General features: G+C 41.4%; 12 protein-coding genes, 4 long non-coding RNA genes and 2 pseudogenes across 20 annotated transcripts; 6 read left to right on the top strand and 12 right to left on the bottom strand.

Moving 5' to 3' along the window:
• Positions 1-864, top strand: part of LOC107278039 (amino acid transporter AVT1I-like) — a 2,872-nt pseudogene extending 2,008 nt beyond the window's left edge.
• A 763-nt stretch (positions 865-1,627) lies between these two features.
• LOC107281802 (uncharacterized) lies at positions 1,628-2,331 on the top strand. Its single transcript, XR_001547819.3, has 3 exons — positions 1,628-1,764; positions 2,014-2,043; positions 2,270-2,331. It is a non-coding gene; the product is annotated as an uncharacterized lncRNA (long non-coding RNA).
• A 4,768-nt stretch (positions 2,332-7,099) lies between these two features.
• Positions 7,100-9,828, bottom strand: LOC107277587 (amino acid transporter AVT1I-like; annotated as a pseudogene).
• Positions 9,829-14,158: 4,330 nt separating this feature from the next.
• Positions 14,159-17,064, top strand: LOC136354921 (uncharacterized). Its single transcript, XR_010738791.1, has 3 exons — positions 14,159-14,907; positions 15,396-15,476; positions 16,816-17,064. It is a non-coding gene; the product is annotated as an uncharacterized lncRNA (long non-coding RNA).
• Positions 17,065-18,191: 1,127 nt separating this feature from the next.
• On the bottom strand, positions 18,192-20,245 carry LOC107275800 (amino acid transporter AVT1I). The gene is made up of 2 exons (XM_026023360.1): positions 19,982-20,245; positions 18,192-18,530 (listed from the first exon to the last, which is right to left on the bottom strand). The coding sequence occupies exons 1-2, from the start codon at positions 20,243-20,245 to the stop codon at positions 18,192-18,194; spliced, it is 603 nt and encodes a 200-aa protein (XP_025879145.1).
• Positions 20,246-23,407: 3,162 nt separating this feature from the next.
• Positions 23,408-31,107, bottom strand: LOC4327657 (uncharacterized). 2 transcript variants are annotated; one of them, XM_015765522.3, is made up of 19 exons: positions 30,803-31,107; positions 29,839-29,942; positions 29,140-29,226; positions 28,982-29,057; positions 28,802-28,876; positions 28,577-28,630; positions 28,208-28,267; positions 28,018-28,134; positions 27,727-27,821; positions 27,256-27,458; positions 26,995-27,092; positions 26,050-26,153; positions 25,804-25,969; positions 25,610-25,732; positions 25,424-25,506; positions 25,185-25,326; positions 24,906-24,935; positions 24,612-24,682; positions 23,408-24,530 (listed from the first exon to the last, which is right to left on the bottom strand). In XM_015765522.3, exons 1-19 carry the CDS (start codon positions 30,839-30,841, stop codon positions 23,936-23,938), a joined length of 2,322 nt encoding a protein of 773 aa, XP_015621008.1. In that variant the 5' UTR covers positions 30,842-31,107; the 3' UTR covers positions 23,408-23,935. The 2 variants fall into 2 exon arrangements, with proteins under 2 accessions (XP_015621008.1, XP_015621009.1); XM_015765523.3 differs by having other exon boundaries at positions 23,408-24,527; positions 30,803-31,106.
• A 2,479-nt stretch (positions 31,108-33,586) lies between these two features.
• On the bottom strand, positions 33,587-38,308 carry LOC4327656 (protein ALTERED PHOSPHATE STARVATION RESPONSE 1). Of its 2 annotated transcripts, none has more exons than XM_015763821.2 (6): positions 37,780-38,308; positions 36,373-37,638; positions 35,920-36,104; positions 35,433-35,656; positions 34,520-34,850; positions 33,587-34,301 (listed from the first exon to the last, which is right to left on the bottom strand). In XM_015763821.2, the coding sequence occupies exons 2-6, from the start codon at positions 37,289-37,291 to the stop codon at positions 33,897-33,899; spliced, it is 2,064 nt and encodes a 687-aa protein (XP_015619307.1). In that variant the 5' UTR covers positions 37,292-37,638; positions 37,780-38,308; the 3' UTR covers positions 33,587-33,896. The 2 variants fall into 2 exon arrangements, with proteins under 2 accessions (XP_015619307.1, XP_015619313.1); XM_015763827.2 differs by having other exon boundaries at positions 35,920-36,098.
• An 8,782-nt stretch (positions 38,309-47,090) lies between these two features.
• LOC9267363 (DNA damage-binding protein 1b) lies at positions 47,091-50,174 on the bottom strand. Of its 3 annotated transcripts, none has more exons than XM_026026733.2 (4): positions 49,940-50,174; positions 49,237-49,289; positions 47,633-47,684; positions 47,091-47,551 (listed from the first exon to the last, which is right to left on the bottom strand). In XM_026026733.2, exons 1-4 carry the CDS (start codon positions 50,077-50,079, stop codon positions 47,521-47,523), a joined length of 276 nt encoding a protein of 91 aa, XP_025882518.1. In that variant the 5' UTR covers positions 50,080-50,174; the 3' UTR covers positions 47,091-47,520. The 3 variants fall into 3 exon arrangements, 2 of the variants coding, with proteins under 2 accessions (XP_025882518.1, XP_025882515.1); XM_026026730.2 differs by having other exon boundaries at positions 47,091-47,534; XR_003243279.2 differs by lacking the exons at positions 47,091-47,551; positions 47,633-47,684 and adding an exon at positions 48,850-48,977.
• A 361-nt stretch (positions 50,175-50,535) lies between these two features.
• LOC4327654 (uncharacterized) lies at positions 50,536-51,632 on the top strand. The gene is made up of 2 exons (XM_015771144.2): positions 50,536-50,932; positions 51,032-51,632. The coding sequence occupies exons 1-2, from the start codon at positions 50,813-50,815 to the stop codon at positions 51,473-51,475; spliced, it is 564 nt and encodes a 187-aa protein (XP_015626630.1). The 5' UTR covers positions 50,536-50,812; the 3' UTR covers positions 51,476-51,632.
• A 6,404-nt stretch (positions 51,633-58,036) lies between these two features.
• Positions 58,037-58,826, bottom strand: LOC4327653 (uncharacterized). The gene has a single exon (XM_015786849.3). It carries the CDS (start codon positions 58,750-58,752, stop codon positions 58,375-58,377), a length of 378 nt encoding a protein of 125 aa, XP_015642335.1. The 5' UTR covers positions 58,753-58,826; the 3' UTR covers positions 58,037-58,374.
• Positions 58,827-59,028: 202 nt separating this feature from the next.
• Positions 59,029-63,637, bottom strand: LOC4327652 (glycerophosphocholine acyltransferase 1). The gene is made up of 8 exons (XM_015760496.3): positions 63,476-63,637; positions 63,254-63,337; positions 62,722-62,779; positions 62,528-62,628; positions 62,011-62,106; positions 61,826-61,919; positions 60,236-60,473; positions 59,029-59,611 (listed from the first exon to the last, which is right to left on the bottom strand). Exons 1-8 carry the CDS (start codon positions 63,551-63,553, stop codon positions 59,245-59,247), a joined length of 1,116 nt encoding a protein of 371 aa, XP_015615982.1. The 5' UTR covers positions 63,554-63,637; the 3' UTR covers positions 59,029-59,244.
• Positions 63,638-67,176: 3,539 nt separating this feature from the next.
• LOC136354962 (uncharacterized) lies at positions 67,177-70,692 on the top strand. The gene is made up of 2 exons (XR_010738907.1): positions 67,177-67,785; positions 70,372-70,692. It is a non-coding gene; the product is annotated as an uncharacterized lncRNA (long non-coding RNA).
• A 2,272-nt stretch (positions 70,693-72,964) lies between these two features.
• LOC4327651 (WRKY transcription factor SUSIBA2) lies at positions 72,965-74,186 on the bottom strand. The gene is made up of 3 exons (XM_015779545.3): positions 73,868-74,186; positions 73,599-73,763; positions 72,965-73,498 (listed from the first exon to the last, which is right to left on the bottom strand). Exons 1-3 carry the CDS (start codon positions 74,170-74,172, stop codon positions 73,228-73,230), a joined length of 741 nt encoding a protein of 246 aa, XP_015635031.1. The 5' UTR covers positions 74,173-74,186; the 3' UTR covers positions 72,965-73,227.
• Positions 74,187-77,636: 3,450 nt separating this feature from the next.
• On the bottom strand, positions 77,637-96,755 carry LOC107279412 (uncharacterized). The gene is made up of 31 exons (XM_015760908.3): positions 96,503-96,755; positions 96,243-96,365; positions 93,682-93,839; positions 93,062-93,106; positions 92,823-92,901; positions 92,673-92,746; positions 92,459-92,565; positions 90,967-91,152; positions 90,485-90,688; positions 90,182-90,386; positions 89,987-90,061; positions 89,541-89,893; positions 89,258-89,450; positions 88,921-89,155; positions 88,513-88,843; positions 87,558-87,738; positions 87,318-87,458; positions 86,966-87,227; positions 86,376-86,858; positions 84,534-84,997; positions 83,712-83,848; positions 83,416-83,597; positions 82,930-83,310; positions 82,724-82,849; positions 82,569-82,634; positions 80,430-82,213; positions 80,076-80,355; positions 79,653-79,883; positions 78,681-79,202; positions 78,454-78,586; positions 77,637-78,332 (listed from the first exon to the last, which is right to left on the bottom strand). Exons 1-31 carry the CDS (start codon positions 96,569-96,571, stop codon positions 78,076-78,078), a joined length of 8,067 nt encoding a protein of 2,688 aa, XP_015616394.1. The 5' UTR covers positions 96,572-96,755; the 3' UTR covers positions 77,637-78,075.
• A 2,051-nt stretch (positions 96,756-98,806) lies between these two features.
• LOC4324207 (uncharacterized) lies at positions 98,807-100,274 on the bottom strand. Its single transcript, XM_015782915.3, has one exon. The coding sequence runs from the start codon at positions 100,272-100,274 to the stop codon at positions 99,054-99,056; it is 1,221 nt and encodes a 406-aa protein (XP_015638401.3). The 3' UTR covers positions 98,807-99,053.
• A 1,742-nt stretch (positions 100,275-102,016) lies between these two features.
• On the bottom strand, positions 102,017-102,655 carry LOC136354896 (uncharacterized). Its single transcript, XR_010738757.1, has 2 exons — positions 102,474-102,655; positions 102,017-102,410 (listed from the first exon to the last, which is right to left on the bottom strand). It is a non-coding gene; the product is annotated as an uncharacterized lncRNA (long non-coding RNA).
• Positions 102,656-118,055: 15,400 nt separating this feature from the next.
• On the top strand, positions 118,056-122,667 carry LOC4324205 (myosin-17). The gene is made up of 17 exons (XM_015780832.3): positions 118,056-118,347; positions 118,459-118,619; positions 118,732-119,291; positions 119,505-119,644; positions 119,780-119,897; positions 119,974-120,066; positions 120,149-120,205; positions 120,305-120,466; positions 120,549-120,692; positions 120,792-120,998; positions 121,086-121,223; positions 121,305-121,375; positions 121,466-121,565; positions 121,645-121,758; positions 121,850-121,930; positions 122,015-122,112; positions 122,197-122,667. Exons 2-17 carry the CDS (start codon positions 118,517-118,519, stop codon positions 122,309-122,311), a joined length of 2,301 nt encoding a protein of 766 aa, XP_015636318.1. The 5' UTR covers positions 118,056-118,347; positions 118,459-118,516; the 3' UTR covers positions 122,312-122,667.
• A 4,539-nt stretch (positions 122,668-127,206) lies between these two features.
• Positions 127,207-130,297, bottom strand: LOC4324204 (formin-like protein 7). The gene has a single exon (XM_015771291.3). It carries the CDS (start codon positions 130,079-130,081, stop codon positions 127,643-127,645), a length of 2,439 nt encoding a protein of 812 aa, XP_015626777.1. The 5' UTR covers positions 130,082-130,297; the 3' UTR covers positions 127,207-127,642.
• Positions 130,298-141,679: the final 11,382 nt, after the last annotated feature.

Genomic DNA, 141,679 nt, shown 5'->3' with positions numbered 1-141,679 from the left:
TAACTCATGGAAGTTTCTTGAACAATCTTGGACCTTTTACCATTCTTTTGCTGATACTTATCCAGGATCTAACAGTGGATATTATATCAACCGTTGCATTCAATGGTACATATCTTCAGATGATGTAGCTCAATGATGTTGCATTTTAAGTTTTACCTTTCACTTAGAGAGATTTGGCAACCAATTGATAATTGATCATTGGATTATCAGTTCCAGTTATCATAATTTGGTTTATGAAACCATGACGATGATGATAATGGAACAGTACTCCAATAATGTTCTATTCCTCTCCAATAATGTTCTATTCCTCTCCAATTAATGTGCAGGTTTTGCTAATCTCTTCGGTGATGTGCAGTCTCAACTCTACAGTGACAACAGTGTTGGGATATCTGAGCTATGGTGAGGATGTGCAGGTGAAGGTGACACTGAACTTACCCACGGGGAAGCTGTACACCAAGATCGCCATCTTGACGACACTGATCACCCCGCTGGCGAAGTACGCGCTCGTGATCCAGCCCATCACAATGGCGATAGAGGACAAGCTGTCGGCAATGATGGCGGCGGTGGCTGACAATAGGAACAACGGGCTAACCAGGGTGCTCACCAGCAGCCGTCGTTGTCAACATGACGGTGCTGGCGTGCACTTTGCCCTTCTTCGGCTACCTCATGTTGTTCATCGGGTTCTCACTGAACGTCGTCGTTGCCATGTTGTTCCCGTGCCTGAGCTACCTCAAGATCTACATGCCCCGAGGAAGAGTTGTCCGCTTCGAGGTGGCGGCGATTGTTGGGATACTGGTCATTGGAGTGTGCGTCACCATCGTTGGCACCTACACTTCCCTTCACCAGATTATCGGCACATTTTGATCGGGCATTTGTGGGTATGGTGGTAGGTTTTGGTAGTAATTAAATAGGTTTCAAATTCTATTTTTCCTGAAAAAACAACATATATGCTACACAGAGTGTTAAGAATCAACTGAGCAGCTATATATTGCATGTGTACTCTCCTGGAATGCATGTGTATTATCACTAAGTTTCATAACTTTCATTGCCTTCTTGTTGACTAATTATCGCAGCTAAAATTTAAGTTTTGAAATTAGTTCAGTTTTAATATATTCTGAAGTTTTTCCATCATAATTTATCTTCTTCTACCCTTAGTTTTAAATCACTAGTAACACGCATAAAAGTTGGGATTTGCTATATGTGTGTCTACAATTTTTTTTTTTTGGTTTTATCTATGGTTTGTTTTGTTCAGGGCTTATTAGCCTAGAACTGAATCTTGTCGATTCTGAAAGTATGGTGAAATATGGTGCAAATGGCCATGCATTTTATGAGATTATTTTTTTATGAGAGATCGGTAGAATATATTCCCTCAGTTTTTTAATAGATGACGCCATTGACTTTTAAATGAGTGTTTCACCATTCACTTCATCCAAAACTTTTATGCAAATATATAATATATAAATGATATTCTTAAAGTCAAGCGTAATGAGGTGGAGAGTTCTTATCATTGGACTTGTGGGTATGTGACTCTTTGTTTTTTTTTTTTGATGGCATGCTAACCTTGGATGTCTTTGCTTCTGTTTTTTCACTGAATAGTTTCTCTATATGTCTTGTTGCTGCAGGCACCCAACATCACTTCATGACCATGGTAGGGATAGTGATGATGATGATTTCCGAGACAGGGATTATGATGTGGCAGCTCTTGCTAATAACTTGAGCCAGGCATTCCGATATGTGATATATAACAATGATGATATGGAAGAGGTGTATGTGTGAATGATTTTGTTTCTATTGCTTTGATGGTTTGCATCAGTCAACATGTTTCTCTGCCAGCACATTTTGTTAGGTTTAATTTGAGAGGATTCTATGGTGGATAAAATATCATCCTGTTACCCATGCTATTACATTATCTACTTGAACGACTCACCAGGTCTAACCATGTTCCGGATTTGTAGTTCCTTACAGCCTTAGTGTGCTAGATACTAATGATACATGATTGTTTCTTGAGTGCAGAATCAAGGGACACTTGAACGGGATGATGAGGTATATTTAAGGATGCTAGTTTACCCCTATTTAATGCTTTTTTTTTGTTCTTTTCACCTGTTTTTTAGTTCAATTTAATTAAAATTTTTAGTACAGTTCCTAAACGTTTGTTTCAATCAACCATGTAAAAAGAATGGAATGTTGCATGCGGATAATAGTGTCTAGAACCATATTTGTTGAAATTGTACTTCTCACTGAGTGGATTTCCATTGTTTTCTCCTTTTAGGATGTCTATTTTGATGATGAATCAGCAGAGGTCGTAATATGTTCTCTGCGACTGGGAGATGACCTTAAAACTTACTTTGGTATCCTCTTTTTTTTTTTGCCCTTGGGCTAATTATGCGTTTATGTATTTAAAAGCAGATATGTGCTAACCTTTGGTATCCTATTTTCAGCAAGAAATACATATACCAATATGAATTCATTCTAGGTTTAACTAGATGCACACAATTCGTGAGAGCACTTTTCTAAAGTATATATGCTAACCTTTATCATATGCTTAAGACATAGTAATACTAATATTGGTTTATTTATTTATTAATAATTGAAAATTACATATATACTCGTAGTATGTGCTAAGAATTACTCGTATAAATTTAAATTCACTACTTAATTTTAAAATTGTTTTGTCTATTTTTATTACTTATAGGTACTTTTTTGATAAAACAGATAAAGTTAAATACTACTCAGGATTTCAGCGCATGCCATATATTTAAAACCTATTAAGAGGTCAGTGTAATGTATAGTGACGTTCAGTTCCTTTTACATAGCTAATTTGTGCCACGTCGAGTGGTGTTGAGATGTTTTAGTTTAGTGTCATCAGGGTTGGCGCTGAGGTCACGGTCTATTTTTTTAAGTAGTTTTTGACATGGTTTATTTTTAAAGTTTTTATAGAAGGATTAATGTGTCAAAACTACGGCGTAAACAGAAGTAGCCAAATCAATGCGTACAATGATAGACCAATATTTTCCTCTTTTCTTTCTTCCTACCTAGTCCATTCAATCGTGCATGCATGGCACCTGGCCCATGATATTGCATGAGGCATGCGCAACCGTGTATAGGCGGGGTGTATAGGCAGCGTCATACACGCATCAAAAAAGCATTGTGCCACCTGGACCAATAGGCAGTTGGCAGAACAACCAGCATGAGAATAATAGATAGATTATTATTTTGTTTGCTCCCTCAGTCCAGCAGTATGCTACCCATATGTTAGAGGGATTACTAATTCAGAGCACCTATATTTATGCTACCATATTTTTTATGAAAAAATAGTCAACATGTATTTACATTGTAAGTCTGTAAATTAAATATGTAATTTTAGTGTATTTACAATGTAAGTCCCAAAATTACATATGTAATTTTTGTTTTTTTAAATGTAATTTAACTTTGCAACCGATTGTGGACATAATGGTGAACCGTGGACACAATATAAGAGAAGAAAAAGCGAATTTATTATCAATTGTACGAGTCCACGAAGTGCAAATGAGCACATAAGAGTTGAAGCTTGATCAGGTGTCCCAGTTAGTTACGCTTTCGGATAGCTTTGATCTGACAAAAAAAATCTAATTGTAATCAGCCCCCAAATATGTTGCCACACATGTAGCAAAACTGTATTAATTTTGTTGACACATATGAATGAACAGCTAATAAGCATACTGTAATAGTGTCAATCGGTTAATTAATTAGCATGCTAGCTTCAGTGGTGCAAATATTAGTTGTTTTCTCACGGTTTCCACAAATTTCCGATGTTGTTCTTGTTCCTTTTTCTTTGGCTAAAATTAAAAGTTCCAGAAAAAGCTGTCTATGCTAATTTTGATCAGAAGTCAAAAAATGCCATCATTTTTACCAACGGACCAGATTACTAGATGGATATCCCAGTAACTTCCAAAGGCTCTACGGTTTGAGATAATTCAATATGCAACTTCTTCCCAAGGGCCGCTCTACTATTTGAAAATAATTCAACACGAACTTCCCAATGGCACTATGGTTTTTAGATAATTCATTAAATTGATAACTGCATTCTATAGTTTGATTTGCGTACACGTAATCCTCAAGATATCTCTACGTACAAATCTCACATATCCTGCCCATTCAAAATTAGATCTCATCTCAACTCTCAATTAATAATCGATTAAGCTAAAAATATCTCGACAAATTTTTCCGTTAAGATTTGTCAAATTTTCAGCCGTTACTCTAACCTTGAGATCCGTGACCTCTTGGTGTCAGCACTCCCACGAAACGCTTAACTCGCAAGTGTTGGACTACCTGGTATTGTACATCCATGCATACAGCTGATTATCTTTCTCGCTCACTAATTAAATAGTTAAAAGTTGTTGTTAAACATCTAGTGTACTGTTTCGTCAACTTCACTTTGCCCAAAAGCGTACAGGGGATGAAAGCCTGGTAATGATGAGAGAGAGAGAGAGGAGGTAAGTTGTGGAAAAAATTACAGAGTAAATATAGTGCTTTTAGAGTATAATTTGTTGTACTTACATTGTGACTCGTTGTAAATTACATTGTAATTTTTGTTAAATTTGTATGTAATTTATTTTTTTCTATTTTTCACTAAGTGTAAGTTACACTTTATTTTAATTATAATGTTATCTTTAAATTACATACAAATCTAATAGAAATCACATTGTAATTTGCAACGAGTCACAATGTAATTACAACAACTTACACTCTAAAAGCACTATATTTACTCTGTAATTTTTTCCACAACTTACCTCCTCTCTCACTCTCTCTCTCTCTCTCTTGTCATTACCAAGCTTTCATCCCCTGTACGCTTTTGGGTAAAGTGAATTTGACAATACACTAGGCAATTAACAACAACTTTGAACTATTTAATTAGTGAGCGACAAAGATAATCAGTCGTATGCATGGATGTACAGTACCACCAGGTAGTCGAACACTCGCGAGTTATGTTTCATGGGAGCACTGACACAAAGAGGGCACGGATCTCAAGGTTAGATTAACGGCTGAAAATTCGACAAATCTTAACAAAAGAATTTGTCGACGGATTTTTAGCATAGTCGATTATTATTGAGAGTTGAGATGAGATCTAATTGTGAATGGGGATGATAGATTAGTTATACGTGGAGATACCTTGAGGATTACGCATACGCAAATCAAATTACAAAATGCAATTATCAATTCAATGTATTATCTAAAAACCATAGCGGCCTTGGGATGTTCATGTTGAATTATTTCCAAATAGTAGAGCAACCCTTAGGAAGAAGTTGCATATTAAATTATCTCAAACCATAGAGCGTTTAGAAGTTATTGGGATATCCATCTAGTAATCTGGTCCCTTGGCAAAAAAGATGAAATTTTTTGACTACTGATAAAAAATAGCATGACACAGCTTTTTCTGAAACTTTTAATTTTAGCCAAAGAAAAAGGCACAAGATCATCATCAGGAATTTGTAGAATCCATGAGAGAACAACTAATATTGGCACCCCTGAAGCTATCAAGCTAATTAATTAACCGATTTACACGGTTACAGTTTGCTTATTAGCTATTTGTAAATATATTATTTACATCGCTCATTGAGGACTATCTATAGCTCAGGCGCCACAAAATTGAGCCTATAATAGTTGGTTCAATTTTAGACTAGATTACAGCCATTTAAAAATAAGTAAGTCGATTAAAATACACAACATAAATTAAATTTCATCTAGAAAACTAGTGATCACAAAATTACAGTTTAATAAATTAGGAATTACATAATAATTAAAATGCAAGCACAATATAAATATAATTATCATGTAAGTCCAGCTTAAGTACTATTTAAGTGTGCAAGTGTAGTGTAAGTACAATGTAAGTGTAGTTTAAATATAGTGTAATTATCATATAAGTGTACTGTAAAGTGTGTATAGTATAAGTACAATATAACTATATAGTTATAGTGTTGAACATTATATGCACATCGTAACTTCTCAACTTTTCATTCTCTTTTGTTCTCTATTTTCTTATGTTCATCAATATGTAGCCTTGGCTAATGTTTGCTACTACTAGGTAATGTGCTGGAAGATGAGCAACATTAGCTCGGGTAAGGAGAAAGCAAAGCACATATTTAATGACTCATGTTTGGATTTGCTTCTCTTCATGCAAAAGTGTGTGGGCAAATTGAGATAAAAAAATATTAGTTCAAACCTTAATTAATTACCTAGGTAGATTATCGTTGTTTTGTTTGACAATAACTGCTTCTTCTAGTGACTGCGTTGTTTAACGACACTATACCAAGTCAGTAGCCCTCGTACGCATGCACAAAACTTACATAAATCTAACTATCTAAAATTTGGCTGTGATTTCATAAAAAATGTGTCACCACAATTATAGCAAAACCGATTAATAATTCTTCTAATGTGTGGGTAGCATACTGCTACTGACAGCGCAAACAAAATAATAATCCCATCCAAATAAGAGGAGCATGATTTATATCTTATACATTTGCATAAATGTTCTGGATAAAACGAATGGTCAAACACTTATTTAAAAGTCAACGACGTCATCTATTAAAAAATGAAGGGAATATATTCTACCGATCTCTCGTAAAAAAATAATCTCATAAAATGCATGGACATTTGCGTCATATTTCACCATACTTTCAGAACCGATAAGATTTAGTTCTAGGCTAATAAGCCTTGAACAAAACAAACCAAAAATAATTTATAGATAAAACCAAAAAAAATTGTAGACAGATATATAGCAAATCCCAACTTTTACATGTATTACTAGTGATTTAAAACTAAGGGTAGAAAAAGATAAACAATGATGGAAAAATTTGAGAATAACTGAAAACTTTACTAATCTCAAAATTTAATTTTTAGCTGCGATAGTTAGTCAACAAGAAGACAATGAAAGTTATGAAACTTCCTTAGTGATAATACACAAATGCATTCCAGGAGTACTCATGCAATATATAGCCACTCAGTTGATTCTTAACACTCTGTATAACATATCTGTTGTTTTTTCAGGAAAAAAAAGTAAAAAAAGAATTTGAAACATATTTAATCACTACCAAAACCTACAACCTTACCCACAAATGCACAATCAAACTGTGCATATAATCTGGTGAAGGGAGGTGTAGGTGCCAACGAAGGCGATGCATACTCCGATGACTAGTATTCCGACGATCGCCGCCACCTCGAAGCGGCCAACTCCAAATCGAGGCATGTAGATCTTGAGGTAGCTCAGGCATGGGAACAACACGACAATGGTGAAGTTCAGCGAAGATACGTTGAACGGCATGAGGTAGCTGAAGAAGGGTACCGTGCACGCCAGCACCACCGTGCTGACAACGACGGCTGTGCTGGTGAGCACCCTGGTAAGCCCGTTGTGCTCGACGTCCGCTGCCGCCACCGTTGTCGTCGACAATTTCTCCTCATTCACTGTTGTGATGGGCTAGATCACGAGCACGTACTTCGCTAGCGGGGTGATCAGCGTCGTCAGGATGGCGATCCTGGTGTACAGCTTCCCCGTGGGTAAGTTCAGTGTCACCGGCGCCTGCACAACTTCACCATAGATCAGATAACCCAACATTGTTGTCACTGCGTAGTTGAGACTGCACAGCACTGAAGAGATCACCAAAACCTGCACATTAATTGGAGAGGAATAGAACATTATTGGAGTACTGATCCATTCTCATTATCGCCATGGTTTCATAAACCAAATTATGATAATTCGAACTGATAATCCAATGATCAATTATCATTGGTTGTCAAATCTCTAAATATATGGACAATTGAATGCAACAGTAGATATAATATATGCCGTTAGATCATGGATAAGTATCAGTAAAAGAATGGAGAATGGTCCAAGATTGTTCAAGAAACTTCCATGAGTTAATTGAGCAATAGTCAATGTCCTACCACTTTTGCATCTTATCCCTAACAATTCTTATACACGTTGGTTGAGTCTAAACTTAGTACAAGAAGATATACAACATAATAGATCTCTATTTTAACTTGGCATATAAAAGTTTATGATCCAACACATCTTCCAAATTTAGATACGCTACCTTTTGATTTATCTAAAATTGTATTGGACTACGCATAAAATTACTTTAAAAAAATTTCGTAAACTCTAATTCAAATGGTTAATATAATTCTTTTATTTTAAGTGCTAGACGCATCTTCTAACTTCAGGTTTTAACATATAAATGAAACCATATTAGGCGGCTCATGATTAGCTTTATCTTTAAGCTACATTGCCTTTACATGGGTGGATGAGAGGTAACCAAATATAGTTGAGAGACGACTCTAATCGCCTCCAAGTCACCAGTTTATTCTGCTGGGGTGATAGGCTGTAATATAGAACAATACACCTCCACGCTAGTCACCAATTTATTCCGCTGGGGTGATATGCTGTAATGTAGCACAGTATGCCTCCACATCACTGCACATGCTAAACTGGTCGAAAGGCCAACCCAACATTACCCTAAATTTATGGCATTATGCAATATATATATATATATATATATATATATATATATATATATATATATATATATATATATATATATATATATATATATATATATATATATATATATATATATATATATATATATATATATATATATATATATATATATATATATATATATATATATATATATATATATATATATGCTAAATTGTTAATATTGCACTTGCCATTAATTCCGTATTGCATTCGCCATTCCTTATCACTATAAATTAACATTACAAAATTTATAAGTAGTACAACATCTTTTAATTTGGGATAGTACAACTTATTTTAATAAATGATTTTAATGTTGATTTCGTCATATCCTAATTCTTACTTTTAATTGGATGATCAAAATAAACTTATATGAGGGCCAACAAAATATATGAGGGCCATGCAATGGTGAGTATGATGATAATGTAGCAACGATGATGATTAAGAGGTGTGCATGATTAGTGATGTACGAGTTCTCAAAAACAATTATGAGTGTGCATGTCTTCCATGCATGCATGTAATAAAAAAACAAAATGTTCATGTTCTTAAACCTATTGCTAATTTTATTCCACCATTGACTTTTAAATTTTCATTAACCATAATTCTAAATTTAGATTGCTAATTGTTATCATAAATTTTAGCAAACTTATTATCAAGTACAACACATAAATACATTTTAAAAAGTATACCTTAGGAAAATCTTTCTTGGACTTCATCGAGAATTAGACGGTTGGGAAGAAACCATGGCCTGCGAAGCAGAGGAAGTAGAGGCTGAGGGCAGTGGGCAACCCGCTCAGACTCAAGAGCCACGTGGAAGCCCTTGTCGACCACGCCGGCCCAGAGCAGCGACACTGTCAGCGCCACCGACGAGACGAGCCCAGCCGCTAGACATAGGCGAGCATGCTGAGGTTCTTGAGCCACGTCGTCGGGAGGATGATAGTGGCCGTCGCGAGTACGAACAATTGCTTCCCGTGCACCTAGTACACTAGGATCTCCACCACCGTGCCGGAAGGAGCTTGTTGAGGTTGTCGGCCTCGAGGATGAGAAAGCTGATGGCAACGAGGTAGAGCTCAACGTACATGACGAGGCCGATGGCCGTCCGGCCATAGCCGCCGAAGGAGTATCTCCGTACGCCGCGATCAGCACATGCAGCGGTCGTTGAGGTTGCCGGTGTGGAAACAGATGGCGCCGACCATGGTGAAGAGCACTAGGCTGGGCCACCTGCCCTGCGATAGCACGTACGACACGTAGAGCATCCCGATGCTGCAGATCACGTTGCTGAGGTTGAGGCAGCTTCTCCTGAAGGAAGCGCCAGTCATGCAGAACGAGCCGAGGATCTACTGCTGCTCCACGTCATAAACCACCTCATCATCCCATAGATCTTCTTGCTCATGTTTGCCATGGAGGAGAGCCTCATCGATAGAGCTCTTATCCACCGCTATAATATTTGTGTTTGTGTGTGTACCTGTTATTAGTAATAATGAATTTATAGATCACCCGACAGACTTTTAAACCAAACACCTCAGATTTTTAATAATTACCTAATACACATATGGAAATAGCATGTATAACTTATCATATGTATCATAACACATAATTTATTATTAAAGTGTAATAGTGAAAAATAGGGAAAAAAATAAATTACATACAAATCTAAAAGAAATTACATTGTAATTTACAACGAGTCACAATGTAATTACAACAAATTACACCCTAAAAGTACTATATTTACACTGTATTTTTTCCTCAACTTACCTCCTCTCTCTCTCTCTCATCATTACCAGGCTTTCATCCCCTGTACGCTTTTGGGCAAAGTGAAGTTGACAGGAAACAGTACACCAGACGTTTAACAACAACTTTAAACTATTTAATTAGTGAGTGACAAAGATAATCAGTCGTATGCATGGATGTACAGTACCAGGTAGTCCAGGTCCAGCACTCGCAGGTTAAGCGTTTTGTGGGAGCGCTGACACAAAGAGGTCACGGATCTAAAGGTTAGATTAACGGCTGAAAATTCAACAAATCTTAACAGAAAAATTTGTCAAGGTATTTTTAGCTTAATCGATTATTAATTGAGAGTTAAAATGAGATCTAATTTTGAATGGGCAGGATATGCGAGATTAGTTATACGTAGAGATATCTTGAGGATTACATGTACGCATATCAAACTACATAATGCAGTTATCAATTTAATGAATTATCTTAAAACCGTAGCGCCCTTGCGAAGTTCATGTTAAATTATTTCCAAATAGTAGAGCAGCCCTTGGGAAGAAGTTGCATATTGAATTATCTCAAATCGTAGAGCCTTTGGAAGTTATTGGGATATCCATCTAGTAGTCCCTTGGTAAAAAAGATGACCTTTTTTGACTTCTGATCAAAATTAGCATAGACACAGCTTTTTTTGGAACTTAAATTTTAGCCAAAGAAAAAGGAACAAGAACAACATCGGGAATTTGTGGAAACCGTGAAAAAACAAATAATATTTGCACCCCTGAAGCTAGCAAGCTAATTAATTAACCGATTGACACTATTACAGTATGCTTATTAGTTGTTCGTTCATTTATGTCAACAAAATTAATAAGGTTTTGCTTCACGTGTGGCGACATATTTGGGGCCTGACTACAGTCAGATATTTTTTTGTGTCAGATCAAAGCTATCCGAAAGCGTAACTAACTTGGGACACCTTATCAAGCTCCAACTCTTATGTGCTCATTTGCATTTGCATTTCGTGGACTCGTACAATTGATAATAAATTTGCTTTTTCTTCTCCTATATTGTGTACACGGTCCTCCATTATGTCTACAACCGGTTGCAAAGTTAAATTACATTGTAAAATTAGAAAATTACATATGTAATTTAGAGACTTGATATGTAATTTTGGGACTTACATTGTAAATACACTAAAATTACATATGTAATTTAAAGACTTACAATGTAAATACATGTTGACTATTTTTTCATGAAAAATATGGCGACATAAATATAGGTACTCAATTAATAATCCCTCTAATACGCAGGTAGCATACTGCTGGACGGAGAGCAAACAAAATAATAATCTATCTATTATTCTCATGATGGTTGTTTTGCCAGCTGCCTGTTGGTCTAGGTGGCATAATGCTTTTCTGACGCGTGTACGATGCTATGCAACCCGCCTATACACAGTTGTGCATGGCTCATGCAGCATCATGGGCAAGGTTCCATGCACGATTGAATGGACTAAGTAGGCCCACGTGGGAAGAAAGAAAAGAGGAAAAGATTGGTCTATCACTATACGTATTGATTTGGATACTTCTGTTTACACTGTAATTTTGACAAATTAATCCTTCTATAAAAATTTTAAAAATAAACCATGTCAAACTAATTTAAAAAAATAGACCGTGACCTCAGCGCTAACCCTGATGACGCTGAACTAAAACGTCTCAGCACTACCCGACTTGGCACAAATTAGCCATGTAAAAGGAACTCAGCGTCACTATACATTACGCTGACCTCTTAATAGGTTTAAAATATAGGCATGCGCTGAAATCCTGAGTAGTATTTAACTTTATCCGTTATTAAAAAGTGCCTATAAGTATTAAAAATAGATAAAACAATTTTAAAATTAAGTACTGAATTTAAATTTATATGAGTAATTCATAGCACATACTACGAGTACATATGTAATTTTCAATTATTAAATAAACCAAGATTAGTATAACTATGTCTTAAGCCTATGGTAAAGGTTAGCATATATACATTAGAAAAGTGCTCTCACGAATTGTGTGTATCTAGTTAATCCTAGAATGAATTCATATTGGTATATGTATTTCTTTCTGAAAATAGGATTCCAAAGGTTAGCCTATCTGCTATTAAATACATACATGCATAATTAGCCCAAGGGCAAAAAAAAAAACAAGCATACCAAAGTATATTATAAGATCACAAATTACCCATCTTGGTCATCTCCCAGTCGCAGAGAACATATTACGACCTCTGCTGATTCATCATCAAAATAGACATCCTGAAAGGAGAAAACAATGGAAATCCACTCTGTCAGAAGTACAGCTTCAACAAATATGGTTATAGACACTATTTTCCGCATGCAACATTCCGTTCTTTTTACATGGCTGATTGAAGCAAACGTTAAGGAGTTGTACTGAAAATTTAATCAAATTGAACATAAAACCAGGTGAAAAGAACAAAAAAGCAATAAATGGGGGTAAACTAGAATCCTTAAATATACCTCATCATCATGTTCAAGTGTCCCTTGATTCTGCATTCAAGAAACAAGCATCATTAGTATCTAGTATAGTAAGGCTGTAAGGAACTGCAAATCTGGAATATGGTAGAGCTGCTGAGTCACTCAAGTAGATAATGCAATAGCACGAGTAACAGGATGATATTTTATCCACCATAGAATCCTCTCAAATTAAACCTAACAAAATGTGCTGGCAGAGAAACATGTTGACCGACGCAAACCATCAAAGCGATAGAAACAAAATCATTCACACACACACCTCTTCCATATCATCATTGCTATATATCCCATATCGCAATGCCTGGCTCAAGTTATTAGTAAGAGCTACCACATCATAATCCATGTCTCGGAAGTCGTCATCATCACTATCCCTACCACAGTCATGAAGTGATGTTGGGCGCCTGTAGCAGCAAGACATATAGAGAAACTATTCAGTGAAAAAACAGAAGTAAAGACATCCAAGTTTAGCATACAATCAAAAAAAACAAAGAGTCACATGCCCACAAGCCCAATGATACGAATTCTCCACCTCATTATGCTTGACTTTAAGCATTGATTTATATCTTATACATTTGCATAAAAATTTTGGATAAGACGAATGGTCAAACACTCATTTAAAAGTCAACAACGTCATCTATTAAAAAAACGAAGGGAATATATTCTACCGATCTCTCATAAAAAAATAATCTCATAAAATGCATGGCCATTTGCGCCATATTTCACCATACTTTCATAATCGACAAGATTCAGTTGTAGGCTAATAAGCCCTAAAAGAAACAAACCAAAAATAATTTATAGATAAAACCAAAAAAAATGTAGACACATATATAGCAAATCCCAACTTTTATATGTGTTACTAGTGATTTAAAACTAAGGGTGGAAGAAGATAAACTATGATGAAAAAACTTCATAACAACTAAAAACTTAACTAACTCGAAAATTTAAATTTTAGCTGTGATAGTTAGTCAACAAGAAGACAATGAAAGTTATGAAACTTTGTCACACCCTGAAAATCGCTAAATTATAAATTGTTGTGAAAAAGGAATTTTTAGAATTTATTTAATAATTAAAGCAAGTGTGTGAATAAAATCTATGAAAAATTTGAACATAAACTTGAGCTAGATAAAATTTTATTAAATACTTTGTATTCCCAAGTATTTTCTGTATTTTTACCAGAATTATTTGAGCATTGGAAGTATTTTTAATAAATGAAAGATCATTTCAGAAATTATTTAAATTAAAAAGTTAATTAAAATTCCTCTTCTTTGTTTGGGCCGAATTCAGCCCACTCCTCTCCCTCTCTCTTAGCCGAAGTCCAGTTTTCTTCCCTCTAGCAATCGGGCCAAGCAAGTAAGGAAAAGGAAGCCCAGGAAAAGTCTACTTTATCTACCCTCGCTACAGTACCTTCTTCCTCCTCCAGCCGAGCCGTACAGAGCCGAGCCGTGTGCGTGCGCCGCCGCTTCCTTCGCAAAATCCGTCGCATCCTGTGCTCCGTTTCCAAAATTGGTTGCAAAAACGGATTCCCCTCGATCTCCTCTACCTTATCCCTAAGAAACCCCTTTGAATATCGTTGTATATCGCGTGAATTCGACGCGGTTTCGAGCTCCGTTTTTCCGGCGAACTCGGATAAACCCTCGTTTTTCTCTCGCCAAATCCCGTTGTTTTTGATCCAATCTCTTCGCACGAATCCTATAAATAGCAGCCCCTCGACCTCCTCTTCCGTTTCCCCCTCTTTCCCGAATTTTTTCCCTAACCCTAGCCGCCTCCCCGCGAGCTCCCTCTCTCTCCACCTCCGGTCGCCTCTCCAGCCGTCGTGCGCCGTCGCCCCGCCCGTCGCCGGTCAGCCCCGTCACCTCCCTCGGCTTCGCAAGGGTGAGAGCTACCCCGGCCACCCGTTCCTTTGCGCCAAACCCCCGCTGGAAGTGGTCGTCACCGTGAAGCCGATCTAATCTATCTCCGGCCGCGCTGTTCGTCGTCGTCTATCGTCGCCTTCGGTCGCCGTTGCTTCCATTGGATTCGTAGCTGTGAGGAGAAGCTCGTCCACCCCTCCGTTGCCGCCGCCCATCGCCGGAAAGCCGTCGCCATTGTCAACCCAAGGTTGCCGCCCTTTGGAGCTCGTCGCCGGCCATCTCCCTCGCCGTTTGTCGTTGCGTAAGTGGTGGTAAGGGTTGCCTTGATCTCCTCTCTTCCGGTGCCCTCCGTTTGCGTCATTGTACCGTGGTTCGCTGGTAACCGCCGTTCCCGGGCTCGCCAGTGTCGATCCTGCGTGGCAGCCATGTCATCGCTGACAACCGCGCCATCTTGGCCATCCAAAATTAATATAAATTTGTCATCTCTTTTCAATGACATATTATTCCTTTTTAATAAATGTCATCTACCAAATATGATCTAATCTTTTCCGGAGGATGTTTTAATCTTTTGTCTCAGCTATAAATCATTTGTAAATTGTTTAATCAATTTGGAATAGTCTTTTCTTTAATAGGTTTAATTGGAATTAAATCTTGTAAAATTCATATCTAATTCATACGAACTCGGAAGGAGGTCGTTCAAGTCTCATAATTCATCTAAATTCAAGCTCTATCTATTTATGAACTTTAATTGTACTATTTATTTGGTTTTTATTAGTGTTTTTCTCGTTTTGCATTCTAGGTTTAGTTTTCCGTTGTTTCGGAGGATCATTCGTTCGTTGGAGAAGTTCCTGAAGATGAATTGAAGACGCTTGTTTGCAAGGCAAGTCACACAAATCCCAAACAACACTTTGAGCATGTTGAACCCGTTTAAAGTTAATGTTTTATTTCAACTTATGAATTATTTTCGAATGCCATCGGGTGGTGAGTCTTTCCCAATTAATTAACGGCTGAAGATGACTTTATTTTCCTATGGGTTATAATTTGATTAGCATGAACCTTATATATTGGATTGGTTCAGCTAAATGCCATATGTATGTTTGCTTAGTCATGCTTAGAAACATTAGCTAATTAAAGAGGATTAAATATAAATTATATTATATTATTATTATTAATTATGGTTATATTTAATGGTAGATCACGATGGTTAATCATGTTATGTTAATTAATTAATAATTAAAACCTGGTTAATGGTGGGTTGTGAGCACATGGTTTTGAAGGTCGTGCTCATGGCAATTAAGGACCGGTTCGCGAGCTACTGTTGTGAGACATTAACCGTGCCAACCACAAGCTAGCGTGGGCAACGGCTTTACCTTTTGTATAGCATGATTCATTACGGGGCACCAGACTGAGAAGCGGCAAGAAGTCCGTGGGGGTCGCTGGGGAGTCCATGCCTCTGGTTATATTTATAGAGGGGGTGATTATGATCCAGGAATGGTGCACTGTGGTGAGTTGTGTTGTGCGAAGGGTATTGTCACGATTTCCCCCTTTGCAGTGCCGTAGTGGTACTTCGGGGCATGGCAACATGTGTGGAATCGTGTCTTGTAGGTACAGTGGTACACCTCTGGCCAGAGTAAAACTATTCGAATAGCCATGCCTGCGGTTATGGGCGAGTTGAGCAATGTTTTTCATGATTAGTCCCACACTACTGATTAATGATAACAATGTGATAATTAATTTGACTCCTGGTTTGGAATGGTTAATTCCTGGTTTGGAGGTTTGATCTGTACGACCGGGATTGGTTGTTCAGGTTTGATTGGGCCTGAGCAGCATTGGTGTGCTGTTCAGTGTTGATTAATATTGATGATTAATTACTCTACTGTTTTACTACTCTTAAATCTTTGCTAAATGCTGCTTTTGCAAATGAGCCTATATTATGCCATCCTTTGGTATCCTTGTGCACTTGCATATTTACTGTGTGGCTTGTTGAGTATCTTTGCTAAATGCTGCTTTTGCAAATGAGCCTATATTATGCCATCCTTTGGTATCCTTGTGCACTTGCATATTTACTGTGTGGCTTGTTGAGTATCTTTGCTAAATGCTGCTTTTGCAAATGAGCCTATATTATGCCATCCTTTGGTATCCTTGTGCACTTGCATATTTACTGTGTGGCTTGTTGAGTATGTCATATGCTCATTCTTGCAATAATCATCGAACCTCAGTTGAAGAAAAAGGATCCAGAAGGAGAAGACCTTTGGCTTAGATCCCAGTTGAGCTGACTGTGGGAGTGGAGCATAAGCTTCGCTAGATTTTATTTTTCGCTGCAGTTTTCTTCATGGTGAGGACTAAGTGCCTCTTATGTAAGTATTTATTGTTTTAGTTATTCTGATGAATCTGTATATTAAATTGTCAGTTTGTGTACCTCGGCTGATTCCTGAACAAGGGTCTTAATGTACAAATTAGTTCGGAAATTACTTGTGAATTTCTGGGCGTGACAAACTTCCTTAGTGATAATACACGTAGGCATTCCAGGAGAGTACACATGTAATATATAGCCGCTCAGTTGATTCTTAACACTCTGTATAACATATCTGTTGTTTTTTTAGGACAAAGTAAAAAAAGAATTTGAAACTTATTTAATTACTAAAATTGTAACGACCTGCCTCTCCCAGGCCAAGGCCACTTACATCTGGCAGCTTTCATAGGTCATAGAGAGGGGGCACATGTCTTTTCTGCACCCTCTCCCAGGCCAAGGCCACTTACATCTGGCAGCTTTCATAGGTCATAGAGAGGGGGCACATGTCTTTTCTGCACACTTTGTCCTCACTTGTGTGCACCCGGGAAATCCGAATTTCCCGGTCAGTCACCCATCCCAAATTGCTCCAGGCCAAGCACGCTTAACCCTGAAGTTATTTAGAGAACGGCTTCCGGAAAAGAAGTTGCAACTTGTTGATATGAGTATTCTATTAATCCTATTAAGCCCTAGGCCGGGATGTTACACCCTCACCCCCTTAAGAGAGATCGACGCCCCCGTCGATCAACCCCAGGCCAGGAACGTCCTCTCTTGGCCACGTCCGTGTGTCCAGTGCTAGCGCATGTGCCATGCTGTGTGACCACTCCAGGTCTACACCAGCCATGCGCACCATGCCTGCGCAACTGCGACACACGCGCCCGTGAAACCGCGAGAGTCGGCTCTGATACCATTTTGTAACGACCTGCCTCTCCCAGGTCGAGCCCACTTACATCTGGCAGCTTTCATAAGTCATAGACTGCCCTCACGGACCAACACATGTCTTTTCTGCACACTTTGTCCTCACTCGTGTGCACCCGGAAAGAATTTCCCGATCGGTCACCCATCCCAAATTGCTCCAGGCCAAGCATGCTTAACCCTGGAGTTCTTTGGAGATCGGCTTCCGGAAAAGAAGTTGCAACTTGTTGATATGAGTATTCTATTAATCCTATTAAGCCCTAGGCCGGGATGTTACAAAAATGTGCCTATAATCTGGTGAAGGGAGGTGTAGGTGCCAACGACGACGACGCACACTCCGATGACCAGTATCCCGACGATCGCCGCCACCTCGAAGTGGCCAACTCCTCCTCAGGGCATGTAGATCTTGAGGTAGCTCAGGCATGGGAACAACACGGCAATGGTGACGTTCAGCGAAGATCCGTTGAACGACATGAGGTAGCTGAAGAAGGGTACCGTGCACGCCAGCACCACCGTGCTGACAACGACGGCTGTGCTGGTGAGCACCCTGGTCTGCCTGTTGTTCTCGGCGTCCGTCGCCGCTGCCGTCGTCAACGACAGCTTCTCCTTTATCACCGTTGCAATGAGCTGGATCTCGAGTCCGTACTTCTCTAGCAGGGAGATCAGTGTCGTCAGGATGGTGATCCTGGTGTATAGCTTCCCCGAGGGTAAGTTCAGCGTCACCTGCGCCTGCACATCCTCACCATAGATCAGATATCTCAATAATGTTGTCACTGCGTAATTGAGACTGCACAGCACCGAAGAGATCAGCAAAACCTGCATATTAATTGGAGAGGAATAGAACATTATTGGAGTACTGATCCATTATCATCATCATCGTGGTTTCATAAACCAAATTACGATAATTGGAATTGATAATCCAATGATCAATTATCATTGTTTGCCAAATCTCTCCAAGTGAAAGGTAAAACTTAAAATGCAACATCATTGAGCTACATCATCTGAAGATATGGACCATTGAATGCAACGGTTGATACAATATATGCCGTTAGATCATGGATAAGTATCAGTAAAAGAATGGTAAAAGGTCCAAGATTGTTTAAGAAACTTCCATGAGTTAATTGAGCAATAGTCAGTGCCCTACAACTTTTGCATCTTATCCCTAACAATTCTCATAGCTGTTGGTTGAGTCTAAACTTAGTACAAGAATATATACGACATAATAGATATCTATTTTAACTTGGCATTGAAAAGTTTATGATGCAACACATCTTCCAACTTTAGATATGCTACCTTTTAATTTACCTAAAATTGTTTTGGACTACGCATTAAATTACTTAAAAACAAAATTTCGTAAACTATGTATTCAAATGGCTAATACAATTATTTCATTTGAAGTGCTAGACGCATATTCTAAGTTCAAGTTTTAGCAAATAAATTAAACCATATTAGACGGCTCATGATTAGCTTTATCTTTAAGCTACATTGCTTTTACATGGGTGGATGAGAGGTAACCAAATATAGTTGAGAGGCGACCCTAATTGCCTCCATTCACCAGTTTATTCCACTGGGGTGATAGGCTATAATATAGCACAGTACGCCTCCATGTCACCGCACACGTCAAATTAGTCTAAAGGCCAATCTGACATTACGCTAAATTTACATCATTATGCAAAAATATATATTAATGCTAAATTGTGAATATTGCACTTGCCAGTAATGCACTCGCCATTCCGTATCACTGTAAATTAACATTACATCTTTTTTTAGGATAGTACAACTTATTTTAATAAATGATTTTAGTGTTCATTTCGTCTGATCCTAATTCTTATTGGACGATCAAATAAACTTATTAGCTTAAATTTTATCTACATGATGTATATATAGACCTGCAATGGTGAGTATGATGAGAACGTAGCAGCGATGATGATTAAGAGGTGTGCATGATTAGTGATGTACGAGTTCTCAAAAATATTTATGAGTGTGCGTGTCTTCCATGCATACATGTAATAAAAAACAATTTGTTTGTATTCTTACTAAACCTGTTGCTAATTTAATTCCACCATTGACTTTTCAATTTTCATTAACCATAATTCTAAATTTACATTGTTGATTGTTATCACAAAATTTAGCAAACTTACTATCAAGTAAAACATATAAATACATTTTAAAAAGTGTACCTTAGGAAAATCCTTCTTAGACTTCATCAAGGAGTGCACGGTCGGGAAGACGCCATGGCCGATGAAATAGATGAAGAAGTAGAGGCTGAGGGTGGTGGGCAGGTGGTGGGCAACCTGCTCAGATTCTAGAGGTTGCTTCCCGCCATGTGGAAGCACTTGTCGGCCACGCCGGCCCAAACCAGCGAGGTTCTTGAGCCACGTCGTCGAGAGGATGACAATGGCCACCGTGAGCACGAACAGCTGCTTCCCGTGCAGCTGTACCATAGAATCTCCACCACCGTGCTGGGGAGAAGCTTGTCAAGTTGTCGCCCTCGAGAATGAGGAAGCTGATGGCGACAAAGTAGAGCTCGACGTACATGACGAGGCTGATAGCCATCCGGCCATAGCCGCCGAAGGCGGTGGCCAATGTCTAGGTAGCTCCATATTCAGCGATTGGCGCGCATGCAGTGGTCGATGAGTTTGCCGGTGTAGAAGCAGTTGGCACCGACCATGGTGAAGAGCACCAGGCTGAGCCACCCGCCCTGCGATAGCGCGTACGGCACCGCCGACATGTGGGAAGGAGGAGTTGCTTCTACTCCACGTCGTAAACCACCTTATCGTCCCGTAGATCATCTTGCTCGTGTTTGCCATGGAGGACAGCCTTGTCGATAGGGCTCTTATCCGCCACCATAATCTTCGTATTTGTTTGTGCACATGTTATATTAATGTAGTATCTAGATCACCCGACATAAAATCACTCAGATTTTTAATACTTATATAATCATACGTATCATAACACAGAATTCATTATTAAATATAACCTTATAGTTAAAAATAAAGTGTAACTTACACTTAGTGAAAAATAGAAAAAAAATAAATTACATACAAGTCTAATAGAATTACATTGTAATTTACAACGAGTCACAATGTAATTACAACAAATTACACTCTAAAAGTACTATATTTACACTGTAATTTTTTTCCTCAACTTACCTCCTCTCTCTCTCTCTCATATCATTACCATGCTTTAATCCTCTCTACGCTTTTGGGTAACATGAATTTGACAGGAAACCGTACACTAGATGATTAACAACAACTTTAAACTATTTAATTAGTGAGCGACAAAGATAATCAGCCGTGTGCATGGATGTACAGTACCACCAGGTGGTCAAGTGCTCACGAGTTACGTTTCATGGGAGTGCCGACACAAAGAGGGCACGAATCTCATGGTTAGATTAACGGCTGAAAATTCGACAAATCTTAATGAAAAAAATTGTCGATGGAATTTTAGCATAGTCGATTATTATTGTGAGTTGAGATGAGATCTAATTGTGAATGGGCATGATATGCGAGATTAGTTATACGTAGAGATATCTTGAGGATTACATGTACGCATTACATGTACGCATATCAAACTATAGAATGCAATGCAGTTATCAATTTAATGAATTATCTTAAAACCGTAGCGTCCTTGGGAAGTTCATGTTAAATTATTTCCAAATAGTAGAGCAGCCCTTGGGAAGAAGTTGCATATTTAATTATCTCAAACCGTAGAGCCTGTGGAAGTTATTGGGATATCCATCTAGTAGTCCCTTGGTAAAAAAGATGACCTTTTTTGACTTCCGATCAAAATTAGCATAAACACAGCTTTTTTTGGAACTTAAATTTTAGCCAAAGAAAAAGGAACAAGAACAGCATCGGGAATTTGTGGAAACCGTGAAAAAACAAATAATATTTGCACCCCTGAAGCTAGCAAGCTAATTAATTAACCGATTGACACTATTACAGTATGCTTAATATAGGAATTACATAATAATTAAAATGTAAGTACAACATAATTATTATGTAAGTCCAACGTAAGTACTATTTAAGTGTGTAAGTGTAGTGTAAGTACAATGTAAATGTAGTGTACAATGTAAATGTAGTGTAAGTATAGTGTAATTATATCATATAAGTGTGTTGTAAGTACAATATAATTATATAATTATAGTGTTGAACATTATATGCACATCGTAACTTCTCTACTTTTCATTCTCTTTTGTTCTCTATTTTCATTCTTCCACTGATGTGTAGCCTTGGACAATGTTTGCTACTACTAGGTAATGTGCCGGAAGATGAGCAACATTAGCTCGGGTAAGGAGAAAGCAAAGCACATATTTAATGACTCAGGTTTGGATTTGCTTCTCTTCATGCAAAAGTGTGAGGACAAATCGAGATGAAAAAAATATTAAATCAAACCTTAATTAATTATCCAGACAGATTATCGTTATTTTGTTTGATAGAATACAACTGCTTCTTCTGCTTCTTCTACTGACTGCATTGTTTAATGACGCCAAAAAACCAAGTCAGTGGCCCTCGTACGCATGCACAAATCTTACATAAATCTAACTGTCTAAAATTTGACTCTGATTCCATAAAAAATGTGTTACCACAATTATAGCAAAACCGATTAATAATTCTTTTAACATGCGGGTAGCATACTGCTAGACTGAGAGCGCAAACAAAATAATAATCCCATCCAAATTAGAGGAGCAAGGAAATTACTAAAAAAACAAGTCTATAAGGATGTAGCAGAACATGCAAGAAACCGGCCTAATAACAACAAGGATAAAAAGAGAGGAAATTATAGGAACGTAGCTAATTTTTCACCTCTTGCCAGCCGGGGTTATGGCCGGGCGCACATGCGCATGCACCGGCACACATGCGGGTAATTCCGAGCGCTTAGCGAGAGAGGTATCAAACCGATACATAGAAGAATGTTAAAAAAATAACGAGTGAGAGATTATCGAGAAAGAGATTACAGAAGAATGTTCTCTCGAGAGATTAGATATGTTTTCATGTTTCTTGCGAAATTGATCCAAACTTGATGGCAATGCTGATCCAGTTTGTGAAATTCCGTGGATGGATGAAGATGGCGGTGGCCATCGGCAAGGAAATTCCCAACGACATACCGAAGCACCATTACACGTTCTACAAGAGAACTACAAGGAAATTGGCGGTTGGACGTGCTCTACAAGAGCCAGGAGTACAAGCTCCATTACACGTTGGAAACGAAGCACCGCAACCGCAACACGGCGAATTCCAAAGACGGCATAAGGATGGCTGCCATGGAGAACCTCTCCAACCTGAAGCCGGAGCCGGCGGCGAGCAAGCAGTTCGAGGAGCGCCGCCACCGGAGCATCGACGTCGGCGCCCTCAACTACGATCCACGCGAGCAGGAAGAGCGCCTCATGGAGAGGAACTACACAGCACAGGTGCAATGTGCAGCCCGGGGAGTCGAGTAGTAGAAAGCAGCGTAAGCTCAAGTGAAGATCAATTGGCCCTCTTTAAAAGGGCTGTACAAGAACATATAAAATTGTCCAAATTTTGATGAAAGCTAGTATAGTGATGTAGTAACATAACAAAAGGCTGATGTGGAAATCGTTTCGAAAACCAAATGGGTAAGAGTGCAGAGAAATTTTGTTTTTATCAAAAAGGACGTGTTCCATTTGAACTGACCCACGTCATGTTGGAAAAAATTACAAATAATAGCTAGGCTATAAATAAATAGCACATCCCATATTACAGTTCAAAGTGTTAAACCTAAAAGGAAACAAAAGACCACGTTGACAAAACTAGCTGCCATCCAAAGAATGTTCTTTTCCATATATCAAGACACGACACAGAGACTAACTGACAAATGACGTTTGGCACCAACCTATTTTTCCCATGAACTGGAGGCGAACTTGAAACAAATTTTGACCAGTTTCAGATGTTGCGATGACGAGCGTGCGGTTAGATGATGGTGATCATTTTTGTACAGGGATAGACCACAATGGATGGCAAAAATAGTACACTCTTTTTATTGTACAGCAGTTTGCTTCGGACATGTCCATGCCTGATGAGCAGGTGAGGCTTGCTTGTCTTTCTGACCGATCTGACTAACAACTGTTCTGGTCAACTATGCCATTTTAGCCCATGAGATTTCCTGCCCCTTCACTCATTTGCTTTGATTTCATCGGTTTTAGTTTCAACATCCACAGACGGAACTTCCTTAGTTGGTAACTCCACGTCTTCGTTATCCACAGTTTGTTCAGACGATACTGCTGTGTTGGCTGGATCAATGCTACTATCTTCAGGATCTGGCAAAACTTCTGAGACAGAATTACCCGAATCAGATGAGCCAGTGGGTTCATCTGCAGTTCTCTCTGTCTGCACCTCATCAGAAGATGGGGCTGAAGATACTGGTGCTGCCTCTGCAGCTTCTGTACTAGCTTCAGCATCACCATTTGAAACATCCAGGTGTCGCTCAATCCCTTCAGCGTTTTGTAGTTGCTCATCCTCCGTGCTAGTAGCCGGGTGTTTAGTAAATTCCGCTGCATCTTCTGCCTCCTCGATAGGACCATTCCCAAGATTGACAGTATCCATATGATCCTCAGTACCAATGACGACTTCACCATCATCAGTTTCCTCAGTGTCTGGGGAAATCTCCTCTGAATTAGGTGAAGACGAAGGAACCGCAGCCAAACGGTCAGTAATACCTCTCTCTCCATCAAATGTAAACCAATTCGAATTTGTAAAGAGGGAACTGCTTTTAAATACATAAACACATAATTAGCCCAAGGACAAAAAAACCAAAGATACCAAAGTATGTTTTAAGATCACAAATTACCCATCCTGATCATCTCCCAGTCGCAGTGAAGATATTACGACCTCTGCTGATTCATCATCAAAATAGACATCCTGAAAGGAGAAAACAATGGAAATCCACTCACTCAAAAGTACAGCTTCAACAAATATGGTTCTAGACACTATATTATCCGCATGCAACATTCTGTTCTTTTTACATGGTTGATTGAAGCAAGCATTTAGGAACTATACTGAATTTTAATCAAATTGAACTTAATACCAGGTGAAAAGAACAAAAAAGCAATAAATGGGGGTAAACTAGCATCCTTAAATATACCTCATCATCCCGTTCAAGTGTCCCTTGATTCTGCATTCAAGAAACAAACAAGTATCATTAGTATCTGGTATAGTAAGGCTTTAAGGAACTGCAAAACTGGAACATGGTTAGAGCTGGTGAGTCACTCAAGTAGATAATATATAGCACGAGTAACAGAATGATATTTTATCCACCATAGAATCCTCTCAAATTAAACCTAACAAAATGTGCTGGCAGAGAAACATGTTGACTGACGCAAACCATCAAAGCAAGAGAAACAAAATCATTCAAAACACACACCTCTTCCATATCATCATTGCTATATATCCCATATCGGAATGCCTGGCTCAAGTTATTAGCAAGAGCTGCCACATCATAATCCCTGTCTCGGAAGTCATCATCATCACTATCCCTACCACGGTCATGAAGTGATGTTGGGCGCCTGCAGCAACAAGACATATAGATAAACTATTCAGTGAAAAAACAGAAGCAAGACATGCAAGTTTAGCATGCAATCAAAAAAAGAAACAGTCACATACCCACAAGCCCAATGATAAACATTCTCCACCTCATTACGCTTGACTAGAACATCTGTTTGCCAGTCAACCCACTCACTATTTTCCTATTGTTAAAAAATAATTCGAGACAGTGAGCAGAGAACTCAGGTACTTCATAGTTCAAAAAATTAAAGACTGTTGAGTCAATGGAAAGAAAGGAAATATCACCTGCAAGTGAATCTGGATTGTGCCGTTACTGCTTCCCAACTGAATAAGCTTGTTGGTTATTCTTGTCATGTGACCAATATTCCCAATTTTGGGAATCGATTTACCATCTGAAGGTATAGTAGGCTACACACAAGACAAAAATGATGTAAGGGGATTATTACATCCAAAATTACCACAGACTGTTAACAACTTACCCCAGTAGACTCTGTTGACAAAGAAGAAAGTTTTTCCGCGGCAAGAATTTTACCAACAATGTCACAGTCATTAAGAACATGCTCAACAAGTTCAGTTCTTTTACCCTCCAGGCAAGAGACAATAATATTCTCAACATGATGGTGCAAAAAATTGTTATATGGGTACCTGCAGTTCAGAATTGTATGAAAGGGCCATTAGACCAAGGAAACAAACGAATTTTCTCGAAAAAAAAATATTGGACTTACTCGAAGAATAAATCAACAGATCGCTTTATTGCCGATTGCCTGATAAGCTCTTTCTCAGCAGTTTCACTGCCAATTGTCAGCAGAACTGAGATGAACTCCACAATCTAGGGGGGAAGAATAAATCCAGCTTAGTACAATTGCACCCAAAAAAAAGTAACGACAATCACCAAGACAGAATTTCAATGCCAAAATTAAAAAGAATGAAGAGTTATACACTGCAGATAAAGGTTAATGACAAAAGAACACTTGATGTCATAAGGACTCGAGCATGCATGAATCTCTGTTTTCTTGGATATTCCTATCTCACCCGAAATGAATTGATGAACATACCAAAACTCAGTCTTATGAGGGCAGCCTAGTGAATGACCCAGCCACGGGCACCAGGTAAATGATCAGATTATCAGGTCATCGGACGAACCACGTTTCCTTTTATTTTATAATGAAAAACTATTGATATGTTCTATATATTGAAATATACACTCCTGCAAACCAAGAAATGAGCTAGGCTCAACTAGTTTAGGTGTAAATGCCGTAGCTGTAGACCGTGAGTTCAATCCCTGGCGGCAACATCATTTCTGTGAATTAATTGGTTAAATGGCCTTAAACGGTTCGAGTCACACATTCTATCATACTGGGACGCCCAATCTGCTGGGCCAATTGCAGCACCAATCCAATTAGGTTTACCAGACCCAATCCAATTAGGTGGACCAGACTGGCACAGGTCCTGGGTCCCTTCTTTTCTGTACTCCATCTGGTCCGAGACTGAAATCTACAAAACAAAATGACTAAACCTAAACAAATCTAGGCAATTTAAATATGTTTATTAAATGCATAGATCCATCCATTAAGCAAATGACTTTGTACAGAACAAGAAATAATCATTGAATGCAGAAATGGATAAATGGTCAGTTGTAATTTGTAAATGAGCATTGCATCATCCAGTACCTTCAAACGATGTTTTCCAAGGGGTGGGCGTAAACATCCATATGTCGTAGGCAAAACATTTTCAGCATCAGAAGTATCCAATAACTTCAGCAAATTGCCTACAAAAATGGTCAGTTATAACCAATATACAAAAACTTAACATTGCAAAGGGCAGGTAGCAAGATACCCTAGAAATGGAACATATGATAAGGTCGAGTATAGATGAACCAAAGAAGATTTTTTCCTAACAAAAAAAAGCACAAAGACATATCCAGAACTCACCTAGGCTCTCAAGCATGCCATCAACAGTCTCTGGACTGGCAGTGACCAACGCCCCGTGACTTAAGTTGCTTCTAAATGCTTGATAGGAAGCTGATGCCAATCTTTTTGGATCCAACAGAGATATGCACACTGACAATGAATGAACTAGAACGGATTTGGGCCTTGATTCTTCAAGTGCATGACGAAATAGCCTCCCAACAAAACTGAAATTTCATAGAACATATGATAGAAGGTGACACAAACAGAATTCAACAATGAACAGCATATTTGTTTGATTGGTTGTTCTAAATTATTCAAAACCTCTTTAGGGTTATAAAGTTCATCGAAGAGTTGGGAGAACAGCATAAACATCTTTTTTTCTGTCCATTGCAAAAAAAATATCCATGCACAAAGTTCATTTTAAAAAGGTTTCCCGAAATCACAAGATAAGGATTAAACTGTGACTTTGTAACAAGGTTATAAAATGGAAACCTTGGGCTGCATATCTTTGCAGCAAGAGATGGAGGAGCACATCGAGTCACGGCACAAAGAATTTCGGCAGCATTGGCATGCACTTCAGGGGAGTCCTGCATAAAAATAACATACCATATAAAAAATAGGAATATGGGATAATAATATTTAGGGGATTAGCATCAAAATACTGCTAATTTTATAGAAATTACAAGCAGATATAAGTGCTGACCTACTGTGCCAGATGGATGATTAAAAACATTTCCATGTTTATTACATACATTTCTTAGCAAACAAGCTTTAGGAACTCACCGATGAGCTAAACTTATCAGCAATCATTTCAAGGACATCTGTATTTTCTAACCACTGCAATGTATCGCCATAGTTTGAGTATATGGTCTCATCAGCACCAATCAATCGTATTAACACCTGAAGGATCCCAAGGGCAGCATTAGCCAAATGCAAGCGCAGAGCAAATAGTAATTATTGATAGCCTGCTTACCTCCATTATTGATGTGATGCCAATCAGGTCAACGAGTTGGACAACTATTTCTGGATGTCCCTATAAAAGTACAGATTAGGTGTCATGAATCCACTGAATGATCAACCCAAAAAATATAAAATCTCACAGGGCAAACAACATACAAGTGTAAGTGCATAACAGTTTATCTTAAGCAGATATCTCAAAGAAAATGGTTCAGTGTGGATGATTAGCTTGTTCCAGTTAACCAAACAGCATATAATTGGAAGAACAACACAACTAAAGTGAACAGAAGACAGGACAGATGCATCGAATATTTGAATGTCAGACCTAGTCAGCTTAAATAGAATCAATAAATTAGTTCAATTATATGAGAAAGACAAGGAATACCTGAACATAAGCCATAAGAGGAGCAGTCTTCCGCAGCATCAAACATATTACCACCTAGAACAAACAATTAATCAAGCTGATTTCAACCCAGCAAAAAAAAAAAAGCAGGTTGGAGTTTAACATCGTAACCACAATAATCACCTAAAAAATTAACTTCTACAGTGCCTTCATACTATGAGTTTACCCATGGTAAAGTTACATATAATGCCTGATCAAATGAAGTACCTTGCTGAAGTAACCAGATAACAATGTGCTATGTGGATGATCGGATTTCACAAATGAGAAAAGCAATTCCATTAACTGCAACATACAGAAGGATAAATAACATTAGCTAGACAATTGTGATTAGCTACAACCACTAATGTTCTGAACAAACACTTCAAAAGGATATGAAGAAATGCCAACCTGTTCATCCTCGACTAGGGTCCTCAAAATGACATCAATTTCACATGTAAATATCTCACAAGCAATGAATGGAAACCTACAACAGATGGACAGAAAATTGAGGTGGAAAATTCTTCTCTTTACATAAATGATGGCATATGTTAACAAAAATGTCATACTTGAAAGAGCGCTTTTTTTCAGCATCATCTGGTACTTCTTCCACAACATAACGAAGCAATTGCTCCACCTGGGCTCTGTCACGCAAGCTACAAACAAAATTTTTAGTTATTATAGGCGGACTAAATAAATGTAACAACTAATATCTATTTGAAGAAACAATGAAACACTATTATACTGTAATGCATTCAACCAGTAGACTCTGGGTATATGAATGCAAATAAAAAGACATGAAGTAGAAGTGAGAAAGAACAATTGTGCCCCAGAAAAGGGAGGAAATGGAAATAGTTATGTAAACATAATAGAGGAAATTTTTGAACCATATAATAAGGGATAAAAAGGCACTATGACATACAATACTCCCAAAAATAGTATTCCACCTATATTGCCCAACAAATGAAAGAGCTACTTTTTCTTCCATATGATGGAATTAGAATTGTGCAGGTCCAACGAACAATAAGTGCCAGGAAAAAATAGCAACTACCCAATAAGCTGCTAGCTTATCTAAGAAGCAACTGAATTGCCTTTGCATCAATCACAATGAATAAGTGAAATCATAAGAACACCGTAAATGTTTCTTATTTGCTACACACGTACAACATAAGGAATGAATGGTAAGTTGCAACAGCCAATAGTACACTAATCATGTCATGCCACTCAAGTCTCCTCAAACTAATAACAGAAATATTTAAGGAAATTACAAATTTATGAGTCGTGTATTCAGAGCTTTGCACTCTTGAATAATTTCATCCTCGTCAAGAAGTTCTTCCAGTGTAAAATTTTCCTTGTCTAGGATTGTATCCACCTGAAGCAATAAAATGTTGAGTTAGGCAATATAACCAGAACCTTTACTTGCATATGTATCAATAACTTGAGGCATCAACTAGATATAAGGCTATTTTGACAACAGGAAAACAATACAAAAAAGGGAAAAGAAATTATCGCTCAATTAGGATCAGGCAATACAAATAAGTTCCAGAACTCATCAACACATAACATTGAAACGAGGTTAATCATGGCATTATGTTCAAATATGAACTCTGCAGCAATCATAAAATGGAACAAAAACTTTATCATAAGTTCAGTGATTCAAAAGATTGATGTCCAATGGCAATGCCCAAAAAGGGTAAGAGCCTATTGTACTACAACAATGCTACACCCTCACAATAAAGATTCTTTGAGCAACGCTGTCAGTGCCCAACGAATCGGAATCTTCACCTCACAATGCAAATGCAAACTAAGACTTGTATCACCAGACAGAATCACACAGGATTCATTTGTAACAATACGCCAGTCCCTTTCATGCCATACGCGGGGCTGATCCAATCCTCCCCCAAAAATCAGTAAAACCTAACCAAATCGTGGCCACAGCACACCCAACAGCACCATCCAAATCCGCCGGGAGCAGCAGAGCTACGTGCTCCCCCCCCCCCCCACCGCAATAATCACAAGCTCAACACGAGCGGCTGGCACAACAGCCCAACCAACCGCCCCATCAATTCATCCACAGCCAACCCAACAAAAAAAACACCCAACGGAAAATAAATAAACAGACAGAAGGAAAAAAAAAAACACGCAGCTCACCGCTACGCCGCGCGCGCGCGCACCAATCCTACGAAGATATGAGATAACCAGGCAGCAGCTAGAGAGAGGGGAAGAACTCACGGGCGAGGCCGCGGACAGGCCGGTCATGCGCCAGAACATGGCGGCGGAGGCGGAGGCGGATCTAGGGTTTCCGGCGACGGCGACGGCGGGCGGGGGTGGGGCCACGAATCCGCGGCCGGCGCCGCGCGAATCCGGGCGTGGGCGTGCGGATTCCGCGGCCGGCGAGGGGCGGTGGCGGGGGGCGGCGGATCGAGGGGGAGGCCGGAGCGGATCGAATTGGGATCGCGAGGGCGAGGGTGGGGGAGGGGGAGGAGGCGCACGAGAGGAGGAGAAAAGAACAGCACGCTTTTTTTTTAATTTTGAGAGGGGGGGTGGGTTTGATTTGGTTTTGGATGGATGGAGAGTTAATTTTACTTTTTGGCGAAGAGGGGGAGTGGATGGTGATAGGTCAATGATTTGCGAGGGCTTCTATAAAAAAAAAAGTTGGAACCACTTTCATTCGTTTCAATCTCATCGAAACAAACCAAAAAAGATAAAAATTTTCCTACAGACACTCAAAGTTTGTGGCCTTGTCTAAGAGACATCCAAAGAATGTTTATCTTCTCGTGGACACTGTAAAAATATGATAATTAGCTGGTGGACAACCGCTGTATTATTTTATTATTTTCGATGAAAACAAAGAGAGAAATTTTTATAAAAGACAATTTTGCCATCGGCTATGCTCGCCTCGGTAAGGTCTTAATATACCAAAAAGGTGATCGGGGAGCTAGCTGTGGCTATAGGCCCCATGCATCCAACGTGACATGCTTCTCCTCTCGTCACCGCCTCGTCTTCTCAACTTATCTCGGCTCGTGTTGGCGTCGGCCGGAAATCCTCCTCCGCTGCCTTCGACGTGCCTTAACATGAGATCGCCTCGCCGCCTCCGACAAGCCGCGTTCCTGGGGATATTCCGCCACCGTCGAGGCTGTAGAGGCGAAGGCTACCGTCGTAGTCCAGCGTGAGCCGTCTCATGACACCCTTGTCGTCCTTGTCGGAGGCGTATAACAAACTAAAAAAATGTGTCCGAAGTCATAACATAGTAGTAGTCCTGGGAATGTGAATACCGCGTTGTGTTTGGCTATGACTATACTTAATTATTGGAGGATGAGTAATGTATTATAAAGTTATTTGGTTGTTGTCTTAACTCGTAAGACGCATGCTCTATGTTTGCATAGGGTGCTTTAATGGAGTTCTTGTCTACTCCATGGTGTCCATGCTCATCTTCTACGGTTGGTTTTTCCTTTAAGGATGATTCATTCTTCTCTCTATATAATGAATAGTGAATCTCTTAGTCTTAGTTTTAAAAAGAAAGTGCCTTGGTTTTTCAAATGCCATCGTGCCTGCTTTGATATTTGCACACGGTATAAGCTACAAAATCCCTCCTCGCCAAGCTAGGGCATCTTAGAAACGTAGGGAAAAAAATTATATGCCTTTTACCAGAAATAGTTCACTTCCTTGAAAATTCTGTGAAATTCCTCCAAACTGAATGCACTCTTATTTGGGTTAAGTAGACGTGGAAGAAAGAAATTAACTCTTAAGGTATAGGAAGAATGGAAGAAAATATAGGTATAAAACTTTTCGTTAAATACTTAGTCATAGAGGAAAACATTACTTATACTTTTATGGCGAAAACACGATTATAACAATTCACGAAATATAAGGGATTGTTGAAATGTCATATTTGCACAGTCAAAATAAACAACAAATGGTATGTTTGGTTTGCGATCTTTGCAATTTGTTTCAAGGTAACCAAGACTACATAAACAGAAAACAGAAGACTAGTATGTATATTTACTTTTAAAAGTACCACATGCTATTTTGTACAAGTATTTCAAATGCCTTAGTCAAATAGATGACGTACATATAAATCTAGGGTCCTAGAAAATATTTAGACCTAAAAAGTATGATTACTTAAAACATGTTACAAAACATAGTACTCTGTATCCCCCATCCGAAAAAATGCTCATGTAAACTTTAATTTGTTTTCAAGACAACTGCATAGAAGCCGGGCGGTGGTGCCTATGCTGCAACTCGATTTGAACACTTTCGTATCTCTCAACATAAGTATATTTCATGAGAAATGATCGGACCCCTATAGCCAACATGCTCGTATTCCAAAAGCTCTTTTGTTCCAAAAAGAAAAAGTCATCGTTATTTCTTAAAACATTTGTCTTTTGAGTTTTTTTAGCAATATCCATCATCATCCATGTCATATTGTCACGAGTCTATCTAGCATGTACGTAGACATTTTTTTCTCTTATACTCCCTCCGTACTCGTAAAGGAAGTCGTTTAGGACAATGTTTAAATCAAACCTTGGGAATATAAATCATGAATAACTCTCAAGTTGTTAAGTCTGAAAATGTAAAAGTTATATGAATAGATTTGTCTTGAAAAATACTTTCATAAAAGTATACATATATCATTTTTCAATAAATATTTTTATAAAAATAAGAAGTTAAAGTTATGTTTTGGAGACCGTGTTGCTGTCCAAAATGACTTCCTTTACAAGTACGGAGGGAGTATATGTATGGTCAAAATTAAAACTCTGGCAATTCAGACTCAACGATGACGGTAAAAATTAAAATTATGGCATCTTTAATCAGAGGGAGTAACAGTATATAACAATTCAGACGTTTCAAACGTCTTGTCCAACAAATCAGAAGCTGTAACAAAATGCAGAGGAATACGCACAGATTAGATTACAGAGCATTATTCCCATACGTCAAAAAAATAACAACCAAGCAATGAATAAAAGCATCTGTCATGTGAGACTTGACATTCAGTACTCTGATATTGGAACTGTATTGTTGAGAAATAGAAAATAGCATCATATAATGAGAATTGAGAAGTTGAGAACATGCAGCAACAGACTACTGTTCAACTGTTCAAGTATCTAGTTACACATGAATCATTTCCCAGTAACCTCATAGACATCCACCTCTTCCCAAATCGAGACTATGTTGATCTATTCAAAAGACTACTATGCCTGTACTGACTTAAAATCGTCGCTAAATTCTTTCCCTTTTTAAGTTTTGGAAGAGAAGTGTATTCACGTAGAACCAGTTTCTTTGCCTACTTACAATGAACAATCACAACGAACCATGCCGGATGCAGTCACGAAGAAATGGCAGGTGAAACTGCTCCCGAGTGGCTGGCGACAATCTCACTGCATCTACTGATACCTTCGAACGCCTGCACGCATACTCCGGAAAACCCCATCAGAGCATGGAACACATTTGGAAGGCTCGTCTGAAGATTGTTCAGTGTCATGGCTCGACTAGTCCTCACGGAGTTCAGATACCTAGCCTTCTCCTCTTCAACCTGCTTTTTGAACGTGTCCAGCTTTGCAAGTGTAGGCTGGCCCGAATTTTGGGTTGCATTGTTGCTGTGTTTCTCTAACTGGGTATGGAACTTGCTCTCGATTTGGTCGGACTTTTTCTTCAGTTGACGCTCCTCAGTCTGCTGTACAACTATAGTGTGTATAACTGACAGAAAAGTCTTTATTGCTTCTGCAGCTACCTGTTTATAAACAGAACATTTATAAGAAAAAAAACCACGAAGAAGGCAATCGAAGTGAATGATTATGATAGAGCTCAAATTCTGGCACATGAGTACAATATACTGGGAACATCTTTATTTAGAAAAGTGGCATATTCTTAAGCAAAAGTTCCTACAAGCTTGATTTCACTGGATAACACACAATGTTAAACTAATAAAACAAGTTGGTTTTACTCTACCTTCTCAGGTAATCCTGTAAGAGCTCGCTGGAGTTCTGCACAGAGACTACGAATTCCTGACGAACTTTTCATAAAGCCATCGTTATCAGGCAGGCAATCAGTGAGTTTAATCCACTGGTTAAGGATGGTTACGTAGTCACGCTGTAAGGTGATGAGATTGCAGAATGAACTATGCCATGCAGAAACTTCAACTTCCAGCTGAGATGTTGCCTGACAATGAGTGTCAGTTGTTGGTTCATTCCCTGGTAAATTGCCTAGAAGATTGGCTTGCTGGGCAATGTGGTTCTGAACCTGATGGCACTCATACATGTTTCTCCACATATGCACAAGCCTAGAACGTGAAAAGATATATCATAGAACAAAATAGCATCATAACAAGGAATATTTTCAGTATTAGCAAGATATCATTGTAGCCATAGCACTGGCTCAGTTTGAAACATATTATTGAGCGGATTATCTACTTGATTATAGGGATAAACTAAATGTTTTGATAGATAAACTTCACAAATAGCAATGCAGTAGAAGAAAGTTTTTTGAGAAAATGTATTTTAGAAGCGTGGAACAGATAATCTGTTTTAATAACCCAGTGAACAATCTGAAAATAACTAAGCCACAAAAATAATTGAAGAGATACGTGCTACCACAATGATGTTGCACATCATAACTAGGGCACTTAGTAGTACTAATTATTTCCATAGGCCAATTGTCATGGGCTTCAGAATGTAAGACAACACCAATTAGCTTAAAAATTATAATTGGGAGCTCTGAATGAAACTATCAGCTACATCGGGGAATGAAATTTGAAATGCATTACTCTATAACGCTAATTCATATTATGAACTGAAATCAGATACCATGCACATAAATGTAATATAACAGCCTAGAACTTAGGTAACTAAAGTTTGAAGCTCACCCTGCAGATAATTCAATAATCTGAGGATATAACTCCTCATCTCTGAGCTTTGATATGGACAAACATGTCAAACCAACAGCTTCCTCCAAAGAGATTATCCGAGCTTGCAATTCCTCTATATTATCTCGCACTTTCTCTGCATGCAATTTATCATGGTCACCTGATTCTAGTCTTTGTAGCAACGAGGTGTTCTTTCTGTACTGGAGCCTTGCAAATTCTTCATCCTGCAACATAGGATGATAATAATCAACAACATATAGACTTTTTGAGTTTTGGTTAGTAAAATGTGGTAATATGTAGGCATTTCTTCATCAGGTACTAAGGTATCCTGTTAATGGATTACAAACTTCTCTGCTCAAGAAACAACTCCCGGATAATTAAGAAACCTGAAATCTACCATATAAGCTATTATCTCCTGCATGGCTACATGATTGCATTGTGTAACGTATTGTAAAGAAATGCAAAAACTAGGGCTTCTGTAATTCACCTTGACTAACTTGTAGAGTTTTTGCTCCTCTTCATAAAGTTTCTCTAGTGTTTTGCCATGGTAACCATATCCAGAGGCATCACTTGAATGCATTGAGGATTGTCTATTAGCTTGCGCAGATTTGAATGACCAGCTCCAAGAAATTGTGGAAAAAACCTTGGCGGATTTGGAATTTTTTCCTGCACCTAGGACAACAAATGTTATTCTCTGGAAGTGATTGCTTGCGAATAAACACTTTTCTTGTCCTTTCGTACTTAACTTTACTGTAATAGAGTAAAGAATAGAATGTTCATGATCTTGAAAAGTTTAGTACAACCAATCATTTCATTTCCCATGGATGTAGCTTTATATCTATATATGTGTTTCCAGGAGTTGGAATTATAAAATAGTAGCATTAAGAAATATTAAAATGATGGCAAACACTAAACAGAGACAAGATACTGTATATAATACCTCTGTTTGCCTCTAACTCTGAGGGATCTGGCTGCCCACCAGAAGAGTCCAAAAGTATGACGATGTCACTCCCACTCGCCGCTGCTTTCAAGAAGTATTCATCAATCTCCTTGGCAATTCCTGCCAGCGACTTCTTACTCCTCCAGGCCATCGCTGAAGTGTCTGAGTCCTTTGTCACCCAGCTAACCATTGATGAATTGTCATCACCTAGAGCCCTACTCTTGGCTTGATTCAACTGGACACTGCTCACAATGCCTTCAACATTACCAGACACACTTTCATCGTCATATCCATCAAATTCTGTGTTAGTCTCCACCCAGTTATCATCATCCATGGTCACCTGTGAGGCCGCTTCTTTATCAATCCTATCAGCCAATGAAGATGGAAAATTTAAGGGACGCATTGCAAAAGGTTCCAAGTACTCCCACTCAACCCCTGGTGGCGGGGGAGGTGGTAGAGGAGTCGAGCAGCTGTCAGTGTCGTCGTCGTCGTCTGTAGAATCATCCTCATCAAGTTCACCGTCTCTCTTTTTCCTCCTTATCACTATTGGACTAAACGGTAGCGGTGGTGGAGGGCGTGGTGAGGGTGGCAATGAGGATGTCATCGAGTACGGTGGCACTGAGGATGTCACTGAGTATGCAGGAGGTACTGGCACCGGTGGTGGCGGTGGAGGTGGAGGTGGAGGTGGTGGTGGTGATGGATGCACTGCAATACCTGCAGGGGGCTGCTGTGACAATGCAGACTCCACCTCGGCGAATTGTCGAAGTGTGGCTCCTGTGTTTCGGAGTGACTGCAGGTAGGCGGTTTGTGCAGCCGCAAGCTCAACTCGGCGCCGCATTAGCTGCTTCATCAGCTTCCTCCTATCCTTGCACCTCCTGACGGCCTCCTCATCCTCCACCTTGGAGTGTGTGCAACCCATTTGCCACCAGCACACACAAAGAACTCCCCACCAATCTTGGAAAGATTGCAGATCACACCACAAACTGAAACCCCCAAAGGGTACTTTCCTGGCCCAACCCAAATTGGCTGGAATTCGTCACAATTCACACCCAAAATGCCCCAGCTTCTAGGCATGGGACATGGACAGGACCGATTGCCAAACGGGCTTCCTCAATTTCCGACGAAATTCACCGAAATTTGCCCTCAATTTGCACCCAAGAAACCGATGGGCAAAATTGCTCCTCTTCTCCAACAACCGCCCACCAAATTACATACTGCCGCCGCCCTTACTCCTGCATCGAATTCTTGCAGGGCAACAGAGTCGATCTAAAAAAACGAGAGGTATCAAGATATCAGCTACAGCGAGCGAGGCAATACAACAAACAAGAAGCGGACATGAACCCAAAAAAAGAAAAGAGCCACAGATTCTTCAAGAGAAGCGCGAGGTGGGGCGCCTCGTTGCCTTACCTTACCCAGAACGGCACCACACCTCAAGAAACCGCTCCCAGGTCACCAATCTCGGACCTGTTGGTCTGCTTGAAAGCTAAGCAGGACTGGGGAAAGAAGGATCTACACATCCAGAAGAGAAGAATATGCCAAGAAAGGCAAAAAAAAGATGCAGAAGATGTTAAATTGGTAATGGCATCATCTGACCCTCCTCAATCCGCAAGAACCCATCTCTCTCTCTCTCTCTTCCTCTCTTCCGGTAGGTGGGCAATTGGGAGAAGAAAGAGAGCGGTTTTGGGAGGAGAAAGAAGGGGAAAGAGGAAGGTGCGGGGATTTGGTTTTGCGGGCAGGTGGTAATAATAAAAAAAAGTATAGTACGGATCTCCACTCCAGTGGAGAACTCGTGCAGGATGGAATGGAATGGATGGGGATTGAGGTTGAGGATGGTGGTGGTGTAGGGAATGTGGTCAGAACTGCCACTTTCCACTGCCACCGAAACTCCTCTCCACTTGTCCTCTTCCCTTCCTACTTTCGCCCTCCCCCTTCCTTCCCTTCCCTCGCCAGCTTGTGCTTGGTTTTTGTTACGTGCACGCTGGTTGTCCCCCCCCCCCACCCCCAAGTGCTTTTCTTTTTCTGTACTCCTTCAAAAAAACACAAGCACAGTGACACACATTATTTTAGTTTTTACAAATCAGCCTATGATATTTTTTGTACTATGGAACAGTAAGGCATTTATTTCAAACAAGTGATTACCATATATTTAAAGAAAAAGTACGAATTACCCCCCTCGAACTATCGCGGTCGACCGAATTACCCCCTGAACCATAAAACCGGATATTCTTTACCCCCAACTATGCAAACCGGACGAATTACGCCCTTGACCCAATCCACGGCGATTTTGGTCTACGTGGCGTACGTGTGGCAGTCCTGACAGCATTTTATTTTTTTAAATGGTGGGACCCACATGTAATACCCCTCTATCTCTCTTCCTAATGTCTCTCTTTCTCTCTCTCATGGGCGGAGGCACGCACGGCGGCGCGCGGCGTGAGACGAGGAGGGGAACCGGACGACAGCGTGAGGCCACGGCGGCCGGCGCCACGACGGCGAGCGCCGCCCAACTTGATGTTCCCCTCGGCCACCATGACGGCTTGAGTTTCGCATCTGAGGACGTCGTCCTGAGCATCAGGTTGGGCGGCGCTCGCCGTCGTGGCGCCGGCCGCCGCCGCGGGCGAGGACCGCCGCCGCGGCCTCACGCTGTCGTCTGGTTCCCCTCCTCGTCTCACGCCGCGCGCCGCCGTGCGTGCCTCCGCCCATGAGAGAGAGAGAAAGAGAGACATTAGGAAGAGAGATAGAGGGGTATGACATGTGGGTCCCACTATTTAAAAAAAATAAAATGCTGACTGGACTGCCACGCGTACGCCACGTAGACCAAAACCACCGCGAATTGGGTCGAGGGGGGTAATTCGTCCGGTTTGCATAGTTGGGGGTGAAGAATGTCCGGTTTTATGGTTTAGGGGGTAATTCGGTCGACCGCGATAATTCGGGGGAGGTAATTTGTACTTTTTCCTATATTTAAATAAGCAAACAAGTATACTAACATATTTGGTAAAAAATATATTTTTTCTATGACATTATAATATAATTTATTTTACCTATACCAAAGCATAGGTGTTTTGCTATTTTTTTTTTAGAAAAAAACACAGCACAAACAAAATCACTCACATACGCGCAGACACTCATGTTTATAAACACATGTACGGCTTACAACTATAGGCACCTTCGAATACTGGGTTTTAGGGGCACTTGGCATAAATTGATAAACCATAAAAAATTAAAAAAATATATGGTATCTTGTTGATTTGAGAACTAATGTTGGAAGATTAACTACAACAAAAAAAACTTTAAAATCAGCTCTAAATTTAATATTCAAATTTTAAATATGCTGATAAGCTAAAAAGCAAATGATGGTGTTGTTGATTCATAAGAACTTTGAGAGGAGGGATATTATTGGTCCATGTATTCTCGTTATTGGAAATCTCGCATCATATTTAAAATAACAGTCAAAATAACACTTACCTATAATAATGGTCTTTTATACGAGCAAAGAAAACTAATATAAGCTTCACAATTTTGTTAGAGAACAATGGCCAAATCTCTTCTTTAAAAAGAGGTATTGCAGCCCCTCTCCTCCCTTTCATATCTCCGCGTCAGCAAAATGGATGTTAGAGCCACCTCATTTATTCATTTGTTATATGCTCTTATGTATTATTGATTTGTGTGGATAGAAAATATGTAGTTTAAAAACAATAATGCACTTAGAATATAAAGTACATTCTTAATTAAAAAACATAAATAGGATCTCACAATTGTACGACACGTTGTACTTATCTTCTGTGGCTTGCACATATTGGCATGTTCCAACAAAGTTCATTGGATTCTTTCTCAACATGCCAAATCTATTTTTCTGTTCAACCTACTTTTTATAATTGGGTTGGTAAGCTTTCTTTGTTTATGGATGTGATGATATTTTTAATAATTAGCGTACTTATACGTATGTAAAAAAAATCAAAGAGTGTTGCATACGACAGAGTAGCGTGCACCTAGTAGAACCATCCATCCTCTTAACTAGCTAGTCAATACTAATTGGTTAATTTGCAACGACTTAACAACAAAGTGTACTAGTAACTTCTAGAAAAGGTTGTAGCACAAGTTTGGGTTAGCTTGTGGGTAGGGGTGGGCAGAAAAAGACCGAACCGAAAGACCGAACCGAAAAGACCGAGACCGAGACCGAGAAATTCGGTCATCAATTCGGTCCTAGGTAGTGAAAGACCGAATTTTGTTCGGTCAATTCGGTTAGTCTCCTCGGGTAACCGAATAGACCGAAAAGACCGAATTACCAAAAAAATGTCTAAATGCAACATACAATCCACTATGTTTAATAGATTAAACTCTAATTTTCACATCCTACTTCTTCTAGGCATGCAACCTATTAAGAGTCTTTACTCATAAGTGCTTATGAATTTTTTTTGTGATTTTTATGTTGAAAATTTCCATTGTTTCTTTGCATATATGAAAATATTGTTGAATTTCGGTCAGGACCGAGACCGAAAAGATCGAGACCGAATTTGTCGGTCCTGACATTTTTTTACTAAAATTCGGTCTTCGCTTTTCAAAGACCGAAAAGACCGAAAGACCAAAGACCGAGACAGAAATTTTCGGTTAGACCGAATGCCCACCCCTACTTGTGGGTGGCACTAACCGTTTCCCAAACACACTGACGACAGATACACCTAAACATGATACGAAGTAAAAAAAGATAAGTGTTGGGCCAATTTGGATTGCTACCAAAAACATGCCCTACCAATATTTTGGTAATTGAATAGTACTTGCGTTTGATTTGGATTGAAGCCCATTCATTGGTAATACCTAATCTAGATTTGGCATTATCTAGAACATTCTTTACTACAATTTCACATTTTGACTCTATGTTGGTAGCAAACTAAATATGATAAAAATAATCTTAACTTACCAAATATTTGGTAGTGCCAAAACTTGGCACTACCAAAAAATTGATAGGGTAACAATCCAAATAAGCCCGTTGACTCGCTAGTTCTTTAGGGTATTGACTAGTTCTTTAGGGTATTGACACAGTGCTGGCCGAAGCTATTAAATGGCTTCTTTTAACGTGAGTAGTAGGTATGGTAAAACACATAAACGGAAAAAAGGTGATTCTTATACATATGACATTTGCAAAGCATAGGGTTATGAAACGAAACGAAACAAAACACATAAATGATTTGAATAGACCACCAAATAGGACGATAATTTAAGGAGAAAAATAAACCAAAAGAAAATTTCTACAAGGTTAGTGTGGCTCTGTGCCCCCCCCCCTAACCCCAGCTGATTGGAGTTGTGTTTAGTCATCGTAGTAGTCTCTTCTTTTTTTTTGTTGTGTTTTTTTTCTCTTTTCTTGGCATAAGCTAATCTAGCTGATTGTGTCGTGTAACAAAATTTTTTCTTTTAATATATTGACGTACAATGCTTTTGCGTGTTCACGGAAAAAAAAAGAGGTTAGGTCCATGTTAAATTTCATCTAAAATCCTTATGTATTGAATAATTCAAAAGAATTTCACAGTATCACAATCATCTATTAAAAATAGAACGTTCTCCATTTCAAACCCTACAAAACTCTTCGCTAAAAATTCGTTCTTCAAAAACTGCCGTTAATGTTCCAAAACCCATCGGATATTAAGATTGTTCGTCATGAGCTTTTCTCTAAGATTTTAAAAATCTCATAACTAATTAACAGATTAACACTATCCTTCGATGTGACATCACTCAGATCTGACTGTCTCATTCTGAGTTGGTATTATGTCAATAAAAAGATGTCTAATTAATGCTAAATAATTGCAAAATGTGCCCACCTAAACAAATAGTAGTAGGAATAAATGGTCAAATTTCATGACGGTGAGATTTTAAAGCATTATTAATGGAACATACTTATGTTCGATGTTCTAGACAATTATTATATCTGTTTTCAACTACTAGCTCCGTTTCAGGTTATAAAACTTTCTAGCATTGCTCACATTCATATAAATGTTAATGAATCTAGACACACATATATGTCTAGATTAGGGATGAAAACGGAGCGGATAGTTTCCATCTGCTCCGGCAAAAAACGAATACAGATAACTTTCGGATCGGATAATTCGGATACGGATACGAATACGGATATTTTCTTCCGGATACGAATACGAATATGGTATCGGAGTTTCCGTCGGATACGGATAATAATTCGGATATCCGCAGAAGCTATGAGACATACCCCATTTTTTATAACTATATGACCTTCAATATACATTTTTAGATTTTAATAGTGGTTTATCTGTTAACACTAGTCCACACTCATATTATTTAAATTTTTAAAAATATTTATAAATTATACTACATTTAATATAAAGTGAGCTAATTATATATGTTGATATTTGTTTCTATTAGAAGTTAAGTTGGTTTTCGTGTTCCGAGAAAAATTTGTTTCCGTATTCGTGTCCGGTCATATTCGATTCTTATTCGTATTCGAGATAATCCGTATTTGTTTCCGTATTCGAGCTATCCGTATTTGTTTCCGTATCCGGTAAAAAATATGAAAATGAATACGGTATGAGCATTATCCGTCCGTATCCGCTCCGTTTTCATCCCTAGTCTAGATTCATTAATATATATATATATATAAATCTAGACATATGTTAATGAAACTAGACATATATGTGTGCCTTGATTCATTAACATCTATATGAATGTGGAGAAAGTCTTATAATATGAAACGAAGGAAGTAGTTGCTATGAAAAAGAGAGAGAGAGAGAGAGAGAAACTTTGTAAAGAATTGTTGCAAATGGCACCAGTGCATTTATCACAAAAATTACTTTCAAACAATAAAATTTTCTCTAAATTTTCAATTCCAATTTAAATATTTTTTATAACACATTATTAATTAGTTTAATTTGAATTAAGAATAGCTCAGCTAGTTAAGTTTTTTTTAATGGAACTTGTTCACTCATGTTTAAGTCCTACGATTGACATAAATACTCATATTTATTACTAGTTATATTTTTAATAGCAGACGATGTACTTATATATGAGTTAATTATTTTTTTAGTGATAGACGATGTATTCATTACTAGTAAGATGTTCGTGGTTAAGCATCTAACTGTTTTTTTTTGGTGAAAGATAACGTCCCTGTTGAGAAGTTGACAATGAGGTGTATGCGGTTAAGAGTGTTTGTGTGCGTGTAAGCTTCATAGGTGCATTTGTTCTGTCTTACGTAAAAGAAAAAGGAAAAATCTACTCTAGCTCCATCCTTCTTTTTTCTTTCTTTGATCTAATAGCTCCATCTTGGACAAAGGCACTGGAGCGACTGATTCCCGTGTGGCTTCACAGATAATGAGCCGTGTATGCATGTACCGTGTACATCGTATTAGGTAGTTTTACTCTATTCGTTTCAAAATAACTCAATCTAAAATAAGATGTGATACATCTAAGTCAATCAACGTGAACATATTTTTCGGGACAACGGAGTACGTGGCAGGGAGCGTAAATCTGGCGGCCAACTCGTAGCGGTTGGATCCAGAAATGATGGCATGTTCGGCCGAGAATGATGGCGGTGTATTCGGTGGTGGATCCTTCTTGGGCCGCCTGAGGACACAATCACCTTCTTCTCCCTGCTGCCTGCCTGCACGGCGCCACCCATGGAGCATGTGACTGCGAGCAACTCATTAAGAAGAGCCAGCTCAGGCTTGCCTCTTTTCTCTTCTTAAAAGAAGGGGCCCTAGACCTTGGATGCCAGAGACAAGCTCAAGGAGAATTATATGAGAGAGAAATGACAGCAATTAGGAATTTGGGGTGGGTCACTATGTGGGTATTTCTACTCGCTAACTCACGCTGGTTTCATTTAAACGATAGTAAATTTCAGAAGGTAGTCTTGCTCGATCAGAACCTTAAGTGAAGAACTCAATTAAATAATAATAATCATACTCTATGTTTTAAAATTTACAAAAAATTGCACTCAACAGTAGAATGGTTGGTTTTATAAAACTTTAAGAGTATTATGGTAATGTGCCACCAATTTAATGCCTAGTTTTTTAAATAAAGTTTTGACTATAAAATACAGGGTTTTTTTTTCTGAAATTTACTCGTTTAGTCATTAAGTAAATTATTTGTCACATATCATCTATTTTATTATAGAGCTAATTAAATAATTTAAGAAATAATCTTAACAAATAGTATCTTAAAACAAGTGATTTAAACAATAAACTGTAAGAAATTTCTTTGAAAAATATATTTTTTTGAAGGGTAGAGCAAATAATCTGGTGAATAAGCGAAAAGAGCAATGTCTTATTCTAATTGAGAAAAATCAACTAAAATAAAATTTTTAATAAATACTACGTATTTAGTTTATTTTATTAATACTACTTTCTTGGAGTGACTCATGCCCGTCACTATGGACAATTATACGGTACCTCTTAGAAGAGGCTGTTAATAATTGTGCCTCCGGCATTAAAGTTTAGGGGAAAAAAAGCAGTATCGATGTATAATTGTTTTTTTTCTTAATCTGCTAATAAAGAAGCGTAAGAATCACCTGTGATCTTACTGATCTATTAGTAATTCTTAGATGCCATTCGTCTGTTTCTTTCATTTGTCCTCTGTTCCGTCGGGAGGCTTTAGTGGGCATCTGGAGCAGTGGAGCCCATGTCGGCTAGACAATGCCTTAATTCATCGAAAGTCTCGTTTGCAAGAGAACATTACTTTTGTCCGATGTCCTGGTAAAGCATACACAGCGACGAAATACAATGATACACTTTCTTTTTCCCATGATCACACAGCTGAGAATAACCGATCAGTTGCGTTACATGAATTGCATGCGTAATTACACTCATTTTCTCTTTGATGCCAAACTAGCTCACTCCAGAACAATGGCATATATGCTCGGAGTATCTTGATGCACTATGCTGCAGCCTAACTGAACCTTTGTCTAAAAGGTTTCAGACAAAGGACGTATGATTTGCAACTACTGACAATTACTCTATTTCCTCCTACCGAGTACTCCCTCCGTCCCATAATATAAGGAATTTTTGGTAGAAATGACACATCTTAATACAATAAATCTGGATAGAATATGTCACATCCACCCAAAATCCCTTATATTATAGGACGGAGGGAGTAGTATCCAACTAAACATGGAAAAATTGAACCAGTAGAACCAGGAGGTTACAAAATCTGTGTTCTTGTGTGGCCGTTTAGTTAAGCCTAAAACACCAAATAGCACCTTCAACATCTCACCTGGTAGTGCTGATTGACGATGGAGCTATGCACAGATTTTCCATCCAGTCTTGTATGTACATCAGCAGCAGCACATGGAGATCAGAATCTAGCTGCCATGAGTGCCATCTATTCGGCGATCATGACAGTGCAGTTTCCTCAGCGCCTTCACTACCTTATAGCATCTCCAACAGTCTTTCTAAATCCAACTCTCCAAATATCTATTTGGCCAACTCTCCATCTAATTTAGCAAGTCAAACACGTTGTTTACTCCAACAGCTTCTCCATTCACCCTCTCTATTCTGACTCTATAACAGTAGGACACACGTGTCAGCCTCTACAGCTCTTCTTCTTCCTCGTACTTCTCCATTTTCCCCACACCCCTCTTTATCCTCTCCTGTGGACAAGAGGGCGATGGCAACGACAGATCCACTCCTCGTCGGCCTCGTCCTCCTCGATAGTCGCCGGAGGAGGAGAGGAGGGTGACCTCAGCAGCCATGACGTAGCGGGATCTAGAGGAGGCGCGTGGCGAGGCACCGCCCCCTCCGCTCCGCTCGCTGCATCGGCCGGCCTCTCCTCCTCATCCGCGCATCACCACCACCACCACCGGCCGGCGACCCGATGAGCCCTCCCTTCTCCTCCTCGCCTTCGCGTCAGCCCGGCATGGGGTTCCGATCTGCTGTTGCTCCCCAAGCAGCTGCTTCACCTCCTACTGGTGCTCAGCTAGCACAGGCGCTGCCGCCGCAACAGGACAGGCAAGGTCGCCCGCGAGCTCCCCAAGCTTGCCGGCGGCGGGCGGAACCACCCCGCCTCGGCGATGCTCCCGCTCAACCTCTGCAACCTGACCCGTGGCGCCGACCCGGAGCCGGAGGTGATCATCCCGCTGCTGGTCTCCCATCTCGCCGGCGGCAACGAAGCGACGGCGATGGCGAGCTTCCTTCCCCGTGGTGGCGGCAGGCACGAGCGGATCGGGAGGAAGGGCGGTGCGGCAAAAGGAGGGAGGGCACGGGCAGGGATGGTGCGGCTGGTGGGGAGAGAGAGGAAAAAGTTGGTGGGCCCACGGATGGACAGTGGCTGAGGGTGGCCAAAGGCTGGCCAAGTTTGGCTAGCTCGAGCCCATGTTTGGCCATTGCTAACTTTTGGCAATTGGGATAGCCATTCTGTTTGAGTGTGTTTTTGTATCAAATCAGCTAAAATTTAGCTTGGAGAGTGGTATGGAGAGGCTGTTGGAGATGCTCTTACACAGCTCGTCCGCATGAAGCCACACCATCCGCGCAACCTCCTCCCATCTTGCTTGGCTCCAGGCTAAGGAAAGACTCGATCAGATCACTGTCCACAAATCCCTGGGCCGCACCTACGCTCCTGCCGTCAGTACAGAATGCCCGCCACTGCGCGTGGGTAAGGTTGCCAACGCTCTTGATGTAATCAGCGAGGACAAGCTGCAGCTTCTCGAGGAACATGATGCATGTCCAGATTCAAACCCAAGGTTTGTCTTTTTTGGGACGGAGGGAGTAATGTGGAAGAGAGGCAATGACACCGATGGCGCCACTGGCCGTGCCGAATGTTAGAATTGTATCTCGTGTATATCTCTGTTTCCCTATTTTGCCGATTCCCCTTATCTCTCTCGGTTCAGTTTCTATGAACCGGCTGAGTGGATAAGGGAGATTTCGTGCCTATATGTACTCCGCACCGATATCAATCCAATCTATTGCGTTGAGTCTATTCTGCTTTCACCGAAGATGAAGGCAGGAATCTGGTCTACTTCTGAGCCTGGATCTTGCATCACAAGGGGGCCTTGATGGAATCTGTTCACCAGGTCCCCCAGATGGTACTGCCCAATGACTAAAAGCCTCCCAACACGGCGCTTGAGCACGGTAAACAGGTTATAGCAATTGTCCGCGCCAATATAAACGTAGTCGTCGAGCATCTCAACCGCAGTCATCCAGGTTATGTTATAGTCCCTGCTGAGTTCATCTGTCTGTTAACAAGAAACACATAGCTGATAACTGTACAGAACACGAAGTGGAAAAATAAATGCTTCTAATCATGAACACAGTACCTGTCCCTTGTTTGTAGGGCGTCCAATGTGGTCAGAAGCATCTCTCCCTGACCTGCATATTACATACCGATTTTCCTGATTCAAATAGACAAAAGCGTTCACAAATTTGCAAGATGACTTTGCTCTGCTGTCTGGTGAGAACTTGATAGATGCCAATACCTAATATAAAGATGCAGAACCTTGAAATCATACATTCATCTACAACTAACATAGTGAAACATTTTCCCTGCCCACTAGATCAATAGATACTTAAATTAAGCAAAACCTTTTCATGGCTACTCACTCCTAATAACTTGCTAAGGTGTGCGCAATCTTTTTACGTATTCCTGAAAAATGTTAAATTTATAGCTCGTTCAAGGATATATTGATAGATTAAGTGAATGAATGCATGTCTATGATTGGTTCCAATGAATTCTTTGAGAGGCTAAAGGGGCTAGATTGGACTTTAATGTCAGTCTGGCAGTCAGGTCACTATCACATGCATACTTTAAAACCATCTGAATGTTTGATTGCAGGAAAAATACCGTTGCCACGGATACATATTTTAGGTTGTGTTCGGATAGTAGGGTTGAGAACCCAATCTCCCCGCACGGAAAACGGAACGGTCCATTAACACGTGATTAATTAAGTATCAGCTAATATTTTTTAAAAAAATAGATTAATTTGAATTTTTTAAACAACTTTCGTATAGAAACTTTTTTAAAAAACGCACCGTTTAGCAGTTTGAAAAGCGTGCGCGCGGAAAACGAGGGAGAGGGGTTGGTAACTTGGAGTTCCAAACACAGCCTAACAATATCTACTGAGGAAGGAACTTAAGATAAAAATGGAGTTTAATAATTGCAATCTATATAAAAATAATGTGATGATGGAGAGATCAAACCTTGTAAGAAGCTTTGACTTACTCCCATCCCAGTGAAGAATACAATATCTGTATCTTTCCGTACAAATGAAAAGAGAATCTTAATTCTTGAGGTTCATTCAAGGAATGAAGAGCGTTATCTTTTCGCTTATGCTTATGCTTTTCAACTAAAATTTGAATTTTTAACTTCAAATTTGGAGTTGATTTTGGGGTTTTTTCATTGAAATTTATTTTTCAGCTTTTGCTTTTAAATTGCTAAAAACACGTATATAAAAGTTTTATTCACAAATTATTTTTCGTTTGCAAATATGCCATAACGATGGGACCGGAAAACATAAGATCTTAAGATCAGTCCTACAACAATACTGTCTGAAGGCAGGGAGAATCTTTCAATTTTTTAGCTGTAGAAACAGAGTACAAACTTACACATGGACGGAAGAGCTCAATTGTTGCAATTCTACCATACACAGGTGCATCAAGCATAGGCTGGTAAGGAAAGAAAAGGTCTTACAGAGTTATAGTTGTAAGAATATCATGTAACCAGTTGATCTGCCAGGACAAATTCTAACTTGTCAACTAAAAGTATATCAGCATTTATCTGAACAACAGTAGCCATTATGAATAACCTTAAAAAACACCTTTTCAACAATTGATGCTAACAACAAGGCACAGTTATTTGCTGTCCATAATAATAGATAGGTTCAAACAGAAGGAACATATTCTGGTCGAGGCAAATCTGTCTGACCTGAAGACCCTGATGAGTAAGCAGATACTCCAATCTCAATACGGGTAAATTTCCTGAAAGTTGTTGTACGGTCAAGCTTTAGCCCAAACAAATGAAGGATGTACATAAAATTTTGGAGAAAAATAGAAGTCAAATACACACAAAAAAAACATATTAGAAAAAACACAATCAATCTAAGTTTTATTAACTCACAGATGTTTTACTGCTTCACCATCATCACAGTACCACGAATTTTTTTTAAAATAAATGAGTAGGCTAACATCCACTACAACTGAATCCACAAGCCCATTTCTGATGAATGACTAGTGTGAATGACTAGTGTGCTACACGAACTGAGAATTCCAAACAACAATACATGGAGAAGGAAAAATAGAACAAATACACGGGGGAGCTCTTAAATTTCCCACAAAACCCACTGTGTCCAAATTGGGACGCAAATCGCAAGCACGCCCCATTCCAAAAAACAAAAAAAAAAGGGGAGCACCTCCACCTCGGTGTAGTACGATCAACCTAGCACGAAAGCATCGAATCGATCATCACAGCAAACATCGACGGGGGAAATAGGGTTTAAGCGGGTAAAAAAAAAAAAACCAACACGCAGCCGCAAAGCCCTAGCGCCCGCCGCGATCCCGCGGAGGAGGAGGAGCAGGCATGTGCGGTGAATGCGTGATCGATCGAGCGAACAAGCGAGGCGAGCGCTTACGAGAGGTCGAGGTGATCGGGCGCGGTGAAGTTGCCGACGCAGGAGCGGGCGACGACCGTCAGCTTGTGCGCCGTCACCACGTAGTTCCACGGCCTCATCGCCCCAACCGCCGCTGCCGCCGCCGCCGGGTCCCCCGCCATCGCCGCGCCGCCCACCGGAGGAGAGCTCAGCGACGAGAGAGGGAGCGGTTGGAACTTGGAAGCAGCGGTGGTGGTGGGTGGAGCAAAAGCAAACTGCCAGGCGGGCCGCACGGCGGGTTGTCTTGTGGTCGTCGATCTGGGCCTATGGGCCCTCTTAGATTGGGCTTTGGGCTATCTACTTGCTTTCGAGGCCGCCTCCACTCTCCGGACCAGAAACACACCTGGGCTGTTGATTTGGGCCCATGAACACACGTGAGAAAGAGAGTTCGAGCAAGTTCGTTTCACTCTCTGATCTCAGCCGTTCAATTACCCAACCAACGGCCAAAAAAAAGGAGAGATTTGATAATATAATTTAATCCTCCGTAAATGGGTTTCGATTATTTGATATTTTGGTCCACTTTCATTCACTCAGATGTTCTCATTTATCATCCTTATAAAAAATAATTAAAGTAATTGAAAAAAGTGTTAAATTATTAAACTTCTTCCAAAAAGGTGCCCGAATAATGGCTGAGATGTCTCCACAGCTTACACTAGGAAATCCAATCCACCGTGGCATTTTCTGTGGCTCAAGCTTTGATCACCCACACGATGGGCCCAGCCCAGAGATAAGCTGCTCTCCATTGGCCACACTCCGATTCCTCTCTTCCTTCCTAAAAAAAAAAGAAACAAAAAGAAGCGTCGAATTCTTGCTTCGCCAGAGGAAGAAGAGAAGAGAGAAGGGGAGGAGGAAGAAATGGCTGCCGTCCAAGCAGCAATCTCCACCTGCTGCTCTTCGTCTTGCCTGTCCCGGCCGCCACCGCCGTTCGCGAGGAGGCGGCGCTTCAAGGTCACGGCCATGGCTCCCCAGAAGAAGGTAACCAAGCTAGCCATGCCCCGTCTCGACTGAAATTGGAGATGTGTTCATCCATGATCCATCCATGGCGGATTAATTGGTTGGATATTGGGGGTGCAGGTGAACAGGTACGACGAGAAGTGGTCGAAGCAGTGGTTCGGGGCGGGGATATTCGCGGAGGGGAGCGAGGAGGTGGAGGTGGACGTGTTCAAGAAGCTGGAGAGGCGGAAGGTGCTGAGCACGGTGGAGAAGGCCGGGCTGCTGTCCAGGGCGGAGGAGCTCGGCGTCACGCTCTCCTCGCTCGAGGAGCTCGGCCTCCTCTCCAAGGCCGAGGACCTCGGCCTCCTCAGCCTCGTCGAGGCCGCCGCCGCCGCCTCCCCCGACGCCCTCGCCTCCGTCTCGCTCCCGCTCCTCGTCGCCGCCATCGCCGCCGTCGTCCTCGTCCCCGACGACTCCGCCGCCCTCGTCGCGCTCCAGGCCGTCCTCGCCGCCGTCCTCCTCGCCGCCGCCGCCGGCCTCTTCGTCGGCTCCGTCGTCCTCGCCGGCCTGCAGGAGTCCGACTGATCGTCGCCGCAGGGTTTGATGATCACTAGGACATGTACGTATTAATCACCGTATTTATACAGTGCTTAGTGTGTTACTAGTATCGACTGGTTCTCGAGATGAAAATTTGTTGTAAATTTCAAGGAGTTTCAGGCTGCAATGGATGATTGTGTAATTAGGAACGGGAAAAAAAGGGGGCTCCTAGGCTCCTAGCAAGCGCGTGCACTCCGCACTCCCCTCTTAAGTCTTAATTATCTCTGTTAGCCAATACACTTAACACTAATGATAGTAATTAGGAAAGATTATGGAGACTTTTTTTTGGAGATTTTTTTCTAACAGATTGAAAATTTTTTTAAGTTAGATTTAAAAACTTTCGATTTAAGTTTTAAATTTTAAAGTCAAATTTTGAAAACTTTCAACTCAGATTCGAAAACTTTTAAGTCCAAATTTGAAAAAATTTGAAAACTTTCAATTTGAGATTTGAAAACTTTCAACTCGAGATTCAAAAACTTTCAAGTCTAGATTTGAAAATTTTGAAAACTTTCAAGTCGAGATTTAAAAACTTTTAAGTTCAGATTTGAAAATTTTCAACTTAAAATTTAAAAACTTTCAAACTCAAAACATGCTAAAGATTAAAAAAATAAATCAGAAAAAAGTGGGAAAGAAAACAAAAAAAAACGGTAGAAAAAAAGAAAAAAAAAGGCTGGGAGGAGGCGCGCGCGAATCAGCGATGGCGGAAAAAATGATTATAATGAGTTGAATGCATTTCACCAAAAGTTGCCGCCTTATTTCCGCTTTGGATTATAATGCAAATCTAGTTCAAATCTACTAGTGCTTTAGGGCTACCGACTTGTCTTATTGGCAATTAGATTTTTAAAAAGAGCTTGGTTGCAAAATTAGTAACATAGAAATCCCTAAAATCATATTCTAAATTTAAAATATGTTGCTTGGTATTATAATCCTATTATCAGCCAGGGCAAAAAAAAAAAAGAGCATCAAGTTAAAGAGTGGTGAAATTTTCAATTGTACTTGTTATTAATATTTAAATTTGACACTTAGACATGAAATAGAAAAGCATGATGATATTTGGAAGGACTCGGTTTTCAACACGTAAGGCCTGTCCGACCAACGACAGGGACGTCTCCATGAATTTGGGGCCCTAGGGTGAAATACACATTGAGGGCCTATAATTTTTTTTTATAAAAGCATGTCTAATATAAATAAAACATGTTTTTGTTCAATTAAATTATATAGATGCAATATGTGCTATAATGTACCATATTTTGAAATATATCATATGATAATAATAATAAAAGAGTGAAGAAGGTAATGCTGACCTCATGTAGTCATGTTCTACTAAAAGAGTGAGGAGGGGGAGGGGGAGGGGGAGGGGGAGGGCAGGAGCCAGGAGCTCAGCAAGCAGCTGCATACTGTAGAGCTGCTCGAAGATTAGAGTCCAGGGCCATCGCCGTTGCCGCTCGGAGTCACAGGCTGTATTGTTGCCTCGCCGGTCAACACGGTGCGGAATTAGGATCGACAATCTCGTCTCATTCTCGTAGCAGCCACGGCGCACGCAATCACGGAATTAGGATCAATGCGACGATGTTGCAGTATTGTACGCGTGGCCACCTGGGCTTGACGATTTGCCTTGCATGTTATAGTTGTGGGAAATGGACTTTGGGTCGTCATCTTCATATGGGCCCCGAAAAATCGTAGGTCCTGTGCAGTCGTCTATTTGGCTCTTGACCATTGACTTGGGGCTGGTCTGACCGATGGCATATGGTCGGTAAGACGAGCTAACCTCGACTCCAAGTTGAATTACATTGATTCTTTGGTTTTTTTTCTTGGAAAGACAATTTTTTTATTCTAATTAGTTTCTATCCCGAGTAAGACGTAAAAAAGATCCTCTAGAACGTAAAACCAACCCCTTTATAATGGCTATGGTTGGTTCAATTAAGACACAATCTACTCCAACACAGTAGCCAATTAAATTACTTTTTCAGCATCTCATCTACTTTTTATCTAGTTCTAGCCTAGTTTTCATCCATCTTCGCTGGTTTGCATCGAAAACTACCCGTCTTCACCACGAGAGTGCGAATCCTCTCTGTGTAGGTTTGTCCTGAAAACCTTCCGTTCTATCCACGAGACGTATGTTTATCTTTCATCTAAATTGGCTCCACTAGCCGGTTTAATCTTCAAAAGCTATCTGGATTTAGAGTTTTTTAGATTAAGGTGGTTGGCGATTTGATATCATCACAAAGCATTAGGTGTTTTAAACGTGTTTGATGGCATGAAAAAACAAGTTGTGTACTCCCTCCATCCTAAAATATAAGCATTTTTGGATCTGGACACGGTTTCCGAGATGCTACTTTGACCAACAATATCTAATAAAAGTAAAATATCTTAAATAAAAAGAGTTGTGTCGACGTTTGATGTCGCGATTCTGGTATTTGCATAGTATAGAGATCGTTGGTACTAGGATATATGCGAGATTGTAATAAAAGAGATGGGAACGAGGATTTTTATATAGGTTTGGGCCCCTGAATTGTTAGGTAATAACCCTACTCTTGTTGGCTGAAGCCAGTCGTTGCTCTTATTCACCGTAATCACACCGGTACAATATTTCGGGTAGCCTATCTATCTGTTGTTGACTTGGCGGTCTGAAGTGCTGACTCGTAGTCGACAACAAGGTAGTCTTTCTCCTCGAATTCGTGCCCGACGAGATCAGAGACAGCGCTAGATCCCTACAGCAGGCCACTGAAGGTACCAGATAGGGTCAGTCCAGGCATATCTCTGATGTCGATATCCGGCGGCTTGTCTTGGCGCATGTTGGCTTGTATGTTGATCTTGTGTCTTGATCTATTGTTCCGTGTCCCCTCTCCTCCTAGGGGCCTTGTATTTATACCCATAGGTATCCCATTGTCCAAGTAGAACTAGGGAAACCAATATGGATACAATCTGAGTAGCCCTTGTCGTTTCCATGTAGAACTCTATTCATCCTTCCTTATGCGAAACTCCTTCTATATCTGAAGGTTGTTTCCGTATAAGACGTGGGTCCTGCCGAAATTTAGTCAACTACTGTTAGGTATGTGGTATCCATAACCCTGACAAGTTGTATACTACAATAGTTCGTTTAATGATAAATATAGTAAACATCAAATTTACATGATTAATCTTTTTAAATTTTTTTGCTATTAATAGTTAAAATTTAAAAGTTTGACTTGGCACTATTCTAAAAATACTTATATATTGGGACGGAAGGAGTAGCATTTTTCTCGCATAAATGCTTCCTCGGATGGCTGGACAATTTCGCTTGTGCTTAGGTTGTCATTGATAATGGTGCAGGGTGCAGCTCCCGTACAGAAAGTATTTTCTACCACTAGGTGCCATGGCACCTAGGTGTATGCATGTAATGTAAACAGTTATATAAAAATTTTATAAAATTTGATAAGATAGTCCATGATAATATAAGACACTATGCAAACATGCAAGTCTAAATTCGATCGATATATGAAGAAACAAAAATAATAAATTTTATCTGCACTGTGCGGGTACTATTCACGGTCTGATTTTATTATTTTTGTTTCTCTGGTCATAGATCAAATTGAGTCATGCATGTTTGTGCATAAACTTGTATCATCACAAACGATGTTACTAATTTTTTTCAATTTTCTCTATAACTATTTGAGTCATATATAAATGATAGGTGTCATGGCACCTAGGTGTAGAAAATCCTTGTCGTACGCCGTAACAACGTAAGCAATATTTGTCAGTAGGATTTCATCTCACTTTTGTGTCTGTCTCGCGTTATTTCTGTTGGCCAGTAGTAAATTAGTGAATCTCTCCGATGCAAGAGCGTAAAATCAGTAGAGATTACATCTTTTTAATCAGTATATCACGTCAGTTGGCCCGGAGAGGAGGGTTAATGCTGCATTGTTTCGCTCAGCAAGCAAACAAAACCAAAGTTCACAAGTCACCTTAATTAATTAACCAGACTTAGTTTACCGTGTGCTATTGACTTGTTCCCAGCATTATCTAAGAAGAATTGACTGGCATCTCTCCTTTTCATTCGAAATGATAATCTTTTCCCCTCGTAAGTTTCTTATCACTTGTCCCCAACGGCTGAGATTGTTTGCTGTTGCTTGAATTTATAAAATTGACTGCCTAAAAATCAATGTTTACTCAGTCGGTCTCTACAAGTAAACCCCCCCTCCCCCCCCCCAAACCACACACATTGACACAGATACTCTCTCTGTCCCTAAATATGTAACGCCATTGACTTTTTTAAACACGTTTGATTTTTTTAAACATGTTTGATTGTTCGTCTTATTAAAAAAATAAGTAATTATTAATTCTTTTCCTATCATTTGATTTATTGTTAAAATGTATTTTTAGGTATACATATAGTTTTATATATCTCATAAAAGTTTTTGAATAAGACTTACGGTGTCTATTGTCGTAGAGCCACGAGCTACGGCACCTATAGTTTTTGAAGGGTTAGGATTGGGAATTGGATGGGGAAGGATCGGAAGGAATGACTCGACTAGTAGCGGAGGCCAGAGACGCCGCATTTGAAGATTGATGTCCAAAGCTGTTGTCTGATTGATGTCCGACCGTGTTACAACGTGGCACAACTAACAGGCGCAACCAAAGATTCATCACGACCTGAATCATCTATCATGTGTGAGGCATTTCATCATTGCATTGGTCATACACTAGAGTTGGACGACAGCGTCGTATGTATATTATTTTTGATTTAGAAACTCGTCTTCTAAAGTAATAACTCTTATGTATGTATATTGTGCAGGTACTTATAGTGATGGTGTCCGGTCCAAGATGAAACAAAAATTAGGCTGCTTTCGTTGTGATGAGTTCTGGGGGATTGGGTGAGAAAAGGACATCGTATTCCGCGCGCACGCTTCCCAAACTACTAAACAGTGTATTTTTTTCAAAAATTTTCTATATGAAAGTTGCTTTAAAAAATCATATTAATCCATTTTTAAAATTTAAAATAGTTAATACTCAATTAATCATGCGCTAATGACTCACCTCGTTTTACGTATCTTACCAATCTTCTCAATCCCCCTCTCCTCAAACTCACCCTTAGATGACAAGCGGAAACGCAATTTAACTGAACTCTTCAATAGTATGCCAACATATATAATTAGTTGATGGACAACGATGCTCGACAGAGCCGTGTACACAAACAAAGCGGAGTCACAGTGAACTCTCAGAAAGCCATTCGAATCATCATTTTATATACCATTTAAATTTAAATCACATCAACTTAGATAACCTTAAGTTTTTTAAGCTATTTTACATATTATTTTTATTTATTGTTATTATAGTAAATTCTCATAGCAACACGCAGGTTTCACCTAGTATATAAGTGTACCCACGGTTTATTATCGGATCATTTGTTAATTTGACTTGCTTGTTGCTTCCACCAACTTTAGTTTGTGCCGGTGAACTTCCTGTAGAATTCAGTCTTACGCACTGCGATCACGTCAGATTGCTTAACATCATCTCCACCTAAAAAGTGGCGTCACTACACATAGTAGCAGACAATGGATTTTTTTCTTTCTTTAGTGGAGTTGACAATGGATTTTAAACACCTATTTCTTGCCTATTATCTAAATAATTAAAAATTTTAAAAACAATAAGATAAATTAATATGTGTTTTATCACGTCACAAATATGTAAAACTTGTTTTCTTCTTAAAAAATTAACTTCTAAGAATTGATAAAAAAAATGGGTGTGATAATATGCATACTAGCTTGAGCTTAATTTATTCTTTTTGTTACAATTTGTAGATGTTGAATTTGAACTTATATGTTTGTGGAACAATATATAATATATTAATCTATCTTATCAAATCTTTTTAATTATTTCATAACTATTTAAATGACATGCAAGAAAACATCTCCGTGAGAGTTTAAATCATCTCCAGTGAGTATACTCAAAAATTCTAAAATACTACGTAGTATTTTAGAACTTTCGAGTAAATTTCACAAAATACGTATGCAACTATATATATTATAAAACTACAGATTTTAGCACCAAAATTATCTTAAAACTAAAACTTAAGGCATAATATCACAAACTACAGGTTTAGTAATGAAGTCATCTATAGATTCTAGAGTTTAGATCCATAGCTACACATAGCTTGAGAATGACAAGAATTAAGCTGTTGAGCAGAAACAACTATTAGTTAAGTAATTTTGTAATTCGCGGTCATTCAACTTGTAATTTTTATAATAGTTGGTTTTCGAATATAATGGAATTGGCAGGGTTCCAAAGGTTTCACAGGGGTTTCATTGTTAATTAACTGTGGTTTTGCAGTCCTCAAGGAAAAATTGGTTCTGCAGAGCCCCAGGGCTAGTATTAAGCAAATCTTACTTTTTTTAAAATTCTAGTTCCTCATCAAAAAGGACAATCTTGAGGCGAGATGACAAAAATATTTCCCTATTTTTAGGAAGAGATAACAAATGTCATCCCTTTAAAAATTAAAATTGTATGGACTGCTATATATTGAAACAAAAAAAGAAGAATGATTGATAGAAAAATCAATCGATCACTCAATGGATAAATATATAATCCTTTGTTGATATCAAATTGAGATCCCTAATCAACAACAACCACACTACATATAGAGCTCAACGAATAATCACAATAACAAGCACTGTATAACACCATAGCCAGCAGAGCATGCTGGTATTGGTTCGTACTGCATCCACTGGGCTAGCTGAACATCGACACGAGCGTGAAGTGCTCATACGTACACATTTTGTGTACTTTGATCCCTTTTAATAGTAGTATTATTTTGTTTCTATGGATCGCCTGACTAGCAAGTAACTCACGTCACATATATATACGCATCATATGCATTTATTATTATTATTATTATTATTATTAATTAGCTATTTTGCGCCGAGATCGCGGCCGTCGTCGACGACGACGAGGGCGTAGAACCCTCCGCCAGCGGTCGCCGCGCTCATCGCCCACACGAGGACGGCCCCCGCTGGCGGCATTGCGCCCGCGACGCGGCGCGTGAACGCCGCCGTGAGCGCCGCGGAGAGCAGCCAGACGGCGCGGCGCAGCCACCGGCGCCTCGCGGCCTCGGCGGGGGGCGCGCCCTCGTAGAGGCGCAGGCAGAGGAAGAGCAGCGCGAGCGCGAGCGAGGACGCGAGCACGAGCGCCACGGCCGCGGCGTCGGCGCGGCTGCGGTACACGGCGACGCCCGTGTTGACCGCGTGGAACGCCAGGGCGAGCGCTGACAGAAGCGATAGCGGCTTCATGGTGAGATGCGAGTACGTAATAAGTAGTAGTAGATCGGAGCAGCAGAAGGCCAGAAGCTAAAGAAAAGAACTTTTTACCGGCCTGGAGAAACGAGGTATATATAGAGCCCCAAGGACCCAAGACCCAAGACCCAAGCCAAACACGTAAACGCAGTGTACTTCAGCGAAATTACGTACTAGTCATGTAATAACTTGTCCAGCAAGTACTAGCAGATGACGGGTCACGCACGGAAATTTGTCATGGTCAATATCAGAAGTTTCAGTGAATATCATGGGTTGACTGGGAAAAGAAAAATAATTTTCTACCTGAGAAATGCTCCCTGCCTGGAGTCTGAATAGATCAAACCTCACACACGCATCAAAATTCTCAACCCAACAGAACATGGATAATTTGTTTCGAGCACACAACACACAGAGAAGCTATCCACAGTGTATTAACTGGTGAAAAACTGAAAAATGCTACCGTTTGCGATGGTTTGGTTTTTCAGTGACTTAGCTATGCTCGGATGAGTGCTGGCCGTTTGCTGACAGGTCCCCTTGTGATTCTTCAGCATTCTGGCTCGAATTAGCCTCTTCCATGGGCTTCATCTCTAGCTTCTTCTTCTCCTTCTGGACGACTTGCCTAGGCATCACCTCCAGGATGAAGCTTCCACCGTTCCATGTCGACGCGCACACCTTGAGTATCTGGAAGACCACATGCATCTGGAAGGACAGGAATATGGGAACGGTAAGCGCCATTGTCGCCACCGTGAACAGCGCTTGGAGTAGTATGTACATGAGTGGCCGGTTCCTGTCGCCAAGAAGCCCGCTGAGTCTCCACCAGATGTTGTTTGCTTTCTGTGCTTTCTTTGAGAGCTCCCTACAAGAAATTCATGAAGAAACACACATTATTGGGCTACTTCATGTTCTTTCATGACCAAACACTGTTTAAAACTGTGAACAGTTACTAAACTAACCTGTTAAGCTAGAACAATTGGAAACTATTGTGCAGTAAAAGACACAGCTAAAAATGATCAAGGGCAGAAACTTTTAGGAAAAGGTGTGCTAAGAGAACAAATGTAAACTAGATCAAAACGGTAGTGCACACATGTCACTACAATGTTGTTCAAGGATTGTCTAAAAAAATGTTTAAGGATACAACCACGGGCCCGTGAATTTACCCATATTATTTGAATGGGAGTGGGTCTAAATATCATTTTCAGGGGTTCAAAACTGAAACTTAGTTCACTTAGTTGAACGGAAATGGGCCAACTATTACCTACGGGTCTTAGTGTATTGAGTGTGCCAATCACAGGGTTCCAGGTGCAAAACTATCCATGCAACCTGCCATTGCAATTCGTCTTTTCGACGACTCTAATTCATAATTCCAGCTATTTTAGCTCTATGAGTTTATATCTTTTAAGTCAACATTAATACCGTACTGTATATCAAGCAATGTAATCCACACTACATAGGTACACTGCCAAGAACAACAAAGATGTACCTGTATGATGTCATGACTTCAGGATCCTTTAACAGCCTTTGCCGACGCAGCACATTAACTATGAGAAAATACATAAGTTGCCACAGGGTGTAAGCAGCTAGAGGAACAGCAAACAGCCATGTCCACAGGTATGATTTGTCCTCCACATAAGGCCATGTGACTCTGGCTGCTCTTCCTTCTGGATGCATCGCAGCAAAAGTTTGTGGATTCCACCACCGGATAGTGAATATAACTATGCCTGTAAAAATTATTTGCCAGTATGTCAGTCATGTAAACTCAAAATATTTTAAAATGCGCCGGATGGAGAATATAAGTACATATAACCCTAATACATTTAGTACAGACAGGTCTGTTTCATATCTGGAACTTGAGGTTGTCAACTGTTATGGTCGTAGACCAACACTTCTTGCAATCCTTGTGGCACCCATTTGGAAGATTAGGTAAGGAAGTGATAAGATTTATCAAAAAATTAGAGATAACAATCAGGCTGCTGGTTTCCATGATATTAGGATTACTTTCTTAAGGGTCAAGTCAGTCATCCATACATATAAAGGGGCCCCATGTACCACATTGCCAATCAAACAACAAATCTTAAGTTAGTCCAACAAGCCACAGAGCTTGATAGTTCAACAGGGACAAGCCCGGTCAGAGTTAACTGAGAACTGAGACCCCCCCCCCCCCCAAGGCACACACCCACACCCGCACCCAAGTCTTCACTCTGCAGACCTTACCCAACCAGTGACCATGGTACCAACAATTTCAGGAGGTTCCTCACGCGCTTGTCAAATTCCTCAGAACAAATGTTGATTATTTTACTGTTTGTGTTGCTAAAAAAATTTTCGGATTCCACTTGTAATTGTCATGAAAGCAACCTTGTAAATAACATTTAATAATTAACAAACAACCATCTGACCTTATAGTGTTTGACTGCAAAATGGCCTTCCAGTTTTCCACAACTATATATCGTTTTACAATTCCAAATAAGAGATGTATCCATGTCTATTTGATACAAAATAAGGATCTAGTCATTATTACTCTATACAGAATGGAGCTGCCAGTAATGTCCATGGCAGAAGCAAAAAAGAAAGGTTTGACTAAATTCAGCTTGCTAGAATGCTTCAATTAAATGTTCCATGCTATATTTTGTAATCCAAAATGAGGATTTCTACCGTACAACAACTAGAAAATGCTCAACTGCCAAACGGTCTAAATTTCTAGGTTATTTGCACGCTTAATTGCCTCTAAATTTAATACGATGGATAGACTGCCTTTCCCTTGTAAACAACATTTTACAAGGCCACAACACCCTTTATTTAGAACAGAGCATGAAATTGTCAGCAATAAGAAAAATACCAGAAGTTTAGTAACTAAAAATGAATGTGCTAGTTTAAAAAATCATGAGCTACCATATTGGAATAATATGCTACAAGGTTTTGCTGTAAATCCTCTGTATCTTACTTGCAAATGATAGTAAAAGAGATTCCATAAACAAGTAAATCATGTGGTTCACTACCCTAAAATGATACCACACTTACGTAACTAACATTTCCTAGAGAGTAAACTGGGACTTTGAATTGTGAGACCGCTTACCAGGCAAAAGGTGAATCAGGACACTAACAAGTTTATCAAATGAGCTAAAAACCAAGCTGCAGCGCCACACAATTAATGCCCAAGCAAGCGGCCCCTGCAAGAATTCATGGCAAACCAAAAAATCACACATGCTACGAGATGGGTGCAGACCAGAAATCAACATGAATACTTCTAACTTCCCATACCTCTGCAAATGAGAAGCAAACCATGAAAAGCTTTTCATCCTTTGGATAGAAGAGAATCATAACAAGGAGAAAAGTGTTGGCATAGTAACAGAAGTCCTGCAGAGAAATGACGATGCTTATAAAACAGGGGATTATTATTAATGACTTACCAAACAATCAATGGCTTGAAACTGTAATGCTTCTATCATAAGAGCATAAAAACAGAGTCAATTTTCACTAACCAAATGGAACACTCGCATTGCAGAGTAAACCAGGAAACATGATGTTGAATTGCACAAAAATCACAAGCATAGCATTCATCAGGTAAAGGGCAATTCCTAATATCCTATCTTCAATACTACAAATGCCTAGCGGGAATTACCTTCCCTGTTGTAATAACCATAGCTAAACTGTTAGACATGTTGTCCAGCCAGCAGTCAAGATAAAATAAACAAATTTTGGCGGAAACAAGTTTACCGGTACTTCCCACATTTGCAGGATAGTAAACTCTGAAAAACTGAAAAATAATTGGACTCACCAGGAGATAGTAATGCCATTTCTTATAGCGGTAGTAGATCCACCGGAGCGGAACAAAGATGACATAGAACAGGCAGTACACATACGGCACATCCTGTGGTCCTGCAAACAAAACCAGAGCATTCTTAGTGACAAACCAAAACATTGAGATGCAGTAACACGCCAACAGAACAGATCAATGCTGCAGTAGCTTACTGGCACCCAGGAGGTAGCAAAATGTCCCAAATCCAAGAACACCCAGCAAGTGTGTGACCTGCACATTAAAAAGCCAGCACCATGTAAGAACATCCATCCAGAGCCATCCAATTATTGTTCGCAATCTTGGTCTCCTGGTAGTAAATACTCCCTCCGTCCCAAAATATAAGCATTTTTAGCTATGAATCTAGATAACTGTGCGTCCAGATTCATAGCCAAAAGTTGTTATATTTTAGGACAGAGGCAATACTTCAAGTACGGGTCAATAAATGCCGAAATTGCTCCTTAAAAAAATAGATGCACAAATTGGAAGCTACAGCATTACATTGTGCCCAAATGCCCCCAAACAGTAAATATACACCCCCTCTGACGCTCGTTTAAAGCATTTGCATCAATGCCCGCCAAAATGAACAGGTTACGCATACAATTTGAATAAAGAGAACATGGACACCCCCCCCCCCCCCCAAAAAAAAAAAAAGATTTTTAAGCAAGAAGCGACGCGAGATGAGCAAAAAGGATCGGAGGAACGGACCTTGAAGATGAAGCGCTCGTGCTCCTCGGCCTTGGTGGCGATCTTGACGGCCTGCTTGGACAGAATCTCCTTCGCTTGGTCCCTCTGCGCATCAAACAACGAACCATCCCGAGGAAGAAGGAACAAAAAAGATTAGCAAAAAAACGGAGGAAATTAGGGGCAAAACGGAAACAACAAAAAATGGGACGGGAGATATGGTCAGGGAAAGAGAAGAGAACCCACCCTCCGCCGGACTTCCGCGGCGCCGGCACCGCCGTTGGTGAGCACCGCCGCCGCATCGTCCTCCACCTCCGACGCCATCGAACCTTCCAGTCCCTTCCTCCTCTCCTCTTCCCCTCCCCTTCCTCTCGCCGAAGCCGTAAAGCCGAAGGCTTCTAATGGCTCAATCTACACCACCTTTCCTTCCTTTTTTTTTTCTGTTTAATTTTTGTTTTGTTTATTTTTTTCCGCCTCCTTCCTTTTCTTTTCACATCTGCTCCATCCCGTGGGTTTGTTTGTTCATACTTTAACACTATAATAACAAACTATAATCGTCGCTTCATCCTCGCCGTCCGTTCCACGTGGACCGGTCGGTGCGCGGCCTGATCTGCTCTGTTCTTCTTTTTCGCCCTTGCGTTTTCTTCGCGAGTTTTCGCGTGGCATCTCGGCCGATCTGCAGCGAGGCGGGACGTCGGCTTGGCTGAAGAACACGTGTGCGCGCTCTCGCGTCGCTTCGACTCCGCGGCATCAGGTTCGTTCTGCGGCTACGGGGAGGCGCGCGCAGGTTGGGTCGGGTTGCCGTTGCCGGGTTGGGGTGTGTTCGGCACCCAGTTTTCCGACAACTCTCCATCGTTTTCCACGCGCACGCTTTTTAAACTATTAAATATATTTTTTTAAAAAAAGTTTTTATATAAAAGTTATTTAAAAAATCAAATTAATTAATTTTTTAAAAAATATTAGCTAATACTTAATTAGTTATGTGCTAATGGATCGCTCTGTTTTCCGTGCATACTATTCCAGTTCCCAACCGAGGTGTGGCTGGCAGTTTGGGTTGGGTTGGATGTGACCGGCGGCGCGGAGGAAGCCCGACACGTGGAGCTTGCCTAATTTTCTCTGCTCTTTTTCACTTTTTAGTTTTTGTGGGGTATATTTTGCCGTTTGGATGTTTTGCTCGGAGAAAGGCTTTACGTGTTGGTGCTGGTTTGGGTGGCCGGCAAGTTTGGTTTTGTTTTTTTTTCTTTTTAGTGTGCACCTCGACGCCGGTCACGAGTCACGACACCGTGTGTGCGGCACACGCGTCAATTGCAAGCCGAGCGTGCAAGCTTGGATCGATTTTACAGTCAGATCCACGTCATGTGCCACGTACGCCCGCAACTATCCATCATCACTGCCCGCGAGAAGCAATCAACAATGATATCCTGACCCTTTTGTAACATAAACAGAGGTAGAGGCCTACTCTATTTGGGCTCGTTGTGTTGCTTATGCTAATACTTATCTGTACTTTTTTTTAAGTAATAATAGTAGTAGTAGAAGTAAAATTTGTATATACATGTCTTTAACGATTAAAAATAAATACGGTAAAATAATATACAATAAAAAAACTCTAAAATTGATATTAACGTATAAACATAAGCCTAAACGAAATGGTAGCATTGGATTTGCTCGTGTGTGTATATGACATTAAGTATAGAAAGGAGCAGGGGCAAGACATCTATTGATTATTCTAAGGTTGTGTTCGCGGGAGAAGGTTGAGTCATTAGCACATAATTAATTAAGTATTAACTAAAAACTTGAAAATACATCAATATATTTTTAAAGGAGTTTTTTATATATTTTTTAAAAGATGCACCTTTTAACAATTCATGAAACGTGCGTACGGAACACGAGAGAGTAAACGTGCGTACGAAAAAGGAGAGAGTAAGAGTTGGAAAATTAGAGAAAAGAACACACCCTAATTTGTGTCAACAATAGTAGTCTTAGATCAAATTGTTTTCAGCTACTTCATCAAATTAAATTATTACAGTGAATTATTTGCTCCACATCTCTTTAGAAAATATATTTTCTAAAAAAAATTGTTCTACTTAGATTACTTAGTACCACATATTTTTAAGCTATTTTCTATGTTTATTTTTAGAAATATTTAATTCAACTCGACAATTCGATAGATAATTTGTTTTAATTGGATGATACCAGTGTGGTTTCTTTGGGCATAAGCCTTTGGCTATAACTAAATGGCTAGAGGCCTAAATCCGACATATCATCATTTTCATCATCATCATATTATTATTATTATTATTATTATTATTATTATTATTATTATTATTATTATTATTATTATTATTATTATTATTATTATTATTATCGTCGGTGGTACTACTACTGCTACTTCAGATTAATTTTTTGCATATTGGATGCTTCATGTTTCACAAAATATCCTAATGCATTTTCCTACATTTAACTTACAATTTTTACTTCACACATTATTAAGGATATTTTGGGGCATCGCAATTTAAAAGTGCAATTGCGTAGAGGAGCATATGTATTTACACCCTTTATTTAAAATTTATCCAAAATAAGTGCACTTTTATAGTAGAACTTCATCCACAAATGTTAAGGTGGAAGAGAAATACTTTAGTGTCTTTTATTAAATGGGGTTTGGTTAAAGGTTAAGATGACAACTTTATCTTGGTCATTTTCTTCGTTGGTAATTTGTCTTTTAAATAGAACTACATTGTTTTATAGGAAGCTATTTACAAATGTGATTACGAACCAATAATTAACTAAAGACAAGCAGAAAACACATGGACATGGGTTCGAGGGCTCCATGTACCCCTATCTGATACGGATCTAGATCCTCTACATTACAGCAGAGAAAGAATTGTACCTCCAGCAATCCGAGTCCAATTGAGATCCCCTGCAGTACTGCAACGAACGACCTGTGTCCATCTGGGTCTGCTACGCAGCTAATCTGAGCACTGTACCAATTCTACAGTTCACGCACTGTTTATTACTGTTTAAATTTGTCATGTTACTGTAGCGATTTATATCATCCATTCATTCTAGATCCAACGGTGAAAAAATAGTACTTAGCTAATATATACTCCCTCCGTCTTTAAATATTTGACGCCGTTAACTTTTTTAAATATATTTTGTTAAATATGTAAAACTATATGTATACATAAAAGTATATTTAACAATAAATAAAATGATAGGAAAATAATTAATAATTACTTAAACTTTTTGAATAAAACGAACGGTTAAACATGTTTAAAAAGTCAATGGCGCTAAATATTTATGGCCGGATAGATTGTATTTTACTATTCACCTACTGCAGAGGATCCCAACAACTATAAGAGACGACCATGCCATTGGCAGCTTCATTCTGAAACGAGGATAGACGATGGATCGTAAAATAAATTTTAATTTTATTCCAATACGTTAAAAATTGATTCAAAAGGTATTTTTGAAAAAGCCAATGAAAAAAAGTTCTATTTCTTTCCTTAAAACCCACGCCATTTATAAGGATGTGTTCTTTATCGCCTCTTCCCAATTTATATTTCCTCTTTTTACTCTTATGTTTCCACAACCTGAAATAATTTTAAAGAACCATATTAATATATATTTAAAATTTATTTTAACTAATATTTAATTAATCACACGATAATAAATTGTTGCGCTCATGTGCAGGAAACCTTCCCGTGAGAAAAGAAGACAGCCAATAGACTCTTTTTGGCTGCAGCGCAGCTGGCTGCCGGTTTTGCTCACAGATCTACGGCGCCCCCAGCCTGGCGCTGCCGTCTTCTCTTCTTTCCTTGGCGTTCCTTGGCGTTTTGCCGGTTGGCGTTTGTCTGCATTGCCGGAAGATATCGTACCCCTTTTTGGCTCCTCAAATCTATGTCAGGATGGTATTTCAGCCTTTTAGGAGCTCAAGTTGCCTGTCTTGGAACTTGGAAGACAGGATGGTATTTTACTTTGTTCTCAATGAAATGATTAGTAGCATGACCAGCGAGCTGAAAATTGTCGTAATATGTGCACCTAATATTCAGGAGTAGAGGATAAGTTTATACGTGTTTAAGATTACACTTCAACTCCCACTATTGGTGACTCCTTCAGACGAAAAAAAAAAGTATCGTCTTCCTTCCTCTTCATCTGGCCCTTTTCCTCCATCGATTCAGTGACTCAGTTCACCGGCGAGAGGGGAGAGTCCAGGTAGTCAGGTTCTTCCCGAAGTAATGTTTTCCTCTTTGTTTTCTTTTTCTTTTTGATACATTTGTGTAGTGTAAGAATTCGGCAGCGTCACATTTCTCTTGTCCCGGTAGTCATCTATAGATTCCAACCAAATCCATTCATGAAGTGGTCTCCGGGTTTGGCATAGACGCTTCCAAGGAAAATTTGCTTCACAAAGGGTTGCATCGGTCATTTGGTTCATTTATAACAAGGCAACCACAAGGTTGCAATCCTTCTTCATCACTGACGGTGCATCTTCAAAGAGAAGCAGTATTTTCATGATTTTATCATGGAAGCCTTAACCTCCAAGTGGAGGCTCCTTGTAGGTATGCTTCCTTGCACCTTCATTTTTAGCTACTCTTAGTTTCTTCATCATCGTTGCAGCTATGGATCTAGCTTGCTATCTAGTAGAGAAAAGAAGGACTTGATTGCCTTTTCTAGTTTCTTATAAATCCTTCCTAGCAAATTTTTAGGAGCTTATCTTAATTTGATCATCTTCAAGTTTTTTTGGCAAAAACTGCTTGTACTTAGAGATAAATTCCCTACGAGGATAACTCAGTTACCTAGTTAGGAAAAATTATGAATTACCCCCCCCCCCGAACTATCATCCGAATTACCCCCTGAACCACAAAATCGGACATTCTTCACCCCCAACTATGCAAACCGGACGAATTACCCCCCTCGAACCAATTAAGAGCGGTTTTGTCTAACGTGGCGCACACGTGGCAATCCAGTCAGCGTTTTTTAATTAAAAAATTGTGGGACCCGCCTACCATACTCTTCTCTTCTTCCTCTCTCTCTATTCTCTCTCTCTCTCTCTCGCTTTTTCTCTCTCGCGGCTCGCGCTGCGTGCACGGCGAGTACGGCGCGGGGACGGGCGGTCAGCGACGGCGGAGGCAACGGTGGCGGCGAGGCGAGGCGGCGGCAGAGGCAGTGAGCGCGGGGAGGCGAGCGGCGGCGGGGTGCGGCGGAGGAGGCGGCGACGGCGGCGGGGTGCGGCGGAGCGGCCGATGAAAGATGGGGGAGGGGAAAGGTGCGGCGGTCGGCGGCGGCGGAGCTCCCCTCTCCCCCTCTCCCTCCTCCCGTCGTGAGGCCCTCGAGGCGGCGGAGCTCGACCGGGCTCGCCAACCGCCTCTTCCCTCTCTACCACCTCGCCTCACCGCCGCCGTTGCCTCCTCCGCCGCACCCCGCCGCCGCTCGCCTCCTCCTCCGCCGCCGTCTCGCCTCCTCCGCGAGCAGCGCGAGCTCCGGCCGCCGCTCGCCTCCTCCGCCGCCCTGCCCCGCCACTCGCCTCCCCGCGCTCGCTGCCTCCGCCGTCGCCGCCTCGCCTCGCCGCCGCCGCTGCCTCCGCTGTCGCCGTCCTTGCCGTCCCCGCGAGCCGCGAGAGAGAGAAAGCGATAGAGAGAGAATAGAGAGAGAGGAAGAAGAGAAGAGTATGGCAGGTGGGTCCCACAATTTTTTTATTTAAAAAAACGCTGACTGGATTGCCACGTATGCGCCACGTTGGACAAAACCGCTCTGAATTGGTTTGAGGGGGGTAATTCGTCCGGTTTGCATAGTTGGGGGTGAAGAATGTCCGGTTTTATGGTTCGGGGGGTAATTCGGACGACCGCGATAGTTCGGGGGAGGGGTAATTCGTACTTTTTCCACCTAGTTATCTATCAATAAAATGCATGAGTTTTATAAAAAGAGATTACCCTTCAACTTTGGCCTGCATGAGTCCTGATCAACCCAATCGTTAGGTTGGGCCAAAGGCCCAAATGTGTCTTACTACTTTGGAATAAGTTCACTTAAGGTCCCTTAACATGACACCAAATACTATTTTCATCCTTGAACAAAAAACTAGATACAACGGGTCCCCCAACTTACAAAACCAGCATAAATAAGGTTTTTTGACAGTATTATCCCCGGTTTTGGCTGACATGGCACCTACGTGGCTAATTTAACTAAGTTCTCCCACATGGTATTGGCGTGATACTTACGTGGCAATTTAATTTGGAAAATAATAAAAACCGTGGACCCACATGTCAGTTACACCAAAAATAATTAAAAAAAATGATGGGGCCATGCATGTCGTTCTCACTCCCTCCTCTTCTTCCTCCTCTCTCTCTAGTGGCGAAGCCAGGATTTAGAGATAGAGGGTGCTGGTCATGAGACGTAAGAACTCAACGGTGCCTTTTTGGATAATGGTGTGGAACTTGGTGACTCAAATACTGCGGCGTGGTAGATTGGCCTCACCCAATCTGATGTGACCATCAACTATATGCATAAAACCAAGCATGAGAAGTATAAAACATTTTCAAAGAATACATCGAATGAATGGACGATCTACAAGATATTAAAGTCCAATGAGTTTTGCAATCCAGTTCGTCCTCCGGAGATAGCACTGACTTCAAACGGACCTAGCACCTTTATGCCAACTCCGATTTGGGTGATCTTGGACTTCATGGAAAACTTCTCTCATCACCTTTCAAACGCATCCAGTCTCATATCCAAATTCATTCCGAGTCAACGGGAATCGTCAAAACAAGGCAGTGCTATTGCTGAAACCGAACTTGGGCCTTAGGCCTTGTAATAGACTAGACCTATCTCAGAAGTGTCTCCCTCTACCTCTACTAGTTAGCACTAAACACTAAATCTATTTTTCTCTATAAATGTCCATGTACACCCTCTAGAACAATTGGGTTTTGTTTAGTTGAATTTTGCCAAGTGCCATTCACATTGTCTCTAGTCCTCGCTCGATTAGCCAGCGACTATAGATTTAGAGCCCCCAATAGTTGGTGTGTTGATTTGCCAGGTCGATTAGATCTACCACTTCAATCGCAACTATTCCTTTGTGCTTAATTACCTATTCGCAATATTTAGATTGCATCTTATCTTGTTATTGCAGTGTTCTCTCGTTTGCATTGCAGGGATCATCAACCGCGTGTCACGGTTGGTACAACATCGTTTGTGGTGTAGCGATTGCATGGCATCCTGGACTTGTTCTGGTTGGTAGCCACGTCGCAAACGTTGCACTCGATCAAAGCGAGAGTTATCCCCTCACCAGAAGATCGGGCCACGAGAGAGAGCGTCATCACAGTCGCCTCTTGTTCACTCTAATATGCATGATTGTGGATTAATTTGACACGCATAGTCGCTCCTCGTATAATTATATTTTGAATTTTGTGTTTATTTGTCGTTTGCACTAATATATACATAAAATGATTGTTACGATTTTGGATGTATTTCAACGCATTCTTCCAGATTCATGTATAAAATTGAATTTATTTTAGGACGGAGGGTGTATGTCCGAATGTACGTTAATATAACTAAAAAGAAAAACATGAAAAGCAATTTTAAAACTAGGTCACTAAATAGCACAACTTTACTCAATATATGAATGACACGGCATCTCATCTCTATTCATCCTTTTTAATTTCAGAGACTTGCAACACATAGCTTAGTTACGTTAATTAACTTATATAATCACGTAAAGCTAAAACCTATTGCACCGCAGTCTACGTGGCCTACCTATCGCCAATCCATCGACTATTGTACTTGTTCTTGGGATATGCTCATCCCACACGTAAAACGGGGTACTTATTAGCGTATGATTAATTAAGTATTATCTTAAAACATAAAAAATAAAAAATAGATTAATATGCTTTTTAAAAGAAACTTTCATATATATATATATACATATATATACATATACATATATATACATATATATATATACATCATTTAGAAGTTTGAAAAAATATGCTACGGAAAACAAGGGGTAAAAGATGGAAACCAGCTCTACCGAACACAACCTGAGTCGACTAAGATAATTTTATGTAACAATAGTGTAATCTAGTGTACCGCAAACGATGTTCGTGCTATAAATTTATAAGTAAATTTCATAGAACGTAACCCCGGATATTATAGTTAGAGTTCTACAAAACCATATTAGGTCCCCAAACTCTCAAAATGTATATAAAACCGTTCTGGTTTAGGTCTAGGGGGTAATTCGTCCGATATTGAAAGTTTAGGGTGAGCAATGTCTGGTTTTCAAGTTTATGGGGGTAATTTGGCCGACCACGATAGTTTTTTTTTGGGGGGGGGGGTAATTCGTACTTTTTTCCCCAAGGCTATGACCCACTTAAAATTATCCTTTTCCTTTCTTTTCTTCTCCTTCTTTTTATCTTTTTACCAATTTTTTATCCTTCTTCTCGGTATAACTGCGGGCGCTATCGCACGGGGCGCTCGCCAGAGTGACCTTGGGTCGCCTGTTGGCAAAGGAAGAGGAGGGGCCTTGACAATGGCAGCCTAGGCTGACCTAGAAATTCTGCGGGCGATGGACCTAATGACACACTATTACAAGTTTAAGGGTTACTCGTGCACTTTACTCAATTTTGAATTCATATGTATATCAGATAAAATAAATAATGTGTTGTTTTGTGAAACTATAGAACTATAATACCATGGTCCAATGCAACGCGTCAAAACTCATATAGTTTTGTACAACTTGAAGCAAAATATGTGAGATTTTGTGAAGTTAATTACTCTAAATTTGTTGTAGCACATGACCTAAGCCATTGAGTCTCGATTGGATGGCTATGTGTTATTCCACATTCTATGTAGCTATATAGTTCATTCATACTAAGGTCTCTTTCGCATCCACCCAAGATGAAAATTAAGTATAGACACACAAAACAAGAAAGCCATCTGTGCATGATTAATTGAGTTTAATTATTTAAAACTTAAAAAAGGATTTATTTTATATTTTAAAACAATTTCTATATAGAAAGTTTTGAACAATTACACTGTTTAATAGTTTAAAACGCGTGCCAGCATAAACCAAGGTGAATCTATATCTTAATCAGAAAAAATAGGGGCTAAGTATAATTAATGTTATTTCTCTCGTTAAGCCACACCACATTAATTGTTTTTAGGCCTTGGATGATTATTCTATGGTCAAAAATGTTTATTTTATCCCCGCAAAAAAATGTTTATTTTATTTTTCTTCTATGTAAAGCCACATCATGTTAGTTTTTTCCTTTCGATAAGCAATATATATAATCTAAGTTATCATAAACCACACTGTTTTAATTATTCATAGCATTTTACGAATATCGATTAAAGATGCAAATTGTACAAAGTATATAAAGTTACGTCGTACGTATAGCGGAACTCAAATATATCTTATACTTTATTGTTACCGTTATCATATAATATTTGTACAGCAACACATAAGGTTTCATCTAGCATAAAAGATCAACCGACCGTTCTATCATCCGTGTTTATGATTGTCGAAATTTTGTTCTAAGGATCAAATATGTGCATGCTGTTGACTCAATCATAAGAGCTAAGGAAAGTTCTCTTTTACTCCATGCAACGAATGAGGTAATTAAATCTCCTATCTCACTAATTAAAAAATGGTATGACCCATAGCGTCTATCATGGCTGTTGTTTCTAGACAAATAATTAAAGGTTTATCATGGCTGAACTACTAGATCTATAGATTAATATACTTACAACTGCTAAAGACATACGATCCATCAAATTGTATAGCAAATATATACAATACTGTTTCAAATAATACTGTAATGCAATAATTGTACATGAAATTCGTCTAATTTCGATGAATTAAACGACCTACTATATATCGATGGGCCGTAATTTTGATTCAGGTCGCCTTGGTCCTCGATCGGAGACAAACTAATTGTCCATTCCTGTACGGCCCAGGACTCACACTAGCTAGTCAGTTGTCGCCGCCGGCGCCGCCGCGTCGGACTGGCCGGTCAAGGAAGCAGCAGCGAGGTGGCGGTGGTGCCCCTGAAGAGAGCGATCACCTCGGCCTCCTCCAGCCCGAGGCGGCCGTGCGGCGCCACCACGGCCGGTGCCCCGGCGATCGAGTAGCCGCCGGGCGGCGGCAGCTGCGGCCTGAGGTGCAGCGGCGCCGGGTGGTTGTGGACGCCGTCGTAGGTGGTGACGACGAAGCGCGCGTCGTCCCGGGCGCGCTCCACCCGCTTCTTCACGCGGCACCCCTCGCTCGAGCACCGGTAGTAGTTCCTGCACGTACGGACGCCGATCAACCAACCATGGCGTGGCGGCGGCGAGATGTGCTCTCCGGCGAGCGATGGAAGGATGGATGGATGGGTTAACTAATTACCTTGGGTTGGGGCTGTTCTTGACCATCTTCTTGCCGTACTTCCTCCACCGGTAGCCGTCGTCCAGCACGTCCACCTCCGACCTCGTCTTGAACGCGATCTTGCTGCCGTTCTTGCTCCTCGGCACGCCGCCAGTCGCCGCGCCGCCGCTCACCGGCGCCGGTCCCCTGCAAAGAAGGCAGCCGTGTCAAAAGCTGGACTCGTCTAAAACTGCATCACGATCGAGCTAACCAAGGGAGACTTGTTTTGTCAGAGAATTCATAGGACTGACCTGTCCATCTTGCCAAGATTGACGGCGGCTTCCCGCCGGCTTTGCTCCCTGCCTCCTCCGGCTTCCAGTGGCGCCGCAGCAACTGGCGGCGGGTTGTGCTGCTTTGAGTGGAAGCCCACCTCCGGCGTGTAATACTCGACGTCGTCCATGTCGAAGGAGAGGTAGCTGGACACAGCGTCGGCGACGGCAGCCATGTCGTCGTCGTCGTCGACGACGTCCTCCCCCGCGTAGCGGCCACCGCCGACCTGCCGGTACTCGGCGGGGCTCTCGCTCAGCGAGAGGAGAGACGGGTACAGCGACGACATCGCGCGCGACGCCTAGCTCAGCTCAGCTCACGCAGAGCGCTTTATCAACCGGAATTGTGTGTGTATACTGTATAGTAGCTAGTAGCTGTGAATGCATGGCGACATGCTGCACGCGCGCGTGCGGTGACCACGGCCGCGTTCAAACCGACGGCGACGTAGTACATGTGCCAGTGTGGGTGTGCGCGGGGGGACTTTGCCTGGAAAATCGCGGCAGGAAACATCGCCGCATGCAGCAGTAGCACATACACGCACGTCTCGATCCCGGATATGCGACAGCTACGGCCGGCAACGCGACGGCCACCCGCGCGCGCGCGGCGAGTCTCTGCTAAACCAGAAGTCCAGAACTGTGCAGTACAAGTGGCCCGGCTCCTGTCCAGACGGAGCCAGAAATTTAAATCAATTACTACTATGTATTTAAGTGGTGTCATTTATTTATTTTTATTTATACATAAAAATAAGGTCCATAGAGATATTTTTTAAAAAAGCTGTGGGGTCCTCATCGATCCATGCTAGCTTAGGAGAATGGATTTTAAACTCAACGGAACGTTTCCCTAGTTGCTTATACTCCCTCCGTCCCAAAAAAAAAAGACAAACTCTTTTATAAAAACTATGAAAAAAAATTAAAAAGACAAGTCACGCATAAAGTATTAATCATGTTTTATTATCTAACAACAATGAAAATACTAATTATAAAAAATTTCATATAAAACGAACAATCAAACGTTGGACACGAAAACTCAGGGTTTGTCTTTTTTTGGACGGAGGGAGTACGTCACACAAATAGTTATGAAAAAATTAAAAAAAAGAGAGAAAAATGTATTAAGATATAGTATATGATATATCACTGCATAATTATGCAACTGAAAATTCAACTTCTATATGTCACAGGAAAAAACAAATTTTAAGTTGAATTTAAGTTGCATACTTGTGGAATGATATATCACATATTAATTCATCTTTCAATTTTTTTCAGTTCTTTTATAACTATTTTAATGACATAGAAACAACAAGTAAATATCTCCTCGAGAGTTTAAAATAGTTTTCCCTAGCTAAGGGCCGGTCCTGTGTATCGTGATGGTTCGGACCTTAGCTCTCAAGCACACATATATAACAGTGTGACGGATTGACGTATGGTTAATAAAGTATTAAAAAACTTAAAAACTGGATTAATATGGTTTTCAAAATCAGATCTTTTATATAAAAATATTTTTACATAAAACGTAATGCGTAAACTATTTAGAAAACGTGCGTACGTAGAACGAAAAAGTAGGAGTCGGGCAAGTACATTAGAGCACACAAGCGTATATGGACGACGGACCAAACAAGATCTGACAAGCTAGCTATACCCTCATGCTGCGCAGCTGCGGTGTGTGTAGAAGTTGGCGGTCGTCGGCGTGGACCGGCGGGGCGACTTTGACGGCGGACGTAGAGACGGGGGTGGCTTAGGCACCCTTTGATTTGTTGGAAAAGTGTAGAAAATTTAAAGGATTTTAATTCTATGGAAGAAATTCCATTAAAGCCTTTGAAACTAAGGATTGAATCCTATACTATCTTTTAAAATTCCCATGGAATGGCTAATACTATAGAGATTTTAGAGAAAAGTTAGCAAGAGGTACAACCTCTTGGAAAAATTCCTTTGAGTCTATCTCTCTCATCCGATTTCTGTGTTTTTTCTGTGGTCCAATCAAACAGTTATTCCTGTGTTTTTTCTGTATTTTCCAATGCTCTGTTTTATACTTGTATTACTATCAGAATTCTGCGAGGGCGTTTGCCGGCCGGACGGGCAGGGAACGACAGTGTGTCGCGTGGCAACGGCGGGGCCGGCCAGCTGGTAGGTGTAGCTAGCACAGCGACGTGAGCCCGGTGGCACGGCGCGGGGCCGGGGGTGGTCAAGGCAGAGCAGTGGGCAGACAGCGACAATAATCTTGGCTGGCTGGCTGGCTTCAACTAATCAACGTACGTACGTATGGAAGGGTCGTCTCGGCTGGAGACCGGCCACGACCGGAGATGTTGATCGATGTGCTCCCCCCAAACTTAGCAGTGAGTTAATCTTTTTCTTTTATAAAAAACAACATAGTATAAATGTAGGCGTTTACAACATGGACACACTCTTCCCTCTATGAATATACGCGCACACATCTTATCACTATGAGTACCTCCGGACTACGCCAACACATCTTGAAATTGATGAAGTTAATACGGACGTCCCACCGTCGACGGTTACGTCGTCCACCACTGAAAAAATAATTAGTCATAAATACAAACACCGTATTAAATCTAGAATTTGAACCTAGCATATCTTGAGATTGATGAAGTCATCATAGACGAGTTAAGCTCACTTCGCACCATTGAGTTAATTTGGAGGCAATTCTTAGTGGAAAGAGTCTATTTTACTCCTTTGAACAATTTTAAACCGTGAAACTGTTTTTGCCTTTTCATTTTAGCTTCAAGAATGGCGCTGATCAGTATTGCTGGCTGCAGCAGTGCAACTGCTACATTCAGCCCTAAACGATCAAAGCGAATGTTAAAAACAATTCACTTTTCTTCTTAATAGCATTTATTAGTTTTTGTTTCTTTTATACGAGTTGTACTGTAAGCTGGAAATTTTTAGACACAGATGACAACGCTATCAAAGTTTAAAAATATTTTATTTTTTTCGTGACTATTTGCATGAAACTTTAAAATATGGATGCTTAAATCAGTCGCAGGTGCTTCTAACTTACATAAATAGTTCTTTTTTTTTAAAAAAAAGTCCATAGTTATAGTGCACATATCACATATCAAGTTTTAGTGCAAAATACAACTTATATTGAGAAAAAACCGTTAAGAAGTTGGAATTTTTTTTAGGAGTTTAGGGTGCAAAAATAAGTCAAAAATAGTTTAATGGGTTGCTCTAGCGAAATAGTTCGATGGAGAAAAGTCGTTTTCTTTTTCATAATTTAATCCGTAGGTGTTTTTGGAATGGCTTTCTTCAGTTGATAGGTACATGTGCTATCATCGGCTCATTGCCAATAAACCGATTAGACTGGCTTTCCCACTAAACAGGTGCACGTAGTATTATTACCATACGGCTCTGTTCTTTTCTCCAACAAAAGTTGGATAAACTTTTTGATGCACGCTTTTCAAACTGCTAAACGGTGTGTTTTGTGCAAAAACTTTCTATATGAAAGTTGTTCTAAAATATCAGATTAATCCATTTCTCAAATTTGTAATAATTAAAACTCAATTAATCACACGTTATTATCACCTTATTTTACGTGAAACACTTAAACTTTATCTTTATCTTTAGGAGATTCAAACACCACATGAGATTGGTGCTATGTGTTCTTGCAGGTAGCATTTTGAATGAGAAGACTGTTCAAGAGGAGAATCATTTCAAAAGAAATATATTGGATGGCATTAATCTGGCTGCACTTTCCATTAGAAGTACTGACAGGTCATCATCATCACTGTAAAACAATTGCTTAGTCAATAATATGACTGCAGCTGATCCGGATCCGTAAATAAAAACATAAATCTGGTTCGCGTTAGCGTCAGCTTTGTTCTCCGCATAAATAGAGTTACACCCCAAAAAACAATAAAGAAGAGACGAGATATGATCTCCGTATCTCAATGCGCTTGTACTATAGACTAAGGTCAAAAAACACGAGCACGTCTGTACCTAACAGTATACACGTCTAATAAGCAACTCTTTCCTTTGTCATATGGTGGTGTATGTCTGTCTACTAGTAGTTCACTCTGCTGTGAGAGCGAAGTTTACATTAAGCAGATCTACCAACACATTGGACTATGGGAAAATTCTGCAGAGATGCCAAAATTTCGTGCAGGCCTTCTACGCGAAGAACTTGCAGTGCGGAAATGAGCGCTGTACAAATTGATTCTACATAGCACATGATACCAAAATTACCTCAACCACCTCCCCATTTTCATGGTCATTATCTTCCGTCTCTTGTGCTCCCGGTGCTTGGCAGCGATGCGCAGCTTCCTCTTGGCATGGCGCGCCGGGTCCACGGCCGCGATAAGCTTCTCTGACTGCTTTCTGCTCTCCCTCTTCTGTTTGAGGCCCTTCCTGACACTGTTGTAAACCTCTACAAATTTCTCGGTGCCAATCAGGTCACACAACTTGTCGCGGACACTGTCTGCTAATTGCTTGACATCATCTGATAATAAAAATAGCTTCGGATAAGTTTAATGACATAAATACAACTACAAGGACTTAACAAAGAATCCCAACAATTTTGAAGCTTTCCCAGTTTGGAATAATGAAGACAGAGATCATACCACTGATGACTTTCCCAGCAAATCCTTCACAAACTTTATATAAGGGGCCCAAGAAGAGGTTAGCATAGGATAGTGATACTTCAGCACCAAGCGCTGATGAAATCATGCTGAAGCAATTGAATACAATCTTCATCTGCACATGCATAGTGAAAGTACAACTCTAAGTATTGTATGCAAAGTATAAGTTCAATCTGAGAATAATATTCATGTTGAGAGATGCTGCTTACCTGCGTATCCTGCATCTGCATTGCAATCTTTCCCATCCTCTTCAGGAGCGAAGAAACTAACAAAGATGTAAGCTCTTCACCTCCATCAAGGTTAGATCCATTTACATCAGTAGATGCAGAAGTGCAGATGAGAAATGCGTTCTTTGCTTTTGTTGAACCAAACAATTCAAAACCCTCAAGGAATGCACTGTGATCAGAAGAACTAAGGCTAGACCAAAACTGGTGTGGCGAGGTTGTTTGCTTAACCAATGTATGCAAGTTACAGACAGAATACGAAAGATTTTGTACAATTAGATTGTTCGCTGTAGTATCACTTAGTTCTGCTCTCAATTGTTTCATCAACGAAACAGCTATTAGGAATAGCATGCTTGGTTGGATAAGCAGTGAGGACTTGCCATCAAATTTCTTTTCACGCTTACTCTTCTCTACAAAAGAGAAATATGAGGCCACAAGAGAGCTGGATATATTACGCAACATTGAATGGGGATGGATCAGCAACTTGCAAACTATCATCCAAATTTCCTGCAGGTAGAATTGGGTCACAAACTTGATTGCACAACCAAAAGGAAGTTGCAGGTCTCAAACACATACTGTTAACAACCACTTCTCGCAAATCAGAAGTATCAAAATAAAAAATACTAAGTATCATTAAATGGGACAAAAAAGACGTAACTACGGAAATACAGTAATAATAAGGCACAAACACAAAGGCTAGTCATCATCTAGATTTAAATAACATAATCTGAATGTTATACAGAGCTAGTTCAAAGGGAACACTAGTGAAGCAATGACCATATCCAAGTGCACTTGAATAGAAGGCTAACAGATGCATATCAAGAGTCATCTATGTACTATGATGGTTCTCAGCATGCAATTAATGGAGAATAGCATTGCATCAAACTATCAGAGAAAATCATGCCAGAATTTATTCTTGTAAAACAGTTTAAAAATACAGCTCACAAGTAATCATACCTCCATATTTTGCTTGAAGTACAACTCTGGAAATCGTGCAAGTAACCTCTCCATCATGGCAATGGAGTGGTACGATTCCTTCCAAAATGGCAGGCAAGTTTCATCAGCTAAATCTACTTGTCCTCCAGAAGCAATGACAGAACATTCCATTATTTGCTTAGCGTTAGCCAAAATGTTGTTAAGGTGTTTGCCAATTCCCAACGAACGATCCCCTACAAGTAAACCAATGACCTGAAAATTTTTTTACAAGGATTATTTCTCAGTTCATGAAACGAAGATTGTATAAATGCAATAAAATAATATGAGGGAAATGCTTCAATGCTCTCCCAAAATGTGAAAGCAAATCCAGGGCACAATTTGCAACTGCCCGCACTAAATCGTGCAATGTAGTGCTTGGGAAAATAAAGTAGTTCTGATATTAACCTGCGCTGAAGCACTCCACAGATTCTGTTTTTCACCTGTGTACCATGAAAGAGTATATTCAAATATAGAATTCTTTCCCTGATCACCGATGCGCCCCAACAACTTTTGGATTGCCCTAAGGATCATAGAAGACACATTCTGGTGCTGTTCATTTGATAAGGCAACTACAAGATGGAGGAAAAATGTTTGACCCTGGTCATCAACTATCCTCTGGGGAAATCTGGTAAGAATATTGTGGAGCATCTCAAGCACAGCTTCTCTTCCTGATGGATGCTCATAACTGCAAATTTGCATAAGGTTAGCTTACAACGCACAAAGGCAATACCAAAGGTAAGTAGCTACGGATATTCTTACCTTAGATTTGTCAGGAAAAAATCAATATGTTGCTGTAAACGCTTCTCAGAGAGTGGATAATTTAGAAAAAATTGCAGCAGAATCTGGATGCATTGCTGGCGTATAGATTCAGTTTGAGTTGTTACCATCAATTCTCCTATCCTAACTACAATATCATAAATCTCAGGGGAAACCAATTTTCTTTTGACTATTGCCTTCAAAAGCGACAAGGCAACGGGTGAAGGGTTTGTCTGGAGATCAACAAAAATAGGGAAATGAACAATAATCTGGAGCTGATCATCTGAAAGTGAAATCCTGAAACCCCTAAGTAGATCAGCAAGCAGTTTCAAACAAGATGTGACCAAATGACCATTGGAATTCCCAGCTCTCTGTGCAATGTCCATAAGTACATTCTTGATCAGATTTGCATTGTCCTTGAGAGATGGCAAAGGAAGTTTAATCAACAAGGCAAGACATCTAAAAGAAATCGAGAGGACACTTTCGTGTTTGGAACTCAAGCATTCTGCCAAAAGTTTGACAAAAGGATCCAACTTCGACAAAAGTTCCTCATCGTTCTTATGTAGCTTGATGCTCTTTAGACGGTTACGCAATAAAGCAACTGCAAATTTCGTGATTATATATGAATTTTGCAACCCACTATCATGTAGTCCAAGCAATTTGTTTCTACGAGTATTTTCTTGACCATGACCAGATCCCGCATTCTCTTTGCACTGAGACTCACCTGCTGTAATGGTGTCCTTAATAAGCCCATAAACAAATACAAATAAGTCAAACGTTTCAGTAGATGGATTGCATTCGATCCCCAGGGCTATATTATGTAACATCATCTCAAGTTTTGACTTTAATTTCGGAGTAAGGTGCTTCTGAAGATGGGAAGAAATCGGTGAGATTAATTTCAAAGAATGTGTCTTGAATGTAACACATTGAGAAATCAGCTTGAGTGTCTCTAATGACATTCTCTTCTTCGTCTCTTTCATTTTGGATGCAATCTTCTCAACTTCCTTTTGCTCCGCAACATCCCCAAGTATATCACTCTCAACAACAGCAAGCAAATCTTCTAAACAATAGTTAAGCCTACCATTCATATCAGAAGTTATGGTTTTTGATAACAAATAATGAAGTGTGTAGCCCAAAACATGTAATTCATAACCCCTTTTCAGTATTGCCCTCAATATCTTGACCACGAACTGCAAGTACCCAATCCCAAGCTCCTTTAGAGATGCAGCCAAAGCTGACCTTGCTTCATCTCGTATGCTTTCAAGACGGTTCTTGAGAAAGTTACAAATCCGATGTATGATGCTTGAAAGTTGTGACTCGAAATAATCTACCGGTAGTAACTTAAGTATTTTAAGTGCTACCAGGTTTATGCTTACGTTGACTTTCTCTGGATCTGCTCCTAACAGTTTTTGAACCTGTGGGAAGACTATCTTTTGCAGGTAGTGTTGCTTCTCAGAAGAGACTATCGTTGAGGAGAAAGTCAAGGAAGAATCAGAATCCTCATTCATAGCATCAGAATTCCTTGAGACATCATGCGCAGGTTTCATGAAATGGAACGAGTCTAGCACAGCACATATAAGCCTCAATATGATCTTCTGCTTATCAGGCTTGAGGCTCAACTCACGGAAGCATCTCATCAATATTGTTCGATAGTGCTCCCACTGCACCTTGGCAGCAATAGAAGAAAGTGTATCCAAGCATACATCTCTTACTTGTTCACCCTTCCCAGCTTTGACATCAAAAAACATGTTGAAAAAGAGTGGAACAAAGACTTTCATCGTCACATCCTAGAATGAAAAAAATAAGATTAAAATGAACAAATAAACAACAGTTAAGTTTGTTGAAGAAAAACAAAAGATCTAACGGATGCCCCTGATGTACCAGTAACCACAAGATGCATAACCCTGAACTACCAGCAAGCAACAAAAGATAACTCAAGTGTAAGGTGTTAGTACACCAACTGATGGGGTGAAATGCAGCACAAAACACCTATGGTAATGAATAGCAACATAAAGCTACTATGTATGAAGCACCGAATTTTTAACTCAACTACGAAAACAAATAGGCAATCATCTAGGAAAACAATTCAATTTTGTCAGATTACATGTTCCACCATTAAGAACTTGATATTTTATAATGTACCTCAGAAAACTCGGTATCTTTGATCCGCTGCTTGAAAAGAGACAATGCTTTGGATCTTTTACCCGCCTGCATCAACAGATACAAGCATACAAGTAAATAAGTAATCAAGTAGTACTGTCTTTTTGTTGCCTTTGGGGCTGAATAAAGTAATTTACCTGTAAATGAGTAATATTGTGGAAAAAGTCCTCTTCCAGGTCTTCCTTACAGAGAGGAATAAAGGAGTTTAAGGATGGGACATGATTAAAATTATAGACCATCTCCCGAAGTAAAATAATCCACTCCTGAGAACACAATAACATTAGTTTCAGCTTTTACCAAAAACATCGTATGCTAAGATAAAAAATATAAATCAAATTTAAACCTTCTGAATTGATATATCTTTGCTCATTGCCACCCCCATATTGTGCAGGTAAGTTTTCTCCAATATCTGGTGAATACTGCCTTTTGTCCAAATGCCATTGGAATTATTCTCTGTTTCTATACAGTGTTTCGACTCATTATTCATGATTGAAGCAGAGAAATCCAGGAACGATTGAAGAGCTCTGGATGCACTTTGCCGAAAAATCAACTCTTCAGATGACATATCATACACACAATGAGATAATATGGCACCCACATGCTCCTCTCTCATGTCAAGAAAAGATTGTGGCTGAATCGTATCGTATGCTTTAATTCTAGTGTCATAATCTACTTCTCCAAGTTCTGATGTTGAAACTGCATTGAGATCTCGCACTAACATAGCCTGTAAAAGATATCAAAAATCACAATGCAAGCTATATAAAAGGAATAGATATTGCAGGGAAGTCGCCACAAAGGAAACCACATAAAAAAATGTATCAATGATCACCAGAGTGGACACTGAAGGCTCGTGAAATGATAGTCCAACATAAATATCACAGATACATAATCGCAGCTCCAGTCCAGCAGTGGCAAGCAATGGGTTCAGTGCATTTAGAATTTTAGCAGATACTCCACATCTTAGATTTGCAAGTATTCCCCCAACAACACGTAGAGCTTCCAAACATTCATCTATCATACAAAAATAAGATGAGCGTAAAATAATAATCAATAACCTCGTCTTTTTCATGGATGCTGAAGCACAATATGCATGTTGCATAAGGTAAACTTGACAGAAAGGCTTACCAGGGTTCAAATCTTTCTTGCTGAAAAACGGAAGGATGAGATCTAAAACATGCTCTGCAGATGAGGGGTCTGTGATGTACTTCATCAATAATTTAAACAGCCTTAGTTCGCGCTGCCCAAGCCACGTCCCAGATTTCCTGTAGACACCAAAAATACCAGATTTTGGATTTTGAGTCAAGCTTTGAATATTCAAAACATAAGCTCCTAAATGTGTGATACTCATTGTGGAGAATCCCCAAGCAACAAAAGGGATCATAATACATCACATAACTAGCATTAACTCATTTGTATATTCTGCAAATATGTTTTGGACGAACTAAAGATATGTTTCCAAAATATGTGTAGCACCTAAATATAATTTTAAAAGCTCATGTTCTTTGGCTCTTTAAAACTACTCCCTCTGCCCTAAAATATAGCAACCTGCTATTAGATTAGACACCACCTAATACTATGAATCTGGACTTTGGGACGGATGAAATGGCTGTTTGCTTTTGACGCTTGGAACATTCTGAGCTCAACCCAGCTGTGAAACGTAAACAACACCTGAAAATAAACATATTTCATGGAACTTCTGGATTGCGATACTATAGGCCAAGAACCATCACCCCATACTGGGTTATGGCCCATAATACTAGCTGATAGTCAGACCATGAAGATAGAGGATCAGATAGAACCAGTGAAGAGTTTATAAAGAATTGCAAATGCAGCACATTTGTACAAAATAAAAAATAGTTTCAAAGGCCTTAGCCTCACACATGAGGGGTTTCACTAATAATGGATAGATAAACAACAAACTCCAAAATTAAATAAAGCGAAATATACCTGTGAAGTTCTCTGCGATAACTAACAAAATCATTGAGACTATGGAGAAGAACATCCATATGTGGGACAAGAATTTTCTTCAGTGAATGATCTCCATGCTGCTCTAAATCAGTATCCAGCTTGATCAGATTCTCAATGAACTCAAGTGCATAGGATGTGATGGATCCTGATGCTTTCTTCACAGTTAAGATAGAAAAAATGGCTGGTACAAGGTTGTGTGCCCCCAGTAATGATGCTAGTTTTGGGCTCTGACTCATAGCCATGAAGCATGAAAATAATGAACTTGGCTTCTCACTACTGGACGCCTCTTGTCTGAAGCAGTCAATCAGAGGTTTCACAGAAGTAAAAAAGATATTCCAGAATTTTTCTCCAAAGTCATTACTCCCATACTGGTTAAGTGCCAAGGAAACAATTCTAATACATAAAGACCTTAAATCCTTCAATTGCTTGATTGAGACACTTTCCTGCATGACAGTGAGGTAGCTGATGGGGGTTACCACAGATAAGATATTGCACTTGACCAACATAATTAATAGCTTCATCATAAGAAGAGACAACTATGCAAGAACACAATTAGCATCGAGTATTCGATATGATCATGCAAGTACTGGCTATGCTTTCTAGGATTTGCTAAATACAATTAACTAGTTCTTCCCTACAATATCAAATACTTTCAGATTTTATGGAGCATCCGGGCATGTCTTCATTATATTGGTGTACAGAGGTCCATTCTTCATTTTGTACCACAAAAGCTATTTTTGGTGATTCTGTTGAACATGATACTTGCTCGGCTCCTCCATTCTATTTTAGCTGTCATTTCAGAATTAGTGCATTTCTACTTCAAAATTTTTACCCCCTCATATATACAGAAGTACTTTGATTTGTCCTATGAAGTTGGTATCAATAGATTTAACATCAGAACTACCCTCATGGCCATTGTAGTATTAATAGTCTTGTTAGCATAGAATAAGAAAAGGAATTTGTCAAAGTTGAGCATCGGCAGAGGCCGCCGCATTGATGTGAAACACAAGTTGGAGAGAATGGAGAGAACATGTACTCCCTCCGTCCCATAAACTGGATGTGACACATCCTAGTACTACGAATCTAGACATACCTTTGTCCAGATTTGTTGTACTATAATGTGTCATATCCAGTCCTAGATTCGTTTTTTTTTGGACAGAGGGAGTAGTCCCTACAATTCCAAAAGTAGGACATTTTAGCCTTCTCAACTCTTTGCTAAATGTAAGTCAATTCAGAACTTCTAGCCAAATTATGAAGGGTAATAAAGTCATTTGAGTTATTTTCTTAATTTGTGTGCATAAGTATAAAACTACTTGTACTTGGATTCAGAGGGAACAACAACTAAATTGATCTGGAAGTGGGAACAGTCAGAGCACCATGCTTTTTCCAAGGCATATAGGACAGCAGTTTCAAGCACCTTCATGCCTACGGATCCAAGCCGATACCTGTCACTGTTGTTTAAGATTGGCGACGTGGATATATTATCATACCCGATAGGAGACGTTTTGTTGATATCAAGCACAAGAAAAAATGAACTACAATAGACTTAACTAGTTTGGACTAGTTGCATGAATCACGATACATAATCACTATAGTTGGGCTAACTTAAAAAGTAGTTCTATTAATGGTGAGTCTGCCATCGGCCATCGCTCAACCACAACCTCTGTAGAGTTGTTTGCAGATTAATGTTTGGTTGCAAATCATATGAGTTATTTCTTGATATCCATCATACTAAAAGGATATCTGTGGCCATACAAGTTCTAAGTTTAGAAAATTTGATGTTTATTTGAAATCCGTTGCAACACACAAGTATTTACACACCTTGTTATGGTCTGCTGAGGGCAGATCTTTTGAGTGTTCTTTCAGGCTCATAGAATTACCAGCTTCCAGAGTCATAGAACATTCGTCATCAGGGTCATTTGATTGCTTGCTAGGATAGTCCTCTTCATTCATACTTCTGAGATTCCGCATGCAACTCTCAAGCAAGCGAACAACAATGAGCAATAGAACATCAAGAACTGGACTTATAAGTGCCATACCAAAAGTACCAAAGATTTCTTCAACCAAATGAAGAAAACCATTTGCTTTTTTCCATGTTAGGTTCTCTAAACAGATCTCTGTTGAAGCTTCCACAATGTCAGAAATATTTCCAAGCAGGTTGTCAGACTGAGACCCAAATATTTCAAGTCGAAGGTTCCCAGGGATCAAGGACTTCAGAAGTAACGAGAAAAAGAGCTGAAGCTCATTTGAATCAAATTGCATAAGGAATCGGAGAATTGCCTTTCGATGGCTAACCCCTGTGTGCTGGCACAACAAAGCACGATATACAGGTGTTAGTTTGTGCCAGTTAAAAAACAAATATCCATTTTAACCATTGTGGTACATAAACAATTAGCTAAGTAAATACGGACCTTTCGAGAACCAAGCAACTTAAATTTCTTTAATTTAGGTGTCAATACACGGATAACCAAAGGAACAACACTACTTCTGTGGTCTTTCTGGATAGACAAGGAATCATATGAAACTGCCCATGTAGTGAGCTCTTCACGTAGAGTTTTTGAGTCAATTAAATTCTTGAGACTTTTACTGTATGGTGTCAGAAATTCATCCTTCCAGTTTAAAAGGCAATCCAATGCTTTTGATTGTATGTCAGGATCACTCTCGTCTAAGACCCTGCCAATGATTTATCAATTTATCAACACATTATCACATAATACTTCACCTGCAGAAATAGAAAAAATATATTAATATTCAATCACAAACCTTTTAGTTAGTACTTCCTGAAGAATCTTGCTCTGATATAATGATCGAGCATTGCGCATTAATCTCAAGACATTCAACCACTCTTTCAGAATCGTCTTCCATTGTTTGCCTTTACATTTGTTAGATATATATGAATCAACACTGCACAAAACAAGAACAAAAAAAAATATTAACAAGGAGTGGACTTCAAATTTCAATTCTGGAATGCAACAGTAATAATATGTGTTATCAACTAGATACCTAGTGATGTTGCTATTATCATAGCCCATGAAGGTTAGAAATAATGGCACAAGATGCCGTGATCGAGACTCAGCAACATCAGATATCTTCTGGAGAGACTGAAGCAAAAGGGTAGCAACTGTCTCCAGAGGTGTGCAATCGTAGTTTGTAGAAAGGTATATGCTGAAGCAGTCAAAAATAGCTGCAAAATCGACCGAGAAGAAATTTAGTACAAATGGAAATCATCAAAAGTTTAGGAAAATGAACCAGAGAAAATAGACTATAACCCCAAATATTGCAGTCTACACTCTACCCTCATTACTGATGTATTTTTGTTGCTATTCATATACCATAAAAATTACCATGCATAACAAGGGTATCACAAATAAGTGAAGTTTGAAGATAAATTACCAGTTTAGTGAGCTAAACTGCACAAAGGCAGAATTGACATTCAGAGTAGTAGCACGCAAAACAGTACTCCCTCCCGGTTTCATTTTAATTGGCATTTTGGACAATGACACGGTCTACAAAATATATCTTTGACCTTATTTTTATATTATAATATATACAATAAATAAATGCATGTTTACTTTTATTATAGTGCTTTGAATGATAAATCTATATATGCTGTTCTAGTTTCTTTAAACTAAATATTTTTAAAGTTATTGATGGTCAAAGTTAAAAGTTTGATTTCAACCTTGTCCAAAACATCAATTATTATAGAATAGGAGGGAGTATGTAGTATTAGTACGGACAAGTATATACTCACAAAAGATAAGACATGAACTGCCAGGTAGTACAGAAAACATGGCTGTTTCTGCTATATTCTCTTTCTATATGAATAGAACTAGTCATGCAGCAAGGCAAAATATGGATAAGAGCAACTAAGGCACAAATACAAATAGAGGTTTGCTCTAATGGTGGGCTTGGAGAAGAATAGTACAATTAAAACACTACACAAATATATGAGACATACATTGTGGTTGGATTGTAGCTTCCAGCTTATCCTGATTTTTCACACTCGGACCATTTGACTGGTGGGTTGCGATAAATTGAATAAATTGATCCCACACAAGCTCCTTGTGTTTACTAATAAGGACGGCAAGACAATCCAGTGCTGGTGGCCAGAGATCACTAAATCTATTATATAATATGCCAATAATCCCATGCAAGAGAAGAGGTATGTAATCTTCGTGGACCATCTTGGAAGATAGGCTCATTTGTATGCGGGAAACAAAGATAGCAATTTTCCGGCTAGTAGATACGGATATTGGAGTTGATTCAACAGCCAGAAGTGTGTCCAAGACCTGGTTTCAAGGGAAATATCAGGATAAAAAGGCAAAATAATAAGTGAAATATTAGCTGATAGCCTGATAGGACATACATTAGCATATTTCATATCAATAGTGTCGTCACCAGAATCTTCTGTTTTTTGCCTCTTATGTGGACGCTCTTCATCTGTGCCTAGACGTTGATCCATCTTCCCAAAATAGGATAAAATCCTCAATGTTAAAACCCGGAGATCCTTATTTGGACTGCTTAAGTTAACAGCAAAGATAGAGAACAAATCTAAAAGGTTTTGTGGATCACATTCTCCTGTCATTCCCAGGGAAGCTGCTCTGCTCACAGAAACAAAGGAAAAAGTTTTAATTGCCCCCACATGGTCAAAGTAACATGGTAGATGAATATAGAATTTAAAGGTAGAGAGCATATAACTTTACCCATGCAGGGAATCCAAGTATTCAGCTATAGCAGATAGTACTTGTGGACTTGTGCTGTGTTTCTTGGCAAGAGATAAGATTTGGCCTATCCCTGAACTTATACTGGTGTTAATAAGCTGTAATTCATGATATGATGATAATGCTGCGCCAAGTAGACTTCTCCAAGTAGTCTTTGGAAGGCCGCTAATGCTCTCTGCATGTCAATATATACAAAAGTACGCCTTTCAGAAATACAAAATATGGTTCTCATTGTAAGAAAGTACAGATCGTCAAGTAGAATCACCTGCTTCCACTTCAAGCAGCCGATCAAGGTTGCAAATTAACTTATTTAACATTGACAAACTAACTTGAGGTACATCTTTGATATTAGGATAGCAGCAAATAGATCCCCACAATATAGCAGCTTCCTTTTCATTGACCAGGTTACTTGTGTGGTTACCAGTTTTAACTATGTCCTCTAATAGCTCTAGCCAGAAAGAGACTTTTGATTCAATGAATTTGCATACTTTCTTCTCCCGATGTATATAACTGCCATCAATGCCATGAAGAGTTATTTGCGTCTTTGCTCTCTTAAAGAAATGCAGAAGGATAAACAAAACTTCCTCAGGTGAAGTCTCGAGAAAAGTATCCATTGCACTGTTACATGGCATCAAATTGCATGGTCAAACCTTTATGTGTGTGAGCGTATGAGAATATTTTTAAGCAATAGCAATAAATATTAGCACATACCTCAATATCTGACTCTCAAAAGTTTGTATAATTTTTGGACCCTTTGTCAATAGTTTCCTCACAAAGACAAGCATGCTGAAAATATTTAGTCAAAATCATTAGTGGACCAACTAGCTCTATACTACTATCATCAATATAAAAGATATGCACAGGAGCTGTACAAGCAAACCAGTATCAATTAAGATGAAGTTTTACCTCAAATCTGTTAATTTGAATACTGGATCATAGAAGGGTGATATAAAGGATAAATTGCCAAGAATAACTGGAACATCCAAAACACAAAGCAGAAAATCCAGAACACTGTTCACAACCTCAGATGATGAAGTTTCTCCAGTACAGCTGCCAGGAAGCATATACTTACTGACCAGCGATTTAACAAGTTTAAGGATGTTAGCCTTATCTGGAAAAAAAGGTGAAGTACAAATTAATCATTTTTATTAAAGAAACAATAAAATTCAAGCAGCCAAAGCATATGTGCCATGAGATGGAAACTCATACCAGCCACATCACTTTGCTTGCTGTTTTGTAAAGCGAATGTAAGAAAATCGATCAAGCACTTCAAATGGTCCAAGTAGCCATCCTTGATACAAATGTTGATCTCTTCAAATAAACAAGTATATATCAATTGCAACTCTTTTTTATCTATCTCATCGCACAACCTATGAATCAGCCCAGTTATGACTTCACGAATAGTAGAAGACCCTGCATTTTGTGTTAATGCACTGGTCACAAAAAAGAATTGTTCACATTACAAGTTTCTCATGTATGATTCAAAAAGGACAACACAGCAATTAGCAAAACCAAAAACTCATTTATGATGAATCAATGATGAACAATAGCCATTTCAGCTATATTGATATGAAAGGATATGACCAATAAAAAGAGCAGTACATCAGTCAAAAGAAAGAAAGTGCAAAGTAACTAATCGGCACAAAAATTACAGTAGTTAGTATATGTCATTGCACAGAAGGTTATCTAACCATCAGGGAATTTTTCTTGAATAGTAGTGAGGTTTGACTTGCTCAACAAGAACTCCATAATCTTTCCAGCTCTGGAGTGAAGTCTTGTGTATGTTCCTCTCATGACATGACATAGCAAAGCAGTTATCCCATCTATATGTACGGGTGATGGATTTTTAGCAGCCTCAAGTAGAACATTCCTTACACCTAACAACCAAAGGAAAAAAAGGAAGAGTAGCTTAGAATGACAAAAACATAAAAGTACCTATGCAAACAAGACCAGCAATCTTCACAACGCCCCCATTTTTATTGCATTGGCTAAGGCTTAAACCCTTCTACTTACTTGGTTGTATGAATATTTTCCTAAGCAAGAGAAGGGATATGACACATAAAAGAACATGCCTCAACAAACAGACTGCTAGGTAGTTGCATAAAAAAGTAGTTCTAATTATCTCAAAAAAGAAAAAGTAGTACTAAGAGGCTAAAGACTTAATATAACCTGAAGTTACACAATTCACTTAGATACAGAATTTAGCATCATCAACATGGTGTAAGCAAGCAAAAGTACAATTGAACTTATTCAAGAATAAAAAAAATGGTAAAAAGGCACAAAAAACTACAGAAGTAACATGGAAAGGAATAAACTGAAAAGCGGAACACGAGGAAGATAAAGAAATGGAAAGGACATAGCCACTTTTTAGCAGCAACACAGGCCCCTTCTAAGCCTCCATTGTCATGTAGTCAATCTCTTTTAGTACCTCAACAAACTTGATCCCTGTTAAGCCCTCTCTTTCCAACCATGTTCAAAACAACCTTCACAGTAATAAGTGTGCTGGTATTCCCTTGAGGAGAGGGAATGGCAGGTGCAGCCAATGTTTCAACTAGTGTCAAGGAGGCAGAGCAGAAAAACGTTTTTGTAGCAGATAGCATGTAGCAGCAATATAGAGCGCACAACAGACTTGTCTATCTTTGTAGGCATGTTAATTTAAATCAAACAATATAAAAGTAAAATGGCTTATCTTGTATTGTGGTTGTTTGTTCCTGTGCAATAGAAGTAAAAAAAATGTGATTCTACAGATGCAGTGTTACAAGAACATTAGTTGCCATAACTGGTTATAGATAGCCATAATGTGCTGCTGCTGTGCCACAGAAGAACAAAGTGCTACAAATGACCATTTATTAGAGGATCCCCTGGTTGCTATGAACAGCTGCTGCACCAGAAGACTGCAAGAGCTAACAACAGCCATTTATTAGCGGACACTACCCATTTTTGCTATATTGAGCTACTCAAACAATAGGTAGACCCACCTATCAGCTCGCTATAAGGTCGGTGACTCACAAGGTTCTTTTGGATCAAGCATGAAACTTAGTTGACTTGGAAACCACTAACCATCATTGGAAACGAAAGGTAAAAAGCCTAAAGGAGAGCAGTCCCAAGAGGAAACAAAAGGTACTCTTCCTTTCCGCTAATTTACTTGAATAAAAACAAAAAAGCAAAAAAAAGGAGGAATACCTTCTATTTGTTGACCATTGGGTGCATTCCTCAGAACAAATGAAACAGATTCAGCCATAAACTCTCTAACATAATCCTTTGGAAAAAATCTCAGTGGAGCTGTGATCCTTCAATTATAAACAAAAATCAATATGATGTGGAAAAATACTCCAAGAGAAAATATTTCCAACAGCATATATGCTGTCATCATCATCTAAAAGGGGGAAGAACTAACCTGAGAACCTGAACAACATCTTTAACTAGATACTTTTGCAAGTACATCATTACATATGACCATGACGTGAAGACCTGGATTAAACTGGATCATTAAGACTTCTGCTGCTCAAACACAGGATTTACAAATAACTGTAAGAAGATAATCTACCTGCTCCATGATTTCAGGGTCTCGATCACCTCCGTCACTAAGGAGAGCTAAAATAGCATTAGCATGTCTTCCTAAAAAACTGCAATTAAAAAAATGCAAAAGAAGGGCAAGCCCAGTTAAGATAAACAGAAAACCAAGCAAACAACCACCACCAAGAAATGGACAAAAACCATAAAAATTAAAAAGTATAAACCAACAACTATCCAGTATCTACAGTTAATTTAAATTAGCAAACTCACGGCAAAAAATCCTCCAGAATATCCCTGGAGAGAGCTGCAACTAACCTGCATATAAAACATCACTTTAGACATACAATAACGGTAACAGTCATTATTGCTGCAAGCCATAGCTGAACTATTGTAGCAGTGCCCAGGATATGCCATGGATCATGAAAAAGGAAGTTTGAATTTCTCTTCTGGCTCCATGGCTCTTTGGAATCCGTTATGGCCATATTTTCATGTTAAGCAGAATATTAACAATCTGATCAAACCAAACATGATGCAATATCTCATGACAGTTCATATTCTCTTAAGTTATCCAGAAACATACCCCACTCAGCAAGCTCAACCTAATTTCCACAACAGAGTAGAGACAAGACAAGCTAACGGGCTATAACATATACACAACTTATTTGTTACCCAACAGAACAATCAAGGATAACAATAGACTCCTGTAGCAAGCCTCGACAAATGATCAGTTAGGCAACATTCTATTCAAGCTCATCCTCAGTTTATTACCAAACATGGAGGCTATTTAAAAAACAATTAGGGCGCAATATCTAACAGGAGCAAAAAGCCATACATTTAACTAGCAAGAAGTCACAGTATTCAACTACATTCTAAATGCATGGTCCACTTACATCAGTATTGGTTCAAGTGACAATCTCGCCTTCATATTTATTCTTTTTAGAAGTCCGGAGAATATTTTTTCACAGTGCAACACGATTTGAGGCAATGTTTGTACCAAATGTATTGTCTCTTCATAAAAGGAGATGAAGTCATCTGCAGTATTGAGCTCCTGAACCAGTGGAAAAGAACAATATTAGAAGAGCTGATAGACTGAATGCACATCACTGAAGACTTATACAATTTAAATGAACTAAACTTGGATCCCTTTCCAAACGTTAAAAACTAATTTTAGAACACTACAAATATCGCACAGAGAGACCAAATGGTGTGCAGCTAACTATCATCTTCAGTTCATCATTCAAACTTCTACTTATCTCTGGTCACCATCATCCAAATAACATCCATTTTTTTCTCCACCGCTAAATGCTCCCCAAAAGATCCCAACAAACTTATAAACCACCAATCTTAAAAGGTAGTTGAAATAGCTCCTCAACCCCCACCAAAAGGGATGTAAAGCATTTATTTCTGACACAAAGTCAGCATCAAATCAAAACAGGGAAAATGTAAAAAAATTGTACGTCCAAATATCTAGCTTGCTAGCTAAGAGATCAAAACATTATCCCATGGAAAATGGTGCCTGAATATTCATGATTGAACAATATATTAGAACCCTTATTCTAATAGCTAAATAAACCTATTTTTGTTTCAGTGGAGTCAAGTGTATAATTCTAATTCTAACATATAATAGCAGTTGGACGTTTTCAAACACCACAAGATCACAAACTGACAAACATCATGTTCACAGTTTGCCAATGCCAAAAGGACAAAACTACTCATGACACATTATAATCCCATATACGCTGCAAAATTTGAATCACATATAACAAGAAAATTCCAATCATTAGAAGAAAAATAAGGCACTGAACTCCGACATGATCACAACCATCCATTTATTCTTTCAATGTTCACAGTTGTTATTGCAGCAATTCCAATTGCTCCATTTCCTAACAGAAGTCAAAGCCATTAACCAACTTATCCAACGTGTTTCCTTAATCTCACAACTGACAATGTAAGAGCTTCACCAGAGCGAATGATTAAAGTGAAAGTCCCTGAAAAATACATGTCTATATCTGCACCTAATGACCAAGTTCAACCCATAGAGTTCCAGTAACTTATGCACATACAGAACTCATGGCCACTCTGAGGACTTGTTCGGATTAAAGGGTTTACACCAGATTTTGTAGGACTCCATGATTCTTTTGGATTTGCTACTATTCACATTCGGATTGTAGGAATCACACAAAGGAATTTTGGAGTTCTGTAGCCTTGCCATGAAAACACAGGAGTTCCAAAGGATTCCAAACATTCACTCCAAAACCTCTTTTTTTCATCATTGCTGCCATAGGATGGAATCCTGTGTTCTAATCCTCCATTTTTTATTCCTGTGTTCCAAATATCCTATCCTACAAAATTCATTTGTTTTCTAATCCTCCATTTTTCACATGCAACCCTATCATATTCCTGCGTTTGTCCTTAGTTCATTCATGAGATGCTGGTTTCAACAAACTAGGGCCCCTTTGATTTGGGGGAAAAACATAGGAATTTTAGAGGATTTCAATCCTATAGGAAAATTTCCTATGAAGCCCTTTGAAACAAAGGATTGAATCCTATCCAATCCTTTGAAATTCCTATGGAATGGACAATCCTATAGAGATTTTGGAGGAAATTTAGCAAGAGCTTCAACCTCTTGCTAACTTTCCTTTGAGTCTATCTCTCTCATCCAATTCTTGTGTTTTTCCTGTGGTTCAATCAAACGGTCATTCCTGTGTTTTTCCTGCGTTTTGTTATCCTCTGTTTTACACTTACATTCCTATCAAAATCCTACGTTTTTCCTATTCCTACGTTTTCTCAATCCTGCGATTCAAAGGGGCCTAAAGCTTTAAATGATATAATCCCCTAGATAACTGAAAAGTTTTAGGCCTATGAGCAAGCACATAAATACAAGCATCACTAAGACCAAAATTGTCTCCTCATCTAGTTCTTCAGATGCATGCACCAAATATGTACAAGCATGCCTAGGACGGAAACATCCTAAATTATCCCCTCATCCGCAATTTTTCGTGTACACACTAAATCACCACAAGTATAACTTAGATGTAAACATTTTAGTTCCTATACATCTGTAGATTAAGGCTATGCTATTGGTACTTCAGGAACAATACTGATAACATAATCTCCCAGGCTCTTCCTTTGAACAATTTTAATTTTACAGCAATATCCTTAATTTCCATATATGTCAACAAACAGTATGTGGCTTATTTCGGTAACAAAAGAAATGGGGAATGGTTTGTTATTGTTCAATACAACAAAATTCTAAACAATACCATAATATTCATGTGTATCCATCATAGTTCATGACACCACTCACTACTTAAGACACCTAATTGAGACAGTTTTAAGCTTTCCTTAGTGATCTAAGCACCACATTTAGCATCTCCGCTGCTCTGAGTGTGCGAGTGTTAACCAGGAACAATTGAAGAACGGAAGCAAGAGAGGGATGAAGTGGTGATACCCTCCACTCCACGAGGGCGTCGAGGAAGAACGAGGAGCCGCTCGATGGCTCCGCCTTCACCTCGTGAAGGCTGCGGTACACGTCGATGTCGATCTCCTCCACCCGCTGCGAGAAGGACTTGAACTGCACGAGCACACGCACGCAACGGACGCACGAAACCACATCAGCAGCCGCCAAACGCGCCCACGAGCTCGATTCCGTGGGGAGGCGGGGGCGAGAGAGAGATTGCTGGAAGCGCGGGGAGGGGCGGATGCTCTTACCACGAAGCGCTTGCGGCTGGAGGACGACGTGTTGAGGCACTTGACCGCCGCGTACGACGGGGTCGCCATGGCCGCGTCCGCCGCCGGCGCCGCCGCCGCCGGAGAGGTGGGGTGGAAGACGGTGGGCTACGAGGGGGATGGGGGGAAGAGGGGCGGCGCGGAGCATGCGGTGCGGGGACGGCGGGGTTTAAGCGAGGAGTAGTGGGTTGTCTAGTTGTCTAGGGTTTTGAGGCGGTGGCAGTTGGGGGGAGTTGGGGAGGAGGACGACGACGAGATGGCCTTTAGCAGTTACGCGGGCTCGAAGACTGGGCTTCGTGAATGGGCTCCTGGCCCACTACGCTTAGCTTCAGTTTCAAGATATTTCCATTTTAGGACAAAAAAATCAAAAAACTTGTGCTAATTCTGAAAGGGTTCATAAATATTTAGGTTTGGTATCAAAATTGAACCAATGTGAGGAGAATATATAGGTATTTTCAATTCTTTTTTGGGTAGTGAGAGGTTTTAATATTTGGTTTATTATCTTACCAAAAATTTATGATACCGAAATTTGGTGGTGTAGCAACCCATGTTAGCCCTAAAATTCAAGGTAAGAGCATCACCAACAGCATCTAATATGCTTCCCTTGAGCTCTTCTGCTCTTGGTGTAATGCTCTAAGAACACCACATGCATTCGACTTATATGTAATTGACGTTTTGGCATGTAATTCTCGTGTCTCAACTAGCTCCGAAGTCTTAGGCTGCGTTCGTTCCTCCGTTGTTCCCAACTCACTCTCCATCATTTTCCACGTACGCTTCCCAAACTTTTAAACGGTGTGTTTTTTTGCAAAATTTTTCTATAGGAAAAATGCTTTAAAAAATCATATTAATCTATTTTTTCAAAAAAAGCTAATATTTAATTAATTATGCGCTAATGAGTTGCTCCCTTTTGCGTGCACTGTAGTAGTTCCCAACATCTAGTATCGAACACAGCCTTAGTCCTTTAAGTTTCCTTTAGTCGGCTCTTCGCTCTAGTTTTATTTCTTGTACCCTTGTAATGGCTTCCGGCCATTGCTTTGAGTAATTGAAATTTTGTTTTCTTTTAATATGTTGACGTGCAATCTTTTTCGCGTTCGTGAAAAAAAAACGTTTTGGCATGCCTTTTTTAAGTGTAACTAATTGACCAGATATCGCAGTTTGTAATGCAAATCAAGTCTATGGCATGACCAAAAATCCTACTCATGAAACTGAAAATTGGAAGCTCTAGGAAAAACTTACATCCCTACCTATTCAGCAGCTGCTGACTAACACAAACTACAATATCGACTAGTATAAATGTATAATCGATGAACATAAGCACACAGTGAACTGATTAGAAACAGGGCATTCCGCATTCAGCCTTTCACTCAGTTAGGAATAAGATGCCTAATAATAAAATGGAAAACCGCTTCCAATCTTCCATGGTAATATTATCTTAAGAAAATCTTCCATGGTAATTAATCTACTCTGTATTTCATCATGAAAAAAAAAATGATCTACTATGTGCTTGCACTAGCCGGTTGTGCTATGCTCATCAGAAGAAGCCACAACACATTTTTTAGACAAAGATATGCGCTGAAGCAATCAGTGTAATCTGAAAACCAGCTTTTTTTTAGCAGCCACCATCATATAATCAACGATTTCATAGTTTCATATGAGAAATCAACATCATTCAGGTCTGATTTATTGACTAAGACTAATTACTAAGCAGATAAAATGATTGCTTGATCTGGTTCTGACAAAATGCCGGAGAGCGAACTTGTGGGCTAGCTGTGGCAGCACCGCTGCATCAGCAATCAGCATGAATTGCTAGAAAAATAAATTCCACTGGCAATTCCAGCAAAAACACTAATGCGCTGGTTTAGGGAATACGCAAAAGATTTGTGCATTCTTGTATTAACTATTAAGTAAAATCCAATATTTTTAGTTCTAGGATCTCATTTGACAAGGTAACAAAAAGAGTGAGAAAAATCCTTCATGGCTTGTGCTAAACATTAACATGAACAGAAAACCAGAGACTTCATGGAAAAACCGCAGCTGCAGAATACCTGCAAAAAACAGATGTCTTGATCGCAAGGAAAATTTCAGCTGCAAAATACCTGCAAGAACACATGTCTTGCTTGCAAAATGAAAGGAAGAAGAGGACACCTTCGGCCACTACGGTACATCATCACATTTTCCCTTGACATATCATCATCGCATTGAAGCTAAACCGACCTGAAATCCTGAACAAATGAGAATTGAAAAACGGTGAACCAAACGACACAGCAGTTATGGGGCAACAATCAGTAAAGCAAAATTTCCCCGAGATCCTTTGTTGCAGGCTTGCAGCCTCGCAGGACCTGAACTGAAGCCTCGAAACCATCAACTGAGGCACATACGCACGTATCATTCATTCTCCTGCAATCCTACTAGTGTTATCAAACAATTTGATCATCTCATAACAGCAATTCAACCATACTCATGATGAAAATGAAGCGTATGCAAGTATCATCATAAGCTGAAGAGTAACCGGGCCGGAGAGCGCATGGTCAGGTCAGGGGAACCACCAAGTGGGGGGAGCGTTGTCCGACGTCGTCGGGCGGCGATCCACCGGAGGCCACGCCTCGCTGGCCATGTCGTCCATCTCGTACCTGCCCATGTCGGTGAACGAGTAGCGCGGCCTCTCCTGCACCGCCGCCGACGCCGTCGTGTCGTGGACGAAGCCCTCGTCGAGGAAGTAGATGATGGCGTCCTCGAACCCGGGGAACCGAGCGGCCTCGAACGATCTGGAGCAGCCTTTCCCCACGAACAGCATCCGCCCCTCCAGGTAGTCGACGGGCAACCAGGTGGCGCGAGGTCGCCCGCTGATGGCGGCGGCGGGCGTCAGCGGCATGACATGGAACCTGAACACGCGGAGCACCTCCGTGCCGCCCTCGTTGTAGATGTACCTCGCGACCATCAGCAGCTGGCCCCGGGACTCCACGAGGTAGCGCGTGATGGATCCGTTGCCTCCGATGAAGCCCATGTCCTCGAGGTAATCGTCGCGCCGCAGCATGTTGTACTCCACGCGGCGCATCCGCATCTGGTTGTTGGTCAGGCGGCCGTACCCCGGCCAGTACACGACGACGCCCTCGTCGGCGGTGACGAAGTAGAAGCCCCCGTTGTAGTAGACGACGTCCTGCGGCTGGTTCAGCCTCGGGCCCCTGTGCGGGAACCAGCATTTGCTCCCCTGGACCCAGAACGCGACGTCGAGCCGCCGCGACACGAGGACGACGGCGGCGAGCATGTAGGGCCGAGGAGACGACGACGGCGTCGGCGGCGAGGCGGAGAGGGTGGCGAAGCGCGCGACCAAGGGGAACTGCTTGCCCGAGGGGGACACGATCCCCGGCGGGAGCTCGACGCGGTGGCCGGAGTTGAGGTTGTAGAGCGCGTAGCGGTGGCTGGAGTCGAGCGCGAGGACGAACCAGCCGCCGTCGGAGGAGCCGCAGAAGCGCGCGACGCGGACGTCGGGCGGGAGCGGGAGGGGGTGGCTCGTGCGGCCGATCCAGCTGTAGAAGGAGGGCGTCGCGGAGCTGGGGAAGATGAGCCACGGCAGCTGGGGCGGGAGCGGCGGGAGCTGGGGCGCCGGCGGCGGGGGGCGCGGCCCCTCCCGCACGGCGGCGCGCCACTGCCTGTTGACGCAGGCCATGCGGACGCGGTCGGCGCGGCAGGGGAGGCAGGCGGTGAAGCCGAGGAGGACGTTCTCGGGGAGGTCCCCCCACTTCGCCCTGTCCATGGCGGCCACCGTCGGCAACCGCCGGGCCGCCGCCACCGCGCCACGCCCGCGGCGGCGGCGATAGTAGTATCTCGTGGGCTCTAACATTTTTGGCGAGCGCGGGTGGGTGACTGGGTGGGGTGGCTACCGGTTCGATCAGATAATGGGGGATTTATAGCCGCGTCAGGGCGGGTGGTGCCTTCGCTTGCACGAAATGGAACGCGAACCGAAGAGGCCCGAACCCGGCCATCGATGGATTCCGCCGCTTCGCTCGCCGCTCGGACTCGCGCGGCCAGCGGCCTCCGCTTCGACACGGAGCAGCTGCGCGTTCGGCCGCTCGGGGGGCTCGCGGCGGTGGGTACCTAGTCCGGAATCGTTGTGTGTTGCCAAGCGGCGTGGTGTCGCCGAATGCGCTGGCGCTGCGGCGGACTCTCCCCGTGGAGCGCGGGCTCGCCGGGAAGGCGCTCGGCGAAATGGCGGCAAGGCGCTCCACTTTGTTGCAGGCCGGAGGCTGAGACTGAGAGCTGGTTAGTCTTTTGGGCCTATTGGTTCAGATGGATATCTGGGCTATGCATTGGGCCGGCCGGTGCCGTGATAATGTGACATGACATGCCAGTGAATTATGCCAAGCTGCCGACCTTGCACTGAATATTCCCCCTTTCTCCCCTCGAATTTTTTTTATTTTTAATTTTTTTTATTAAAAGTTTTACAAAAATAATTTTCCATTTTGAAAATTGACGGAAGTAGTCGCCTACCGCCCTCTGGGAAGGCGATTTTTAAAAATCGCCCTCCCAGAGGGCGGCGAAAATGACGTGGCAGACGGCCGTTCGCTCTCGGGCGACGGCCGTCAACGAAATTTGCAGGCGGCCCCCTTGCCGCCCTCCGCGATGGCGATTTTGTACTGTGCGGGGGGCCGCCTGCAAATGGGCGGCGAGGGGGGGCATGGAATTTTGCAGGCGGCCCCCTTGCCGCCCTCCGCGAGGGCGATTTTGTACTGTGCGGAGGGCCGCCTGCAAATGGGCGGCGAGGGGGCATGGAATTTTGCAGGCGGCCCCCTTGCCGCCCTCCGCAAGGGCGATTTTGTACTGTGCTCTATATTTTTGTATAAATATCAATAGTTATCAAATCTTTTTATATTGAAAACTATACAAGATTAAAATCTCCAAGACTGGTAAAATACAATTTTATTATTATTTAGGGCATATTTGGATTGTTACCGTACAAATATTTTGTTACCGTACAAATATTTTATTAATTTTTAGGGCATATTTGGATTGTTAGTGCCAAATTTTTCTTCACGACCAAATATTTGGTAAGGTAAAATTGCATTTGATCATATTTGGTTTGCTGCCAAAATGTAAAATTGTAGTGAAGAATGTTCTACATAATCTCAAATCTAGATTACGTATTACCAATGAATAGGCTTCCATTTTCGTGTGTTGTGTGCTAGTGGGAAAGAAGATATGAAGAGGTTGCCTTCAGATTGTCAATTATATAGCGTCGTTTTCACTGCAATATATGTGAACTCAATGAGATACATTATTCATTAGATGTGACAAGACGATCACGCGTGGGCGTGATTCACTTTATGTAAACAGGCAGCGCCGAAAGTTGATAGTGATAACTCGAGCTGCCGCTTTTCATGTGTGCTGTTGTGGACTGTGCGCGCTACTGGATCTGACACTACCGTGCAGCGCCGAAAGTGTGTTGTCGTGAGCATAAGTTGTTCTAGCACCATATGAATGAAAAGAACTATGTAGACGAGACAAACACAAGTAGTACTGCAGTAGTAATAGCAAAAGTAGTACTGCTTTACAAGTTTGTAAGCCAAAAGAAACGGTCACATAAGGACTGAAGAGGTAGAACACTACTGACGAGGCCTCTTACCCCTGTCCCTCCTACCCTGCGCCCTAATGTGCCCGTGGGAGTACGTGAGTCGGTCCGGGGGTACGGCACGGCCAACCCGTCCTGCCTGTACAGGTGTGACCTCTGGCTGCTCCTGAGTGTGCGCCTCTGGAGCTCCTCCAAGCTGAGAGGAGCCTAGTACGTCGTGGTGGTCTGCACCGTGCAAGTCGTCGTCGTAGAACTGGCTAGTAGGACCAGTCCTACCGGCGTGAGACGAAGAGGCCCCAGTACCGAAGATCCCGGCTGCAAATCCTGCTGGACAAGGACCATCAGTTTCATACAGGTATTTAACAGTATTAATAAAAAGTAAAGTACCGTGTGGGCGAGGGATCGACGCTCCGTGAGAGGAAGAGCTGGCGAACGCGCCCGAAGAGGTGGCGAACGCCCCTGCGGAGCTCGTGGAAGCGCCGGTCGTGCCTGCGAACGCGCTCGAAGGCAGACGAGGTCCTGCGATGAGGAAACGTGCAGTTAAAACATGGTGACATAATCGTGCAAAAGCTGAAACAAAAATGAACTAATATCTGGGCTGAACTGTACTGTGCGAAACCGGTGCTGTAGGTCGCACTGATCCGAAGCTAGGGGCGCTCGAAGGCAAACGAGGTCCTGCGAGGATGGATCATCAAGTTACGACGGGGTGATGTTTTCGTACAAAAACAGAAACAAAACTTAAGAAACCTCTGGGCTGAGCAGTACCGTGCGAAATAGGTGTCGTAGGTCGAGGTCCTGCTCCGACGGTAGGCGCGCGAGGCCGTGGTTGTACCGGACCAGCTGGAGGTACGACGTCCACGGCGCTGCGACAGGAGAAGACGCGCATGACCGCACGCATCTTCTCCTGCATCCGGTCGAAGGTCACCCTCTGCTCAACGTCAGTCAAGTGCAAACCTCTGTTCAACCTCACTTGGACTGCGGTGATATCGGCACTGATATCCCGTGCGGCATCAGCCTATGCAAGATGGAAATAACAAATTCAGTAGTTGTCCTATATTATGCAAGATAAATGAAATAATTGTAAGAAGTAATACAAATTGGATGTACCGCCACGAAGTAGTCTCGGTCACGGTGCGTGGGATACGCGTCCGTGACAGCGGCAACGTGCGGCTCTAGGGCGTCTGGAGTGAAGGTCACACGCGCACGAGTGCGAGGAAGGTACCAACGAAGGTAGTCACGGTAGTTCTCCTCCGTGTGTGGGAAGAGCTCGTTGATCACCTCCTCTGTAGCTAACACCCAGTCGTCAACGTACTGCTGTACACGTGGAGCCCAAAGTGCGCCTGCTAGCTGTCCCCGTCGAGTCAACCTGTGAAGAGAGGTAAATTATATGGCTCGATGAAGTAATTATCATAAAAATTTAGAAATGAACAATCCGAACTCACGAGTGGTCGGCAGGGAGGACGGTCGGCTGCACGTTGCCCGGAAACACCTGCCTAAGTCCGAACTGTCTCATCACACGCTGCGGGCAGTGAGGCTCAACGAAAATGTCGAACACCATCGGCAGGATGGTGAGCCAGTAAGCCTGGTCGCGTGTGCACAAGGACAAAAGTCCTAGCGGTGCTCTCGCAGCGACGGCATCTTCTGTGTACGGCTCCCAGATGACGTCGCTCGGCTGGAGACGGTCAAACTCGAACACGAAGTCCGGGTAACCACGTCTCACCTGGACGTGAGCGTAACGACGCTGCAATAAACATGATCGGAATTAGACATGTTATGTGAAGAAAAAAAAAAGACGACTGATAAACTTATAACGCAGCGAAGTTGCACTAACCCCACGTCGACACCAGTAAGTCCCCATCGTGGGACCGTCCTCTGGCCACTGCGCGCTGCGACCAACCCCGTAGGGTGCGCTGTCCACCACTGGTCGACCTATGGCAAACCTCTCGGCTGCCCAAAGCTGAAGCAACATAGGGCAGCCAGCGATGATCGCTCCCGCGTCAGTCTTCGTGCACGCCTCACAGAGGGCACGGTACGTGGCTGCTAGCACGGCAGAACCCCAGCTCCACTGCGGCACGTCCTGTGGCTGAGCATCCGCGATGGACCGTGCGTAGTGGACCAGCCGGAAGTCCACAGCGTGCCCGTGGGTGCTAGTGAACATCACCCACCCGAACAACCACAACAGGTACGCCTCAAGGGAGCGTCGGACCGAGTAATCATCAGCGTCAGGGTGCAGAAGGTCCGCCTACAATTAAGAATGAAATGTTAGTACAAAACACTCATTCGGTCGCAAATAAGCACGTATGATAATAACAACTTATTTACTTACAGTGAACTGGAGCAACCAAGCCTTGCTAGGCCCGACTGTAGAGTACGGAGGAAGGGTGATGGTCGGTCCTAGGTGTGGAAGGCGCATCACCTGCTCGAAGCGCGCAGTGATATCCTCCTTCCACCCAAAAACACCGTCCACGGGACCAACTGCTGCTCCCGCCAGCGGTAGCCCGAGCAGGTACGACACGTCCTGCAGTGTCGGAGCCATCTCCCCACAGGGAAGGTGGAACGTGTGCGTCTCAGGTCTCCAGCGGTCTACAAGAGCGGCAAGGAGTGACCGATCTGCATCCCACCGCTTCGCTGGGTCACGGTCGTCCGCTGCCGCCTCAACAAGCCTACAAAGTGGTAGAAGGCCTGCCGCACGCAACCTGTATAGAGCAAACTTCAAACATAAGTACAACACAGAGCAAAGTTGAGTTGAAATGTGAACATACGCGTACCAAGGAACGTGACGGGGGTCGACACGCAACCACTCGCGCGACGTGCGTGGACGGAAGGTGCCGAGCTGTGCACCCTCGACTGCTGACAGGAACGAGCGGTGGTTCCTGTCAATCCCACGGTTCAACAGCGCCGGTGTGTCGTACGCCATACCTGCATCAAATAGGTTGATCAGAAACATATAAATAATTAGTTCAACATAAGTAATAAATGTTGAACTAAGCGAATTACTAACACATATTAAACAAGAGTACAAACAAACAAAAGTGTTTAGTCCGAACACTCATCACGATAACATTATGATACAACACCGAATAATTCGCAATACTACTAGTACAACAATAGTCGGAGGTACTCATTACAACAACATTGAATTGAAATTACACGATAGAAGTATTTAGTCCGAACACTCATTACATCACAACAGCATTTTATTTCCTAAATCGAAAGCATTGTTACACCATGGAATCGCCTGCTGCGCGACGACGCCTTGGCCTTGCGCGCCTGCTTGTTGTTCCTTCACCAGGTGGTCGCCTACCATCACTTGCCTGTCCAGATGGACTAGCATCTGCGCCGCTTGGAACTTCTGCATTCTTCGGGCATTTCTTGTAAGTATGGCCGCGCAGATCACACTTGCTGCAGCGTAAAGTCCTCCCACCTGCTTCTGACTCATCCATATCATTTCTGATGCGTCTAGTTTGGCGTCGACCCTTTTTCACCCTTAACTTAGATGGATCTGGAATATAAAAAACTTGGGCACTCAGCGTTGTGTAAGATCCTGAGATCCCGAACCCATATATCTCCTCACTCCATGTATGAAAGATTGCTTCTTTCCTGAAATAATTTGAGACGTACACATTGGGAGATATGCCACAATCACCGGCAGCAGCAAGAACGTGTGAGCAAGGAAGGTGATGAAGCTTCGGCTTCATACAACTGCAGGTACATCCACCATCCGCCTTCAAGACACATTCCTGCACGGCTTGCTTGCGATAGATACCACGCCTGCTCCTATCAACACACATTATTTCATACCGATGCACTTGTGTGCCTTGAGCAACAACTCGATGTCTCCGTGCCTTTTTGATTTTATCTTCCATGTACTTTGTCACTACGTTGCCAAACACTATGTTGTCATCGGCCATGGACGGACCAATTTTCTTGTATCGATCCCTAAAGTACGCTTGCGTGCCGTGAAGGATGAATTCAACAATAGCAACCAATGGAAGTACCCGAACTCCTCGCATTACCCAGTTGTACACCTCTGCCAAATTGGTTGTCATTATGCCATACCGAGATCCATCGGTGTCGAACAATAGAGACCACTTCTCCTTAGGCTCATTCTCAATCCACTGAGTGAAATTTCTGATGGACGACCCTGACCTCCTTCTCATTGTTGGTGGGTCATCATGTAATGCACCAAGAGGTATGGGAGGCTCGTCACCTTCAACTAGTGGTCTGCGAGATTGCTCATCTGTTTGCTTCGTTGTCAACTCATCCAACTTGTCCCACAACTCATTAAATTTCTTCTCTTGGTTCTGTGCACAGAGCCTCTTAAAGAGCTCCATAAGATGCTTGTTCTTGAATTGCTTGTAGAAATTTGCACCCATGTGACGCATGCACCACCGACTCCGAACATCAGGCCACTTAGCTGGAAGTCCCTTCTCATCCCAACCGTTCTGCAAGTAGTCAATAGCCCGCAACATACCCGCATGACGATCATGTATAAGGCAAACGTTGGGCCTCATACGCACCACTGCAATGTGCACTCTCTCTAGGAACCAGTACCAGCTTTCAGTGTTCTCACTCTCTACAAATGCAAAAGCCATAGGTAGAACCTGGTTGTTCCCATCACACCCAATTGCTGTCAATATCTGACCTCGGTATTTACCTGTCATAAAAGTTCCATCTATGCATAGAACAGGTCGACAATGCACAAAAGCATTGATGCAAGCACCCAATGAGAAAAAGGCTCTTTGCAGCACACTCTTTGTTCGATCATCAACCGATGTAAATGTATGTAGGTCATAGTACGTATTATTATTCCTCTGGGCAATGGTGGCTAACAAACGAGGCAAATTATCATAAGAAGCTTCAAATGTGCCATACCTCATCTCAATGATCTTTTGTTTGGCTCTCCAGGCCTTTGCATAGCTTATGGTGTACTTGAATTTGTTCTCGATGTGCCTAATAATTGATTTTGGTTCAAAGCCAATGTTACCAACAACACTGCTGTACATCTCACTTGCCACAAAAGCTGAAGTGATGTTTCGGTGATACTTCTCCACCCCTTGTAAGTAGCACTTGTGCTCGGTCACAATGCTAACTTTCCAATAATCATTCCATTTACCCTTATATGCATGGACACGCCACGGACAATCTTCCTTCATGCACCTCACTTCATACACATAATTTGTTGACTTGACCACCCTAAACTCTCTCTGCAAGGAAACTGCCCAATGCTTCACCGCCTCCTTCATCTCATCCTTATGAGCATATCTTGCACCCTCAATTACCTCGTTCTCCTTATACTCCCAGGGTACATGATCACCCTCTGATATAACAAGTCCAGAGAAGTCCTCATTTGCCCAATCAGTGGCCATTACATCACCTTCCTCATCGGATGATGCGTCGTCGTCCACTTCCTCATTATCCGAATCTTCCCTCTCCATTTCATCAACAATTATACCGACTCTCTCCCCCTCATCCGCCATGCCCATAGCCTGCTCCTCCCTTGGTTGATTTTCCTCATTTTGCATCGATGGTCCAACAACATCCCCTGCATTGATAGGACCCTCTACATCTTCAGTTTGCATTGAAACATTTATATCTTTCTCTTGTACCGACACAAATATAACGAGGGGCCATGACCGTTCAAAAGCCATTTCCACATACCGTCTCTAAGCATCAGTGCTGTCCATCGGCATTAGTTCCCAAAAATAACCTTCTGTTGCACGACTCACTACAACTGACACTGACATTGTGTAGACTTCTTGGTCTATTCTAAATCCTCTCAACAACCAACTATAAATTGACTGAAATGTTCTCTCCGCAGGCCTATCGATGCCCTTAGATGTCATTACAAAATCTGACAGATCAACACCATCTGGACCAAATCTAATATTTCCTTCACCGTGAACTATCTGAAATGTGACCTTACTTGACATTGTGCCTGATGAAAACAATAACTGCGTTAACCTCGCATTTCTGTACTACGCCCTAAGTTACATTCTCTACAATATTGTTCTCTAAATTTCTAAAATTACGTTACATTCTCCAGATCAAACTAAACTACATCTTACAATTAACACTACTGTCTATGTCTCAATTCATACTATTATATTCTATGATATGGATCTACACATATGTGCTGTGTGCTACAGATGTGCTAAAATATATGGAACTAAAACTAAAACGCAACATATATACTCAAACATAACATATTAGTACAAATGCAAAAGATGTATGGGAGCATACCTGTGATGAATTGAGCGAACCAGCAGGGCTTCGCCGCTCCCCTTCTGCTGCCCTCCCCTCTCTCTCTTTTGTTTTTTTTGGATTTTTAGTGAATATAATGAAATTTTACAGAGGAGGGACTGGGCTTTATAGGGGGAGAGGCAAAAATCGCCCTCCCCCAGGGCGGCAAGGGGGCCGCCTGCAAAATTCCATGCCCCCTCGCCGCCCATTTGCAGGCGGCCCCCCCACAGTACAAAATCGCCCTAGCGGAGGGCGGCAAGGGGGCCGCCTGCAAAATTCCATGCCCCCCCTCGCCGCCAATTTGCAGGCGGCCCCCCGCACAGTATAAAATCGCCCTAGCGGAGGGCGGCAAGGGGGCCGCCTGCAAATTTCGTTGACGGCCGTCGCCCGAGAGCGAACGGCCGTCTGCCATGTCATTTTCGCTGCCCTCTGAGAGGGCGATTTTTAAGGGCGGTAGGCGACTCCTTCCGTCAATTTTCAAAATGGAAAATTATTTTTGTAAAACTTTTAATAAAAAAAATTATAAATAAAAAAAATTCTTCTCTCCTCTCTCTCTCTCTTTGTTTTTTTTTTGTGTGTGTGTGTGGGGTGGGGGGGGATCCAAATTCCAACACAGGGCCAAGCAGAGTGGTGTTTGGCCAAAGGCCTTACTAAATCTTGGCTGAGTTTTGAGATATGAAATTAACAAATTTTGGTAGAGGATGTGTTGTTAATGGTGTGCTTGGTTGATACTACCTTATATTTTATATTTTAATGTATGACGCTGTTGACTTTTTATCCAACGTTTGACCATTCGTTTTATTTAAAAAAATTATATAATTATTATTTATTTTATGGTGACTTGATGCATCATCAAATGTTCTTTAAGTATGACATAAATTTTTTTATATTTACATAAAAATTTTGAATAAAACGAATGGTCAAACGTTGGTCAAAAAGTCAACGGCGTCATACATTAAAATACGGAGGGAGTACCTTGTTAGATTCTGATAATGCTAAACTTTGGTTGAGTTGAGAGTGGCAAAAAAAAAGCATTTGAACGGCGATCCCCTCCATTCCATGAGGGCACTGAGGAAGAACGACTCAACGAGGAGCCGCTCCAATGCTCCATTGCCCTGAACTTCACTGTGTGAAAGCCGAGGTACACATCAATGTTGATTTCGTCCATCCACCGCGAGAAGGACTTAACTACATAAAAGAACGCAGGCCTACGAATATAAGCCACACCGGCCAGTACACGATATATATAGTGAAGTCCCGTAGTACTATACAGTAGTGAAGTCCCGAAGTTTTGTACGCTAATTGGAAGAGTATACGCTAATGCAATATATAAGGAGCTAAATTTCAATTTAATTATCATTCTTATGTACTTCTGTAATTATCCTATATATACTAATTATCTATTATTGAGTAATATACTGTTTCATCTGTTTCATATTATAAGACTTTCTAGTATTATCCACATTTATATAGATGTTAATGAATCTAAACATGGTATAAAATAGCATGGTATAAAATTATCAAATTTTGATAAAATTATAAAATTATCTTATTATACAAAGTCTTATAATATGAAACGGAGGGAGTAATTAACATGGTATAAAATAGCTAGCATTGAATAATTTACCCGGGGTCATGTGACCCCGGTAAATAGTACTCTCTCCGTTTCATATTACAAGACTTTGTAGCATTACCCACATTCATATGTTTAGATTCATTAATATATATATGAATTTAGACAATGCTAAAAAAAATTTTATAATATGAAACTGATGAAGTACGTAGGTTCGCCAGTGGCAGCAGGGAGTGGCTGTTTTTAGCCCTTAGGTTTGGAGAGATTCAGGGTCCACCACAAATTCAATAAATCAAATTCACAAAATACCACTATCAATTTTCCAGCATCTATATCCATGTAAGATCTTGGATGGGACATTGTGCACATGTAACCAATTAAATCTCTATTTTAATTGATACCAAAACTGATTATTACACGCATGCAGCATGCGTGTTGCTCAATATATAGCTCCTCAAGGTAGCTAATTGCAAACACTAATACTTGTAGTAGAACCTAATATTAATAAGGCTTAAGTATATATCATGCATGTATGCATGCATGGCCTTGTTGATACATAGCTAAGCTAGGTCATCTGCTGTAGAGATGGCTAGCAGAAGCAGTGGCAGAAGTGACGGTCGCCGCGGGGTTTGCACTCGCCGCCGCGGCACTGCGACTGGCACCACGAGTTGCAGGCGTCGTTCTGCCCCGGGCCGCACCCAGTGTTCCCGCCCCACGAGTGGAAGTCCACGCAGCAACGCGGCTGATCTGCCGCCGCTCCTGCAATTAATTAGCACAGTGAAATTAAACAAACATAAAATTCTTCAGAAATCTAGACGATTATTCGGCAAACAGGAAATGTTAATTGTGAAATCCAAGTGCAAATTAATAAGAACTCTCTGAACAATTACTACGCTAAGAGTTCTTACCTGACGAGGCAACAAAAGCAACTAGGACAAGAAGGGCGATCGCTGCACAAGTGCCAATACGAGCCATGGTCGTCGTCTCTTTCGCGTCGTAGTTTCTCGACTAGTTTCTGTTGCTCGATCTCTGCGTTGATCTTGCTTGTTCTTGAGGTTTGCACACGGTATGGACGTGAATTTATAGTCATAGTATTTCCTCCAAAATATGGAATTCCCAGGTACGTATGCTATGGAAATTTCAGATATGGAATATGTACAGCACTTAGACATTTTGAGATGATGTGTTACCATGCATGTAGTATAATATGGATATACATTGTTTGGAAATGAAATATATATGTGCTCATGACTGTTGCCGTGCCTAGCTTACCTTTTGTTCGCAAGAATCGAAAAGATCGACTATTGCCTTCCTTTGCTAATTGCTAGTATTAACTGCCATGGATTAACTTGATACATATAGAATTAAATCCACGAAAGTTGGAAGAATCGGAAAAGGTTAATTGCTCCCGTGACAACAATTTTTTTCTCTTTTGTTTTTTACTAGCAAAATGCCGCATAATGACACTTTTGAACTATTTACATGAAGAAAATGAGTGGAAATGAGCTGATGCAATATCCGAATCACGACACGTAAAAATTTTATTTTCTTATAATATGTATAATGTAATTGTTGAATATACTCATGAAGAAAATACGTGAAGTTGAACCGACGACACATCCGAATAGCGACATACAGAAACTATATTTTTAATGTAATTGTGGAAATAATCTCGTGCGTTGCTATGTGAAAAAAAGTATGGAGTTGAAGTGATGACACGTCTAAATCGTGGCACGTAAAAATCATAGAAACCAATGTAATTGTTTTTTTCTAAGGGAGTATTGTTTTCGATTTATAAATCGCATGAGGACAAATATATACCTAATAACACCACTAAAAAGACACATAGATGACGGCACTATAAGTGTCGAAACAGTTAAAACCATCACATGTACAACTTTTCCCACCTATGCGGGGGGTGGAAAAATTACAGAATTAGCACATTTCAGGAATTATAGGAGCCGATTTTAAACAAAACCGACACCTATATTATAAATATTGGTTTTTTTTAAAAAAAATGACACCAGAAAAACTAAGACGAGCCAAACGCGTCCCGTCCTTGTCCATACTCGCTCCCCACCCTACACAAAATCTCTCTCACTCTCGCTCTCTCTCACTCTCCCCCGCCCCTCCTCTCCCTCCGCCCCCTCATGCTTCGCTCGCCATCTCCTCCTCTCCCTCTTGCCTCCCTCTTGCAGCGGATACGGCGGCGGTAGCGGCATCGGCGACGGATTTTTTTTCCTACAACTTGTGAGTCAATGTCAAAATTTAAGTTTTAAAATTCAATTTTGAAGTGGATTGTATGGTATTTTCAATGTAGTTTCTTGCTAGAATTGAACTTAAGGAGACATATATAAAAGTTTACCCATAAATTATTTTTTGAGTAAAATACACCACCAGTCCTTAAAGTTGGTGCGTGGTGTCACTTAGGTCCACGATATTGTAAAATCAACATTAAGATCCATGAACTTGTTTAAGTGAATCATTACAGTCCAAAACACGTCTGACCAGGCTGACCGTCCTACATGGCAGTCCAGCGTGACTACATATTTGCAATTAGGCTCCTCCACGCCCGATCCACGGCCTTCACGGTGTCGGAGACACGGTTCTTGCCGATGACCGACATGACGGTCTCCTGCCCCTGACACGTTAGTGTAATGATTATAACATGAGATGAACAAATGGTGAATTTCTCAATCATTTTCACACAAGAGGCAATGGATGAAAATTTGTTTGATTAACAAAAAAAAAGTATTTAAAGACAATTTGTTATAGGACATTGAAAGATTGTGGTTTTTTATTGTGGTTTTTTTTGTTGTGAGACACCCGAAGAACGCGTCTCTATTCATGGATACATAAAAACATGGTAATTAGTTGTTTGATACCCGACGCATTATTTTATTATTTTACAAAAGACAAGTTTGTCCTTGAGAACAACCACAGCCACCACCTCCTCATCATTGCCACGGCCACCGCCACAGCCATGCTACTCCTTCTGCTCCTGCTGACTATCGTGCTCCACCTTTGGAGCCACCGCTGCCGTCCCACTCTCCCGTTATTGCCGCCACCGGACCGCTAGCTCCGCAGACACTCCCATCATGCGGTCCGCCGCGGCACGGGCAGGTTCCGCCCATCTAGTCTTGGCCGCGGCGCCACCTCGCAAGTCAACCTCGCCATCTTTCTCTGACATGTCGCTCACCGCTGTGAGATTCCTTAACCGGGCTAGGCGGCTCGCCGTCATATGCGACGTGGCATGCACGACGCCGCGCCGTACGGCTGAGGCGATCGCTTTGATCGACACTAAGAACCTCACTGCACATCTCGTGCACATCTCAGTAATAATTATCCTATCCTATGCATGAAATGAGTCAGAGGCCCACGATAGCTCCACCGCTAGTGTCTCTAATATGTTGTCTCATGGAAAATTTTAATTTTTTTTACAATCGATATTTTTTATCTCAAACAAATATTAATGGGCAAGTATTTTAATTGTTTGCATTTTATACTATTTAACGGTTTCTTTTACCCGTAACGAAGCACGTGTATTTTGCTAGTAATAATAAAATAAAATATTACTTGTCTGTAAAGTTGGTATGTGTATGTCAAAAATAGTTTGTTTTCAGCGAAATTCAATCTTGTGGTTACCACAATATAGAGCACAATGGCACTTGACTGTAATTATCTAAAGTCTCAAGCACGTACACTATGTACGACCAGTAAAAATATCTAGACAGTCGCTCCCTCTTTTTTCCTCTCTCTTCCCGTCTTTCTCCGCCTCTCTCCGTCCTCACTTTCTCTGTTTATTCCTCTCCCTCAACGTTGCCGGCCGATCCACCACATCGTCGACGGCCTATCCACAACATCGTCGCCGGCCTTCTTTTTCCCTCGAGTTGCCGGCCAGATCCACGATGCCATCACCACGGAGGTCCTCCTAGAGGGCGAAGACGTGGAGGCGGCGGTGGTATTCGGAGGCGAGCAGCTTGAGGCGGAGAGAGTGGTCGGAGACGGGGAGGCCGAGCGAGCCACGGATGGATTCGCATCGCTCGCCATCTCCTTCTCTCCATCTCGCCTCCCTCCCGCGGTAGATCCGGCATCGATGGCGGCGTCGGCGGCGGCCGCGGGTGGATCTGGCAGCGGTGGCAGCGGATGAGGACGGATCCGGCGGCGGCTCCCTCTGCCCCCTCTCGCCTCCCTCCCAAGCGGATCTGACGACGGGGACGGCGACCGCGTGTGGATCTGGCGGCAGCGGCGCCGGCTGAGAGTGGATCGGGTGGCAGCAGCTCCTCCCGCGGCGGATTCGAGGGCAGCGGCTCCTCTCACAGTTATCCGATGGCTGCTGCTCCCCCTACCCGGAGTGGCGGCCGGCGGCTGCTTCCCTCCTTGTGTGTTGGCAGTAACTCCCCGCCCCCCTGGCTGCCCCTCACCTCCCCGACGTGGAGCCGACGGTGGTTCGATTTTTGATTTGTGAATATTTTGAGGATTTTGTTTTTTTGATTTGTGAATATTTTGAGGATTTTGTGATTTGGAATGTTGATATAGTAACCACAGTACGACGGCGGTTTGATTTGGGATGTTGATTTTGTGGAGATTTTTTATTTTGATTTGGGATTGCAATTGAGTAATTTTGTGATTCATGTATTTTGGGAATTGGGGGCAATGGGATTGGGAGCAATCGACTCGATTAGCCGATTGATCGAGTCGGCTTCTTTTATTTTCACTCCAATGCCGATTGATTAAATTTGTTTTTTTATTTTTTTTCGGCTTCTTTCGAGTCCGCTCAGGAATTTTTTTTTTCAAGACGGTCTCGGATTCAAACACGGACGACAGACGAAAAAAATCGATCGGAAGTATTAGGTGACGACCGGAAAAATCCAAATATTTATATTAGTTATAGATATCGATATCATGGACATTTTTTACCTTTTATATATACCACCTCACAAGTACTAGTATTTCCAATCCCCCTTTACAACTTAATTTCTATATATATATATATATATATATATATATATATATATATATATATATATATATATATATATATATATATATATATATATATATAGAAAAATACATATATAGGGTCCTAATCGAGCTCATTTCTTATACCATATACTATGTTTATTTTGTTGCATAGATGTTTGCTCATAAAGACAATGGGGCAGCTTGTTCAAGGAAAGAAGTGTGCATTCACGCTACTAGAGAGCGCATACAGGGTTTGGAGGAGAGGCTCCTCCTGCCCTCTCGGAGGGCACTTTTTTAATTAATATAAAAAAGCTGTGCGCCCTCTTATAAGAGAAGTGGCTGAAAGCAAATTTTCCCGCATAGCTTGTCACCTCTATATTTTCACAATTTTCAAATATATAGGGCATGCTTGGTACATCTCCAACTCCTAAATTTAGCTCCAGGAATTGGGTTTGGAGTGGAGTTGTGGAGCTGCCTAAACCCAACTCCACAACTCTAGTACATTTTGTGAGAGGACTCCACCCAGCTCCACTCCCAGTTTTGGTGGAGCTGAAACTGTTTGGCTGAGCTCTAGCTCCAAGGGGGGTGGAGCTAGCTGGAGCTGGAGCTGTGCCAAACAGACCCATAATATGAAATCGGATGAAATCAAACTTATATCAAAACTATAGAGCTCGACGAGACATACAATTTTTTTTATTTAAGATCATTTAGGGGTTTCAAACATTCGTTACAAAATCTTAAATCTATTTTTACAAAATATTATATCTACATTTCAAAGTCCTCCGATGGAGATAAACTCTATTTTAAAGTTGTAGAGTTCAATAAGATCGATAACTTGTAGTCTATGACTTTTTTTATTTAAAATTATTTAGAATGCCAAATAAGATTATAAATTTTCATAGCAATACAAATCAGCATGAAGACATTATTTGAAATGACGTCAAGGGAGAAGGCGGTTTTGTAGGCTGGAGGATGGGATTTGCTTTAGCCCGTTGGGCTTTTTGGATTACTAATCGCTAGAGGGATAAGAACAAATCTAGATCCTGTTGGGGCGGCCCATGAAAATGTGGTTGTACCCGTCAATTGTGTCAAGCTACCAACCGGGGCCAAATATTCTCTCGTCTCGAAAAAACCAATCATTTTCTATTTTTCCTTTCCCCTGCAGAACACTGTTGCCACCATCGTTGCTTCGAGCTTCCGACCCTATCACCCCGACCACATCCTCCTCCCCTCCCAGCCATTGTTGTGCTTCACTATTCCCGACCTGCGCCAATGCCTTCATGTGCTTTCTAAACATTGGTGTACCAAGTTTTGCTACCAGCTCTCTTCTCCTTTGACACCTTCATGCGCTTTGTGTGTGTTTCACAACAGAGGTGGGAAAGAGAAGGATACCAATGATGCCACATGTCCATATCAATATTGGGCATGTTCAGCTGCTAGGTATAACTAGAACAGTCCCGTCTGTAGCCTTTGCCGGATTCCTAGGATCAAAGGTCGGAGGATAGTTATTGACTTGCTATAGATGAGGTCAGATGGCATTCTGTTACCGAATTTTTATTTATAATAATTAATAAAAAATAAATTATAGGAATAAGTTTGATTTTTTTAACAGGGGGAGTATACCACAGGTTCACAGTAACAAGTGCTCCAGACGGTGGTGAGACATTAAAAAATCACACAGTTTGCCAGTTAGCAGATGACTACAAAACGGACAAGGATCCGACTCTAGTGAAACTAAAGTTCTATCAAACAGCTTTATCACGTCACAAAATTATTCTCCATAAATCTATCTAGTAGTAGTATACAGTCTAATTTTATGTACTATGCGATCGAAACAATCCAGTAACTCCACTGAAGCAGTATTAGGACATACCAATTCTATAAAGAAAAGAGTAAACTTTGTTGATGGCCTATAAACTTGGATCTAGGTGCCACTTAGTTACATTATTTTGTAAATTGTTCATCTAGATCAGTGATCTTGTTTGATTTACCACTCGAGGTCCAATGGCGATCCCAACAGGGGGGGGGGGGGGGAGGTGGGCTTGAGCCCCTCCTACTATTGGCTAGACCCACTATACATGCTCTTCAATTCTTCATATATACGTACTCTCTCCATTTCATGTTGTAAGATGTTTTTGACTTTGGTCAAAGTTAAACTATCTCAAATTTGACTAAGTTTATAGACAAATATAGTAATATTTATAATACTAAATTAGTTTCATCAAATCAATAATTAAATATATTTTCATAATAAATTTATCTTGGATTGAAAATGTTAGTATTTTTTTCCTGTAAACTTTATCAAAATTAAAGCAGTTTGACTTTGATAAAGTCAAAACCGTCTTATAACCTGAAACAGAGATAATATAACTTTTAAACTTGTCTTATATTTATTCTATGTTATTTCATTAGCACCTCCTAAAATTTAGTCTTGCGTTCGTCACTGTCGAGTTCCAAAGCGTATGTGAAAGATTACGATCTAGATGAGTCATTTATAAGATTATAAACATTAGTGACACCGTGATCCAAATTTAAGGATCGATGATGTATTTTACTCAAAAGAAAAATATAAGGAAATAGCACGCTTGCAGCAGTTATTTATGTTACCTTTCCCGCCTCCTTTTCGCTTCTTTTATCCTCAATAATTACCAGTACTAGCCCTACACTTCCACTGGCGATCTCCCTGGCAATGGCCCTACTACCTCCCTGTTCCCTGAAACTTTACAGAATGTATCTATGCATGACAGATAAGCTAACTATTGTTCCTTCACCTGTCAAAACTAAACATATTTAATTATCTCTGCTGCCAAACTAGTGCTACAAATTACAAATCCAATTTCGGTTGGTGAACAGAAAGGAGAAATGTAGGGGAAAAAAAAGAAGCAAAAAATGATTTTTATTACTGCGATGCACTCCAGCTGTTGGAAGAGATGTGCGGCCCACCAAGTCGCCTCCATTCCCATTGGAAGTTTGGAACTGGCCGTGCAGCTCTTTGCATTATATTGCAACGTGCACTGTGCACATAATGAAATGGCCGGTTTAGTTGAAATGTATGATTTGATCTATTAATAAATCGATTTAACTAATTAATTTATTGGCAGGCACTGGCCTACCAAACCTCTGCAAATTGCCAATTCCTCCTACCAATTCTTCTGTTTATATACTGAGAAAGTGCCAAGTTTTTGTCTGCTTCATGTAACCTATGGATTTCGCTGTCCAAAACCATTGAAATTTATTCATGGAATTGGCCATAAGATTATTTTTCTCTGTATCTTTTTTCTCCCTTGTTAATGATCTTTTGAGGTGACATGTCATTGTTACATGGTAAAGTGAAGAACAGAAGAGAAGAGGAAGGCAGTGCAGCTGTGCAGGAGAAGGGAAAGTAGCTAAGCAAGTAAGGCTGGCAGATGCCATGCCAGCTGCAAGCTAGGCGATCGATCAAGAGATCGCGTCATCATCTCTGATCAATCTCACACTGTGGTAAGCTAAGTTTGATCGTTGTCATTCGAATCACTCATGATTCGTTTCGTGTTTGTTTGAATTTGTTGCATCGATTCCATCTCCAAGATCTTCACATGCATCTTGTTGTAGAACAAGAGTAGAAAGAAACCTCATCAAGGTCAAGGTCAAGCTCGGACGACTCCTCTCCATGGATGGAGATCGGAGTAGGAGGAGTGCCGCCGCGATCACGCGGCCGCCGTCGCACGGCGGCCCGGCGTGGCGGCGGATGATCGCCTGGATTCAACTACTCAGTGAGTGATCTCTCCACCTTCTTGCTCGCGCGGCGATCCATCCATGGATCCTAGCTGCAGAAAATCCGAGCTCACTCTGACTTCTCTCGATCGATCGCTGGATGTGTCGCAGAGGTGTTCGTCCAGAGGTACGGGGAGGTGGCGAGGTGGCGCACGGCGTTCCTCCTCTTCCTGGCGCTCCTGGCGGAGCGGGGCCTGCGCCGCGCCTACCTGTCGTGGAAGGAGTCGCGGCTGCGGCCGCGCGCCGCCGCCGCCGTCACCCTGCAGGCCGCGTTCCGGGGGATGGCCGCCCGCCGCGAGCTCTCCCTCCGGCGCAGGGCCGCACGAGCCGCAGCCGCCGCGCTCATCCAGGCGCGGTGGCGCGCGCGCGCGGCGGCGCGGGAGCACGCGGCGGCCGTGATCTGCCAGTGCGCCTGGAGGCGCCGCGCCGCGCGGCGGCGGCTCGCGAGGCTCCGGATCGAGCAGGAGAGGGCGGCGGAGGCGTGCAGGCTCAGGGAGATGGTGGACGTGCTCCAGCAGGCGGTGGAGGACGCGGAGGTGCGGGTGATCGCCGAGCGGGAGGCGGCCAAGAAGGCCATCGCCGAGGCGCCGCCGGTGATCAAGGAGATCGTCGTGCAGGTCGTGGACACCGACAAGGTGGACTCGCTCGCCGCCGAAGTCGCCCGCCTCAAGGTGACACCATCGATGCCTCTAAATGTGCAATTTATTCATGTGATCCATGAACAAAATTCAGATCAAAGAAATCGGTCTGATTCATATGATCCATGAACAAATTCAGATTAAAGAAAGTGGTCTGATTCATGTGATCCATGAACAAATTCAGCTGAAAGAAAGATGCAGTGACCAACCAAACCAGATGCTACATTTTGACATTTCGAGTTGCAGGATTTGCTGGGAGCAGAGATGAAGGCGACGTTTGACGCGAAGAAGGCGGTCGCCGAAGCCGAGCTGAGGAACGAGAAGCTGGCTAGGTTGCTCGGTGTCGAGGAGGTGAAGAACAGGCAGCTGCAAGAATCCCTGAAAAGGTTCAGTATTTCAGAATTCAGACTTGTTAGCTCTGAATCTCTGATGTGCCTGCACAATTAATGTGTGATCCCAGTATGCGAGTTCATGGGAGAACTCATAGTGTTTTGCATGGATTTTTATTTATTTTTACTTAGGATGGAGATGAAGGCATCTGATCTTGAGGAAGAAAACCAGAAGCTTCGAGGAGCTGTCGCGTCAGTCCCTTATGTCAGGTTGCCGTCAAACGTAAACCGTGATGATCCTGATCTTGAGGTACCTGAAATCACATTGATGAATTTCGACGCACAATTTTGATGCTCAGCGTGCTCAATCATGTGCATCTTAACAGCCAACTCCAGAGAATGAGGATGAGAATGAGAATGAGAAAGCAGTTTATTGTGAGGTGAAGCCAATGATAGTGGATAGAGGGGTTGACATCCATGTAAGTATAATCATCAAATTATATTTGATCAGTATATTCGTAGAATGAGTTCCTGATTTAACAACATTTAATTTCAATCTAGGAGAACAATTCTCAACTGCCTGGCCTGAATGATCCTGAAGCTGAGAAGCAGCAGCAGGTATGATGCTTAGTAATTCGGAACTTCTGTTTGTGTTTCAAGCAGTATCACAATTTCGTTCAGGTGTCACGCCTTAAACATTTTTTTCTGAATATCCAGGAGCTGTTGATCAAGTGCATATCTGAAGATCTTGGGTTCTCTATTGGAAGGCCTATTGCCGCATACCTCATCTACCGATGCCTGATCCACTGGAAATCATTTGAAGAGGACAGGACAACAGTTTTTGATCGCATTATTCAGAAGATAAGTGCTGCAATTGAGGTATGTGGCAGTGGTATGCACATATCTGCAACTATTATTCATAAGAAGATATATGCATCAATTGTTTGTTTTCTCTTGCAAGGCTCGAGACAACAATGAGACATTAGCATATTGGCTATCCAATTCATGCACACTGCTGCTGCTTCTCCAAAAAACACTGAAAATCAACGGGGCAGCTGCTTTGGCTCGTCAGAGGCGAAGAGCATCACCCCTGAAGACGCCACAGGTAATGTACCGAAAAATAAACTCTGTATGCTCAACAACCTAAGTGATTTTGTAAGTGAGTTTGGGATTCTGGACTCAATATTAGTTGCAAAAATTCCAGGAAAATCAAGCACCTAATCATCCTGACCGTAGTCCAGTTCCTGATGGACGGTTAGTCGGTGGACTAGGTGAAGTTTGCCAGGTTGAAGCCAAGTATCCAGCTCTTGCTTTCAAGCAGCAGCTCACTGCATTGCTGGAGAAGGTCTATGGAATTATCAGGCACAATTTGAAGAAGGAACTGTCCCCACTGCTTGGTCTCTGTATTCAGGTAGCATTGTGCTTTCTGCATATCTTTCTTTCAGTTTCAAAAGTATATTTGCTGAAAGTTAAGAATGACGGATATAATTTTCTCTAGGCACCAAGAACATTTGTTGTAAGCCCCAGAGGGTCAGGCGCTCAAGGAACAGACTTGGCACAGCAAGCTTCTATGGCACATTGGCAGAGCATCATCAAAATTCTTACAAATTCGCTGAATGTCCTAAAATCCAATTATGTAAGATAAAAAAAATTAAATTGGCAGTAGATACAATTTTAATTCAAGTATACACGCCATCTAAACCTCTTTACATTGCAGGTGCCTCCCTTCCTAATCTGCAAGCTGTTCACCCAACTATTTTCATTCATCAATGTTCAACTCTTCAACAGGTACACATGCATACTAACGATTCACTTCTCCATATTTCTCAAACTAGCACCATGAACTCATATGACAAATTTTTATCACTTCAATGGTAGTCTTCTGCTACGGCGTGAATGCTGTTCATTCAGTAATGGAGAGTATGTTAAAGCTGGGTTGGATGAGCTAGAGCACTGGTGCTTTTGGCTGACTGAAGAGGTTAAAAACTTAAAAAAGTCTTTACGTTGTCTGAACAAGTCTTTCAGGAAGCAGTCTCTAACCTTCATGTGAAAAACAGTATGCAGGTTCTTCCTGGGACGAACTGAAGCATATTAGGCAGGCCGTAGCACTTCTGATACTTGAAGAGAAGCACAGCAAGTCTCTCAAAGAAATCACTGATGAGTACTGCCCAGTAAGATTTTGACTTTATCTACACTACCTGCTTTGCTAATCTCATTATGTCAATAACAAAATTGGATGATGCATTCTATCCTGGCAAACAGGCACTTAGCATGCAGCAGCTATACAGAATCAGCACAATGTATTGCGACGACAAGTATGGAACTCTGGGTATTCCTCCAGAAGTATGTGATTCCAATACATTCCTGACAAGAACTTTTACAAGATTCATCTTCTTCACCTCGTGGACTAAACAATCTAAACTGCAGGTGGTTTCGAGCATGAGAACCAAGATGGTCCAGCAGGGATCGAACAGTCCATCGACACAAGATGACATCAATTCCTTCCTGTTAGATGACGATTTCAGGTACAGTACATTTTTCCCCTTTGTTTCCTTGACTACCATCTCGGTCACCTGATGATCTGATCCATTTCCGATTTCTTGTTGCAGTATACCGTTCTCCATCGATGACATTGCAAAGCTGATGGTTCACATCGACATAGCAGATATGGATCTGCCACCCCTGATTCAGGAGAACAAGGGCTCTCCACATCTGATGCCCTAAAACGAAAACGACAACTGATCTACATCTACACGCGTTTTTTTCGTGTTCTGATGATGTACATAGCGCATGATACAAACCACAGTTTTGAGTTTTGGGTTTTGAGTTTTGAGTATATATAACTACTTCAAAAAGAAAAAAGAAAAAAAAGAGAGGAGTACATATACAGATTTGTTTTTTTTTCTTTTTTCTGTTTGGTTTGGTCTCCCTTTCGCTTTCAACAGAGAGTGGTTGCTTGAGTTGTGTGTGCCTGCGTGTACAGAGCTGAGCTGATATGTACTAAGCCAAGAAAGAAAAACGATTTTTGGTTTGGAGCTTTCAGAGTGTGAAGCTTGCAAGTCAAGCAATGTTGCTGTATACATTGCCACGTGTGCTCTAGTATTGTTGATATGATACTACGTCCCGTCCTAAAATACTTGTCGCTTTAAGTTTTTATTTGTAACTTTTATCATTCGTCTTATTTAAAAAATTACGAAATTATTATTTATTTTGTTTGTGACTTGCTTTATTATCAAAAGCACTTTAAACATGACTTATCTTTTTTATATTTGCACTAATTTTTCAAATAAGACGAATGGTCAAACGTTGAAAAAACAATCAAAGCAACCACTAATTTAGAACGGAGGTAGTATACTACTGTACTTTTATCAATCAAACTCATTTTGGACGCATACACCGTAGATAAAATCAATCAAACTCATTTTCTGAATGTGACATCTGACTGCTGAACATCTAGTACTAGCACTAGAATTGCATGCCAATGAGCCTATCATTATTTGTCCGCATCCTGTCAACGTGATCCTGAACCGACCAAGAAATGGGAAATAATTGTTCGAAGCTCAAGTACCAAACAGAGTTTTTGAGCAAGATTAGTAACAGCGACGTAACAGTAAATACAAATCAAAATCATTGAACACTTGCACATATCTTTATCAAGAACCGCTGCCTGGCTTCCTGAGAGAAGAGGGTGAACAAGATGTATTTGTCACAATGCAGCTAAAATAGCACGCCACGTTGTTCATGCAGACACCAAACAATGAAAATGTAGAGGACTGATTGGTTCTGTTTTGCTGAAGTGGTAGCATCACAAGGGCACTGTTTAGTTAACACCAAACTTCCCCCAAACTTTCAACTTTCCATCACATCACATCACATCCAAAACTTTTCTACTCATATAAACTCTCAATTTTTTTTCAAACTACCAACTTTCTCAAAACTTCTCTTGAATTTCAGGAACTAAACACAGCCAAGGATTACAAACACTGCCTGTGTGCAAGTGCAAATTAATTAATACAGCAGGCAATCAAACAGTTTGATCCGGTTTGAAATTACAAACCAGTCAAACAATCCATGCATGCGATTTTTTAGTTAACTAATACTCCCTCTGTTTTTTAATATATGACACCATTAACTTTTTAAGATAGTTTAACCATTCATCTTATTAAAAAAAGTAATTATCATTTATTTTATAGTGACTTGATTTATCATCAAATGTTTTTTAAGCATGACTTAAATATTTTTATATTTGTATAAATATTTTGAATAAGATGAAAGATGAAACGTTGGTAAAAAAGTTAACGTCGTCGTATATTTAAAAAACGGAGGTAGCAGAATTGCTGATGATCATCCAAAGATGTCACGGCCAACATGATTGAGAATGGCATATATAGGCCGGAAATGCTACTGGGCGAAGGGCGATCAGATTTTGCCCCCCCTCCCTCCCTCCACATCTCCACCTGGTTTCCTTTTTTGGCACTACATTACTTTCCTATTTTAGTAAATTTATACACCTAAAGTTTACACATCTAAAGTTTAGAGACCAAAAGTTTATAAGTCAAAAGTTTATATTTCCGATTCAAATTTGAATTTGAATTCAAATATTTTTTTATATATAGTATTTCTATACATTTAAAGTTTATAGATCTAAAGTTTATAAGTCAAAAGTTTATATACCCGTTTCAAATTTGAATTTGAATTATATCCGATTCAAATTTGAATTTAAATTCAAATATTTTCTATATATAATATTTCTATACATCTAAAGTTTATACACCTAAAGTTTATAGATCCAAAGTTTATAAGTCAAAAGTTTACATACCCGATTCAAATTTGAATTTGAATTCAAATTTTTTATATATATAGTATTTCTATACATAAATTTTTCTAACTTTTTTTTAATTTTTTATGGTGTACTGTAGTAGGAAGAGAAGAAGGGAAGGAGGAATGGGAGAAGTGGGAGGAGGTATTGCCTATAGGGAAAGGGGGGGGGGATCCGATCGCTGGGCGATCGCCCAGGCGATCGATCGATCGTCCATTAGGCCCCCCATATATAGGCCTCATGCGATTTAACAAGTAATCTGACTGTCGGCTTTCATTTTGCAGAGTGACCAGGCACGCAGCGTTGGAGTGATGCTCATTGACAAGCATATGCTATGATATTAAAAACGGAATTGCTAAAACTCTGTCGATAGAAAATCCTACCTTAAATCTTGCAAAATTTGGATTACTGGATGTGCTTCACGATTCGTGCTCTTCTTCTCCAACTCCGGCGACCACCTTTTCTTCTCCGGCACCGGCAAACCTAAATTCCGGTAGAGGGCCGACGAAATAGGGTCTCGGGGTGGGGGTGGGGTGGGGGTGTGGAGGGGGGGAGTTCACCGGCTTTAGAGGGATGGCCGTGGGAGGCGGCAGCCCGGCGGTGGGTGGCGGATCGGGCGGGCGGCGGCGGCGGCGCCGAAGCCGCGGGGCTGGAGGATGGCGGCGGGGGCAAAGCGGAAAGAGTTGTAAGAGGAGGCGGACGGTGGTGGCGCCCGCCGCTAGCGATGGGGATGACGACGGACAGCTCACGGCCGCCGGCTTGAGGCAAAGGAGAGGAGAGGGAGGGGGAGGGGGAAGGGGAGGGGGAGGGGGCCGGCTGGGGGGGCCTCGCCGGCACCGTTGACACCTTTCGGCTAGCCGGCGAGGCCGGGCGGCGGCGCGTTGGGGTGGCGGCGCGTGAGGAATTGGGAGAGGAGAGAGGATTTTTAGGGTTTGGTTGCCTGCACGAATTTTAAAGCAATCGGGTGGTCCAAAATTTGCAAGATTTATGAGGGGGTTTTCTGTCAAATGATCTATAAACAGTCCCTATTAAAAAAATAGAGGAGCATTTGTAAGAATTTTGTTGAAAAAAAAAACATTGTATCTATCTTTGCAACATATGAGTACACAAGTGTGGAATTAATGGTTCTCATATAGTCATGCATGTATGTTAGGATCTGTCCCCACGGGCATGATATGCTTAGGGAGCGTTCTTTTCCTCATAGAGATTGTCACAACATATTTTTTAAACTGCTAAACAATATTATTTGTATTAAAAAAACTTTCTGCACCAACATTCTCATAACTCTTTTAAACCGACTTTTCAACCTTTTAATATTTAATTGTTTTATTTGTGCACATGAATAATCGTCATAAACTAAGAAACACATGAATAAAGCAATATGACTGCTAGGAGTAGCATTTACACAATTACACAACACAACTTTCAATTGTTTTTTAAAAATAAAACTTAGAGGAACCATGACCTTGAGTCCTTCCAACTCGCTAGAAAAATGAACCCCTTAAAAAACTTTTCGCATATATAATTCAAACTTTGTATGGAAAAAAATTTTCTGCTTAACACTCGAGAAGTTTATGATTGACCCATGAATTATTTCCCCGTGTTTGAAATATATAGCTGAACAAACCAGCTAGATGCACTCATATTCGGAAGAATAGTCAAGTGTGGTGCAGTGCCCCCCAACAGAAAGATTAGGACATGAAAGTGGCTTGCACTCCATTATCTCGATCAAGCTAGCTTGGCCCCATCTAGAGCATGATTCAAGTGGAAAAGAACTAGGAAAAAGGTGGAAGGATTAGATTAAGGGTGCCATACAAAAAACCATTACTAGCACTAATCAAATTTTTAATTTTTGAAAGCTATACCATATTGCACATCCAACCACATCCACCAAAACAGTGGTGGCAGAGTACACATTGTTTTTTAAGGGAAGCATCGCAAGTGGATTATTGCTACTCATTTTGTACCCCTTTTGAGTTAATTATTGCTGGTGATGAGATGATGTTTTGTGAGGTTGTTGATGATGACACAATATAATGTGCCATTTCCATCGGTGTCTTTGATGGCTGGTGCACAACCACACGAGGCCCAGTTTAAACTAAGCACAACCGGCCACATTTAAACCAAACTAAAATTGAACCACACTACCAAACACCGATCGAATCATCGAATCAAATCATTATTTGACAGCTACCCTGCATTGTACGTGTACGTACTTGGGTATCAGCAAGCAAATCAGATAAGTATATATCCATACTACCGTACATAGATGTGTACTACTCCCTCCGTTTCAAAATATTTGACACCGTTGACTTTTTAGTATATGTTTGACCATTCGTCTTATTCAAAAAATTTAAGTAATTATTTATTCTTTTCATATCATTTGATTCATTGTTAAATATACTTTCATGTACACATATAGTTTTACATATTTCACAATTTTTGTTTGAATAAGACGAACGGTCAAACATGTACTAAAAAGCCAACAATGTCAAACATTTTGAAACGGAGAGAGTACTAGTTTGTACTCCCTCCGTCCCAAAAAAACTCAATTCTTAGGTTTCCGTGCCTAACGTTTGACCGTTCGTCTTATTTGAAAAAGTTATGAAAAAAATTAAAAAGATAAGTTATGCATAAAGTATTATTAATGTTTTTATCATATGACAATAATGAAAATACTAATCATAAAAAAAATTCATATAAGACGGACGGTTAAACGTTGAACACCAAAACCTAGAAATTGAGTCTTTCTGGGACGGAGAGAGTACATACATGTACAACGAAGATGATTAAAAAAAAGAAAAAAAAAGTAAAGCTCTATTACTTTTTGTTGGTATATTACAAAGTACAAACACAAAAATGTCCAAACATATGTAGTAATTCACATCAAGTTAATCCCCTAATGCAATATCAAGAGAGCTTTTTGGCCATTTTAAAACAAGCACAAAATGCTCCCTCTCTCTCTCTCTCTCTCTCTCTACCACTCTGTTCAATGGAGTAATTATATCTCTCCCTTTTCACACACTCTAGCTGCATTGATCCTCTCCAATAGCGATCAATAACTCAACTGTTGATTCTCCTAATTACCCAAGAATGGAGAATAAATCCGATGGGTATATAACCCAAAAACAAAAACGAAATTGAAATGTATTTTTTTTTGTTTTTCCCCATTTTTTTCTTTTTTTTCTCTTTTTTTTTCAGGGTCAGTGCCACACCTCACGTCGCTACCTTAGTAGTTAGAAGCCGACGGCGACGGCGGTTGCGGTCGCCGGCGTCTCCGGCAAGGAGATGATATCCTCTTCGTCGTCGTCGTCGAAGAGGGAGCCGATGACCATGAACTCTCCCTCCTCCTCGGCCACGGCCATGGCCGACGATGAGTCGTCTTGGATCTGCCTCTGCCACTTCTCGCGGTACGAGTTGATCTTCTCCAGCGTAAGCCCCGCGCGGAATCGCTCGATGAACTTGTCGGCCTTCGCGTTCACGTCGGGGCTCGCGCAGTACGCCGGCGCCGGCGACGCCGTGACGGAAGGAGGCGCCTCCTCTTCCCCCTCCGACATTGGCGGCGGCGGAGGAGGAGGCGGCGGTGGCAGCGGCGGCGACGGCGGCGGGAGCGGGTAGGTGTAGTAGACGACAGCGCGCCTGGGATAAAACGGCGGCTGCTGCTGCGGCGGAGGCGGTGGAGGAGGAGCGGGGCGGGACGGTGGCTGTGGCGGTTTCCTGGATCGGCGCGTGGTGGGCGGAGGTGGCGGAGGCGGCTGCGGCGGCGCGACGGAGTGGATGCGGCGGCTCTTGCTGCCGCCTTTCTTGAAGAGGTTGTAGAAGATGGATGATGGAGGCGGCGGGGGAGGGGGCGGCGGCCGCCGCGGCGGCGCCGGAGCGGGGTTGGTGGTGCGGACTGTGGAGTCAGGGCTCGCCGAGGCGTCGGACGACGGCGACGAGTAGTGGCCATCGGAGAGGTGATGGTGGTGGTGGTGGTTGTGGTGATGCTTCTTCTTGCTCTTGATGCCAATGCTCTTGCGCTTCTTCTGGTAGAACGTAGCAATGGCGGAGGCGAGGTCCTTGGCGCCGCCCACGCTCCCGCTCCGCTTCTTCTTGCTCCGCGGCGCCGTCGCCGGAGGCAGAGGAGGAGGCGGCGGCGGCGTTCCCGGCGGGAACATGGCCGGCGATGACGATGGGAGGGGGTACTTGATCTCCTCCACGACTATCTCTGCCTCCAACTCCTCTGTCCTTGGCAGGCTCTCGACGCTGCGGCTGCGCCGTCGTGGCCGAGCAGGTGGTGGCGGCGTCGCTGCCGGCGCCACCTCTTCCACCCTCATCTCCTCCAGCACCGCGTCCAGCCTCTCCGAGTTCCACCTCCTGCTCCTCGTCAGCGTCGGCGGCGGCATCAACGTGTCCTGCTGCTGCTCCAGCGCCGCGTCCAGCATCTCGGGATTCCATGTCCTGCTCCTCGCCAGCGTCTGCGTCGGCATCACCGTCTCCTCCTCCACCCGCGCCACCTGATCCAGCACCGCGTCCAGGTCCAGCCTCTCGGAGTTCCACCTCCTGCTTCTCGTCAGCGGCGGCGGCATCGCCGTCTCATCCACCCGCGCCACCTGATCGAGCACCGCGTCTAGCCTCTCGGAGTTCCACCTTCTGCTCCTCGTCAGCGGCGGCGGCGGCGGCGGCATCGTCGTCTCCTCCACCCGTGACTCCTGCTCCAGCACCACCTCCAACATCTCGGGATTCCACCTCCTGCTCCTCGCCAGCGGCGGCGGCGTCGGCGTCACCGTCTCCACCGGTTGTTGCGGCTGCGGGTGTGGTCTCTCCTCCTCGGCGATCTCGGCCATGCTCGGGAGCCTCTCGATGCTGCCCCGCCGCCGCCGCCGCTCTTCCTTGGGCGGGAGCGATTTCCGGCGCACCTCGTAGGTGTCCACAGGGATCGTCTTCACCTCCGGCGTCGTCGTTGTTCGCTTTTGCGGCGCGTCCACGTCCCAGCTCCGCTCAGGCCGCCGCGTCCGGTAAAGCTCGGCGTCGTCGTAGAACCGCCACGCCGCCTCCGGCGACGTGAGGCCCCAGACGCCGTCGCTGTCGAGCCGCAGCTCCGGGTACGAGCTGCTGCTCTTCAACCGTCGGATCCCCGTGCTCCCGTAGTGGTTGTTGCCGCCGTAGCTCGCCGCCGCCGACGTGTTCAGACTCGCCCACACCTCGGCGGTCGACGGCTCCTCCCCCACAGCCTCGGCAGCCGGCGCCGCCGCCAAGGACGGCGAGACCTGATGCTCTCTCCTGCCACCCTCGGACGCCGCCCCCGCCGCCGCCGCGGTAGAAGCCGAGCCGGAAGAGGACTCCCCGTCGCCGGCGCGGCCAAGCAGGCCGCACAGGATGGCGAACGCCACGAGGAAGAGGTTGACGACGTCCCAGCCGCTCTTGAGGCTAATCCCCCCTCCTCGTCCTCGCTGGTACCCTCCCCCTCCTCCTCCTCCTCCTCCTCCCCCTCCCCATGGCCCGCCTCGCCGCACCGCCGACGGCAAGAGCATGAGCACGATCAGCGAGAAGAGCAGCACGAGCACCCACACCTTCGCCCCGCCGGCGCCACCATTCTCCTCGCCGTCAATGCTCATGTACGACGTCGTGGCGCCACTAGCACCAGGGCCCGCCCCCGCGCCATCGCCGCTCCTCGCCCTCGCGTCGCCGTCCATCGCCGCCGCCGCCGCCGCGCGCCAGCCACCTTCCTCCCTCCCTAGCTCGACTCGATTCCTCAGCACACGCACGCCGCGACGCGAATCCGAAACCAAAAGCGGGGAGCAGCTAGAGGTTAGTGGCGAGCTTTTTGGATCTCTCTCTCCTTCTCTCGCTTCGCTTTGGCTTTTTGATTGATCTTTTCGTGGAATTCTTGCCCTCTTCTGTTCTCTCTCTTTCTGACTCGTTGGTGGAGTGGTGGTTATATACCACGCGAGGTGAGGTGAGGTTTGCTTCGAGTGAAGGCAGGTTGGGGGGGTTTGAATTTAATTTTTTTTTGGGAGGGTTATATTACGCGACACGAAATGATTTGGTTGGAAGAAAGACAGGAGGGAGCGTACGTTTGTTTATTTATTTATTTATTTATTTATGGTTAAGGAGGGGAATGATTAGTCGTTGTAATGCGTTGGACTAGGCGAGTGAAAATGTTTGATTATTATTAAGTTAGTAGTAGGAGTAGATTATTGGCTAATTACGCGGTTTTCTGTGTCCAAGAAGCTTCGGTGCCCAGTGTAGTGGTTGCAGCAGCCAGCACAGCCAGCTGAAATGGTGATTTCTGTCAAACTGACAGGTAGGCCTAGTATGGTGTAGCTGTATGCCTGCATCACTCTGTGTTTTCATATACCACCTCTTTACTACTACTCCCTTCGTCCAAAAAAAAATTAAACCTTGATTTTCTGTGTCCAACTTTAACGGTCCGTCTTATATAAATTTTTTTTATAATTTGTATTTTCATTGTTGTTAGATGATAAAACATGATTAATATTTTATGTGTGACTTGTCTTTTTATTTTTTTCATAATTTTTTCAAATAAGACGGACGGTCAAACGTTGAGCACGGAAACCAGGGTTTGTCTTTTTTTTTTTTGGGGCGGAGGGAGTATGTTTTAAGCATGTGTACTTAGATACAGCTACATAATATAAATCTTAAAAATACTTATATTTTGAGAGGGGGTAATAGGTACGAAAAATTTTCATCAAAATCTTGAATCAACCATTTGTCGTTATGTGGCTACGCACTATTTAACCATTGCATTCGTAATTTCGAGTTAAAATGTGATTTTTGAGTTAAAATCTGAATCCCAGAGTCGCGAATTCAAATATTTGAATAGTGTTTAGCTAATTAGTAAAATGCAATTAAGTAATACATTGAAATTACATAATGCATGCCCAATTCAAATGGTAATTCTTTAAGTTGGAAAAATGAAAATTTGGATTTCTCAAACTAGGAAGATGGTTTATTAGTGAACATCCACTAGTTTTGACATGCAATGTAGATGATTATATAGATCTTTTTCCCCTGCGAGAGATTGTTGCATAGATTGTTAATTGTTAGCTCAAGCAAGCAACGCGTGTTCTCTTCTAGTAGTAGCAACTTGCAACGTCTTCCGAGTGTTTTCCTCCGGAGAAAACTCCTGAAACGAACGAACAAACGAACATGGGATTTGAGCAGGTGTCAACAACCTGCTATGATCTGCAGCCAGCCAGGGTACCCTCAAAGGCAAACACCAAACACAATTTCAGTTTAGCTCCCCCCCTCATTTCTGCTCCCTGAAGCATCACGCATCACGCATTGCATACCTTGTCAGAAAGGTGACTTGTGAGCCACAACAACACAACCATTTGGGCACTCTAGCTGGATGCACATTCCATGCCCGTTCACTGGAACACAACCATTCTGTAATAGGATGGGAGGAAAACAAACGAATGGTTTTAATAATGGGTTTTAGTTTTATCAATCCAGTTTAGTCTGGTGACCAGGTTGATTTTCTTACGGAAACAACGTTTTTTTTTTGGTTTTCTAGGTGTTTTTTTTTACATGGTGAGGAAGAGGTAAGACAACTCCGCTTTTACCAGAATAGGGATATCTCAATTCATAATCCATACCGAAAACGGATACTCTGCATTATAGGTATAGAATGAAGAATTTCATATATTAGTTGTTTTATCGAGTGATCGGATTGAAATCTAATGGCTGAAATTTATAGGTATAGAATGAAGAATTTCATATATTAGTTGTTTTATCGAGTGATCGGATTGAAATCTAATGGCTGGAATTAATAGCCATAGTAAAGCTACCATTGATGGTTTATCAGAGCCATAGACATTAATTTATTGTGTTAGACACAAATATAATGAGTAGTCAAATGCATTAATAGTTTTTCCAAGCCATTACTGATGGTCGAAATCGATAGACATAGTAAAACCGCCATCAACAGTTCATAAAAAATACCAATACTTCTTTTTCTGCATTAGTCTACTGTAGCAGACACAATTTTACCGTGGCACCACCTACCTATCATTGCAGTACTACCGAGTAACCATGTTCACACTGCACCTAAGACTGTTATTTTCTTCATTTTTGGGTAACTCGTTTTCCATGTGCATGCTTTCCAAACTGATAAAAGGTAATCGTTTTGAAAAAAAAATTATAGGAAAGTTGTTTTAAAAAAATATATTAATTTATTTTTAAATTTTGTTTAGCTAATAATTAATTAATCATACACTAATACGTCGCTTTGTTTTGCGTGTGCGGAGGATTAGTCTCCAACATAACGAACACAGCTCTCACAGCAGCACACTACCGGTAGTGAAATTTTGCCAGGTGCCTTTCGGTCTGTCCAAGTTGGAGCCATGATTTGCTCGCTCACCCCAGTGCCCTCGTGTTCTTTTTTTTGGGTGGATCATCGGCACGCGATGCGTGGCTTACAGCTGAGCAAATCAACAAATAGTGGACGGCGGCCCAAGGGCCCCCCCTCCTCTTGAGCTATCATTCACGCTATCATCACAAAACACACTCTCTTGAGCTTGATGTTGAGCTAACACTAGTATACTTAATTAACACCACCTTTTCCCGTTCATAATACCCGGTTTAGTGTCTTGACGCTTTCTCGTTCAAAGTTTCAGACGCTTCAGCAGAAAGGGATCAGATCACAGAGTTTCCCCTGAAAACTCTGATGAAGAACTACTACTACTTTCGTTTGTCCATGCTGGATGTGTTTCAGAGAAGCCAGATTTATTTGCATGGGTAATGAATGTTACTGCTGCTGGATTTCGTCATTAAATGCTATATTAATGGGGTCTGTAGCAGCAGTAATTTGCATCAATTAATGGTTCTCTTCTCAACCATCAAGGAGTAGAACACTACAAGTAGTACACTAGTAGGAGTAGTACTGTTCCAGTTTTCCTACCTGAAGAAGATTCCAATCCCAAAAAGGGGGCAGCTGATGAGCTGAAGTCCACACAAAGCAACAGCAGAGTTTAGCAGCTGATGCCAAGGAAAAAGCGGCGATTTGGACGCTAGCCACTCACGTACGTACTAGTGGTATCATCTCCATATTAAGTAGACGTCTTCCGTATCACACGCTACTTATTAATCTCTTCGTCTCAAGATAAATTGATTTCTGGCTATGTTTAACATGTAGTAGTTTATTTTTTTTTTGAGAATTATGTAGTAGTTGTCTCCTGTCTATATGTTGCATTGCTGCGTCTCATGCCTAATCCATGGGGCTACCAAATAGTAGTAGTAGTAGTATCAATCAGCCTGCAGACAGAAAGGGAGAGAGGAGGTTGGAGAAAGCAACTGCATCAAGCTAGAAAGAAGGGCAGAAAGTTGCAACGCATGTGTAAATATGTATCCTTTGCTTGTCAAGAGATGGAACCACATGCATGCATGCTTTCAGGGTTCTTCGTTCTTCTCTCACAATCATTCCATTTTCCATCCCCTGATATTTTGCATTCAGTGCTGATCCGTCTACCGATCTGTCCGTGCTTATCTGAAATTCGATGGCTATTTTTTGCCCCTCATTTTCTGCTTTTTATTTAGCTGTGTGTTGGTTTTATATCATTGGATGATGGATGGATGATGATAATTGACAACAATAGATCGATGTAGATAGATAGATAGACAGAGTAGTAGATAGAACTAGAAGGATGCAAGGGGGGGCCTAGCTAATGGCAAAGGGACCCTGGTTTTAATCTTGGCCGGCGCCGGTTGTTGTCAGTGATGGATGGTCCATGGGCAATGGAGGTCAGTGAGATGGTGCTGCGGCAACAGCTCGCGACATGGACGCTGTCCAAAAGTGTCGCCAACTTATGGCTTCTCTCCCTGTACGATCGGTGCAGGATTAGGTCGGGCCTGACCTCTTAATTAGCTAGTACCTTGCTCTGCCAATGTCTGAAATCTGAAACTGCGTGGAAAACAATGCGACATTCCGACTGTACATACTCCTACCTTACAGCCAAACACCTGGTCTTATGTACTCCGTTGATTTTCATATAAAAACAGATCTGGAAAATGAGCCAAGAAGGGTAATAAGGTACATGCTGTTGTCAAATTTGATCGCAATGATCAGCGAGAGGAGTGAGTATGTGACGGTTTTTTTACCTTGCCTTGCCCCAATTCGTTCCCCAAAACCAGCAGGAGCTAAGCTGCGTGAGGTTGAGTGAGATGGAGGTTGTGTGGACTGGCGGCGGTGGTTGGCGTGCTGCACTTTCTCCAGGAGGGTTTCAGTTCAGCGCAAACATTGTCTATTCCGCTAGTATGCTACTCCCTCCGTTTCACAATGTGAGTCATTCTAACATTTCCCACATTCATATAGATGTTAATGAATCTAGACATATAATGTGAGTCATTCTAACATTTCCCACATTCATATAGATGTTAATGAATCTAGACAGTATATGTCTAGATTCATTAACATCTATATGAATGTGGGAAATGTTAGAATGACTTACATTGTGAAACGGAGGGAGTACTACTAGTACGAGTATAATACTAGTACTGTACATGTTACGCTCGACAGACAGGTACGTTAATCTGCAGACAGACATGCATGTGGAACACCGACGCGTATATACTATATAGGGGGTGTTAGGGAAGCCCCTCTCTAAAAAATATAAGTCCCTCCCCTAGAGACTGACTTATGTTTCTGTGAGTCTCTCCTAAACACCCCCATAGTCGCGTACATACGTACACGCATAGTAGATCTAGTGATGTTACATGATGCGGGTTTGCAGGCAGAGGCAGCGATTGAAAATTCCGTTTCAAGTCAAGGCAAGCAGAGAGTCGTCGTCCCTGATCTGAGCTAATTCTAGCCATCAGTCCACGCCTCCACGGGCGTTTCACGCGTAGCATACGCGACGACCACGCCGCGCCGTACGTGAGATCGATCTCCCTCACTTGGTACGCAGTTGTTGCCGCGCTAGCTGATTCGGTGAGCAGCAGCAGCACACGCACCGCGTGCGTTGGCGTTGGTTGGTTTTGCGTTTTGCAACGGAGGCGTTTGCCGCTCCATGCGTGATGCCGCGTCTACGTGCGTACGCGCGGCATCGGGACGGCGCGCGCCCCTGACTTGCGCCGCGTCCCCCTCACCACCTGGCGACCGACGTTTTTAATTAGTTTCTTTTCTTTCTCCTGGAATCGTGCGTGTGGCTACTCTACGCAGGGTTAGATTACCGATTGACCACTGAATTTTGAACTCTATCGGTACCATGGTTTTTAATAAATTCAGGCCGAATTTTAATCGAGTTTAATGTTTGACATTTGAATTTATATGAAAGCATTCGAAATTCCGAGCCATGTCATCGGAATATCAAAAAACCAAGAAATCCAATCGGCTTTCGTCGGTGACACGTAACATGTTCATGATAGCACATGTCCACAAAATACACACTGCTTCCTGTAATCCCTCCTGTATGTAAGAGAAAATTCCTTCTCAAAGATCAAAATCAACCAATACCACACAATTTTTTTAAGCTTTGTACAATACCACAGCATTGCTGTGTTTGCTTTGGTTTATAGCACTACCATCACCTTTGCCACCTAATTGTGTTAGTTTGGAGTTTGGACGGAAAATACCCATACGTAGGCATTCTATCCTAGTCCTCACTCCACAATCTCAGGGGCGGACACAGTAGTGATTCAAGGGTTTTCGGATGTATACCCAAGATTTTTAGATAAAAATAGGTACATGTACCCTATACTTCATATATGTATTAAAAACACAAAATCTAAACCGAGAAGTTTAGTCTTACAGCGTAACACCACTGAAGCCATTACTCTTCCGAAAATATACTACTTGTCCATCAAGCAAATAGGAACCACCTATACTTCAAATAAAATTTTCTATTAAACTACTCATCCGATCTACGATCCAACTACACTATTGTGTTCATAACAATTAAATCTTTATAACAAGATCTCACATGATTATATTTTGATGATAAATTACAAATTACTTTTATAATATATCTAAATTACTTTTAGATTTCACTAAATTACTTATACATATAAAAATAAATTTAATAAATTCTAAAAGTAATTTACATATATTATAAAAGTAACTTAAAACAAAAAGAAATAATTTTGACATGACATTAGAAGTAAATTCGTCGTAGTGATAAAAATATGACTATATCTAGAAACTAAATTTAATCAGCACAGATCAATACAAGTAAGTTTAACAATTTTCAAAAATAACTTTAATGTTAATTGGAAGTAACTTTTGCATGGTTCAGAAGTAACTTTCTATAAATCTGTTTTAAGCACTGATTGTTTTTTTCCCTTTCACTTTTGTTTTTCATGTAGTACGAGAAAAGAAGATAAAATCTTTGATGGATTGTAAATAACATTGATGGAGTAACATAATGAGAATTAATCATGTATAAGATATAAAAGTTACTTCCTGATAACATGGAAGTTACTTCCTAACATGTAATAATTTACTTTTCAATTAATAAAATGTTTAAATATATTCAATATGGATCTCGTTTTGTCACATATTTTGAGTGGAGTACAATGATGCAAATAGATCTTAAAAACAATATGTGATTTAAAAGATATAAGTTATTAAAGAGGTTAAAAAAGGCACACTCTATTGTATTTTTAAAGTTGAAGGGGGATTTATACTGGATGGAATGGTAGCTAGATAAGACAAACCAGCGACCGGTAGTTGTCTAGTCACGTCCATTCAAAAAAAGTAAAGAAGAAGCCTTAAACTCCTCACTACTCATCTTGGGCTCTATTTCACCATTCCTTCTCTGTTTGGTCCAAATTTCCTTCTCCCCTCCCCTTTTTTCTCAGCCCACACTGAGTTTGGGCCACAACTCAGCCCATTCAGCTATATGTTAAAATACATGCAATTCATTTCATGGCCAATTCTACGAATTTATAAAAATATTCTTATAGCCATTATATATTATATAGTTTAGAACTATACGAAACTATACATATGTATCGCTTGATATTGTATTTTTATCTCTTCCTATTTCAAATACCCAACCTAAAAATTCTAAGCCGACCCCTACTCAATCTCCCTACCCTAAACGCGCGCATATTAAAATAGCCAAATCCATGACCTTGCTAGCTATAGGCTGTGTGTTTAGTTCCTTTCAAACTTTCAATTTTTCCGTCACATCAAATGTTTGGACATATGTATGAAGCATTAAATGTGGACGAAGAAAAACCAATTGCACAGTTTGTATGTAAATTACGAGACGAATCTTTTGAGCCTAATTACGTCATGATTTGATAATATGGTGCTACAGTAAATATTTGCTAATAACAGATTAATTAGGCTTAATAGATTCGTCTCGCAGTTTACAGGCGGAATCTGTAATTTGTTTTGTTATTAGTTTACATTTAATACTTCAAATATGTATTCGTATACGTCAAATTATTTTTTTTATCAAAACAAACACGGCCATATCTCATCGTGCCATATGCCGTAGGCCGTAGCCCTGAGCTCATCACTGTCCACGCGTCCGTTGATTTGTGGCATTGCCCTCGAGGCCTCGAGCTCGTTTGGTGTCACCCAGAAAGCTCGCTTAATTTCATTAGCGAGCTTGCATGGATCAATTCAAGACATGGGTGAATGCTAAATTTATACATATATGTGCCACACATCGATACTTAGATGTACTAGCAAAATATTCATGCTTTGCTGCAAATAAAAGAAAATATATTAATGTGTTATCTATTTTTTTCTATAGAGAATATTCATCTTAATCTAATTTTTCTATGACTATTCATTTAGATTTGATCATTTTTAATATTAAGAAGTTCAAGAGGAAACTTGCAAAATTTACAATGGGAGTAGATGGAGTGACAAATATACTACCATCACCACCATTAAAAGGAGTATATATAGATATGTGCACTGGTTCGCCCTTTCGACAGCAAGTTCGGGTTGTCGACCACTCATCTCGCACGCACGGACGCACCTGAACTGAAGCGTGCACCACGGCCGCTGCTTGCCCTCGAGCTCGAGCACGTACCCTGCACACTCCATGGTCAGATGGTCTACGTTGGTCGCCTGCGAACTCGATCGCCGGCGTTGATCCAAGTATCGAACCATGATGCGGTTAGGGTAGGCTAGTGTGGTCATTTTGCAAGACCAAGCTGTGGACCCTACACAGCTCAGACGGGAAACTGTAACGAGTGCTGATGGTTGTGTGTGGTATGAATGGAAGATAATTAAACTCTTCCAAGCTGCGGTATTTAGATGAAGTGGAGAAATTTTGGTGGTGTTTTTTCTAATTGGGGGAACCCAACTGTGCTGTAGAACGTTAATTTTTTTTAGCAATGTTGTGTTTGGTTAACTATTGAAATGATATATTTTTTTAAGGCACACCAAAATTTGGTTTCAAACCAAATATAGACATTAAACACTTAAAATTGTCAAATATTGGTAAGGCCAGGCCACAAACTAAACCAGCCCATAAATTCAATTTTGTTGATAAAAGTTATGCAACAAACTATTATAAGGATCATTCTACCTCCGTTTTTTAATATAGAAATAAGTTCATCTTAGGTCCCTTAACTTGTCGACGAGTCCGATTTTCATCCTTCAACCGCAAAACCAGATACAACAGGTCCCTCAACTGTCAAAATCAGTGCAGATGAGGTCCCTCAGCGGTTTGGATAGCGGTTTTAGCTGACGTGGTGACTGCGTGGCTAATTTGACTTGGTCTTCATCTGATGTGGTATTGACGTGTCGCTTATGTGGTAATTCGTTCTAGAAAATTAATAAACCTCGTGGGACCCATATGTCAGTGCCACACAAATTAATAAAAAAAATGGGTGGACCCACGTGGGCCCCATATGTCATTCTCAGCCCCCTTCTTCCTCCTCTCTCTCTCCCCATCTCCCTCACTTCAACTCTCTCTCCCCTCTCCTCTTTCACGACGGAGAGACAGCGGCACGCGGCGGCGGAGGCACAGCTCCGGCAGCTATGGGCAGAAGAGCCGCACCGCGTCGGGGCGTCCAGGCACGAGGAACGGCTCGTCGTCCGACGCGACGCCGTCCTGCGGGGCGTGGAGCAGCAGTGCTCGCTGCACCGGGAGCGCGAAGCACCCCGTCCCCGTGAACGCGTACCGCGGGATGCGGAGCCTGGCCGCCGCAGTGGCAGCCCACGGGAGGACGCCGTCGAACACCACTGCGTCGGCAGGTCTGCGCTGCAGGAGGTCGGCAAAGAGCGGCGCGAGGAGGTCGACGATGACGGCGAAGGGGCCCGCGAGCCAACCAATCTGCTGCTGACTACGATTTCATCTAAACAACAATGCATCAAATGTACAACACTCCCAGCTCACCCTCTCCACCAACTCATGTTGCGGTTTCCCCAGCAAGTACGCCATTGTGGCCTGAGAGCCAATCAGCCAAAGGCCATCAAAACCGGCATACTCTGTGCTGCAGCCAGTAGCAAACCAAATACAACCACAACATCATCAGTAACCAAAGGTTATCCATCAGTTTCATCAGGCATTCACCAATGTCGACTAAACGAGAAACAAGAAAACCAAAATCACGATGTATCATTACAGTTGTTCGTCTTCAGATCTTTGGTCGGCAGCGCGTCCGATCAGACGTCCGGCCTGGCGTGGAAGATGTCGACGAAGGAAGGGCTGGGGTTCGAGGAGGCGGCGGCGGAGGTCCCGCCGGATGAGGGCTGGGGGTTGCGGAAGAGGTGGGCTTGAGGTGGCTGCGGATTTCGGTGAAGGGGGAGGAGAGCTTGGTGGTGCGCTGATCGGCAGATGCGGGGTCAAACGTTGGAGCCGGGAATTTACCCTCGCCGGAGGAGGCCGCTGCCGCCGCCCCGCCTGAGAGGCCGCCACCGTCGCGAGAGAGGAGAGGGGAGAGAGAGTTGAAGAGAGGGAGATGGGGAGAGAGAGAGAGGAGGAAGGAGGGGGGGGGGGGCTAAGAATGACATGTGGGCCTCACCTTTTTTATTAATTTGTGTGTGGCACTGACATGTGGGTCCCACGAGGTTTATTATTTTTCTAGAACGAACTGCCACCTAAGTGACATGTCAATGGCACATCTGATGAAGACCAAGTCAAATTAGCCACGTAGACGCCACGTCAGCCAAAACCGCTATCCAAACCACTGAGGGACCCCATCTACACTGGTTTTGACAGTTGAGGGACCAGTTGTATCTGGTTTGGCGGTTGAAGGACGAAAACTGGATTCATCGACAAGTTAAGGGACCTCAGATGAACTTATTCCTTTAATATATGACGTCGTTGACTTTTAAAACAATGTTTGAACATTCGTTTTATTCAAAAATAAATAGTGTAAATATGCTAAAGTATAAAATAATAAAACATATCACAATAAAATAAATGATATTTATATTTTTTCAATAACACGAACAGGCTAACGTCGTGACAAAAGGTCAAAGGGTTTCATCTATTAGAAAACAGGGGGGGTAATATTTATAGATTTCTTTTACATTTTTCATGTCAAATTTAAACTTGCACGTATTTTATCGAAATTGTTGTCAAATTTCTAAGAGGTTCCCGTCGGCGGGAGCTAAAGTTCATTGTTTGGTTGATTCCGAGTCATGAATTCATCAGCTGAACAAGACTCGGAGATTTTCTGTTCAGGTTTCAGAATAGTCTTCTGCAACTAATGTGTAGGGTAGCAATTCCACCAGCGTGTTACCCTTCTGCACCAAACAGTTTATTGTGTTTGCATTGCCAACATGAATCAGACAGCCTCTGTTTTTTCCTTATCACGTTGCCATTTACAGCATCTTGAGCAGATTACCATACTGAATATTAACAGCAGTGGCCAGTGGGTCATCAGAATAATTGTTTTGGTGTTCCCCATATCATGTAAACACATCGTCTGAAGACATTGAGAAGAACAACTAAACCATCAACAAGGGCCGTGATATTTACTGAAAGAACAGAATTAATGACTGAAGATCTTTTCTGTGTACTCTACAATACAGAACGACCTAAATCATAATATGAGTACTTTGGCACGTCATGAGACCCCTTTAAAGAGATGCTTCTTTATCTGTTATTTCTTATGTTTGGTCGCTGGATACCTTGATCTTGTTGAGGTAGTTCCGTCAGCCACAAAATCACATTCATCGCATGGCTCCTCATCAGCTAGAATGATCAGCTTTAAACTTGTAGCTCGCCTCATGATCAACCTTGCAAATCTCATGTACTTTTTTTTATCTGGTTCAATGCCATAAATCTGTAGGTCCTCCAAATTATTGTGTTTGTAGTCTAAATCTTCCCAGGGCATACTCCTCTTCTCTGAGAAAA

Source organism: Oryza sativa, chromosome 1 (genome assembly GCF_034140825.1).
Source record: "Oryza sativa Japonica Group chromosome 1, ASM3414082v1".
Taxonomy (NCBI): domain Eukaryota; kingdom Viridiplantae; phylum Streptophyta; class Magnoliopsida; order Poales; family Poaceae; genus Oryza; species Oryza sativa.
Note: the sequence above shows the minus strand (reverse complement) of the source record. Positions and strands in the feature narration are given on the sequence as shown.

Bases quoted from the DNA above. Each gene is read 5' to 3' on its own strand.
- LOC107275800 (XM_026023360.1), bottom strand. From the start codon at position 20,245: ATGGTACAGCTGCACGGGAAGCAGCTGTTCGTGCTCACGGTGGCCATT. The intron at 18,531-19,981 runs GTACACTTTTTA...GAGGATGTGCAG, and splicing joins CTAAGAAGGATTTTCCTAAG to GCGCAGGTGACGCTGAACTT.
- LOC4327657 (XM_015765522.3), bottom strand. From the start codon at position 30,841: ATGTTCTGGCGCATGACCGGCCTGTCCGCGGCCTCGCCC. The intron at 28,268-28,576 runs GTATTCCTTGTC...GTACTTTTATAG, and splicing joins CTCTTATGGCTTATGTTCAG to GGACATCCAGAAATAGTTGT. The intron at 27,093-27,255 runs GTGAGTTCTGGA...CCATTTTTGTAG, and splicing joins TGGCATGCTTGAGAGCCTAG to GCAATTTGCTGAAGTTATTG.
- LOC4327656 (XM_015763821.2), bottom strand. From the start codon at position 37,291: ATGGGTTGCACACACTCCAAGGTGGAGGATGAGGAGGCCGTCAGGAGG. The intron at 36,105-36,372 runs GTATTATATACA...TTGTTGTCCTAG, and splicing joins AGAGTTAGAGGCAAACAGAG to GTGCAGGAAAAAATTCCAAA. The intron at 34,851-35,432 runs GTGAGCTTCAAA...TTCACGTTCTAG, and splicing joins ATTATTGAATTATCTGCAGG to GCTTGTGCATATGTGGAGAA.
- LOC9267363 (XM_026026730.2), bottom strand. From the start codon at position 50,079: ATGGCGGGGGACCCGGCGGCGGCGGCAGCGGCGGTTGGGGCGATGAGG. The intron at 49,290-49,939 runs GTAAGCGCTCGC...AACAACTTTCAG, and splicing joins CCCGATCACCTCGACCTCTC to GAAATTTACCCGTATTGAGA. The intron at 47,535-47,632 runs GTACTGTGTTCA...TGAACTCAGCAG, and splicing joins GCCCTACAAACAAGGGACAG to GGACTATAACATAACCTGGA.
- LOC4327654 (XM_015771144.2), top strand. From the start codon at position 50,813: ATGGCTGCCGTCCAAGCAGCAATCTCCACCTGCTGCTCTTCGTCTTGC. The intron at 50,933-51,031 runs GTAACCAAGCTA...TTGGGGGTGCAG, and splicing joins CCATGGCTCCCCAGAAGAAG to GTGAACAGGTACGACGAGAA.
- LOC4327653 (XM_015786849.3), bottom strand. From the start codon at position 58,752: ATGAAGCCGCTATCGCTTCTGTCAGCGCTCGCCCTGGCGTTCCACGCG.
- LOC4327652 (XM_015760496.3), bottom strand. From the start codon at position 63,553: ATGGCGTCGGAGGTGGAGGACGATGCGGCGGCGGTGCTCACCAACGGC. The intron at 63,338-63,475 runs GTGGGTTCTCTT...TTTGATGCGCAG, and splicing joins CCGCGGAAGTCCGGCGGAGG to AGGGACCAAGCGAAGGAGAT. The intron at 62,629-62,721 runs GTAAGCTACTGC...TTTTGTTTGCAG, and splicing joins TTGCTACCTCCTGGGTGCCA to GACCACAGGATGTGCCGTAT.
- LOC4327651 (XM_015779545.3), bottom strand. From the start codon at position 74,172: ATGTCGTCGCTGTACCCGTCTCTCCTCTCGCTGAGCGAGAGCCCCGCC. The intron at 73,764-73,867 runs GTCAGTCCTATG...CCTTCTTTGCAG, and splicing joins AATCTTGGCAAGATGGACAG to GGGACCGGCGCCGGTGAGCG. The intron at 73,499-73,598 runs GTAATTAGTTAA...CCGTACGTGCAG, and splicing joins AAGAACAGCCCCAACCCAAG to GAACTACTACCGGTGCTCGA.
- LOC107279412 (XM_015760908.3), bottom strand. From the start codon at position 96,571: ATGGCGACCCCGTCGTACGCGGCGGTCAAGTGCCTCAACACGTCGTCC. The intron at 89,894-89,986 runs GTATGTGCTAAT...GCCATGTAACAG, and splicing joins TTTGAGAGTCAGATATTGAG to TGCAATGGATACTTTTCTCG. The intron at 82,635-82,723 runs GTAAATTACTTT...CTGTTGATGCAG, and splicing joins ACAATATTACTCATTTACAG to GCGGGTAAAAGATCCAAAGC.
- LOC4324207 (XM_015782915.3), bottom strand. From the start codon at position 100,274: ATGGACAGGGCGAAGTGGGGGGACCTCCCCGAGAACGTCCTCCTCGGC.
- LOC4324205 (XM_015780832.3), top strand. From the start codon at position 118,517: ATGGATGGAGATCGGAGTAGGAGGAGTGCCGCCGCGATCACGCGGCCG. The intron at 120,067-120,148 runs GTAAGTATAATC...ATTTCAATCTAG, and splicing joins ATAGAGGGGTTGACATCCAT to GAGAACAATTCTCAACTGCC. The intron at 121,566-121,644 runs GTTAAAAACTTA...TGTGAAAAACAG, and splicing joins GCTTTTGGCTGACTGAAGAG to TATGCAGGTTCTTCCTGGGA.
- LOC4324204 (XM_015771291.3), bottom strand. From the start codon at position 130,081: ATGGACGGCGACGCGAGGGCGAGGAGCGGCGATGGCGCGGGGGCGGGC.